This window comes from Crocuta crocuta, unplaced genomic scaffold (assembly GCF_008692635.1).
Source record: "Crocuta crocuta isolate KB4526 unplaced genomic scaffold, BGI_CrCroc_1.0 scaffold30, whole genome shotgun sequence".
Classification (NCBI taxonomy): domain Eukaryota; kingdom Metazoa; phylum Chordata; class Mammalia; order Carnivora; family Hyaenidae; genus Crocuta; species Crocuta crocuta.
This window is the reverse complement of record NW_027528345.1, coordinates 839186-982711: the sequence shown is the minus strand read 5'-3', so window position 1 is coordinate 982711 and position 143526 is coordinate 839186. Positions and strand designations below refer to the sequence as shown.

Here is a 143526-nt window from a genome sequence, read left to right as displayed (position 1 = left end):
GGAGATTTCTCTAGAACTTGCTGAGAGGTTGGGTAAGCTGGGTGACCTTGAGTAAGTTACTCAACATCTGGGTTCCTCCGCTTCCTCTTTAAAATGAGATAACTATAGTAGCTATCCAGCAGAGTTTGTGAGGATTAAATGAGTATGTCTGGCAGCATAGTAAGTGTTCAATATGTGTTGGCTATTATTTAAGGACTGAGAATAGACTATTGGACTTGGTTACATGGTAGTCATTAGTGCATTTATCAAGTGGGTTTTTAGGGATTGTGATGACAAACACCTGAGTTGAGGAAGTTCTGGCGAGAATAAGGAATTAGAGACAGCAAGAATCGGCTACTGTTTTGAGATTGCTGTAAAGGGGATTTTAAAAATGTGGTTGCCAGAGAGGGACATGAGCTTAACTGATAGATTTAAGACACAATAATAATAATAATAATAATAAATAGTAATCTTCACAGCAGCTCTATAAAGTAGGCACTATTTTTACCCCCATTGTAAAAATGAGGAATCTGAGACATAAAAGAGGAATGCAATTATAAAATATTTGTGCACTGAAAATAATCTAGTACGGAGGGAAGAATTCAGGAGCCAAAGGGATAATTCCAGGAATATAGTTGTTAAGTGCAGTTGTCTCCCCTTATCCTTGGTTTCACTTTCTATGGTTTTAGTTACCTGTGGTCAGTTGTGGTCCAGAGGCAGGTGATCTTCATCTGACAGATTGTCAGAAAGTCAGTAGTAGCCTAATGCTACATCACAATTCCTCACTTCATTTTATCATGTTGGCATTTTATCATGTTACATCACAAGAAGAAGGGTGAGTACAGTACAATAAGATAGCTTGAAAGATACACTACATTCACACAGCTTTTACTAAAGCATATTGTTTTTGTTTTTGTTTTAAGATTTTAAGTAATCTCTATATCCAATGTGGGGTTTTGAACTCACAATCCCAAGAGCAAGAGTCTCATGCTCCACCAGCTGAGCCATCCAGGTGCCCCTCAAGTTTATTGTTGTAATTATTCTATTTCATTATTATTCTTATTAATCTCTTACTGTGCCTAATTGATAAATTAAACATTACAAGTATAATGTACAGGAAGGCACATAGTACACATAGGTTTCAGTACTACCCATGGTTTCAGGCATCCACTGGGCGTCTTGGAATTTATTCCCATGGATAAGGGAGTCTACTGTAGATGAGAAATGATGGAATGCAACCTACAAATGCAGAAATTGACCTTTGATAGGAACAGGGAATGTGCATTCATTTTAACAGTATTGAAAGCAAAGTATGAATAGATTTGGGAGTGGAGAGATACTTAAGTTTTATTGCCATAGCTTGTGTTTTCTCACTGAGGTAAGAAACAAAAGAATTCTCTGAGAATGGGGTTGGAAATGGAGGAGAAGCAGTGAAATTACTATTTTGGAGAGTGGATGAATGAATTAAAGTGGGATATGGGTGAGGCTTCTGGTAATGCTTAGGTCACATCTGAAGATCGTGATCATAAAGTATGAATTATGGAGGCAAGAGAGAAAAAGGAGATAGTGAATTCAACATCTTTGAGAAGGAATATAAGATGAGTTAACATGGTGAAGCCAGAAAGGAATAAAACCGTCTTTTCTCTTGAAAAGCTCAAAGTTTACCTGCCCAGTTAAGTGATAAACGCCTAAAAGCATATACAAGTAAGCAAATGATAAATGCCAGATGGATCACTTAGACCACAGGCTTTGTCCTTCAAAGGAGGGAGTCAGCACTTTGGGTGACATGTGTGACTTTAGTGGGAGGTGAATATTCATTGGGCATTTAAGTGTGTGTAGATGCGAAAAGGATAATCATTTAGCATCTCTTTGGTTTCAGTATTGTGCTTTTTTCATCCAGGGTCTTTGAATTCCTTATCTGTGGGTTCTACTTCCTGTGTTGGTTGTGTGAATAGAGATATGAATTTGTCCATTTTCTTCTAATGATACAACTTTACGGTCGTCTTAAATGAAGTATAGTCACATTGTAATAGCCTTGAATTGTCTTCATTTTCATTTTATGTATGAAATATATTGTTTTAAAATTTGTTGAAACTTAGAAGTATTAATACATAGATTTTTTCTTGAGGGAGGAGCTGCTGTTAGTGAGTGAAGTAGTAGCAGTATTATTTTCTTACAGGCTATTTTCTGTAACTACAATTTTCTGTTAGAATTTACAGAAAGGTTTTTTGAGTATTCTAAGCTTTCTTTGACTTGAACATGAAGGGTGGCCAAGAAGGATATAGGTAAAAACATGCTTTACATATGAACTAAAGGGGAGACTTTTTGTATATTAAAAAAAAAGTTAAATAGTGACATATTTGATATAATGATGGGTTTGCAACTGTCCTGTTACTATTTTGTCCACTATTGAGTGAATTTATTATTTTTCTGATTGCATAATTTTTTCTTATGGCCTAGTTAAGAATGACCAACTCTGTGCTTTCAGTCATTTTACTGAACAGGCAGCCTTCTGTTTCAAACAGAGAAACTTCTGTTAGTAAGAAACATGCAACAATAATGTGGGGATTTTCTTAGTAGTTTGTTTTGGAACTTTATATACACTTGTATAAAGCAGCTGCAAGGAAAAGTGTGTGTAGGTTTTTGTTTCTTAAATGTTAATGTAAGGAATATTTAAAGAACTGTGTAAAGCCTTCAACAGTACTTTATTTGACTGTTACTATTTAAATTTTGTCTGCATTTCAGTTTTATTAGAGGGTAACCATTTTGCATAAGATCCTACATATTTTTTTATGTAAACAAATATTTTTTTTACATAGACATTATTAAAAATGTTACAGTTATTTTGGAAAAGATATTTTTTGAACAATTCTACATACATTCCTAATTAACTTTTTACTTTTAAAAATAGCATTTAATATTGATGACAATTTAGAAAGTAAATTCTCAACTATAATTTTTAACATAGAATAGCTTTATATTCTTCATTATATGTTTTAATGGCATCCACTGTATATATATCTTTAGTTAAAAAAGGCCTTATGAAAATTTAACTTACATAGGTAGATTTATTTAACACTACATTTGAAATTTGTGTTTGCTCAGTGGGAAATGTATAATTTTGGAATAGTATAGGTATTGCTGAAATATTATATAGCTATTGCTAATTTTATATTTAATTTGTCAAGAAGAATTCTTAGGGATGCCTGAGTGTCTCAGTCAGTTAAGCATCCAACTCTTGATTATGGCTCAGGTCATGATCTCATGGTTCATGAGATTGAGCTCTGTGTTGGGTTCCATGCTAACTGTTCAGAGCCCCTGTGGGATTCTCTCTCCCTATCTCTCTGCATCTCCCTTGCTCTCTCTTTCTTTCTCAAACTAAATCAATAAACTTAAAAAAAAAGAAATCTTAAAATTCCACTATTTTCTTTATATTATATTTATATAAAGTTCAATTTAGGGACATGTAAGAAGTTACATTATTATTGAAATCATAGAAAAATACTTGTATACTGTTGAAACATAATTTTATATTGTCATCTATATCATGAAACATGATAATATTACATTTCAAGGAGGAAGTAGGATTTATTCTAAATTATGTTATCTCAAGGGAAAGGAGAATTTTTATATTAATGGCCCCAAATGCTTATTGCATATTTCCCAACTGCTTTTGGAACAGGTTTTTAGCTATGTAAAAGAGTAACAACTCAGATTATTTTTAACATTGCACAGGGTAGTAAAACTAATTCCTAGCGTGTGTTATCCTTTCTTAATTAAAAAGTATTTTTATGGGAGCTGGAAATGCAGTAATTGTTCTATGTGATGTTTTATTTTCTAATCAAGACACCATTTTTTTCTTCTCTTATTTGCTAGTAAGGTCAGAAGGATAAGGTGATCTTTCACTATAGTTAAGTGGCTCTTACATTTTTATTTTTTATTATTTTTTTTAAAAAATGTTTACTTTTGAAAGAGAGATAGAGAAAGAGTGAATGTAAGTGGGAGGAGGGGCAGAGGATCTGAAGCAGGCTCTGTGCTAAGAGCAGAGAGCCCAATGCAGGGCTCGAACTCATGAAACTGTGAGATTATGACCTGACCCAGAAGATGGGTGCTTAACCGACTGAGCCACCCAGGTGCTCCAAGTGGCTCTGACATTTTAATGTGTGTAAGAATCTCCTGAGTGCTTGATAAGGTTGTGGATTCCCAAACTCAGCCCCCTAGAAATTCAGTTTTATAAGTCAGCATATTTAACAGGCTCCGAGGTGGTTAGGATATATCTGGTCCCTTTAGAAACCTTGCCTAGGTGTCTGTTCCTCAACATTAACTCAATTGCCATTAATATTAATGCAAAATTAACTTGTGTTTCATTAAATCTTCAACACTGGTCTTAAAAGAGACTTTGCTATTAAGCTGAAATTGTTTTAAAAACTTACCTGAAAGTATTTGAGCTATTTTAATAGCTTTGGTTAAAGTTAAAATAATAAGTGCTCATGTTTTAGGTTATAACATTGTACATTTGTGTAGAGTCCCACAATTGAATAAGGACTATTTCATCATTTGCCATTTTATCTTCATTACAAGCCTGTGAAGTGGGTAAAACAGGTATTATTATCTTCATTTTATGTGTTGGGAAACAGCCTATTGAACATTAGGTGACCTGTCCTAGGTCACGTAGCTAATAAGCATCTGAGCTTGACTAGAATCTAAGTCGACTCCTAGGCCAGTACTCTTTCTACAGCACACCATGTAAGCTATCTAAAATTGAAAATTAAACAAAAAGTGTATATACTTTTATGTGCATACACTTATTACATATGCATATATATCATCTGACGTTGTTAATGATTTCTAATTAGAAACATTAGCATACTGATTAAATTTTAGCATTTTTTTTAATAGTAAATATGTTTTATCTTACAGACTTTACACTGTGTGTTGGGTAGGGGCATGGATTGTGTGTTATATATCTTTGTATTCTAATTCCCTAGCTTACTCTGTTGCAGAGTACTTAGGTGTTTAAGTGTTTGATGAAAGAATGAATGGATAAATGAATGAAGGACCTTTAGGCTTTTGTGTTAAGGGGAGTGTTTGAAAGTTTCTGATGTGTATTTTTGTCTGAAAATGGCAAAGTCTCCTTATTGGGCTCTTGATTCTTAAACAGGGTAGGCACACATTCTTGAATCATGAGTACGTATATGGTGCCAGTTCTCACAAACAGATGTCAAATAGTGCTTCATGAAGAATCATCGGAATCATCATAAGATGGTAGTGTATATATTTTTTGTGTTGTATTGTGGAATATTTTGGGTCCTGTCTGCACTTTTTTCCCCAGTATATATTGTATGGTACCAGGGCAGAACTAAGTTTGCATTAGAGGTAAAAGGGGTTCCTTTTATTTTAGAAATATCTCAAAAACCCTTAGAGAATATTTAAAGAAAATGTTTCTAAATCTAACAAACCTTTAAACTACCATTATAACTTTACCCTTGCCTTCTTTGAAAGAAAGAAATTGACCCACTTCCTGCTCTTCTCAAGTAGTTTTAATAGTTCAGGAAGATTTCCAGCATTCTGGTATATGTCTAATAGAGATCCTTTTGTGTGACATAAAATAAAATGTCTTTAGTGTCTTTTCCTAAGTGTATAAAATCTTCTGAGAGGTACTGTTACCTTTCTTTTTCTACAGCCAGATTGCTCCTTATGCCAGTTATTCAAAATGTCCAAATACAGATTTTGGGTGGGCTGCTAGCTTTATTTTATTTTATTTTATTTTATTTTTGTTTTATCTATGTATCTCTCTATATATAATTTTTTTGTTATAGGAGAAGTAGGAAAGAATGAATGAATCAAATATGCCTAGTCTATTTCTCTGTGTATTTGCACCTCATAACTAGGTTGGCAAGGAAGTATATTAAATCAGTAGTTCAAAAGACATTTTGGATAAACTGTGGTTTTCATGTATTTGTACAGTTCTCCTTTTTTATGTTACACATAATTGATATGTACATTTATTACTAATCCTGAAATCCATTTTTAAAGGTAAATGTCTACCAAAATAGGTTTTCTTGAACAATGTTTGAGAAGAGTTTAGGAATAGAAAACACTTTAAACACTCCTCCAGAAGACATGCTTTTGACTGATATTCTGAGCACTGGTTTTGATTCAGCATTTGGTACTTCTCCACGTATTCCTCCCATGAACTCTCAAGTTCTTTGAGTTGCTTCAGTAAGTATTGGTAGAATCATGGGAACTTGGCCTTATGATTGTTGATAACATTATATGGTGAACACCCTTTAATCCTTGGTATACTAAGCTTTCATCTCAGGCATTTTTTTTTCAGTATGAGAAATGTTCATTGGGGCGCCTGGGTGGCTTAGTCAGTTAAGCGCCCAGGTTTCGCTTAGGTCATGATCTCGCGGTTCGTGGGCTCGAGCCCCGCGTCGGGCTCTGTGCTGACTGCCAGCTCAGAGCCTGGAGCCTGTTTCAGTCTGTGACTCCCTCTCTCTCTGACCCTCCCCTGCTCACGCTGTCTCTCTCTCTCTCTCTCTCTCCCAGAAATAAAATTAAATTAAAAAATGTTCATTATCTTTATAAATAGGGTAATTGGGCAAAGATTTTATTTTATAAATTTTATTTGTTTAACACTCTATTATTTTTGTTTCTTTTGACCTTGAAACAAGTTCATTTTCCCCTATCAGTGTATAATCTTTTAGTTCTGAAAATTATAGCTTTCTACTGTTGCAACTATTCCTTACAAATGTCTGTTTTTTGTTTTGTTTTGTTTTGTTTTTCCTGTTCATACTAATGATCTTTTCCTGAATTCTTTTTGACAGTACTTCCCTTTGGAAGTAGAGCCCTTTTTATTTCCCTTTTACAGTACTTATTTTATTTTGCATTTAAAAATAATGTCTGAATTCTCTGAAATGCAAGCTTAGTGTGGATAAACTGGTCTTACTCATCTTTGTTTCTCACCAGTACCAAACATAGGGCTTTTCAAAAAATGGGTGCTCAATATTTACTCTTTTGAACTAAATTAATCTACTAGTCTGGTTTTCATGAATATAATTCTATAAAAACTGCTTGCTTACAGGAACCACTGTAAAATCTGGACAGACAGTGCTTTTCTCCTTTGGTATCATCAACCATTTTCTGCTTTAGATTTTTTGTTTCTGATTTCTTTCTTTCCTTCCTTACATTCTTCTTTCCTCCTCTTCCTCCTTCTCCTCTTCTCCTCCTTCTTTTCTTTTCTTTCCTTTTTTTCATTTTACAAATTAAAAAATTTGATTATAGTTGACACACAATGTTACTTTGAGAACAATGGAGAACAGCTTTAAAGTTTTGGGCCTGTGGGCTTTTACTATAACCAGGAAGAGCACTTTATTGTTTCACATGAAGTCTGTTTTGTTTCTATATTACTCTTGTCACTTATTAGCAAAAGAGCTTTATGTCATTACTGTACACATGGTAAATGCAATAAATACATAAGTGATAAATGATGCTGTTCTTACCTATTCTTTACTTTTGATTCCAGTAAGATTTAGAAAAATTAATTGAGATGGGGGTCACATGAGAATATATTTAAATTCCTTTAACTTCCACTAAATAAATGCATTTTACATTTAGTTGTCAGAAATGTAAAACCTATCTTTCAGAAGGGCCAATTAATTACATATAGGTGATTGCTAAGAAAAGCAGTATGATTCTCCTTTCTTTTTATATACCAGTCATATACCAGTCTCCTTGCTTTTTATATACCATATATACACCAGTCAAAATTAGTCTAATTTTGTCCTACTAGAAAATTTGACTTTTTATTGCTGAAGTTATTGCAATTTTTATGAAGGATATTTCCAAATTACAGATGAAATCCTTCTTGGTCATGTGACTTGAGATAAATTCCCTCATCTCTCCAAGTTTCTGTATCCTTGGTAGTAATTGGAGGCACCCAGCAGAGACTCTTTATAGGATCTGTCTTTTTTTCCTAGCCTGGATTAATTTTCCTATTCATTGGTTCCATTGATGTCTCCAAGTTTTCTACTTCTACATCTTGTCTCATTCTCCTTTGGTCCAGAGCAGGTGATGATTAAATCATCCTATGTCTTCTAAGCTCCCCTGGAACCCTCCTATGGAGCCTTTGCTCTTTATCAGACCTAGAATTAGGACAGGGTTTGGATGCCTTGTAGTCAAAGGACTTAGCATTCCTTATTTCCTTCTCCTGCTTTATATGTTGCCTTAGGGTGTTCCTGATCCAGAACCCTGAATCCAAGCCTGTTTAATAGTGAATATGCAAATGTAAGTAGTCCTCTTGACAACCACAGGAAGTGTAGGTACCTTTAGCCTTATTTTAGAGATGAGGAAACTGAGGTACAAAGAGATTAAATTACTCCACTGAACTGTGGAGTGGCAGAACCAAGATTCAATTATGATTGTTTAACCTTACATTAGGGGCGCCTAGGTGGCTCAGTCGGTTAAGCATCCTACTTCAGCTCAGGTCATAATCTCACGGTTAGTGGGTTCGAGCCCCGCATCGGGCTCTATGCTGGCAGCTAGCTCAGAGCCTGGAGCCTGCTTTGGATTCTGTGTCTCCCTCCCTCTGTGACACTCCCCTGTTCATGCTGTCTCCCTCTCTCAGAAATTAAAAAAAAAAACATTAAAAAATTTAATAACCTCACACCAGAGTCCATATTCTTCACCACCTCAGTCTGCTGACACTGTGTGCACAAAGCCCATGTCTTCTTTGGTGCACACATACTGACTTTGTAGGTTTTCTGTATTTTTTTTTCTCCCTCTCAAATAGATAATTTAGTGCAGATCAATATCTGATTTTGATAGAATATTTCTTTTTTTTAAATTTTTTTAGTGTTTTTATTTATTTGTGTGTGTGAGAGAGAGAGAGACAGCATGAACAGGGGAGCAGGTGCGAGAGCTGGGAAGCTCACTGAATGGACTAGGGAGGATGGATTGGATTTGTAGAAAGAGGAAGTATATATTGGATGGAGATAAGGAAAAAGGATGCTAAAGCCTTTCATAACATGATTTAAAGAATTTGGCTTTCATGCTATCAATCCTATTATTGGTGAATCATTGGAAGTTTTGAAATAAGAGAGTAACATGATCAGATAAATGTTTTAGAAATACAATGAGTGTTATATGGAGAATGCATGGGGGAGAGATGATGACTCCAGCGAGAATAGAATTAAGGAAAATAGAGAAGAGTGCTGTAGCATTTCAAGAGAGGTGATGGTTTTCTTGTCTTTTTTAAAATTAAAATTTTTTTTTAATATTTATTTTTGAAAGAGACAGAGACAAATTGCAAGCAGGGGTGGGGCAGAGAGGAAGGAAGACACAGAATCTGAAGCAGGCTCCAGGCTCTGAGCTGTTGTCAGCACTGAGCCTGATGTGAGGCTAAAATCACAAACTGTGAGATCATGACCTGAGCTGAAGTCAGATGCTTAACCAACTGAACCACCCAGGTGCCCCTAGATGATGGTTTTCTGAACTCAAGGAGAGTTAAGTAAGATTTCTTTTCTTTTTCTTTTTCTTTTCTTTTCTTTTTTTTTTTTTGGTTAACTTTTGTTAATATTGCTCATGCAATTTATTACTTTCTTCTTTTGACCACTGATAACCTTCGCCTGAGTCTCTGGTGTTGCATGTACCACACAATCACACAATATTGCAACTATTTATTTTCATGCCTCTTATCCTCTACTAGTTTTTAATCATCTTGTGCCCCAGGCATCTAGGTATGCTCAGAAATTACAGGACAAATACATGAGATTAATGAACGTTAAACTGTTTGGTTAGCACAGGATGCACCTCAGCTGTATTCCTTCTTAAATTTAGCTCTCAGAATGTTAGAAGATGCCAGTCTTAAATTAGGGGATAGTCAATGTTTATTCACATAAATACATTAAACTAGGTTGGGTGATTGGCACAAAATTTTTTAAAAATGCATTTTGATAATGTTTATAGTGGCATATTGCCCACATTTCAACTGTCAAATATGTCTCTTTGCCTTGTTTCTCTTACAGTTCATTTGTACATGATTCCACTTCTTTTATCTCAGTTGTGATAATGAGATGAAAATTTTTATTTAGGGAGAGTGCTAAAATAGCAAAATTTAAGATTTAATGTTTAAATATAATGGAATAAAAGTAGGCATCATGCATAGAGGAAATAAATTTTTGGTATTTTGTCTTGGGATTTTTATTCTATCAGAAATGTTTCTTTGATGACTCTTATATCATGGATAACCCTTGGGCATGGCAGTGTTGTATAAACCCTTATGATATCAGAGCAGAGATTAAAGTCATTGCTTATAAGAAATCTGAGAGGATAGGCTACATATCTATAAGTACAAAATACATATATATTTTTGTATGCTCTTTAAGTACCTTCTAATGATCTAATTTAGCCTCACTATAACTTGAGGAGATGGTCAGATTAGCTGCTGTTTGTTTCTATTTGACAGATGAGGACACATGGTATTGTCTGCCATCAGCAGACAATTTTATTATTTTCCTTATTATTTTCCTTATTTTCCAATTTTATTGTTTTCCTTATTTATTTATATCTCTGTGCATGATCTCTCTTTTAATGCTTATTTTTTTTAAATTTATTTTGAGAGAAAGAGAGAGTGTGTGCACACAAGTGGGGTGGGGCCGAGAGAGAGGGGGAGGTAGAATACCAAGCAGGCTCTGGAGAGCCTGATGTGGGGATTGATCCCATGACAGTGAGGTCATGATTTGAGCCAAAATCAAGAATCAGATGCTCAACCAATTGTGCCACCCAGTTACTGCCATGATCTCTTTTAAAGAACTTCTTTGTGAACTATCATTTGATACCAAAGATGGCCAGTTTACTAATTTTTTATTTAAACTTTTTTTTTTTTTTAATTTCAGAGAGAGAGAACGAGCTGGGGAGAGGGACAAGGAAGAGAGAAAGAGAATCTTAAGCAGGCTCCACTCACAGCATGGAGCCTGACTTAGGGCTCTGTTCCACAGCCTTGGGATCATGACCTGATGGAAATCAAGAGTCAGTTGGTCAACTGACGCCCCATGATGGCCACTTTAAACAGAGATTCGGGGGCACCTGGGTGGCTCAGTCAGTTAAGCATCCGACTTCAGCTCAGGTCATGATCTCATGGTTTGTGGGTTTGAGCCCCACATCAGGCTCTGTGCTGACCGTTTGCTCGGAGCCTGGAGCCTGCTTCAGGTTCTGTGTCTCCTTCTCTCTCTCTGCCCCTCCTCCGCTCACACTCTGTCTCTCAAAACTAAATAAATGTAGGGGCACCTGGGTGGCTCAGTCAGTTAAGTGTCCGACTTCGGCTCAGGTCATGATCTCACGGTTTGTGGGTTCGAGCCCCACGTCGGGCTCTGTGCTGACAGCCAGCTCAGAGCTTGGAGCCTGTTTCCAATTCTGTGTCTCCCTCTCTCTCTGACCCTCCCCTGCTCACACTGTCTCTCTCTCTCTCAGAAATAAATTAAAAAAGTTTAAAAAAACTAAATAAATGTAAAAAAGAAAAGAATTAAACAGAAATCCAATGACCTTTTACTTTTATGGTAGTTTTTAAAATGTAGGATATAAATTTCCCAAAATAGAGTACATATTTAGAATAGTGTGTAGAGCCCTGTTGGCACCACAGATAAGAATGTGTCAGTTACTTTGAATTTACAGCTAAAATTTCAGTTAGAAGAATCCTATTTAACTGTTAATTTGACTTGTAGTTACATAAAAGTCCCTTGGGATACAATTTAAAAGCCTGGCTAAGGGGCGCCTGGGTGCCTTAGTCGGTTAAGCGTCCGACTTTCGCTTAGGTCATGATCTCGCGGTTCGTGGGTTCGAGCCCCGCGTCGGGCTCTGTGCTGACTGCCAGCTCAGAGCCTGGAGCCTGTTTCAGTCTGTGACTCCCTCTCTCTCTGACCCTCCCCTGCTCATGCTGTCTCTCTCTCTCTCTCTCCTGGAAATAAATAAAACATTAAAAAAAAATTTAAAATGGTAATTTAGGGGTACCTGGGTGGCTCAGTTGGTTGAGCATCCGACTCAGATCGGATTGGTTTCAACTCAGGTCATGATCTCATGGTTTGTCCCTTCCAGCTCCACATTGGGCTCTGCGCTGGAGCCTGCTTAGGATTCTCTCCCCACCTCCCACCCCTATCTTGTCTCTGCCCCTCCCCCGCTTGTCTCTGTCTCTCAAAATACATAAATAAACTTAAAAAAAAAATAGGGGCACGTGGGTGGCTCAGTCAGTTAAGCGTAGGACTTCAGCTAAGGTCATGATCTCGCAGTTCATGAGTTCAAGCCATGAACTGGACTCTGTGCTGACAGCTCAGGCCTGGAATCTGCTTCAGATTCTGTGCCTCCTTCTCTCTCTGCCCCTCCCACTTCTGTCTGTCAAAAATAAACAAACATTAAAAAAATTAAAAATATAAAATAAAATGGTAATTTAATATGATTTCCTATGAATGAATTGTGGTTCTTCAAATTAAAAAATAATCTTAATTTTAAGCACAAGTTGTGAATTATAAAGAACTGAAACATAAGTTCTTTAACAGTTTTAACAGTTACATGCCATAAAATTCACCCAACATGAGGGTATATAGTTTGATAAACTTTAGTAAATTTGTGCAGTTGTGCAACCATTACCATAGTCCAGTTTTAAAATACTTCTACCATCCCAATTTGTGCTTGTTTGCAGGCATTCCTTCCTTACCTCACTCCCGGGCAATCACTGATCTGCTTTTTGTCTCTGTAGTTTTGCCTTTTCTAGAAATTTTTATATATGGAACCATAATATTTAGTCTTTTGAGTCTTGTGTCTTCATTTAGTATTATGTTTTTGTTTTAGTATTATGTTTTTAAGGTTCATTCACATTATTGTGTGTATTAGTACTTCATTCCTTTTTATTGCCGAGTAGTATTGCTTTGTATAGCGATACTCCACTTTATTCACCAATTGGTGGATATTTGGACTGTTGTTAGTGTTTGCCTACTTTGAGTAATGCTGCTGTGAATATTTGCACATGCTTTTGTGTAGACATATGGTTTCATTCCTATGGAATGGAATTACTGGGTAAATGGTAAATATATGTTCAACTTTATAAGATATTGTCAGTTTACCAGAGTAGGTGTATCATTAAATATTCTCACCAGAAGTATATGATAGTTCTAGTTTCTCCACATCCTTGCCAGCTCTTGACCTTGTTAGTCTTTTTGATCATAGCCCATCCTGTTGGATATGTCATGGTATCTTGTTTGTGGTTTTAATCTGTGTTTCCCTAATGACGAGGGATATCAGCATCTTTTCCTGTCCTTGACTATTTGTATTTTTCTTTGGAGAAATATTTATTCAGATTCTTTGCCTATTTTTTAAAAAATATTTTTTATTTATTTCTAGGAGAGAGAGAGAGAGAGACAGTGTGGGCAGGGGAGGGTCAGAGAGAGAGGGAGATACAGACTCCGAAATTGGCTCCAGGCTCTGAGCTGGCAGTCAGCACAGAGCCCGACGCAGGGCTCGAACCCACGAACTGTGAATCATGACCCAAGCGAAAGTCGGACGCTCAACCGACTAAGACACCCAGGCGCCCCCTTTGCCTATTTTTAAATTAGGTTCTTTATCTATCTGTCTATTGTTGAATTGTAAGACTTCTTTTTATATTCTGGATATTAGACCCTTATCTGATATGATTAACACATATTTTCTCCCATTCTGAAGATTATCTTTCATCTTCTTGATAATGTACTTTGATGTACAAAATTTTAAAATTTTGATCATGTCCAATTTATTGATTTTTTTCTTTTATTACCTGTACTATTTGTGTGATATCTAAGAATCCACTGCCAAATTGGAGGTCATGAAGATTGACCCCATGTGTTTATTATCTATTCATATATCTTCCAAAAGGATATATTTTTAGAAAGGTAAGACAAAACCAGGTATATATTAGGCAATATAGACAGTAATTCCTACTTTTCAGTTATGGTAACACTAAACTAGGATTCCTTTTTTCTTGTCATTGTACTCCCCCATAATCCTGGAGTTGAGATGAAAATTTTTCTCAGGACTCCCCTCAAATTTATTTCTTTCCATTAATAAATTCTGAGGATGATTTCAGTAGTTAAGATAGATTGGAGTTAAATGCTTCTTAGGCAGTATGGTCTCAGCTTTTCAGCTCTTAATGACTTTCTATTTCTTTTGAAGAAGCAAGTAACTTCCTATATAGGCTGGTTTATCTACATAAGGAGAGGTCTTATAATGTCGTCTCAAATGCCAGACTTTCTCTGTTTATATTTGCTAGTGAAATAGGATGGATATTTATGTAGACTGAAATTAATTTTTTCTTTGATATTTTTCCTCCACATCATTGGATGTTTACTTGATGTGGAGGAAAAATATATATCATATATCATATTGTATCATATAACCCCTCAACCACCCTGGTAGGCAGAATAATAGTTTCCCCAAATGTCCAAGTCCTAATCCTCAGAACCTGTGAATAAGTTGCATAACATGGCAAAGAATAATTAAGGCAGCAGATGAAATGTTAAGGTTGCTAATCAGCTGATCTTCAAATAGGGAGGTAAACCTGTATTATATGAGTGAGCCCAGTGTAACCATAAGGGTCCTTAAATAGGGAAGAGGGAGGCAGAAGAGGAGGTCAGAGTGATGTGATGTGAGAATTGGACAGCTGTGGCTGACTTTGAAGATGGAGGGAGGGTGCTATGAGTCAAGGAGTAAGTGTGGCCTTCACAAACTGACAAGGGCAAGGAAATGGATTCTCCTCTAGAGCCTCCAGAAAGGAATGCAGCTCTCCTGGTGCCTAGATTTTAGCCCAGTGAGACTCATTTTGGATTTCTGACCTACAAAACTGTAAGATTATAAATTTGTGTTGCTTTAAGCCACAGAGTTTGTCCTGATTTGTTTTATCAGCAATAAGTACGCATACACCCCCCGCCCCCGCCCAGATTAATTGTCTCCAGGGTGATGACTTTGCATCTATGTGGCAAATATGTATCACCTTTCCAAGAGTCTAATTTATAATTTTTAAAGTTATTTTAAGATTGTTTTATATTTTTATTGTATAAACCCTTGCTTATTGCGTTTATTAATTGGAAATGAAAATGTACTTATTATCTTACTCATACTTAACTAGGAGGCCCTCAATGACATTCTAAATTCAATGAGCACAAATCCCCCAAACAATGAGCAAATTACAAATATAATATGTTTCTAAACTAAGGTAGGTTTCCAGTTTTAAGATCTTGGGCAAGTCTTTTAGCCTCTCCTGGCTTGAATTATCTTCTTGGTAAAATGAAGGAGTTAGAATAAACAATCTTTCAGGTCCTCTCAAATTCTATGATATGATAATTTAGTGCACATGTGTATGTATGTGTATAACCATACAATTTTTGTTTTACCTTTTTAATTCATGATTTGAGGGAAAGTGTTGTCTCCCCTTTAGGGATGTAAAAATATAAAGTTTTGTTTAGTAGCATGCATTATTGAATTGCTCATTTATTTAATTCTGTTTTTATCAAGTTTTGACTATTGCTCTCTACTGAAGATAGAAGATGAAAACCTTTTCTACTCTTGGGGATCTCATGGTATAATGGGGAAAAGATACAGGTAGACGGATAGCTCTACTTAAAGTACAATGGAAACACAGAGAAAGTGGCCTTAACCCTTAGGAGGTCTGGGCTGGCCTCCTAAAGGAAATGGTGCTGGTCAAGAAGGGAGTGGGTGAGATGGGTGCCTGAGGAGTGGCACTTTAAGCAGAGGATAGAACATTTCTAAAGCTATGGAGAAAGAGAGAGCCTGAAGTGTTGGAAAGTGGAAATAAATAGGTCAGGAATGGTATTATTTTTTAATTGAAGTATAGTTGACATACAATATTATAATAGTTTCAGGTGTACAACGTGGTGATTCAACAACTCTATACGTTATACAGTGCTCACCGTAAGTGTACTTACTGTCACCATACAAAGTTATTGCAATATTATTCACTATTTTGCCTGTGCTGTACTTTTCATTACCATGACTTACTTATTTTATAACTAGAATTTTGTACCACTTGATCCCCTTTACCTATTTTGCCTATCCCCCACCCCCTCCCTCATGTGCTATTAAGATATTTTAAATAGGAAAATTTAACATTTTTCCACTGATTTTTTTTTTAAAGGAAATTTTTTTAATGTTTTATTTATTTCTAGGAGAGAGAGAGAGAGAGAGAGAGCGTGAGCAGGGGAGGTTCAGAGAGAGAGGAAGTCACAGACTGAAACAGGCTCCAGGCTCTGAGCTGGCAGTCAGCACAGAGCCCGATGCGGTGCTCAAACCCACGAACCGCGAGATCATGACCTAAGCGAAAGTCGGACGCTTAACCGACTAAGCCACCCAGGTGCCCCTTTCCACTGATATTTTTAAAAGATAGGCAGGTGAAAACAGTTTAAAGTGTACATAAGGTGGGGCACATTAGTGGCTTAGTTGGTTGAGCATCCGACTCCATATTTCAGCTCAAGTCGTGATGCCAGGGGTGTGGGATCAAGCCCTGTGCTGGGCTCTGTGCTGAGTTTGCAGTATGCTTTAGATTCTTTCTCTCTTTCTCTCTCTCTGTGCCCCTCTCCCCACCCATGCTTTTCTGTCTCTGTCTCTCTTAAAAAAAAAGAAAAAGAAAGAAAGTATAAGGTGTAGGTTAGGGAGATGGGCAGACTGGTGAGTGAGAACAGTGAGAAGATTGTTGGCTGTTATCCAGGTGAGAAAGGACATTCACCTGAACTAAGATAGGAATGGTTAAAATGGAGATAATGATTTCAAAGGGTTTACACAGACAAAATGAACAACTCTTAATAATGTATTAGATGTGAAGTGGGTATGAGAGAGAAGGAATCTAGGATGACTCTGGGATTTCTCATTAACAGAATTAAAGATTGATCTCAGAAGAGTAGAGGTATGTGAAGATGGTATGAATAGTATTGGTCATATTGAGTTTGAGGTATCTGTAGGATATCTGGGCAATTTGTCGGGCCTAGAACTCTGGGAAGAGATTGGAATGGAGGTAAAGATTTAGCAGCTATAACTACATGTAAGATCACTGTAAGTGTCAAAGGAAATGACATCCAAAAGTGCCATACAGATCAATTTTCCTAATCAGTTACCTGATGAGTAAGTGTTAGACCAAGTTCTGATTTTAACATGGGAGCTCTTCTGGTCAGTGAAGTATATTCTCATGACAAAATCATGGAGGAGATTTAAGTAGTAGTCGGGGGTTGAACTTACATGTCTTAAAAATCTTTTCCAGTTCTGAGGTTGAATGAGTTAACAAATATAATACATGTAAAACAGTGTCCGGCAATATATGGATCACATGAGTGTTTGTGATTATTCTGTAAATCTGTAGAATCTTTGTAGTTTCTGTTAATTTGGATACCAATACTATTTAGTTATAACACTACTATTTAATTGTAAAATGCATACAGAAAAGGCACAATTAGCAAATATGCAAGCCATTGTTTTATTTGTGTCTAATTTTTGTAAATAGGTTTGCCAAAAACAGTAAATGGGATTGCTTAGATAGAATTCTTGCAGTTTCTTTAAAGATCTGGTTAAAGAAAATGAAATTTGAATTTAACTCAAATTCAACAGGTTTTTTTTTGTTTTTGTTTTTTTGCTTAAAAAAGGCAACTAGACAAAGACTGTGAAATTTGACACTAGATGACATTCGTATTGCAGGCTGTGCCACATTTACAGAACAATTGGCTTAGGGAAAGTGCTCTTTGGCTACCCCTGAGCTTTGATTAGCATCTGAATAGTGAAATGAAAAAAGATGAAAGCAAGCATTCAGAATGAAGAGGAAAGGAAGACTAAAGGATTTCCTGCAGATTGGTTACATATTGTAGATATGCCAGTCCTGGAAGATGCCTGCAGGGATCTGTCTGGCTGCTGCGCAGAAGCCACGCTGTGATGTTTGTTCTGTTTTGGTGGGCTCAGTGTTGCAGTTAAAAGCTCAGCCACTTCTGTATTTCCTTGTTCTTCATTGATAAAGTTGGATGGTACATTGGGAGGATTAAGTGAGATTATATGAAATAACATGAAAACTCAGTACAGTGCCAGATGCATCGTAAATGTTCAACCTGGATTAGTGCCCTTTCTCTTTTATTCCACTGCAAGCACAGCGATAAGTTAAAATCCTGTTTCTTTTCTCATATTCTCTTGGGGAAAGTATAAGAAAGATGCCTCAGTTAGTTTAACGTTGTCTATCTCAGGCTGTGTTTCCAGCAGAGCCTGAGGCAAAGTTGAGGAGTTCATGCTCTACCTGAGTACATCCCCAGGGTAGAAAAAGTGAAGGGGAAGAAAGGAAGCAAGGCAGCCAAAACAGGATAGCAAATACAAAGTGCACCTTATTCATTTGCAAATATGGCCTTGTCACTAGGTTTGTCTCTGGATAAGCCATATGGAAACACTCATTTCAGAATAGTCTGGTGCAGAGAGGAAAAGAGAATAATGTAACTGTTTCTTCTTCCTGTCTCATGTCTGTCATTGGTCAACATTTGCCCCATGTCCTACTGGGTTTCTGTTCTCTAGCCCTCTTGACAGCTGTTGGGAAGCCAGATACATGAAAAGCATTATGTGCATATCTTTTAACTATTTTTCTTCTTGGGCATTCAGGAGACAGCAATATGCACATAAGTATTTATTCGATAAATATTAAGTAACTAAATATTGAATAAATAAATATTAATCTGTATGATAGATTTTTTCATTTGCAGTTATTTTTTAAATGGAACAAATAGATGAAAAGTCTCAATTCTAACACACTTGAAAACACATATGCAGTAATAAAAAATTTACATTGAGAAATGCCATCTTAACAAATTAATTTAAGAATTCCCAAATTTTATAATTTAAAGTCTTCTTACTGTTTACAAATTTCCATTAGAGAATGCATTTCATTTCAGTGAGGTTTCAGTATGTTTAGAGTTTTCCTAATTTTTAAAAAATAAGTGGTAATTTAGCAATGTATTTTAACTACTATTATTATCTTGTAGCAAATGGTTTAAAAACACAGAATTACCATAGTGAGTCACAATGTAAATTAGCAGTTTAGGTGGAATAGGATTTTAAAGCTATTCTCTGTGTCTCTACGCATATCTAGACATTAAACTGAAAAGTTCTTTGTCATAGTTTTATAAGTATGTGTAAATTAGGATATAGGCTGATTTATCTCTGCTATATCTCAGCATTTATCTCTGCTCTAACAGAGATCCAAAACATCAGTTGTTGTACGATATGCTAGTTCAGGGTGAAGAGGGAATCTGCACAATCCTGGGGATCCAGGCTTCTTCTATCTTTTCACTTGGTTGTCTTGAGGATATTGATCTCATGCTTACGGATGGAAACCACCATGTTGTTTTTTTTTTTTTTTTTTTTTTTTTTTTTTTTTTTTTTTTTTTTTTTTACAAATAATTTATTGTCAAGTTGGTTTCCATATAACACTGAGTGCTCATCCCCACAAGTGCCCCTCTCCGTGCCCATCTCTCCCCTCCCCCCCACACCCATCAGTCCTCAGTTTGTTCTCAGCATGAAAACCACCATGTTTATATTCCAGCAAATAGCAGAAGAGGGAGGACATACTCCTTTATTTTAAGGTACTGACCTGGAAGTAGCACATATGAAGTTTTTTGTTTTGTTTTTGTTTTGTTTTGTTGCTTTTGTTTGTTTGTTTTTTAGTCAGAACTCAGTCATAGCACCATATGTAGTAGCAAAGGAGACTAGGAAATGTAGGATGCCATATACCTAGCTAAAGTTTCTGTTGCTATGGAAAAAAGAAAACATAGATTTTGGGAGATGGCTAGCAGTTTCTGCCACACGCACGCTCTCTGCCAACCATGAAAAATGTCCATTTCCTTTCCAAGTGTCATCCATCTCATAGTTTATTATACCTGGGTGATGTGAAGTCAGTCCTTTCTCTCAAGCTCTGATATTATTTCTTGTTGTTGGTGTATCTGATCTGAAAGCTAGTTTATTGGCTGTCTGCTTCCTGCCTGAATGCACATCCAATATACAATGGTAAAGTCAATGCAGGGTGACACGTTCAAAAGATAATGGTAGAGAAGAAGCAGGATAAGACACTCTATTTGGAAAAAGGGAAGATTGGAAACCCAATAGTCACTCCGCAAGAGTCAAATCCTGTGTGTAGGAATCATGAAGATTTTTATCCTGGTAGTAGAAGAAGTTCTTTGTTCGTCCTCCTGGCAAGCTTATCCCCCTGCCCTTGGGGAGGAAATCACTTACTCTCCAAGGTTTCTGGCTTTGTCCTTTGGGAGATTGTTTATTGTCTGTTATTGCCCATGGCCAGATCTAAAGTGGGCATTGAAAAATATACCCTTTTCTTAGGAATGGATAGCTTTCCAAGCCGGCTTTCTGCTGGTGCAGGAAAAGGAGCCCAAGGGGTTGTCACTGGGTTGAGCAATTACGGGCTTTTACAGTCCAGGTGTTATGTGTATGTAATGCATGCCTTCAAAAATGTTATTGGATTTTATCCCTGTTTGCACTAACTAGTCCCAAGGGTGAGTAACCATAGGCAAACATTAATCAAGACATAATTGTGTGTATTGGTTTGTTAGTTTTTTCCCAGCTAAGAATGCTGGATTTTATTTTATTTTTGTGTATTTATTTATTTATTTGAGAGGAAGTGAGGGAGCACATGTGCATGAGCAGGGGAGGAACAGAGAGAGAGAGAGAGAATCTTTCTTTTTTTTAAGTTTATTTATTCTGAGAGAGCACAGAGCCTGACGTGGTGCTTGACCTCACGAACTCTGAGATCATGACCTGAGCCCCGATCAAGACTCAGACACTTACCTGACTAAGCCACCCATGTGCTGAGGGAGAGAGAGAATCTTAAGCAGGCCCTACACCCAGTGAGGAGTCCCACGAGGGGCTTGATCTCATGAGCATGAGATCGTGACCTGAGCCAAAATCAAGAGCCAGATGCTTAACTGACTGAGCCACCCAGGTGACCCAGAGTACTGAAATTTAATTGTTGGCCTTTGTGCTCTGTAAATCCTCCAGCTTCTAAATCAAGGACAGTTACCTTGAGGCTTAGTGAGAAGACAGTGTCCTTAATATCTTGCCATACTGGCTCTCACTGTCTGGCTTATACCGGGTTTATCAGTCCCAGGTTTATATCAGATATATTCTAAAACTCATGTTTACCTATGTTTATTTGGAATATAAAAGAATTTGGCTTTTAAACTCTAGGAAGCCCCATTTTACCAGACCCTCAGTCAGTTGAGATTTCAAGCTATAGGTGGTGTGAACTTTTTTCTGGAGAACAGAATTCCCTTCCACATCTGCTTCATACTGTGTTACTTAGGCTTGAGCTTATATCTCAAAGGATTTTGTTGAAAGCAGCAGGAAATAGCCAGTATGTGCTAACGTTCCCAATAGCTTCATTCAAGCTAGAGACTTGGTTAATACTTTCAAGGTACTAACATTGAAGATGGCAGTTTGATGAAATGTTTTGCTGTGTCATAGCAAGAGTTAGCTGCTTTTTGCTGTTTCCTCACCATCTGCTGTTCAGCCTCTAAGTCAGTACCACATACCATTACTTCTGCTGGAGTGGGCATCAAATTCTACATTAGTTAGGACATCGGTTCAGGCACTCTAACAAAGACCCTAAATTATAAGGGGTTAATCAAAATAGAGGTTATTTCTCTCCCACATTACAGCCTGGGCAGAAGCAGCACAAAGCTGAGTTCTATTGTGTTGGGAATCTAAGATTCCTCTGTTTTCTTGCTCCACCATCCTTTGCATGTTGCCCTTGTCTACATGATCCAAGATGGTGCACCACTTGTGCACCTCCCACTGAGAAGGGAAGGAAAAAAAAGGGAAGGCCCATCTCTTCCATTTAAGACCATTCTTCACACTAGCCAGAACTTACAGCCACATCTAGCTGCAAGGATGCCTAACATGTGAAGAGTGTCCAGATAAAAATTTTATTAAGAGTGAAACATTTTACTAATAAGTAAAAGGAGGAGAATAGGTAATTGATTGCTGCTAACAACTTATTCCACAAAACATAGACTGTACATTTAGATCTTAAAAACAAGAAGAACAAAACCCAAACAAACAAAAGCTGAAAACTTTAATCACTCTATCAAAAATTAGTAGTTGGATAGTATAATTGTAAAGTACAGTACCCTAGGCATCAGTGTCTGACTGCAAGGTATATAAATTTAACTGCCTTGATAACAATTTAGTCTGCAGTTTTCCTTCCAGCGGCTACAGTGGATATGCTCATGTGTATTACATTTGAGACTATGTGCTTAAAAATTTATTTCTTCACCTGGGAATTTTTTTTCCTTATTAATACTTAATGAGGTATGAAGTACACAGTAGATCTAAAATAGCACTGAATGTCAAGCATTTTCACCAAGTGTCCCTTAACTTCAGAGAGAGAAAATGTGTCATATACTTTCAAGTGGGAAATTTCTTTGAGAGAGGCCTCAAGTTTTATCTACAAAAATCAGTAAAATTTTGTATTTTACTCCATTTCATATGCCTATTCTATAAATATGCTTGTTTTTAATATAACAATGTGTAAACTACTTACTAAGTTTACCAAAGATGAAGTTGACACTTGAAGATGTACAGTATTTTTCTTGTGTCTTTTACATTGATGCTTACCTCGATGATGTGCATGAAATAGTTGAGAACTTGGGTAATGGTATTTATTTATTTCTTAAATGTTTACTTATTTATTTTGAGGTAGAGAGAGCATCAGAGAATGTGTGAGCAGGGGAGGGGCAGAGAGAGAGGGAGAGAGAGAATCCCAAGCAGGCTCTGCCCTGAGCCTGATGTGAGGCTTGATCTCACGAAGCATGAGATCATGACCTGAGCCAAATCAAGAGTTGGACACTTAAACAACTGAGCCACCCAGGAGCCCTTTGGGTAGTTGGATTTATAAAACTTACACCAAAAAGTTGATTTACAGTCATTAGCAACCACTGATGAAATGACAAAAAAAATAGGACTACTGGTAGCAGTCATTTTCACGGCTGCCTCCTTCCTTGTGCCCCCTCCCCTTCCTATTCCCAGTGGTTGTCTCCTCAGCCCTCTGCTTTCACATAGCTGATGCCTCATTCTTCAAATCTCTAATCAAATGTCACAATTTCTGAGAAAGAACTTACTTGACCATGGCAAAGAGACTCTAACGTGACACCCAGTGATCCTTACCTCCTGATGTTCAATGTCTTTCTGTAATCCCTTCTGCCTTAGTTCAGGCAGTGCTTGTCACTTCTTTTAGGCAGTAGAGTTTGGCAAGAACAATGGGATGTCACTCCTATGACTGCGTTATGCTATATGAGACTTAGTTTTAGCAGATTGGAGCAAGAAATTCTCGTGGTGGTTTTGAAGCAACAAGCTGTCATGTTGTGAGAAGACCACCTGGCTAGGACCTAAGGGTGGAATGTAGGAGCTGAGAGCTAGTTATCTGTTAACAAGAAAACAAGAACTTCATTCCTACAGCTGCAAGCAACTGAATTCTGCCAACAAGTTGAATGAGCTTGGAAGAGGACCTTGAATTCCAGCTAAGAACATTGCCCAGATGATGGCTTGATTTCAGCTTGGTGAGACTGAACAGAGGCCCCAGTCTGGACTTCTGACTGACAGAAACTGAGAAATAATAAGTGTGCATCATCTTGGTCCCTAAATTTATAGTAGTTTGTTATACAGCCATAGAAAATGAAATATAGGGGTGCCTGGGTGGCTTAGTCAGTTGAACGTCCGACTTTCGCTTAGGTCATGATCTCGCGGTTCGTGGGTTCGAGCCCCGCATCAGGCTCTGTGCTGACTGCCAGCTCAGAGCCTGGAGCCTGTTTCAGAGTCTGTGTCTCCCTCTCTCTCTGACCCTTCCCTGCTCACGCTGTCTCTCTCTCTCTCTCTCCTAAAAAAATAAAAAATAAAAAAAGAAAATGAAATATAGATGTTCAGAGTCCTGTGTTGCTTGTATATTTTTTTTTCCTCCACACTCTGACTCCTGTCCTGATGGATGTGGCTATTAGTGTTTGGGGCAGCCTTGGCCAAGGATCTTGGAGTGGGGAATGCAATCCAGAATCAAAGTTATAAGCTTTAATATCTGTTGAGTTGAGAGCTGCGAGCATCCCATGAACCATTGATTATACTACCATAGTGTGAAGCTGCTTGTCTGTGCGATGTCTGGAAACCTAAGTTATTAGGAATCACACTTTAATAGAATTCCATTACATCTCTACAGGTAATATGAGAAGGCTCTTTAAAAACAATAGAGCTTATTATAATCATTATTAGGGTTTATTTTTTTAAGTTTATTTATTTTGAGAGAAAGAGAGCACAAGCAGGGAGGGGCAGAGAGAGAGAGAGAGAGAGAGGAGAGAATATTAAGAACTCTACACCATCAGTGCTGAGCCCAATCCAGGACTCGAACTCACGAACTGTGAGATCATGACCTGAGCCAAAACCAAGAGTCAGACACTTAACCAACTGAGCCATCCAGGTGCCCCTATCAGGATTTATTTTAAGTGAGAAACACTCTATTAGTAGAAAAGCACATGTTTCTTTGGTTGATTCATTTTACCTTTCATTTATTCCCCCTCAAAATCCTATCTACTCGAGACCTTTTATTTTTTATTTATTTTTAATTTTTTTAATGTTTCATTTATTTTTGAGAGAGAGAGAGAGAGACAGCATGAGCAGGGGAGGGTCAGAGAGAGAGGGAGACACAGAATCTGAAGACAGGCTCCAGGCTCTGAGCTGGCTGTCAGCACAGAGCCCGACGCGGGGCTCAAACCCACGAACCATGAGATCATGACCTGAGCTGAAGTTGGACGCTTAATCGACTGAGCCACCCAGGTGCCCCTCAAGAGACCTTTTAAATATCATCTTCTCTCCCCCTGTCATGACTACCCTTCCTTCCCTTTTCTAACTTGAGGTAATTTCTTCCTCCTATTTTAACTGGTAGGCTTTGAAACTCAAGAGTCCTATATCAGCATTACCTGTAACTTCTTGGAAATATAGTGTCATCTCCCACCCATACCCTCATCATCAGAATGTGTATTTTTATAAGTTCCCCATTTAATTTATGTATAAAACTTTGAGAAGTTAGGCTTTAAGCCTCTTTTATGGTCTTTAATTTTAGTATATGCCTCATTTCTTGCATTAGGTGATAAATTCCCAGGTGTCAGAAACCAACTTTATTCATCTTCATTTCTCTTGCGGTGTCTAGCACGTATCCTACATATAGAGGTATAGAAAATAATTTACATAATAAATTATTTGTTAACTTGAATCAACTCTAGGAAGTGTTCTTTTTTCTGAAAACTTTTAATTCTTACAGTTGGTTTCAAATATCTGTTATTTATGATATCATTTTGTAGATAAAATGGAAACCTTCCTAATCTACTTATAGGTATTAGGCCTTTGCAGAGAGGGGGAAGCTAATGGTTTACAGAGCTTATTGTGGTTCAAAAATCTCTAATGACATTTTTATTCAATTCCTAACACTCAGATTGTTTCCTCGGAATGCACAAATGTAGTTCCCAGCTCTTTTAGTGTCTGTGCTAATGGATGAGATATAGCTATTTTCTCTGACCTTCAATTCAAAGAAAAGGATTAAGTGCATTTATCAAAGATCAATGCATGAGCTAGAATGTCTGAGAGAAAACCAGCTTTCCTATATACCTCTCTTGCCCACTAGCCAGGGACCTTTTCATTTCCCTCTGATCTTGTTCTATGCCCTCTCAAAAAATAAAGGTAGTAGACAAATTAAACTGGTGAGTATTGTCTGGGGAAAACTGTTTGCATGTTTCATTGCTGATACTTCATGAAAAAAAAAATAAAGCTCTATGAATGATATTCAGCTGGCTTTCTAAAAAAAATCTGTAAAAAGTGAAGCAAATCTGTAGAATTTAACAATTAGAAAGATAAATTCACTGATAGGTAATTTCATTCCACATGGTAATGTATGGTGGTGGTGGTGATAGTGTGTGTGTGTGTGTGTGTGTGTGTGTATGGCTTGTTAACTGTTTTATTTGGGGGGGCTGCTAAAATTACTTTTTTTAAAAAAGTCTATTTACATCCTGAGTCCCAATGAGACTCTTTCATGGTCAGTCCTACCTCAGAACACTTAGCACGCATGATAGTTTAAGATATTAGAGTTGTTTCATAGAGTGAATCCCATATCTTAGTGTAGGCTGCTGTAATTAGGTAGTGTAGACTGAGTGGCTTAAACAACACATGTGATTATTTCTCACAATTCTGACGGCTAGAAAGTCCAAGTTCAAGGTGTTAGAGGAAGGCCTACTCCCTGGCTTGCAGATAGTCATCTTCTCTCTGTGTCTTCAAGTGGTAAGGAGAGAGAAAGAGAGCTTTGGTGTCTCTTCCTCTTCTTATTAAGGACACTAATCCCATTGTGGGAGTTCCACCTTCATGACCTCATTTAAATCTAATTACCTCTCAAAGGCCCCACTTCCAAATACCATCACATTAGGGACTAGGACTTGGGCATTAGAAATTTGGGAGGACACCATTCAGTGCCTAGATACAGTATGAAAATAATTAAAAAAAAAAAAAAAACCCAAGGCTGGGTGCCTGGGTGGCTCAATCTGTTGAGCAACCAAATTTGGTACAGATCAATCTCATGGTTTGTGAGTTCAAGTCTCACATTGGGCTTACTGCTGTCAGCTGCTATCGGTGTGGAGCCCACTTCAGATCCTCTGTCCCCATCTCTCTCTCTATTCCTCCCCTACTCATGCTCTTTTTCTAAAAAATTAAAAAAAAATCTAAAGGTTGCTGAATCAGTTAAAAATGACCCATTGGAATAAAGTCTTTTTTATTAAATACAAGGTGATTGGAAGTTAAGAGACTTTGGTTGACTTGCCCTCTCGAATATGATTCATGTTTTTATTTTATTGGCAATCAGATTAATTGTTCTTAGAATCATCACAGTATGAAGTTTTTAGAATTTTAGAGCTGATACACAAGGGAACTTTAGGATTATTTAGTTCAACTCTCACTATATGTAGGAATTTTCTCTATGACATTGGTTTTTAAATTTCTTTTATGAACTCCAACTTATCTTTTTCTTTATAAAATGAAATCTTTAAATAAGAAGCTGAATCTGCCATGGCTTTTAAAAAATGTTTATTTATTTTTGAGAGAGAGAGAGTATGTGCATGTGCATAGGGGAGGGACACAAAGGGAGAGGGGTACAGAGGATCCCAAGCAGGCTCTGTGCTGACAGAAGAGAGCCCAGTGTGGGGCTCCAACTCATGAATCATGATTTCATGACCTGAACCAAAATCGAATGCTCAACCGACTGAGACACCCAGGTGCCCCTGAATCGGCCATATTTTTTTTCTTTTTCTTTTTTTTTTATGTTTGTTTGTTTGTTTGTTTTGAGAGAGACAGAGCATAAGCAGGGGAGGGGCAGAGAGAGAGGAAGAGAGAGAATCCCAAGCAGGCTTCACACTGTCAGCAGAGAGCCCAACATAGGGCTAAATCTCATGAACTATGAGATCATGACCAGAGCTGAAACCAAGAACTAGATGCCCAACTGACTGAGATACCCAGGTGCCTCTGAATCTGCCATGTTTTAAAGAAAGGGATGAAAGACAAAACTTCTTCACCCTACATCCATACAGCAACTTGAAGCATCTTCAGACAGAGGAACTGAAAATCAAGAAAGTCAATTTATTACAAAGATGATAAAGCCAAACTTAGTACATTAGAGACAAACTCCAAATGCATAATTTTAAAGACATTTGCTTCTCTGTGTAGTTATAACAAACAATGGACACCTTGAAGCTGCTTACTTCCAATGATGGAGGGCTTGGTTTTCATAGGCCTATTTTCAGAGGAGTCCTGACTTCATGAAGGAGCCTTAGGTAGTCCTATGGGTGGGGAGCCTGGTGGTGAGGAATTCCTGGGCTACTTCTAGTAGAAGTGACTTCATTTTCAGATCTTTTGCATATTGGGCTTTAAGTCTAAGATTGTGTTTGGGAAGAAAGTAGGTAGTAGAGGTAATGGCATTATTATGTGTGTATATGATATGAGAACCCTAGGGTGAGAGGGTCTACTATCAAATAAAGTATAAATATCACTGCTTATCATTAGTTTCAAAGTTTGATGCTAGGCTGCATTGTGTTATAATCACTTGGAAATTTAATTAAAAATACAGATTCTGGGCCCTCCACCTTTGGAAATTCTGATTCAGTAAGTCTTGGATGGGGCTTGCAATATGAATTAAAATCATAACAAAATAAATAAACACACTGAAACATACCAGGTGATTCTCCCATGAACCAGGTTTGAGAACGTATATTGCCTTTTCTGTTGTCAGTAACCACTGTGGGTACCTCCCTACCTCCTAAGGCAATCCATCTGCTCTTTTATGGATTAATGGTTAAAAGACTTCTCCTCATTTTAAGGTGAAATGTACGTCTCTATAATTTGACTGAATTCCCTGCTATGAGTATAGCATGACTAGGCTGATCATACATCTCAGTTTTCCTAGTACAGTTCTAATTTATGATGGTTGTCCTAGTCTGATTGTTAATAATATTCCTTTCAACTTCAAAAGTATCCTGGTTTGGACAGTAAAATTTTATAGTCACTCTGACTATGATACAGGTTTTAGGACTAGACTCTTTATATGAAGCTAAAGGCCATATATTAGTATTGGTGTTGTAAAAATTACCACAAATATAGTAGCTGGAAAAAACACAAATGGGGGGTGCTTGGCTGGCTCAGTTGGTGGACCATGCTACTGTTGATCTTGGGGTTGTGAGTTTGAGTCCCACGTTGGGTGTGGAGATTGCTTAAAAATAAAATCTAACACACACACACACTCACTCACTCACTCACACACTCACTCACACACACATATATTGTCTTACAGTTCTGGAGGTCAGAAGCCCTAAAATGGTTTGGTAAAAGTGCATTCCTTCTGGAGGCTCTAGAGGAGAATCCCTTTCTTTTCTTAAGTTGCTTACCTTCTTTAGCTTTTGGCCCCTATGTTCAATACCAGCAATGACTTGTCAAATATTTCCCACACTGCATCATTTTGACATTCTTCTGCTGAGCGTATCAGCCTCTTTATGCTGATAAGTGTCCTCCTATTAGGACACTTGTAATTATATTGTGCCACCTCAACAATCCAGGATAATCTCAAAATATTTAATTTAATTGAATCTGTAGTATTTACCATGTAAGGTTCTGGGAATTTAGACTGTATTCAGCTTACCATAGGGCAAAAGGGTAGTCATAGTTTATGCTCATAAGCAGCAAAGGCCACTACCAGAAGAAAAGTATCCAATTTCATAGTAGAAAATATAAACAGAAAGAGAAATATGAGAACTCAGGTTAACTACCATCCTAGAAACAGAATATAAAGTTTTTATTGTAACTATTGTCATATATATATTATATATAATTGCTTCTGAATTGAAAGTCCAGAGAATATTATACTTAGAAGGAGACCATATTTCTATTGGAGTTATTTTTCTTTATAATAATCAGTATTTATTTTAATTTTAAGACTTACAAGAGATCAAGAATATTGTCTAACATTTGATTTAGGGACTTTTGAAGTAAAGCATAAAGCTTAAAGAAACATAGTTGGAGGTTTGTAACTTGGAAATGGGATGAGTTCATTTTTCCCTAAAAGGGCAAATAGATTAGTGGTATCACATATGGAGCTTCTTTGGTTTATTTCTTACTATCATTGTAATATGCCAGTTGACGCCCATCTGATTATTCTGAGTTCAAAGTTAGCACAAACAATAGTTTTAATGATTATAATCTTAAAGCAAGAGAATTTAGTATAGGAAAGAGGATAAGGTATCTTCTGTATTAGTGTTCTTTTGTTATATAACACATTATTACAGATTTAGCAACTTAAAATAAAATAACACATGTTTATTCTATCTGTTCCCATGGATCAAGAGTCTAAGCACAGCTTATCTGGATACTCTGCTCAGGTTTCACAAGGCTGTAATGAAGGTGTTACTCAGGGGTTCAGTTCTCATCTGGGGCTCATGTCTTCTAAGCTCATTCAGGGTGACACACAATTCAGTTCTTTGTGGTTGTATGACTGAGGTCCCATTTTCTTGCTAATTATTGTTTGGGGACCTTTTCTCACTTCCTAAAAGTATCCTTCTCTTTAGGCAGTTCATGACATGATTATAGTAAAACCTTGGATTGAGAGTAACTTGTTCTGTGAGTGTTCCATAAGATGAGCAAACATTTCGAATAAATGTTAACTTGATAAAGGAGCGATGTCTTGCAATACATGACGCTGCAATCACATGATCACAACTGAGCCAGTGGTTCTTGAAATTTGCTTTGTTATACAAGTGCTTTGGATTACAAGCATGTTTCCCAGAAAGAATTATGCTTGGAAACCAAGGTTTTACTGTGTTTGCTTTCTTCTTGTATTCCAGCAGGAGCCTATGTCTTTGATGTTTCACCTTCTTTTAAAGGCTCACCTGCCTGATTAGATCAGGCTCACCCAGGATGATTTCTCTGTGATTAACTGCATATCAACTGGTCAGTAACTGCATTGGAAGTGATACCTCTTTATAATCACAGGCTCCATCACACTTAAGGGGCAGGAATTATTTATGGGTGTGATCATTGGGAATCATATTAAAATTATACCTACCATACTTTGTCTACAAAAATATATGTATTTCTTGCCTTGACTTTGACCTGTCACTTTGGATTTATTGGGAGATAACAGAATTATGGTTTATTTTAGTACTAGTGATAGAGTTTTTTCTCATGGCAAAAATTGGTATCAACAACTTATGTTTATTAGTTTAGAGCCAGAATCTTTTTTTTTAAAGTAAACTCTGTGCCCAGTGTGGGGCTTGAACTCATGACCCTGAGATCAAGAATCACATGATCTACAGATTAAGCTATTTAGGCACCTGTAGAACAGAATCTTAATTTGTACAATACCGTTCAGACTTATATTATTTCTATTTCTTTTTTTTTTAATTTATTTTTTGAAAGGGGGGGGAGGGGCAGAGAGAGATGGGAAGAGAGGATCCAAAGCAGGCTCTGCACTCATGGCAGAGATTACCATGGGGGGCTCAAACCCACTAATCATGAGATCATGACCAGAGCCAAAGTCAGGTGCTCAAATAACTGAGTCATCCAGGTGTCCCATTCTTTCTGTTTCTAAGAAGCAGAGCTGAAGTGACAAGTCTTTTCCCCTTCCACAGAATGATTGTAAACACAAATAATATATACACCTTGGATTATAGTTATAATACCAGTTTTCTCATGGTGAAATAGTTTTATAAACCTACAGTATTGTCAGTCATAGAAGGGATCCCTCCCCTTTCCCCAGAAACACATGTGGATCCATTTAGAAAGAACTTCCTGGGAAGATTTTTGAAAATACTCCATATAATTGGGATGCAATGAGAAAAATAGAAACATGCTGATTTCGGAATGAGAGTTGGAATATTATCTGATTATCACAATTCTGATTCTGAGATTGCTTTTTCTCTCTACTCTTACCCTCTGGAGTTATCTTCCACCTTTTCTTCAAGTTTTAAAAACAAGTGAAGTATTATTTCTTTTAAAGTTATAAGAATTTAAAAAACTAATTCTATTCACCAAGAAAGATAATGCATTTTAAGCTTTCTGTTATTACTTATTACATACTTAACAATAAAATCCATTACATATACCTTGAATCCCATTTCTTTCTAGGAGAGAGAATGGGTCAGTGACTTGCTGGTGAAGGGCTAGGGTATTGTAGGAACCTTGGCAGCTCTGTATTCTAGGTCAATATTTGTATTTGGACTCAAGGGGATGCTTTCACAGTGGTCGTACTAAAAAAGGGTTGTTGTCATTTTCATAGACTAAGTCTGATTTGGTCAGGATCTTGGCAGGAGACAGATAATACATTCAGACAAAATGATTGGGGAAAAAGTAGTAGAGGATGGGTTGCATTAAGGACTCTAAGGGATAGAGCAGTACTCTGATGTGAGCAGCATCTACTCTTGTAGATGTCCTGATAGGAGTTATGGCCTTTGGTAAAGGTACATGACCCACCAACAGGACCTGGCAGGGAAGGAACCAGGTAAATGAATACCTTGACCTCATTCCTACTGTACAATGTCCTACTGGCACCACCCACCACTAAGCCACAATGGTAACCTAAAGGAAGGGAGCCCATTGTTGTAGCTCATGAAGTTCATTCTCCTAGGGAACAGGGTATGGTGAAGATGGATGAAGAACTGCTCTGGAGGAGAAAACTAAAAGACATTTGGCAGAGATCTGATGTGGCTTTTATGTGCCTTTTGGTGGCATCTTTCATCTTCCAGAGATGAGGATGTTCATTTTAGAAGATGATTTAATTGGGATGATTACTTAGGTGGTGTCATAACATTCATAAATTCTAGTGATTTTTATTATTATGGTGCTTTCCCCCAAAGAACTATGTTACACCGGGAACAAATGTACTTCCTGTATCGTTGTCTTTGCTTTGCCTGAACTGACCTTTTCTTTCTTCTCAGCCTGGAAAATTCTAATCACCTCTTAAAATCTAGGTCAAATATAATTCCTGCTGAAGCTTTTCCTGTAACTATCGTATTCTCTTCTGACTAATCTTTATTCCATTTCTCCTTTGTATACCATATTCCATTGAGCACAGACTTAATTTTCTTCCAGCTCTTTGTTTTTTTTTCCCCCTCTCTCATAGCTACCTTTCTAAGGTTTTTTGTTCTTGTTTTTGAAGTCTGTGGCTTAAACACTCTTTGACATTTATTAGGGATTTGTTGACTCAAAGAAGTTTTCTGATGGTCTTGGGTTATAGACACGCTACCACATACAGCCACCAGCAACAACAGAAATTTGATGAGCATTTTGAACAGTAGGTGAGTGGGTCATGTCATCACTTAAAGTGTCCCTTTTCCTTACTCCCTCAGTTTTTTGGAGTAGAAGCTCTTCTATTTTGGGGAGAGAGGCTAAAGAAGAAAGCCCAGATTTTCTAAAAGTATTTATTACAGTGATGTAGAGGATTGGACTTTTCTCTAAATCCAGAGTTTGGCTGCTTTCTTCTTTATCATGTCAGCCTGTGTGCACTATTTCAGTGTAGTTCTCTGAACATCTGGCTGGTACTTAACAGAGAAACTGGCATTTGATGCTTTCCCCTGTGAAAGTACTAGTTTCCTCACTTAAGAGAATATTTCTTTCAGTGTGCTGTATCCTTAGTTGAATCATAGGGATGAAAAGGTATAAGATATGGGAGTGGAAGTAAGAGGAGGTCAGTGTCCCATCATTCTTTTGCCTCCATTTTCTTTCCCTAATTAGCCAGTGGGGAACTGTACTTGAGGGAAATAAATCCTTGTTTTTCTAAGTGGCATTGCAAGCCAGAGATTGAGTAGGTTAGTCTAGGAATCACAGCCCCAAACATTAATACATATCTCTTGGTGATCCTGAGTGAGAATAAATGAGTCAGGTGGACCACACAGAGATGAGGCTATAGGATACATAGCAAGTTGTACAGATTAGGATAGGATTTCTGAGTAATTTTTAAAAGTGATTCATCATTAATGGATTAAAAACTGAACTTCTCTCCATCTCTTCCATTCATAGAAATGTATACTTCCTGATGCCAGGTACATACTGCTGTGCTTCATTGTTCTTACGCTTTTTACAGAATAAATCTCTTTAACGGAATTACCGAGGTGTCTTTCTTTCTTGAATGTCTTGGAGAAATACCTTTCTTCCCATCAATTATCACTGTAATTAAAGATCCATTTCAGGAAGGGGAATTTCTTTCTGTGGACCTATGTTACTTATTATTTATGCCATGCCTGATCTCTTAAGAAAATAATTCAGCAAGGCCACAAATGGTGTACAAGTTCCTATGATGTATCAAAAACTCTCTTCTAGAACAAAACGTAGAGGGTTAAAGTAGAGTAGACCCTTTCTTTCTTTCTTTTTTTTTTTAATAGTTTATTGTCAAGTTGGTTTCCATATAACACCAAGTGCTTATAACCACAAGGGCACTTGTGGGGATGAGTAGACCCTTTCTTAATGTGTGTGTACTAAATGGAATAGACTAGGAGAAGATCCAAAAAGGGACCAGAAACCCCAGTGGCTCAGTAATGTGATAGCTGTCCTAATTTTTGAGAAATGGAAGGGAGGAAATTAGTAACGTAGAGTTAACAGTAAGATACCAAATTGAACACTAGTGAGTAGCATCCAATATAATGATCATCTAAAACACTGACAAATGAGAATAAAAAAGGGGGCAAAGGATCTGAACAGGGGAAAGATTTATTGGTGTCATGTAAGAAGAACAAAGGTGTTAACAAGGTGCCAAGTGGGCTAGTCACAGATAGCTGTGAGTAAAAGAGCTACACAAAGTGGGAATCAGGTCAGATTATTGAGTAAGCTGGAGAACTACCACAATCGCGTGGGGATGAGATCAGAATAACTCAAACAAACAAAAAAAAGAAGATAGTTTACAAAGACATTTAGGTAATGGAAAAATTTGTCACATTTTTGAAACTGTAGATTAAGGACAACAGTGTATTCTGACAGAATAAGAGACTAACAATGGCCAAATGCAAAAAGGAAGACATTTGTGTGTTATTTCCCTTCTGCTTATGGGGAAAAGTCAAAATATCTTGAACAATTTGGAAAAGAAAGGCTTATTTGTTGTGATGCCTTTAATAAAACAGGAACAGAGGGATAGAAGAGGTGAGGGTATAAGAGAAAGTCTGGAAGGTACTACAAAATTACATATGTTTAAAAATATAGGCTTGGGGTTTATGGGTGGCCCAGTCAGTTAAGCATCTGACACTTCGTTTTGGCTCTGGTCATGATCTCACAGTTAGTGAGTTCGAGCCCAATATAGGGCTCTGTGCTGATGGTGTGGAGCATCACCCTCTCTTCCTCTCTCCCTGCCCTTCCCCCACTCACACTCTTGCACTCTCTCTCAAAATAAGTAAATAAACTTAAAAATAAATTTTAAAATGCATAGGTTTGATTGCCAGCATGCTTGGATTTAGGCTAATGAGTGATGTTAGTTAGAAAAAAAACTGGTGAGGGGCGCCTGGGTGGCTTAGTCGGTTAAGCGTCCGACTTTCGCTTAGGTCATGATCTCGCGGTTCGTGGGTTCGAGCCCCGCGTTGGGCTCTGTGCTGACTGCCAGCTCAGAGCCTGGAGCCTGTTTCAGAGTCTGTGACTCCCTCTCTCTCTGACCCTCCCCTGCTCACGCTGTCTCTCTCTCTCTCTCTCTCTCTCTCCTAGAAATAAATAAAACATTAAAAATTTAAAAAAAAAAAGAAAAAAAACGTGATCGCACAAGTCCTAGGGGATATAAATTATAATGACATGTATTTATTTATGTAATTCAGCATCCCTTCTTCAGTAACTATAAATCATTGATTAGTTACTTGTCAAGATTCTAATCACTATCATTTAATCAAATTTAAGTCAGAAATGTAAGAAGAAAGTGTATTATAATAATTTATTTTCCCCTTTTAAAAATATTAACAAATTTGGGCTTTAAACTTTTTTAATGTTTATTAATTTTTGAGGGGGGGGGGAAGAGAGAAAGAAAGCATGAGCATGAGCAGGGAAGGGACAGAGAGAAAGGGAGACACAGAATCTGAAGCAGGCTCCGGGCTCTGAACTATGTCAGCACAGCCAGAGTCAAATGCTTAACTGACTGAGCTCACACCTAGGCACCCCAGTTTATTTCCCTTTTTTAAAAGATTTCGTTACTCAGGAACTTGGTTCTCTTACATTCTGTATGAAATTTCTTTATTGGCTATATGGAGATAAAATGATGGTAATTAAAAGTATAAAAATCCCCCTTTTGACTTCTGCTGTATGGCATGTTAATATGAATAGTAGGATAATGAGGCTTGATTATTTATTGCTATGAAAATGTTAACTTTAGGGTTATGACTTTTCATGGCAAATGGAGGTATAACATTATTCAATTTGATTGTCTTTGCATAGCAATAGATATTTGTATATTTGTATGTATATGTACACGTATATATCCAGGTCATGTTCACTGTTGTATTATACTTCTATTCCTTACCTAAATAGTTTTACATTTAACTGTTCTAAAAACTCAAGGCATCCAAAAGGTATTTTGAAAAATATGGCAATAGTTTGGAGAGCCTAAGAGAAAATCATGCATACCATGTTGGAAGGCTCAAATGGGTTTAAAATGATAAAGGTGCCTTATAAAGGGGCTGACTTGGAGAATTTTCAGGTGGTGCTGTAGCAACAATAAGAACAACACTTTATATCTACATAGACTTTGACACATATTAACTCATTTGTTCAACATTCTTTGATGTGGATATTGCAGTCATAATAGTACCATTTTTTAGACAAGGAAACTGAGGCTAAGAGAGTGACTTGCCAAAAAAGGTCCTAGTTAGTTTGTGTTAAGACCTGTGAAAGTCTGAGATTCTACCCTATTTATAAGTTAACAATCTAGTCTGTTACTGTTTCATGTATAGTGGCAGAAGCAGGGGAATCTAACAAGATTCCTGAGTTAGAGACAGAGCATTATAAGCTTCATGATGATTTGAACTGCTTCCCAATTCTCCCACTTTCCCAGTTCATGGAGGTAATGCAGGTAGGCCTATTATATGGATGCCTTGAAGGCCATAGGGCATTGAGAAACATAGACTTGGGGAGTCACTGATTTGATAGTAAGCAGAAGCAAGCTAGCTCTTTGTCAGGTGGAAGACATTATCCCTAAAGGTTGCTAGCAGTAAATGTGACTTTGAGAAATGAATCTTTTTTTTTTTATTTAATATCATGGGGTTTTTTTTTTTTTAAACATTTTACTTTATTTTTTGAGAGACAGAGAGAGACAGCACGAGCAGGGGAGGGGCAGAGAGAGAGGGAGTCACAGAATTCTGAAGCAGGCTCCAGGCTCTGAGCTGTCAGCACAGAGCCCGATGCAGGGCTCAAACCCACAAACTGAGGGATCGTGATTGAGCCAAAGTTGGATATTTAACCCATTGAGCCACCCAGGCATCCTGAGAAATGATTTTAAAAAGAGCGATCAGGGTCTTGTATTCTTGGCATATCCAGCAAGTATGTGCAGGGATGCTCTTGTCTCATGGTGGATTGCTCCCTTGAACAGTATGTGGCAGAATTAAATGTTAAACTCCATTATTTTGAGTTTGATGACTAAAATTCTAGCTGAACAAGTAGCAACAATAAGTCCCTCACACCCACCCCCATATATTTATCTTCTTTTTTGGTCCTATCAAGAATATCTTGAAACTAGTTCTCTTAGCTTATTTGATACACTCAGTTACTAAAAATCAGTTATTGTTATTATGAAGGTAGAACAGAAAACAGCCCAATGTAAGGAAAACACACTGGACTCAGTCTCAGAATCTCCCCTAATCTTTACAAGCTACTGCCACTGCAGGGAGCTGTGTTGATATTTTTATGAATGAAGTTCCTTGTTCCTATGGCACAGGTACATTCGCTATAAAAGTTGAAGGGAATGATAGAAACCATAAAGAAATAAGGAACAAATGGTGTAACTAATGGTGGATATGAGAAAAAAATGGTTGTTTATTGATACTTCTTTTAAGTCAGGATTTTGCTTTCTTTTAAAGTTTGTTTATTTTTGAGACCGAGAGGGAGAAAGAGAGAGAAGCAGAGAGAGAGAATCCCAAGCAGGCTCCACACTATTAGCATGGAGCCTGATGCCGGGCTTGAGCTCATAAACCACAAGATCTTGACCTGAGCTGAAATCAAGAGTTGGATGTTTAACTGACTGAGCCACCCAAGTGCCCTAGGATTTTGCTTTCTTAAAGGAACAATTAAAATAGTTTAAAAGGACCTTGGGAATATTAAATCTAGGCTCCCCATCTTCTAGATTAGAAAATTGAGACATAGGATGGTTGAATATTTGGTCAAGATCAGGTTTCTGGTAACAGAGTAAAGTGATGAAGCAACATTATTGTGATAATCACATGCCCAGTATTGAAATCCACCCCCCCCCCTTTAACTAGAGCAGTTTATAGAATTCAGTTAGTAAATGCTGAATTACTTTGTTTTTATAATTGAATAAAGTCTATTATCTGTCTTCAAAGAATTCATTTGCTAGTAGAGCAATAAGAATTCATTTTGATACCTATTATTCTAAAATCATGTACAAATTATATAGATTAATTCAAGCTTAGAGTGGTCAGGGAAAGCTTTATAAAGGTACAGATGTTTGAGCTAGGTCTTGAAAAATTACAAAGAGGTTTCTGTGCAAAGAGATGAAGGTTTGGCATTCCAAGCAAAGCAAGAACCACATACATTGGAATGGTGAATAAAAGTATGTAAGTTGACCAAGAAATGATCAATGGTTGGATGTAGCTGGATGTAACTGGAATTCAAAATGGAATGACAGGTAGAATATAGATTAGGAAAATATTAGATACCATGCTAAATAATTATGTCATTTTGAGGAGAAAACTCTGACATTTTAAGGGAAGTTGGCATATGAGGTACAAAAGAAAAAGAGTGGTCCAGAAATCAGAATGAGTAAAAAAAGAAAAGGATGTCATAAAAGCCAACGGCAGATAAAGATTTGAGAAATATGATACGAGAAGAGTAGCAGAATATGCCACCCCAAAATATGCCACTTTGGCATAAGGATTATTTTGAGTGGAAGGCAATTAAAAGAAAAGATACAAGGAAAGATCTCTGCCCTTCTATTTGTCTAAAAGCAGGACATAAATTTGTAATGATGTTCCCCCTCCCCTCTGGAACAGGAAGGACAGAAGTTAGTCACTAGAAATGGTATCAGAGGACCCTACATAACAAACTTCACTAGTTAGGCCTTATCTTCCATTAGTTTCTCCAAACCTTCCCACTGTTTGCTGTCCTAGAAACTCAGTCCTTTTTTTTTTTTGTTAATATGCCAAATAAGTCCAAGTTCTAACCACTTTCTGAGTTATTCATCACTGGATATTCCCATGTGTATGCCTAATACACATGTAAATAAACTTCTGTTTGTTTTTCCTTTGGTAATCTGCCTTTTGTCAGTCTAATTTACAGAGCTGCAGCCAGTAGAACCTAAGAGGATAGAGAGAAAAAATTTTCTCATCCCCTACAAGTTGTAAGTAGGGTCAAATGCTGAAGAGAGGTTAGATAGGATGAAGACTAAAAAGGATCCACTTTACTGGGAAATGAAAAGTACCTCTTTCTGAGCAGTTTCAGTAGAGTGTGAGAGCAGAAGCTAAAAGGCAACTGTATGTCAAGGAAAGATTTAGAGGTGAGAAAATGGAGACATTTGTTCATGTGTTTTTATCTTAAAATTGAATAACGAATATTTGTATCATATTCTGTTTCAAGCCTTGAATTTTTGCAAACTAGATACAATAAATTACTTTTCTATTTTCTGGATGGCTCCTCATGGGTTTTCCCTTTCAGACCCACCCATTGGTCTTTGGTCCACAAAGGATAAAGGGTCTGTACCTCATGCTAAAAAAAAGCACATTCTCTAGCAAAACTGTCACTATTTTCCATAACTGCCTCACTCTGCCTGCATTCATTTCCAATGTAACATTTTTTTTAAAAACCTAAGTAGAGCTAGATCATCTGTATTAGCAAATTAATATTATAAGTAGAGCCCACATGATTGTTGGCGTTTATAATATAATATTGCTATGTAATATGAGAATATCTTACTCTAAATATTTATGACATAGATTTTATGCATAATAGTTTTTCTTTAAGAAGCAGTTTCAAATGTTATCTACTTGTATAATCCACATTTGGAAAAACCTGCAAGGCCTTGTTACTATTTATTATTGTTAATCTTAACCGAAATGTTAACACTGATTATGTCTTAGTGTTGGGTTTAGATGAATGTGTTTAATGTTATTTTTACATAAAAATACTTAAAAAGGAGGTATTTCAAAATATTTAATAAGTGTCAGATTCTATTTTTAGTCTGTTATTTCCCAGAAGGGTTGATTATATTTCATCTGTATATAATTTCAAATTATAGTTTTGAAATTGAATTTTGTAGCTGGGTAAATTTCAGACTCTTCACATTATTAAAGCAGGTGAATTGGCTTGGGTTAGAACTTCATGTGAGAATTCTTAACTTGAGTATAAAGTTAGGGAGTTGTAGAGTTTAGTATATGTGCTGCCGAAGCGAGCACGGGAGTTGTAGAGTTTAAAATACTAATATTTGAAGGGGAATTGAAAGGGTGAATATATTTCCAGCCTTTGAAATATAGTCAACCTCCAATTGTCTACATGTGCAGGAGACCATCCCCTTCTAGGTAGGAGTTTCTCAGACTTTCAGGGAAACTGCCATTGCCTAGATCCAGTTGAAAAGAATTCCACCCATCTTGCTGGTTTTTAAAGCCACTCCCTCTCCCTGCCCATGCAAATGGGTGGAATTGCACATCATCCATGCTTCAAACACAATCCTCCTTGCCATTAGCAAGGATAAGAATCAGATGAATAGAGGTTAGGAGATTAAGTTCTGAATGGCATTGACATTCTAAAATTGATTTTCATATCTGCAATTCAAATGGCATCCACTTTTTCTTTGTTATGTTAAAATGAAATTAAGAGTATCTTAATAGCCAAATAAGTTAGCCTATGGTTATAATAATTTACTTAAAATTAATGAGGCACTGATTTCAGATAGTAACCCAGTACTCATTTTCATTTAGACAGTTTGTGTTTATTTTTATCTGTTTTATTACATGGGATTTGTTAAGCTTCACAGAACAGCTATAAAGAAGGGAGAGAGCAGAATCCTGGGGGCATGAGGAAGAGAGAGAAAGCCTGTGTTCAGATACAACTTTATGTTGGACTGCAAAGAGCAAGAGCTTTTTAAAGATATGAAATTTAAACAGAGACTGAAAACATGAGATAGTCAGGCTGGAAATGGAGTTGGGAATTGAGAGGGTGGAGAAGTGTCCAGAGGAAGAGAGCAGTATATTTGAAGGTACAGAGAGCATAGCTTATTAGAAAACTGGTTAAAAATAAGACATCCCAACCACCATTATCGACAATCAGATCCTTTATTTCAGAGATGAAGCATGGCAAGATGAAAGACTACAGAGGGATTTAGGAATGCACTGAATGATTTAAGCAAGGTAGTGACCTGATCAACTTCATATTTTACAAATATCACTGACATTGCAATGTGTGGAACAGGTTGGTGGGGGCAAGAATTGACACAGGCAGGCTAGTGAAGAGATTTGCAATAATCCAAGTAAGAGATAATGGTGGTTTTGATGGGGAAGGAAAGAAATTGGTGGGCTCTTGACTATTTCAGAGACAGTTAATAGCTCTTGAAGATCAGTTAAGTAGATGGAATAGGAAAGGGAGAGAAATTGAGGTTGACTCTCCTGTTTTTAGCTTGGCAGCAGTCAGGATGGTGATTTTCCCAAGAAAGATGAGGATTTTGTTATAGTTTTCATGTCATAATTGGATGAAGTAAGATAGGAAAAAGGGAGTTTGAAAAGAAGACACCACTCATCAAGAAAACAGGTTCCTTTGGAACCAGGGAGCCAAAGCTACTACTACCATTAGCTGTTTCTGTAGTACATGGTTGTAGCTTCATCTAAGAAACCCTTTTTTAATTTGTTATATCATTTTAGTTTTATAGCAGTATATAAATATTATTTTACTTCCCCCTTTTTAATAATACAGTACCTTGCAGGGGCGCCTGTGTGGCTTAATTGGTTAAGCGTCCGACTTTTGCTTAGGTCATGATCTCGCGGTTCGTGGGTTCGCGCCCCGCATCGGGCTCTGTGCTGACTGCCAGCTCAGAGCCTGGAGCCTGTTTCAGTCTGTGACTCCCTCTCTCTCTGACCCTCCCCTGCTCACGCTGTCTCCCTCTCTCTCTCCTAGAAATTAATAAAAACATTTAAAAAAAATAATACAGTACCTTGCAGTCAAGTAGTGTTAAATCTAAAAGGAACCTTGGAAATTATAGTTTCTATCCCTAGGTGAGGAAACTGGAGCTCTGAGAGAAAGACTGCATGATGGCTGTGGAGTGACAGAGCTAGTTAAACCCAAGTCTTCTAATGGCTACTCTCTTGCTCTTTCTACAGTATCTAGCCAGCTCCACATTGACTATTGTGTTCCATTAAAACAAGTAAGTGAAATTGAAGATTGATGAAAGAAGAATAGCGTTATCACAGAGGAAAGAAAAAATACATAAATAAATGTATTGTTAACACATTTTTTTGGTAGTATAAAATTCTATTTTAGATAACCAGAGTTGCAGAAATTCTGTCCCTTTTCAGTATCAGCTTCATATCCTTCCATTGACCTATCCTGATGAATCTGAAAGGGTTAAAATTCAGGCGTTCTGGACTTAGGTTTGGTTTTATCTCTGTCTAATAAATTGATGAACCCATTCCACTTCTATTGACCCCATTAAAAAAAAACAGATCTCAAAAAATTAAAAACATGGAACTAGATTCCTTTAAAATCCTTTATTTTGTCTGTACTTATTATTTTATGTTTTCCGTCACTGGTTGTCTTTACTCTCTTCCTTAAACTGCTGCTGATTTTCGTGGCAAATAGGAATCTTTTAAAAAGCCTAGGTACAGTAAGTCAGTGATGTGTATGTCCAAGATAGTCCCTTTTATAGATTAAATATAATAAGACTGTATTTTGGTTGGTTCTCTTAGCAATGTATCACCATGCTTACTTTTCTTCATTGAAAATAGGCCTTGAAATCAAAAAGAGAAGCAAAAGCAGAGGGTCCTAGAATCTGGAGCAGATGGAAGTGGATGTAGGGTGGGTGTAATGCTGTGGTTTTCCCAATAGTTGGAGGACACCCTAGGAGATGTGCTTGACGATTCACTGGGTTTTGGAGAGAAAATACTGGAACTTCTTTTTGTATTTATTTTTAATTTCTTCCTTTACAAAATTCTGCTTTTGTGTATATCACAATACATGATATATCAATAGAGTATATGCATATCATTTATAATGAATACATCTACATATATATTATGGGAGTGTGCTTCAAGATGTAAAGCTGACAGAAGGAAGTAGTTAAATAAGTTTGGAAACCATGGGTGAAGAATTTGCTAAAAAGACAAGTCAAGGGCATCAAGATAAAGATGAGATTTTTAATTTTTCACTGTTGGGTATTGTCTTCCCTGGAAATAAAGAGAAGAAATTTAAAACAAAAACAACAACAAACAACAGCATTTTGGTGGCAGAATTTACTTAACTGAATCTTTACCTGTTACAGAGTTGTGGAAAAGTATTCACCCACAAAAGTATTTAATTTTAAGATTAATTTTATTCTTGTTCATGATTCTTTCAGATTGTCAAGTAACTTATACTGAAATAGACTCAGTATAATTTAATTTATTTAAACTTTTCAACTGAAGCAGTAGTAGATTACATTACTGTTTTAAAAACATTTACCTAGGGGCACCTGGGTGGCTCAGTGGGTTAAGCGTCCAGTTTTTGGCTCAGATCATGATCTCCCCATTGGTGAGTTTGAGTCTGCATTGAGCTCTGAGCTGTCAGCACAGATAGATCCTGTCCCCCTTCAGATCCAGTGTCTCCCTCTCAGCCCTCCTGCCTGTGCTCTCTCTCTCTCTCTCATGCGCGCTCTCTCAAAAATAAAAAATAAATAAATAAATAAATAAATCATTAAAAAAGTTTGGCTAGGAATTTTTAAGTCTTTTTTTCCAGTTTTTCCCCATTTATTTTATTTTTTTCCCAATTATTTCTCACAGAATAAGACCACAGCTTGCCAAAGAGAAGATTGAAGGATGCCATATATGTACATCTGTCACACCAGGAGAACCTCAGGTCTTCCTAGGGAAAGATAAAGCTTTCACTTTTGATTATGTGTTTGACATTGACTCTCAGCAAGAGCAGATCTATACTCAATGTATAGAAAAACTAATTGAAGGTTGTTTCGAAGGATACAATGCTACAGTTTTTGCCTATGGACAGGTAAGTACCAAATTATTTTCATAGAAGCTGTAACTTCTCAGAAGTTCGTTTTGTTTCTTTAAGTTATATTATTACACTAAGCATGCATTTTTATTTGTTCTGTTCTTTTATTCAGACTGGAGCTGGAAAAACATATACAATGGGAACAGGATTTGATGTTAACATCATGGAGGAAGAACAGGGTATTATTTCTCGTGCCGTTAAACACCTTTTCAAGAGTATTGAAGAAAAAAAACACACTGCAATTAAAAATGAGCTTCCTCCTCCAGATTTTAAAGTGAATGCCCAATTCTTAGAGGTAATAGTCTAATTGTGTTACTAGTTTCCTTTACATTTTATCCTTAAGACCATAGCCCTTATGATATTATACTCCCAGTTTCTAGTATAGTTTTGGCCTTAGGGCTCAATAAATAACATTTGAGTAAATTAATAGGTTAGTAGTAGCAATAGATAATAAGTAATAAGTATTCTTCTTGTAAGTATTAAAAATTATAAACACTTGAACAATGTTCTAATGTAGGTAGGCTGACAAAGCTCTGGGAACTAAGTGACTAAGAAGGAGCAACGGTGTGTGGAATAATAGAATGAAGGCTGTAGTACTGACTGGGCTATAAAAGCTAGTATTCCTGCTAGTATGTCCAAAGATCAGGGCAGATTTTGATTAATTTAGGGCAGTGCAGTGTGGTGGGAGGAACATGACAGTAAGAGGGCATTTAGGATTTGAGCACTATTGCAGTTAGGTGGATGGCAACATTATAATTCTAGGTGCTCAGTCCAAAGAAGGTTCTAGTCTAGTTCTAGTCTAGATTACCTGAGCTAGTCATTTTGATCATTAATAAAATTTTTCAGCATTATATAGCACAAAATAGAAAACATAATTCAAATTAACATCAGTTATCTTCCTGCTGGTTTTAATGGACATCCCAATTTAGTAAAAACTAAGAATGATGTAACTGTATATTTCTGCCAAAAGAAAGGTAGTTAATGGTGGAAATGAAAAGACAGTGTTCTTGTGTCTTCTCTTTCATCCTCCAAAATGCTGTTAGGCATTGTGACTTTAAGCATGTAGATAGAAAAATAGGTGTATGCACCCTTTTCTAAGGTGGTGCTTCAATCTTCTTAGCCACTATTGACAGAAACACTAATATTGTTGAGCTTGGAAAAATACTAAGTATTAAATTTTGGATACATTAGGAAATGTGGTAAGGCAACAGGAAATATTTTTAGCTAAAGTAGTAAAAATTCTTAAATTTTCCCCTAAGCTTAGGATTTGTCTGCATTTGGTATTTACACATTTACTTATATTTATCAATATTTGTTTATCTCTTACAAATGATTAATAGATCATGTTAGCTAGTCTTCAACTCATTAGTCATGATTAACTAATTTATTGTTCTTACTCTTATAAAGAAATCTGGCATTTATTTGTATTTGTAATAATAATACAAATTTTGTTTTATTTTTATTTTATTTATTTGTATTATTTTTATGTTATTTTGTTTTTAAAAAAATTTTTTTAATGTTTTATTTATTTTTGAGAGAGAGAGAGAGACAGCATGAGCAGGGGAGGGTCAGAGAGAGAGGGTGACACAGAATCTGAAAGAGGCTTCAAGCTCTGAGCTGGCTGTCAGCACAGAACCCGATGCAGGACTTGAATCCACGAACTGTGAGATCACGACCTGAACTGAAGTTGGACATCAACCGACTGAGCCACCCAGGCGCCCCTTTATTTGTTATTTTGGAGAAATGTTATTATGAAGACATTTCAAGATATGTTTGAAAGATAATATTATGCAGTGTATGTTAATAGCCATGAGGCAATTTCTGCTGAAATTAAGCTTATGATATTTCTTTGTTATAGCTATATAATGAAGAGGTCCTTGATTTATTTGATACCACTCGTGATATTGATGCAAAAAATAAAAAATCAAATATAAAAATTCATGAAGATTCAACTGGAGGAATTTATACTGTGGGAGTCACAACACGTACTGTGAATACAGAATCAGAGGTGACATTTATGTTAAAGTTAAAATAGAGCATATTTAGTTTAATTTAGTATCAGCTTTACTGCTAGTTTGCTTAAGATCAAGATATGAAATTTGTATCATTATATTGAATATGGAGTTAAAATCTTGTCTTCTTCCCCCATATTTTTTTATATCAGTATTTTATTATCTAAAATGTCAGGGTTATGGTAAAGTCAGTACATTTATCATAGCATCAAAAGAATCTAAGATGATGGATGTATAGTTTTTTTTTTCACAGATAGAGAAAGGGACTTAGTTCATTGAAGGTGAAGGATGAGACCTCAATTTTTTTGTACCTTTTGCTGTTACATATGCCGGACTATATCATGGTTCTTAAAGGGAAACTGTTAAGAAAAGTTACAGAAAAATATTTCAAGAGAAGATACAGAGGGCCTAAAAAATTCATGTTGTTGCTCAGTTTGTTCCAAAGCGTTCTTCTGTAACAGTTTTGGAATGGAAGCTGCAAATGTCAGCAAATGACAAACAATGGAATCTCAGTGTTTTCTCCTATTAAAAAAATAATACACTATTATACCGAGAAGTTCAGCTTGAAAAGGGCCGGTAACTGAAATAATATGAAAATCTACATCTTTTACAGACCCTCATATGGTGGGTTTGGGACAGTAGCTCCGAAATCTGATCGTATGGTATTGTGTTTAAATATTGTTCAAATAAATCTTTCTTTCCCTTTCCCAGATGATGCAGTGTTTGAAGCTGGGTGCCCTATCCCGGACCACTGCCAGTACCCAGATGAATGTTCAGAGCTCACGTTCACATGCCATATTTACCATTCACTTGTGTCAGACCAGAATGTGTCCCCAGATAGATGCTGTGAGTTTTTGGTTCTAATTTCTTAAACTTGCAGGCTTCGTTTTCCTAAAAATCCACGTAAATCCGAGGAGAGTATATTTGAACCAAATTTAGTTTGGCTAATCGTTCCTTTTCCTAATGAGATGTCTCTGATCCTGTTTAAACTGAAGCTGGCCAACCATGTAAGATTTTGAAATAAAACATTAGTAAGTGTCTGCAGCAACCATAAAGCAAGCTGCAGCTTTGTGGTGATGGATGTAGTCATCTGAGACCCTTTCCTATTGAGGACTGTGTACTACAGCTTTCTCTTCATCATCATAAACAAAGCCTCAGTTCCTATCAGCTGGTTTCTGATTGTCAAGCTCCTTTCTACTTTTGTCTAGGCTTCTAATTGCCAGAAGATTTTTTTTGCATTTACATTTATTTGGCTATTTGCCTATTTTTGAACATTATATGTATTAGACATATTTACTTATGTTTAATTTATTTAATATATGTTTAATAAGGGCAAGGTAGGGTTGGAGGATATTTAGTGTCACACTAATAAAATATTTTTTATTGTTTTCCTCAATCGCAGGAAAATGTGACTGACAATAAAGTGATTTCTGAATCATCGCAGATGAATGAGTTTGAAACCTTGACGGCAAAGTTCCATTTTGTTGATCTGGCAGGATCAGAAAGACTGAAGCGTACTGGAGCCACAGGCGAGAGGGCAAAAGAAGGCATTTCCATCAACTGTGGACTTGTAAGACGAAGACTACAGCTTTGTGCTGAGAATATCTTAGAGCTTTTCTATTGTCCTTTCCCCTTTTTGTAACATACATAAGACACACCTGGAAATCCTTCATTCACTGAGCTGAGAAATGAAAGTTACAGTAAACTTACAAACTTAGGAGTAATGTACTGAATTTTGATCTCCTCACATTATAAGCGTTTTTTTCTTCAAAACATTGCTAATTTTCATGTGTGAAAATTTGGTTGGATTAAATTTTATGCTATATATGCAAAAAATGATATATTTAGTAAAAATGATTTTTAAAATTCTTCCCTCCGTTAGGGGTGCCTGGGTGACTCAGTCAGTTGAGCGTCCTACTTCGGCTCAGGTCATGATTTCACATTTGATGGGTTCAAGCCTCACGTCCGGCTCTGTGCTGACAGCTCAGAGCCTGGAGCCTGCTTCAGATTCTGTGTCTCCTTCTCTCCCTGCCCTTCCTCGCTCATGCTCTGTCTCTCTCTGTCTTTCAAAATTAAATAAATTTAAAAAAAGTTTTTTAGTTCTTTCCAACTTTAAAAATATATTGTCAAAATTAATATTTTAATATTCAGTATTAAAGTTTTTGCTAACATTTATGACCATCAATTTATTTTGGGAATTATAATCAATTTTTTTTAGAGTCATGATTGTTTTAAAATGGGAACTTTCCTAGATTCTATAGGAATTAAGCTTAATACCATGCCACCTAGTGGTGTTATGTGGAAGAAAGGTTTTAAGGCTAAGTTTTTATATAATAAATCTTTTCCTATTGACTTCATTATAAAATTGGACATTTGTTTCTGCATAAAAGTAACGGCATCCCTAAATTTCTGTGATGTAAACAGCATTGGGGCCTGTGCTTTCTGCTTTCTTTCTTTCCTTCTCTTCCTGGAGCTGGGGGACTCCAGTCAAATGGTCCTATTTTGCAATTGTCCAATAAAATTTGCTCCTAGTGATTGCAACCCTTTAGTGTTGACATTAACAACGAAGGCTGAGTAGAGAGAGCCAGATCTCCCAACCCCAACACTCAGCTTGATGCTTCCACCATATGGTTGAATGTTGTGTGAAAGGGAGTCACCTGGATCCTGGACTTTGTGTATTGATCTGAATTGCTTAGGAGAAAAACATGGTGGAATCGCCATTTGTGCTGTCAGGAAAAGACAAAAGCCATTGATCTCTTTTCCTGTTTAGGCCACTGAAGTACGTTCGGATACATCTGGTAGAGTTTCAGTGTGGCCAGTGGTTAAAACTGAAGCTTCCCTGGTGAATGGCCGACTAAAACTCAGTGTAATGCTGATGTTGGTCTCTGCAGGATCCACTGGCCCGACAAAGGCTTGGTTATAACTGTTTGCCTTACTGAAGGCGAGTGTGAGTCGGGTGCAGGATAGTGCTTATGCTGTAGGTTCTAGTTTAGTTCAGTAAGAAAAACAGGAGTGGCAGGAGGAGGGACTAGACATTCAACAATTTGACCTACTTTAAAAATATTGGATGCTTAGCATGTAGATTCATTGTATTTCTTAAGACAGCTATTCTTGTGTTAGGAACACTTTTTCAATGAAATCATACTGATATTTTTATTATGGTTAAAGAAGATTTTGTTTTACCATAAGGAAGCTATATTGTAATAACAAAGTTTCATGAATCTGCTAAACTAACAGCATTTTATTTCTTCATTGAGTTGAGAAGAAGTTGAAACGTGAAATGACAGTTTTCTGGAGATACAGCCTGATACTCTCACAATTCTAGGGATGGTTATTTGTCACCAATTTTATAGCATTTCTCTTTTTACAGAAAATCTCTGAGTAGAAGTTTAAGTATTTGTGAGGATAGGTATATTATAGTACTAAATTTTGAGTGGTTTCATTTTTTAGTAGTTAATATAGAAAACTTTGAAGTATACTTCATATTCCAAAAATACAAAACCAAACACAGGTGTTCTCAATTCTGTCTCCACATTATTTTCTATAAGCTTTTTTATTTAAAGGTGTTATAATTGCTAAAGTTTTATCACTTTCTTCCCTCTGTTTCAGTTGGCACTTGGCAATGTAATCAGTGCACTGGGAGATAAGAGCAAGAGGGCCACCCATGTCCCCTACAGAGATTCTAAGCTGACAAGATTGCTACAGGATTCCCTCGGGGGTAATAGGTATGCATCAGTGATTATCCTCCAGACTCCTGAATTTNACGCCCCTACTCCTGAATTTTAATTACTCATTAAGTTTAAAGTAAATTTAAAGTGATTTATGAGAATTGTTTTTATTAGAAAGCAAATTAATAGAATGAGGAACTAATAATTTGTAAGTACCCAAAATGTATGAGTCCTTTTGTATATGGTTATTTCACAATATCCTTAATAATATCCCCTGAGGTCAAGTTATTGTTCCTCTTTTACAGAAAAGGAAATTAATTCAAATCCTGAGAGGTTAAGTAATTCATTCAAAGTCACTTAGTTTATAAGCCTAAGAGAATTTTGTTGAAAAGTAAGTGATGTCTTTTAAATAATTAAAAGTAATTAAATATTCATACTTTTTACAAAATCTTCTAAAATTTGGTATTTCTTTACATGTGGAAAAACTTTTTTTAAATGTTAATTGAATGAAATACAGGATGTTTGCTGTTTATTAATTTTGCCGATATCACTGATAGTCCTCATTTTCCATACTTTGCATCACTCTAATACGTTTCATCAGCTAAACTCATTCTTTTGATAATTCATCCCTTTTTATAAATATCAACATGTTTGCTTTACAAGCGGAAGCATTTTTGGCATTTAAATTTAATCATAGTGCAATTCAACAAGTTACAGACAACCACAGTGAAGCTTCAATGTTTTCAATGGCCTGACACATTTTTTGGGAAGATCATTAGATACTGTAAAATGACCTGGTAATTAGACTTGCAAACTTCCTTTTTGAACAACTGTTATTCAAAGAATTTTGATAATGTAAAATCTACTTGGATTTAGGAGTAAAGTTTTGTCTTATAGACTTCAATTGTTTTAATGATCTTATTATTTTTATTATGTCTTCCTTTTATGTAGTGTTTGCGTTGTCTTAACTCATCTGTCTCCAAGCATATTCTGTGTATAAATACAATATTGCTTCCTTTGTTGCATTTTTCTTTTCCTTTATATTCTTAGGCTGACCTTCAGTATCATTCTGGGTCTTATTATAATAAGACACCAGTTTTTGTTTTTTAAGCCAAATAGAAGTTTTTCAAGTTTGCTAAATTGGAGTTCTTTCCTATATTTATTTCCTAACTATAAAACAGAGATGATAAATGTCCTCCCTTTGTAATTTTCAAATATTTCAGTCCTTCAGTTTGCTTACGCTGTAAGCAATCTAAGATATTTGCACTGTGGGTCTTGAATTTCCCTGGAGTTTCAGATTGGCTGCAGCTAAATACAGATTGGCTACAATCTCCAATATCCCCCACCCATTTCTGAACTGATGCTAACTCTTCAGCAGAAAAGACCCCTTCTAACTCTATCCTAGTGAGCCTCAATTCCTGCTTAAAATTTTGAGGTTGAACTTCTAGTAAAAGCGTTATATTTTGTGTAAGGCTTAGTGAACAGAATACCTTTGTTTTGTAAAGTTTGTATAAATTACTCTTTTTAAAAAAATGTTTATTATTTATTTATTTTGAGAGAGAGAGAGTGCATACAGAAGTAGGGAAGGGGCAGGGAGAGAGAGAGAGAGAGAGAGAGAGAATTCCAAGCAGGCTCTGCACTGTCAGCCCAGAGCCCTATGTGGGGCTGATCCCATAAACAGTGAGATCATGACCTGAGCTGAGATCAAGAGTTGGATGCTCAATCAACTGAACCACCCAGGCATCCCTGTACAAATTACTTGTAAAGAAAAATTAGATCAAAGGTATTTGGGGGAATAAGCTGCATCTATTTATGTTATAATTTAGTGACTTTTATTTTTTTTAACCAAAGATGGCTTTCATAAATTTTTAATGTTTAATATAACATTACCACAAGCTTATAGGAAAATTTTTGAAAAATACAGAAAAATATAAAGCACAAATGAAAAAAATTATATTTCTGTTACCTACAAGTAACTACTGTTAACACTGTGATCTATTTCCTAATAGATATAACATAAAATAATATATAGGATTTATTAAAAAAATAATCCATTTAAGTGATATGGTTTCCTTTAAAACGGAGTTGTGGTTTTATATAAACTTTAAAAATAAACAGGTTTAATGTTTTCTTTGAAGTTTTCATAAATACAACCATTTTTGAAATTTGTGTGTTTGGTATTTTATTTAATATGTGATCTTTTCCTTATATAATAGATCTTAGACCCTCTCATTACTGGCTTTCACCATTCTTCTTAATTAAGCACTTGATCCCAGTGCTTCTTAAAATATTTGTGAAGGGGAAATTCTTCTATCCCATTCTCAATTTATGGTGGGTTAGTATTGTGCATGATTATACTCAGCTTGCCCATTTGTGACTTACCATGTAAGTTCGAAGACACTTGAACTCCATTCAATATACAGTCATTAGTTACAGCAAGTTCAAATGTTGTAAAAGTCTAAGATGTCTACTCTCAATTTTGTTATGTATTGTGACCGTGTAACAAATAATTTTCAGACTGGCTCTGAACTGGGGACTGCACTTTGAGTAGTCCCGTTCTCTAATCAGTGTCTCCAACCATCTCTCTCACTGGATTACCTTATTTTCTTTACCAAAAGAAAGAGCTAGAGATGCACGAATTGTTTTAACTTTCTAACCCCCAATAAGTAAATATTATGTATACGTGACACACCTCACTATTACTAATGACTTACTAGGTTCCAAATATTGTGTCACACATGTATACTGACAAACAAAACTTGATGAACCTTATCCTCCAGCAGTTTGGGGTCCAAGAGTTGGGGTCTATCAAATTTAAATAATAATAATAATAAAATCAACAAAAAAGATACACAAAGGACATGAAGAAAAGAAAGAGAGTAGGCAAAATGAGGATTGACTTTTTGGACTAGATGATTTCCGAGTTGAATCTCGAATAAGAGTAAATAAGGATTAACAAGCATTGATAAAGAGAAAGAGATGGGTGGAATGGTGCCCCTTTTAAGAGGGTTACAATGAATGCTATGTTGAGATTACTAGAAGAAGTTGGGAGTGGAAGCAGACTAGGAGGCTACAGATTAGAATTGATAGGCATGAATTTCCTACCTGAGTGGGTAAAGTAGCTGCTTAACTGCAGTTCCTGTACATTTCCCATGTTGATTACAGTAGCCATGTCTGTTTCATTGACAGACATAATCGCTGGGGCATACCAAGCATTTCACTATCCTATTATTTGGTTGGAAAGTAATTCATCATGACCATAAAGTACAATTTTCAATTTATTTCCCTGTGTAATCTAGCTGAAAACTCAAGGAACTTTTGACCACTCAGTCACAAATGAGATTTTACATTATAAAACATGTGGATGTACTAAATACTGTTCTTGTTCAGATGATAGGATTTTATGTAAATTTCTTTACTAATATAAAAATCAGTATACAAGTGATTAAATTAAAAAAACAAAAATGGGGCACCTGGGTGGCTCAGTCGGTTAAGCATCTGAGTCTTGATTTTGGCTTGTGGGAGCCCGACAGTGACCACAAGAAAGCGTGGTTAGGGACGCAGAGATGTGCCTGCACATGGGACTCTCTGCCTGGGCAGATCATGCCTGCAAACAGGATGTTCTGCCAAGGGGCCTGCACATAATATCCAAGGTTAATGATCCGCTCGCACGCGAGGGAACATGCCCTCCTTAGAAATAAGGAGGAGGCTGGAATTGTGAGCAGGCCTCTTAGTAAACATGTTGTGGTCGCTTCCTCCCTTTGCAACCCCTGTCCTTGAAATGTGTTGGGCTACTTGCCCTTATTTGGTAAAGGAATGCATCTTGTAGATTTCAGTTTGTATCCAGTTACCGGGGTATAAAATAAACCGCAAGAGGGGCTTGCATAGAATTGTTCCTCCGGCCAGAGTTGTGTCTTTGTCTGTCTTTTGTGTCTGTCTTGTCTTTGTGTCATTTCATCCGCAACACGGCTCAGGTCATGATCTCATGGTTCGTGAGATTGAGTCCCACATAGGGCATTGTGCTGACAGTGTGGGGCCTGTTTGGGATTCACCCACTCTCCCTCTCTCTTTCTCTCTGCTCCTTCTCCACTTGTGCTCTCTCCCCTCTCTCTCTCAAAATAAATAAATAAACATTAAAAAAACACTACAAGTAAGAAAAAAGGAATAAAAATATAAAATCCTAAAATATAAAGTAGGTAATGAAAGAAATGATTTTTGAATGTAACTTGTCATATTATGGGTAGATTGACTTTTAGAACTATTTCTTTGCATTGCTTCATAATTGTAAAGAAGTGCAAAATATATGCAGTGTACTTTCTCAAAGTATTTTGGATAAAAGAATGATAATATAACCTCATTTCCCCCAGTTTTACCTAAGTAAAAAATCTTTTTCCTTAAGATAGTCTTAAAGCATGGAGGCTTTTAAATTTGCTTTTATTTTTAATGTAGTAGTATCAATCTTTTGGTATCCTGAAGAGAAGATACTATTCAAATGGCAGGATATTAAAAAACGCTTATTTCAGCATTTAATTTTATCTGTAAACCTAATTATTCTTTTTAACTTTCAGCCAAACAATCATGATAGCATGTGTTAGCCCTTCAGACAGAGATTTTATGGAAACCTTAAATACCCTGAAATATGCCAATCGGGCTAGAAATATCAAGAACAAGGTGATGGTCAATCAGGACAGAGCTAGTCAGCAAATTAATGCACTTCGTAGTGAGATCACACGCCTTCAGATGGAACTCATGGAGTACAAAACAGTGAGTGAATGGATTTGACTTCACATTTTGTGGTACATCTTGCAAATGCAGTGATGTCTTTTTGTGATGGTTTATACATATATGTTTCTGGAGTTTCTTGTCTATCAAAATAGTGACTTCCTTCCTTTTGGAGATCAAATCCTCTAGATTTCCTTGTGGGTGACCTTTATTATCATTCAGCGTATCAACCTGACCAAGCTCTTGTTTCAAAAGGCTTCTTGTTCCATCACTTTCTTTAGTGACAAATACACCACAGAGGGATGTAGTAGAGGGTGCTAAAACAAAAGGGTTCTTGGTTGTGAAAGTGTTGTATCCTTAAACAAAACTCTTGTATATTTAAGGTCCCTCAACAAACAGGGAAATGTTTTCCTTTTGTAGGGTAAAAGAATAATTGACGAGGAAGGTGTGGAAAGCATCAATGACATGTTTCATGAGAATGCTATGCTACAGACTGAAAATAATAACCTGCGTGTAAGAATTAAAGCCATGCAAGAGACAGTTGATGCATTGAGGACCAGAATCACACAGCTTGTTAGTGATCAGGCCAACCAAGTTCTTTCCAGAGCGGGTATGTGTGTAAGATGGGATGAATGAAGGACTCTTAGAGGGCAGGGAACATTCTTTGTGGTCTTTAATTTCTTGGAATATTTAAACTAGAAATATCAATCTGTGTATATATAGTCTGTGATTTTAAGGTACATACTTAATTTGTAAATAATACAAATACAAATTGTTTCTTGAAGAAACAAAATGTGGCCTTTGCTTTAATAATAATATTGTATTGTGTGCTTATGTCATTAAGAGTAGGAAATCTGCTGTATGAATTGTATTTTAAAGCATTATTGTTTTGTTTCCATAACATTTTTTCTCCTATTCTGTTTTGTTGAAGTTTTACTTTAAAAAAATCTGAAGTTTATATTTTATCTTGCAGGTGAAGGGAATGAGGAGATAAGTAATATGATTCACAGTTATATCAAAGAAATCGAAGATCTCAGGTGCAGTTCATGTTCTTTAATATGTAATGCACATGTTTTGGGTTCTGCAGTGTAGTAATATTGCTGTGTAATTATTGCTAGTAATATGCTAGTAATATTGCTTAGTAACTATTCACAGTGATATTTCAGCTCTTTGATGAGGTTAAGTTTAGGGGAATAGGTACTTAACCTTTCCCACGGTGTCACATTTCAAACTACTTTTCTCCTTTCTCTTCCCTTATTATCTTTCTATATTATCCTCTTCTCATTGAGAGCTTATCCAACCTGACATACAGGACAGGCAGAGTTCTTATCTGTGAGGTTACCTTTGGTGGCTCCCTCCCTGTGCCTTTTTCCCTGACATTTGGGAATGGCCAACATAAGTAAGTCATTTCTAATTTCTTAAATCTCTCATTACTCCTGTTCTTTTCTACTTTTCCAGCTGTTCTTTATGTGTGACTCATTGAATTCTGACCAATTTTCCTGCCTCTTTGATATACACAGAGGCTCCTCCAACACTCAGTTCATACAACATAGTACAAATGCTCACTGTATGTGAGGCAACATGCCATGGACTGAGCAACTGTGACATAAACAAGGAATTCACAGTCTAGGTGGAGTGACTTACATAAATAGTATATGGAATGACAGAAATCAGTCAAAAGAACACCCATCCCTGGTGTGGGAATGTGGAGAAGACCACTGAATTCAGGCTGGGGTAATACATGTCAGAAAGCAGGTCAGGGACACAATTCATTTCTATAATATTTTCGGGTTCCATGGTCTGCTGTGATGGCTGAGCTACTTTCTCTTGAAGTAGAGCTACAGGTCCATGGGGAGCATCTAAGGCACTCAGATCTCATTGCTGCTGCCCACGTGCAGAAGATAACCAAGTGACCAAGTGGATATCATCTTTCACAGCCGCCCTAACACTGCCCCATCTTGTATTGTGTGCTCTTTCTCTCCTTTGAGCTGTTCTAGAGATTCTCAGACAGAGGCAAGTAGTTTCCATTGCTTCTGCCTCCACAAAGCACAATGGATCCCTTAAATGTTTTAAAGAAGTAAAATTAGGAGCCCCTGTGTGATTCAGTTGGCTGAGCATCTGACTCTTGATTTCAGCTTGGGTCATGATTCTGGGGTTGTGGGATTGAGCCCCATGTTGGGCTCCACAGTGAGCATGGAGCCTGCTTAAGATTCTCTTTCTCTCTCTGTCTCTGTCTCTCTCTCTTTCCATCTCTCGCCCTCTGCCCCTTTCCTCTGCTTGTGCTCTCTAAAAAAAACAAAAACAAAAACAAAAAGTGAAAACAAATAAGATATCTGATGTGGTTGTAAAGTTACTCAAATAACTGTTACTTTTATTTGGTATATATGTATCTTTAGGCTTTACCTTTTTGGTGGAGACTTTTGGGGCATTGAGTCCTGGGTCTAGTCAGTAGCCAATCTGGACTATAGTTTCTATCCTGTGTTGGCAGTGCTCTTTCTTGCCTATTTTCCAAAAACTTATTCTTTGATCTCACTCTAGATCCCATCTTAACTAGTCCTTGAGACATAACTGATAATCTCTGTCTTTCAATCCTTGAAGATTCTTCCTCCTCCTAGGTTGCTTCTCTTTATCTCTTTTATTTCTTTGGCACTCATCAACTATTAAGGCTAATTCTAAGCTCTGGTTCTTGTCTTCTGTTTCTTCTTCTCTTCCTCCTCCTTCTCCTCCTCCTTCTTTATTTAAAGTTTGTGTTTTTTTTTTTTTTTTGAGAGACAGATAGCACAAGTTGAGAAGGGGAGAGAANTAGCACAAGTTGAGAAGGAGAGAGAGAGAGAGAGAGAGAGAGAGAGAGAGAGAGAATCCCAGAATCCCAGACAGGCTCCATGATGCCAGCACAGAGCCTGATGAGATGCTCAAACCCATGAAACTGTGAGATCATGACCTTAGCTGAAATCAAGTCAGACACTTAATCAACTGAGCCACCCAGGTACCCCTATTTCTTCTCTTATAAGGACATATCTAAGCTTGATTTCAATATAAGACAAATGGCTTGACTAGTGTCATTATTTCCTACAAAACAGAATCATTTCTACTCCATCTAGTGGCTAAATACAACCTCTAATATCCTCCTTTTTCAGACCGTTCTTTAAGCCATTTAGAAAACAGAGATGACTCTTGGGCTCTGAGTTCAGGGATCGAAACTTTCTTGGTATAAATTAATAGTTTGTTGTGTTTATCCAAAAATTCTTTGATGGCTCTTTAATTAGGTGTATCCTACTCAGAAGATAGTCTCCTAGGATTGCAAGACTGTGATAATGTATGTGTGGAATAAGCATAAATGAGCTTTGAATTTAAATCAGATTACCTGGATTGATATTTAAGCTTCTATTTATTAATAAGTGTGTAATTTTGGGCAAGTTACCTAATGTCTCTGATGTTAGTTTGTTCATCTATAAGAATGAGGTAATATTGCTAGTCTCAAGGAGTTATCATAGGTCTCAAATGAAAGAACAGGATTTCAGAGTCAAACATGGTATTATTTAGGTCCAAGTTCTCATACTGTGATTTTCCTACTAAATTCAACTCCAATTCATATTTCCATCCAAACTTTTTCTTCAGAAGGCATTTATTCACAGCTCCTTTAACATAATGCACATTTATGTTGATGCATTGCCACTTGGGAATGTTTATATTTTTAATTTTATTCTAATTATAAAACAGTACTAATTTCCTTTTAATAAGTTTTCATGTCTCATTAGTTCTTGTGAAATAATAATGGGTACTAATTAATTAATTCTTGGTTTTGGGAGGTTTAATATGTTTGTGGAAATTTTAGAAAAGATAAGAAGCAAGTATAAAAAAATTAAAGTCATCCATATTGGTACCATTACTAGATCTGATGTTAACATTTTGATATAGCTCTTTAATATTTTTCAATGCATTCTTTAGCAAAATTGATATCAGAGTATATATAGTCCTTTGCTGTCTTTTCTTTGAAATGTGACAAGATATTATGAGCATTTTTAAATGCTGTTAACTAATTTTCTAACATGATTTTTGCATGATTCCATGTGGTACTGTTTTGTCATTGTAACTGATTTATTTAACTAATCCCCTACTGTTAGATAATTATATCATTCCCAACTTTTTGATAAGAATAGTTATTATTAAATACATTATCAGTCTGGTGAGTTTTAAATTCAGTATATCACTGATCCTCATAATAATCATAGGGAAATGTATTATTTTCATTCCCCTTTTACTATGAAAGAGTAAAGATTTTTAAAGACTAGTTGCCCACAATCAAGTGAGTGGCAGAGCTGAGATGCAAGCCCTCAATCTGCTTCTTCCTGAGGACATCTGTATACTTCCTCTCATGACTGACTGCTTGGTCTCCTATTAAATGAAATGCAGGCAGCAGGGTGGGTTGGTGAGTGGGAAGAGAAAGAGAAGGAAAGAGAGACTTGTTATCAAAAAAGACCCAAAAGAACTTCTGCTAATGTGTCTTGGGCTTTGTGGAGTTGATCCCTAAAGATTTCAGCTTTTATCAGTACCAGCATTGAAGAAGCATTGAATATGTGCCTACTGATGCAAACCCAAATTATTACAAAAAATAACTTGTCCGATTATTATAAGAATGAACCAGTACAAGACAGGACATTATTGATAACTAATTTAATATATTTTCATTTATTCCTAGCATTCATTATTATATACCTGAGCTATATTAAAAATACAGAAAATATAAACTTTGACTTTGAGGTTTTATAGTTAAGCTGACATCTTATAGTTAGTTAGGTTATGCTCTTGATTAAAAACATGACACCATCATATTCAGAATTTTCTTTAAAATAACTTTGAAATCATTTAACCTGGAACTTTGTACACAGATACTTAACCATTTTAAAATATTATATTGTTACTCTGCTCACATATGATACCAGACATATAATAAAACAATTCCATTAAAGAATGTAGAGGACACTGATTTGAAATATATATTCACCGACTTATGATACACTCTGTTTATAGCTGAATTCAGCAGTCTCATGAATTACTTTAGCAGACAGTGAAAAAGCACAGAGCTGACTATGTCTTCTAGAGCTTATAACTGCAAATTAATCTAGCATCTTTCTCTGAAATACTTGGACATATGAGAAAAGTGCAATATAGTTTTGACACAGATATAGTAATAGTATGTTCTTATAGCCCCGTGTCAATCACCCTTGTGCTAAATTGACCTTGGAAATCTATTATATTGAAGTAGATAATTGTATTTTTGATCGTTTAAATCAAATAGAAATAAAGTACTGGTCTAGTGGACTCTGAATCCCTTTTTGTTTCAAGAGTCCAGCTCTTTTAGAATCTCATCATTCTGTGTTTTTTGCATATTACTGACAGTACATACATTATTCTCCTGTCATTGTTAGAACTGCTTGAGCAAACAAGAGAATGTTTTCAATTATCAAACTCAGGTTTCCTTGGAGATAGCATCTTTTCCCACACTATGTTTAGGAGCCAGATGTCTTTCAGCCAGTTACGGGCAAGTTTGACTAACTATTCCTTACAAAGATTTGGAAATGCTATTATAGCGTGATGAATGAGGAACTGAAAGAAAGGGGACCATGCTGCTTGTAGATTTTAAGATTAAATGATGGATTTACAAAGCAAGATCTCTAGTGCCTATTGGCCAGAATGCAACTAATCTAATTACCATTGGCACTTTTGAGCACTGAGAATGTTATTTCAAATTTATAATTATTCTGGGAATTAAAAAATTCCTAAACATTAATGTTTGTGAGCACATTTATTTAAAAAAAAAAAAAAACCCTACCTTGTAGCAGTGTTGGAAGTACATTTTGGAAAACTTTTTGGCATAGAAAACAGCATATTTAAAACATTCCCCATTTATTCCCAGAGTAGTCAGATTTGTAGAGACAAAAAGTATAATGGTGGTTGTGAGGGGCTGGGAGGAGAGGGAAATGAGGAATTAATGTTTAATGGGTAGTTGAAGAAAATGAAAAAGTTCTGGAGGTGGATGGTGACCATGTTGGCATAGCAGCATGGGGGTACTGTGCTGCAGAGCTATGCACTTAGAAATGGTGTGGGTGGTAAATTTTATGCTATGAATTTTTTACGACAATAAAAAATGTTTCCTGTTTAAATATATTTTTATTCACCAGGGCAAAATTATTAGAAAGTGAAGCAGTGAATGAGAACCTTCGAAAAAACTTGACAAGAGCCACAGCGAGATCGCCGTATTTCAGCGGATCATCGGCTTTCTCTCCTACTGTACTGTCCTCAGACAAAGAGACCATTGAAATCATAGATCTAGCTAAGAAAGATTTAGAGAAGCTGAAAAGGAAAGAAAAGAGGAAGAAGAAAAGGTAGTGTTATAAAATCACTGCTATATAAATCCCTGTTTTTCTTACTTTTCAGAATATCTTAATTTGCAGTTACAGTGAGTATGCATAGTCTCACAGTATATTAATGAAGAAAATGTCATTTAAATTAGCTAACAATTGCAGTGATGTACTTTTAATTGTTTATCTCTACTTGTATGTAAGAAAAATAATTTTAATTATAATAATATGGTAGCAAGATTTTTAGACTATAAAAAGGTTAAATTTCTATTAGAAATTATTTTATTGTTTTTGAAATAGCTGCTTTTGCATTTCATTCATCTTTTCTGCAAAGCTTGCTCTACCATTACAACTCACTGTTTTCATTTCTTTCCCATTTTCTAATGCAATTAAGTAGTCTCCTGGATATAATCTGATTCCTGTCTAGATTAGTTTAAATAAAGGCTAAACTAATCCATCAGACTGTCATTTAATGTCATTTGGTCTCTTCACTATTTTTTGCAGGGCTTCTAATTTGATTATGTCAAAGTCATTTTTTTTTAGGCTTTTTGAAAATTTCAACAAGGAGTGACTCAGCTTTTCACCACCGTTCTAGGCTTTCTTTTCCTTGCATCCTGATAATATCTTCCTCTGAAATCAATTGGGTGCAAAGAAGAGGAAAATAAAAATTTGACCACTTGTATTGTGTGAGTGGTTAAGTAGTCACAAATTCTTTACATGTTTACATACTGATTATGTGGTGCAGTCACATTACCTACTAAACATATTTTGGACATGCCAGACAAATTAATTTTAAGCATTTTTGGCTAGATATTCAAAAGGGGACACAACTATCAAATGGTTTGTTACAAGAGGCTTGCTTTGTAGAATTATTATTGACATTTAAACTGCTTTGCTCAGTTTATTTAGAAATTTATTTAGGCAACCAGGCATTTCTTCTTTGAACAGTCAGTTGACTAAACTAGTTGGAGGTTTAAACTTTTGAAATTAATTCTGCTATGTGTCCTTGAGTTAAAAAGGAATGATTTAAATAATTAAAACAAGGAGTTACACATTTATGGTTAGGAGGCATTGCAACTGAAATTGCATTCTTAAGATACTAATGTCTTAATAGGTGTTTTTCATGGATGACTGATTATGGCAGCATTAAGATACATAATGATTAGCTTTAATTCAGGGCAGTTAAAACCAAAACAATGGTCACAGAATTATGTGATCCAACACACTACTTGAATGAAAATGGGGCTTTTGCACATGACTATTTTCTTGTATAATTCAATTCTGTAGCTGGTCAAAGTATCAAATGGCTTGACTTGTTTTTACGAACAAAGGTTGGTGGTTTGTGTTCATGAATAGTTAAGCAGAAGAAAGGGTACATTTCTTAAGATCATGAGCTGATTCTGCTCTTTTGTTTTGAGGTAAATTTAGAGATATTACCATAATCACCCATTTGGTATGAATAATGAAAAATAGGGACTCCAAATAGAAACCTATGCTGTTTTTGACATTTTTATAGTGATGATAGGTACCTTAAAATAATACCTCTGATGGAGGTTATTTTGTGACAAAGCAGGGCGGTAAACATTTTGATAATAGTACTAGAAGAAAAACATTTTATATTTACACCTTCGCTTGCTTTTAGGAAGAAAAAATTAAACAGCTGTTATTTCAAAGTGAAAAATTACTTCAGTGATTTTGAGAGATGTAATAATTATTATGATAAAATAATAGCAGATATTAATGCTAAGAAGACCTCACTGAACAAATGTATTTAAACATAAGAATTCAAGTGAAAAAATGAGTTATTTTTAACAAAAAGTGATATGAGATTAAAAAAAGTATTGATGAGGAAAAAAACTAGATAAAGTAAATTTAGAGATACTGCCTTAATCACCTTTGAAAAAATGAATGATAGCTTGGAATGAGAAAACCAAATTAATAAGTCATAATATGATACTTTTAAAAGTGCTTTATAAAGCATTTTCATATCATGCTATCATGTGTCTTTGTAGAGCTAAAACCTACATAATGTAGTGTGAACCTAGAAAGGAAAAATGTTCTTGCATACCGTAAACTGTGTGAAAGCCTTTAGAACCAATTTATGAATTTATATTACTCCATATATACATTTGTAGGATTTAATAGTTTTTCTTACCACACTCTATTCACACCTTGTTGGGGATTTAAACATGAAAATGAATACTGTTTTACTCAGCTTGATTAGAGCATTTCCTTCATCATTGTTAATTTTTTGCTGTAGATCCCAATACCTTCTAGACCGTATGTAATGTAAATTGCTATTTTTAAAGTGTAGGTAAGCTGTTATTTTAGCTAATGGATTTGCTACAGGTTAAAACAAATAATAAAGAGTTCCAGAAGTATTTAAAATGGCTGCTGCCCTACTGAAGTTAGTGTCTATAGTCTTCCACAGGAATTCTTTGGAGGCAATAGTTCCTGTTTAGGTGTATTGCTTCTGGTTGAGTTATTTTATATCCCTCATATTTACTGATTTTATTCATCAGAGAGGGCATTGTAAAATTTGGGTTCTGCCTCAACCTTACATACAGAATAAGTTTATTTAAAAAATTCTTTGGAATTTGGAACTAATTTTTCTCTAGAAAATGTTATGAATATGTAGTGTCCAGGTTTCCCAGCTGACTCACATAAAGTGACTTTTATCCATTTTGTAGTGTGGTAAGAGCAGTTCAGAAGAGAAGAGGAAAAGGAAAATAATGGAAAAGAAACTTCCTTTTCTTTCATGGATGTCCAACATTTGGAGGAAAAGTGTAATTTCTGCCTTAGCATTCTTTGTATTCCATCTGCTGACCCTGTGTCCTTATGATGTCTACCAGTTAGCGCTCATGTAATTCTAACCCATTCAGAACTACTTCCAGTTCCAAAACATCTACCCCTTCTCTCTTCTCCTTAAATTCAAATTTGGTAGCAAAGCCATCTGACTAGACATCCACGCCAGTGGAGTGACTTATAACCAATAAGCCTCTTTTCTAAGGATGTTTGTAATTTTGAAAGAGGACACACTAAATAAAATGCTAAGATTTTGGACAGCAATCCCATGAGGGGGAAAAAAAAAAGGTCAAGTTATCTAGGGAAGACTTTTACTCTCTTTTAGCTGAGAGTTTCCAAGCTCTATCTGGGGATTCACTTATGGGTTCAGATTTCCTACACTGTCCTCATTCTCATAACTGCTTCCTTTCCTCCCCACTAAAGCCGCAAATTATTTAGAAGCTCCATTTCTTTTAATTTACTTTGTTTTATATCTGTCCGTTTTTGGTTGTAGTGGCTATGGGGACTCTGACAAAAGTAAGTGTTGGTAGGAAGAGTAGCAGCTGGGTCACTTTTATGTCAGAAACTGCATTTGTGTTCAAGGAGGATGTCTCAAGTGCTGTTTTACATGGAAGTTTAACTTTTTCTGCATCAAAGTCTTTATCAAAGCTACAATTAGCTACTATCTGGAAGTTTAAGGTTAATTCTTCTACCTCTCTGTGCATATTTTCTATTGAGCTGTAAAATCATCCATATGAATAGATGAGGGAGTGTAACAAAATAAGGTGAATTATTGAAGAGACTGTATTACCTATTTTTAAGTAACATAAAAGTTAAAATTGTTGGCAAGGTTTGTCATTCATCCTCTCTCCTCTTTTTTTAAGGGTATACTTATTTTTGAGAGAGAGAGAGAGAGAGAGAGAGAACATGAGCAGGGGAGGGGCAGAGAGAGAAAGGGAGACACACAATCTGAAGCAGGCTCCAGGCTCTGAGCTGTACAGAAACTGACACAGTGCTCAAATCCATGAATCGTGAGATCATATCCTGAACTGAAGTCAGACGCTTAACCTACTTAGCCACCCAGGCACCCCTCTCTCTCCTCTTTATAGAAAGGGAGAATTGGAGAATGAAAGAGAAATGGAGAATGGAGAATCCTTCTCCATGTGATGGAATGAAATGAAGTAAAAATGGAACTCCTTTAAATAATGGAGAAGTATCAGATTATTATTTTTTCCCCTTCACTTTCTTTTAAATAATTTGTTACAATGTTCTTTAAAGTAACAATTGAAAAAGACATCCAAAGTTTATCTACTTATTGGCTCATGTCATCCATACATTTTAATACAAACTTCTTGTGTAAGGTAAACAAAAATTCTGCATATTAAAATAGGACATTTAGCCTCTTTGACAGGAAACCATATCCTTTGAGCAACGGTTGCTCATTTTCATCAGTATAAGACTAAATTAGGCATTAATCCCCATGTTTTTGGATATCTAGCTTTAAATGACTTGAATTATAAAAATAAAACTTTGCTAATTCATCAGACTGCATTATATTTGTGTTTAGTGGTGCCAGGCTGAAACTCTAGAAATATAGATTTCTTAGGTGATGGATTTACTTCCCTTTTTCTAGCCATTATATTGGACCTTTTGATCCCTGGTGAATATCACTCTAGAATTTTTTCCCAGAAAGATTGCTAGTCTCTTCTTACAATAGCAATATATAAATTGATTGTGAAAAACAATCAGAGGCACAAGCACATGAAAATAACTGGCTTGATGGAATAATTTATACTGAAGACTCAGTCTTTTCATTTAAAAATATTGATCATTCTGAAGAATATATTTGGAATTCTGGTCAGAAATGTGCTCTATCAAGATTCCTATGTGCTTAATTAGAGCCTAGCATATCTATCTTTTTGTTTATATGACAAATATTGGTATTCAGTACATTCCATTGAGTAAAGATCCCCAAGTCTGTGTATAGAGTATTGTTTAATTATATTTCAAAGTCTTTAAGTACATAGTTATAGTTTTTATTATACTTTTCTGATTGAGAAACAATCTTACTAATGGAAAGTGCTACATTTCACATTTTATTGCCACTTTTGCCTTAGTCCTTTGGATAATTTCTAATTATTAGTATAGTGATATTATGAAATTTTATTTTCATTTAATAAAATTACAGTTTTCACTGACATCATAACAACCATATTCATTTGACTATAACACCATTTCATATATAATTTTGAAATAGAATTTTTTTTAGATTTAGTGATGTTCACATGTAGTATATTAAAAATAGAAAACAAGTTTTAAGAGTAGTATGCTAGTATTCAGTATTAATGATATTTTCATATTATGGTAGAAAGGCATTACTTTTTGACATTCTTTTAATGATGCCATGGAAAGGTCTTCTGGGAAGATTTAAAAGGAAGAGAATATCATTGAAAGTAGGTTTTTTAGGGGAAGCTGAGAAAATTGATCCACTTCAGGTCAAAAAAAGCAATGGCATCCAAACACTCTTACTACTTATTAAGTTATATAAACTGAAACTCTGCATTTAACTGCTGAATAATTTCAACTGATAGTCTATATCCTCTTCTTAGATATAATGCTGCTTGTTTTTCTACTTACTTTATATTCATTCAAAATGTATTGCCTTTTTACTGTGTATTGTCCTTTGATGATATCTTTTAAAATTTATTTTAAAGTCTTCAAGCTCATGTATCATTTTTACCTTCTTACCACTTTCGCTTTTTACTGTCTGGTTTGTCCTTCATTGGCTTGGCCTTCCAATACTGTGCCTCGTGATTTTGAAGGCTACAGAAACTTGAGGAAAGCAATCGAGAAGAAAGAAGGTTGGAATATTTCCCAGGTTTTTTATTAAAATGTCATTTAAATACTTAGTTGCCATTCACAAGGAAATGTGTTATAGAATTATAGATTGTTTCAGATTAGATTAGCTTGGTGCTCCTAAAATTAATGATGATTTTATAACTTGACAAATACACCAAATACATTTTTAAAAACTGCTTTTTAAGAATAAAACCCTCACTAGTTACATGGATTAAAACTAAGGCAATTTCATGTGATTCCAGAATAAACTATCCTAATTATGATGGCAGTTATGACTTACCTTTTTTAGGCTAAAAATGACACCCCCCCCAAACCCACCATTGATTTTCAGAATGTATCTTCCAGAAACTTGTGAGCAGACTGAGAGCTTTTAATTGGGTAGGAATTGAGATTTTGTTGTAGCCCATGCTAAGTCACAGGTGGGTTTTTCTCTCCCTCATTCTTTATTTGGTATAATATTTGTATATACAAATGTATATGTATGCAAATATAGATGTATTTGTATATACAAATTCTTTGTAATATTTGTTGTTGGAACAGAACATTAAATGGCAACAAAACAAAAGGAAACTATGGCCTTACTATGGATAAGATATCCAAGACATTTTTAAGTTGAATTAGAAAAACAAGTGTTGCTTTCAAAATATATTTGAGGTGAGAGTCAAAAATGGGGTATTTTCTTTTTTTACTTAAGTTTGAGCAAAATTTAGAAGCACATTCCTGAGCTGTTTATATAATAAAAATTTGCATTTTAGTCATTCAGAATTATAGTTATTTAAACCAGGATCAAGTAGTATGTTACTTCTTATCAGAACTTCTCTTCATAGATTTTTCTAAATAAACCTCCAGATTATATAATCAAAATGATTAAGAAAATAATATTTAAACATTTTAGAAGCACCAGTTTAGAAATTTTATCTCTTACTTAAAATAAGCCTTTTGAGAACTTTTACTATGTAATAATAAGTTATAGTAATATTTTAAATATGAAAGCTTAAAAATTATATTTTCTTGAAATTATTTAATAGTTTACATTCCACAATTATATTCCACATAATATAGTATTATGAATAATATATATTTGAATATATGAATAACATATATATGAATAATATAGTTTTCAACAATATCTATAATTTTATTCTATAATTCTATAACTTATTTAAAGTATTTAATAATGAGAATGTAACTCTAGCAACTAATTAGTATATATTTAGAACATTATATTTATCATTAGAATTAAATTATGGCATTAAAAATGTGAGATTTCTTTCATGTCAAAATAAACTATATAGTTAAAGTAGTATATGGAAGCACTCTTCCACATTAAATTATTCAAGTCCTTTAAGTGTCTTTAGTGAGTAAAGTTTGCTTCCAATTTTTATATCATCCGTAAAGGAGAGCAAAAGCAGAGTAGTTTTGTGCTCTAGGATAGGGCTTTTCGAACATGAATATACATACAAATCACTCAACTAGTTTCATAAAATGAAGATTCTGATTCAGTTAAAACCGAAGTAGAGCCTGAGATTTTGCTTATCTAACAAGCTTTTCAGTGATGCTGATACTTCCCTGAACTTGAAGCATAAGATTCTAGAATATTGACCTAGGAGGCAAGACACTGATTTTAGTCCCCTTGATTAGATTAACTCTCCATAATACAGCTGCTTTTTAGGTTGTCAACAAAACTGTTGACATTGGTTGTCCAATGTCAAACCACTTTAACACTAGTGTTCTTCCAACTCTAAGATTCTGATTCTATGTAACATTCAAACTTAAATATCTTTCATTGCTGTTTAGTTATTTTAGATATCAATTTATCTCACTTTATTGAAGAAAACTTGAATATTTGTGGTATAATAATTATAAAGTATAAACTTGTATTTTAAAAGCTTAAGTCTTAAGTGGTATATAAAGGTAAATTAATAATGTAAAGTTACAACTGCGAATCTTTCTGCATCAGAATTGGCATAAACAGCTTATAATATATGAATCAACTTTATATATAAGTGAAAAGTAACATTTAATGGACACTGGTGACTTGGAGAAAATAGGAGGATTAGAATAAAGTAGTTATCTAGCTATAAGCCTGAGTAAAAGAGAATTTGGGTTGGAGCTTAAGTAATGAAGCAGCCAACAATAACAAAAATTGTGCACTAGGTTACAGGTAAGGAAGGAAGGATGCCTAAGGGAGAGACTCAGGAATGCTGATGAGAAAGATCTTTCCAAACACATTCTCCTGTCCTGACCTTAACCTTAACCTCAACTATAGTCTGTTTGAGTACATGGTACTGTCCTTTGAATGGGATGATGGATGAAGGGGAGTTTCCTTCTAGATTTTCAGTTGGAGCGTCATGATGGAAAATCAACAGTCCTAGTAAAATACAAGTGATGTAAGAGAAGCATTCAGTATCATCAGCATTTTTCTCTAGCAAAATGATTTAAAAACATTCATGGAACCCTGTTATAGTTGATTTCTTTCCAGCTAAGATTGTTTTATGGATATCTGATTGATATTGATACTGATCCAGCTACTGGCAGTTCCTTCTCACTCTAGTGACATGCTGTCTTCTGTGCATCTTTAAGCATCTTTCAGTTTGTGCCATCAGATTCCAACATAATTAGTGCATAAGATACATAGAAATGACAGAGCTTCTCATGTAGAGTCATAGAGATTAATATATTTAACAAATACTTACTGCACATTTATTATATACATCCCCTGGGTAAGTGGGACATAATGCTGAGTCAAACAGACATGATCCCTGCCCTCACAAGGCCCCCAGTTTTGTGGAGAAGGCAGAAATTAAAGAGATAATCACATTTAAAAAAATATAAATTAAGAACCCTGAAAAGTGCTTACAAAGGAAAAGTATTTGTCTTGTTCTGAATACAAAAGTATTTGTGAGAATTGAGACCTAGTGTTAAACATTATAGTTCAATAATAACATAGCTTAAATAAAATTAAAATTTTAGCCTAGAAGCTGAAAACAAGTCCAAGTATTAGGGCAATTTTTTAATGTAGAAGAATATCTGAAAGAAATTATAGCTGTTACAAAGTTATTTTACTTCTTTTTAAGCTGTTTCAAGGAGAATTTTATTTGGAGAATATTGCCTTTTTGAGCATTTTTTTTTACTCTTGATTTCAAAATGTTACAATAGCACAAGAAGAAATCTTTCACATATAGATTTATTTAAAGTTTACTTTCTTAATATTATTCAGTTTGATTAAATGTATGAGTCTAATGAACAGAAGTGTAACTTCTGTGCATAATTGATCATGGTTGTTAGGCCCTAAAAGAGAGTGAGTTAAGTGTGAAAAACTTTGCCCACTGTAGTGTGTGCTGTCTTCTCAGGGGATGAGGGCTGAGTTACTTTAGCTATAAATATCACCTAACATCAGTATGTAGTTAGAGCTTTTTAGTACCAGAGGACTGAAGAGGAGGCTTCCATTTGTAGGGCCAATCTTTTGGCAGAACCTGGAATTTCCTGTTCAGTCAAAGTTCAGGCTGAACTTTAGACAGTTTTGATATGCAAAGACCCATTTCGGTGGGAACATTTTAGGAAGAGTCCTGTGCTGTAGGTATGCCCTACAAAAAAAGAGCCTGTGCCATTACTAGAGGATGCAGCCAGTGTAGACAAACTTCAGTGCATGGGTTTATTCTGGATCTTTAAATTATTCTTAAATGTATTAGGACACCAATAAAAATGCAACTTCTGTATCATTGTACTTAGATGGAAAAATTCATATATTTAGATGAGAAAAGCAAAATATTTGTTTCGATTTCCTTTGAATTTAAATCATCTACATTCTAGTCCATGGAGTGTTACTGTGACTGGTTCTTAGCTGTCTCATCAGATCTCATACTCTAGTGGATAATCTATTGCTCAGTGTTTCTAGAAAATAATTTTTCCCCCAGTGATATAAGTCACTATTGCTGGAATGGCAATTTCTACTTTCCTCTCAAGCAAATTATAAACTTGCTTGCTCAGTCAAATGATAAACTCTTAGTTTATTTCCATAAGTAATTGATGGTTTTTAAAATATGGGAGCAAAAGTGAACACTTTTCCTCTTAAATACTGTACCTTTTTGTTCCTTTTTTTTTTAAAGTGTGGCTGGTAAAGAAGATAATGCAGATACTGACCAAGAGAAGAAAGAAGAAAAGGGTATTACAGAAAGAGAAAACAATGAAGTAGAAGTGGTAAGTATGAAAGAGTGAACTTGTAAATTTAGGTCCTTGAATTTAGCTTGTTTATGGTTGCTGATAGCTACTAATTTATATGTGGAAAAAGGAAAGAGTTACTATGCATTTTAAACTGTTTGAGGATTTCTTTTCTTCAGAAATGTGAGCTATAAAATACTGGCAACTCTCAATTTTGTGTAATGTGAAAGCATTGTGTGTGGGTGGATAGACTACTAAGAGAGAAACACTATTTTATTACCTTACAAGTGTGGAATGAGTTTTGAATTTTTGAAAGGTGAAATTTGTGAACTTCTATATTTTGTACTCCAGCAGTCTCTCTTAATGAGGTAGTCAGTGTGTTTGGCTGATATTGGGCTATTAATAGTCACAAATCCCATTTTAGGAAGAAAGTCAAGAAGTGAGTGATCATGAGGAAGAGGAGGAGGAGGAGGAGGAGGAAGAAGATGACATTGAAGGGGGTGAAAGCTCTGATGAATCAGATTCTGAATCAGATGAAAAAGGTACTTGCTGTTTAGTACAAGAACAAAGATTCATTTGGGGAATATGTTTAAGATACGGGGAGAAAACATTCTCCATTTCATTCTCGACGAAGGCAGCTTTTACACCTGCTGACCTGTGTGCCCCCTCCCAGCCTCACATTTCTCCCGTACTGGATTTAGTCACTGTGTGATTTCCATTCTTATTTGGCACCAATAGTATCTGTTGTCACTGCCCAGTGTGAACACTGTTTATCTTATCGCTTTGTTTTCAGTTTAGAGGTTACCCATGACATTTTCCTTCTAGCTGCTAAGTGAATTCCTGGATGTAGATGCTGGTTTTCATGCTCTCGCTTGAAAGCTAGAATTATGATATTGTGGCCTATTGCAGTATGTTTATTTTCTTCCTTTATAAATAGCCAATTATCAAGCAGACTTAGCAAACATTACTTGTGAAATTGCAATCAAGCAAAAACTGATTGATGAACTAGAAAACAGCCAGAAAAGACTGCAGACACTGAAAAAGCAGTATGAAGAAAAGCTAATGATGCTGCAGCATAAAATTCGGGATACTCAGCTGGAGAGAGACCAGGTGCTCCAGAATTTAGGTAAGAATTACATTTAATTCTAATTAAGGTTCCAACTAAATTGCCAAAATGGGTTTTTATCAGTGCGTCCCTTAGAAGAAAGAAATTACATTAGCAACCACATTAAATATGAGTTTGTTTCATTTTAAATATTACTTTTTTTTCCCGTTTTGATACGTATCCAGGCTGTTTAATTATTTTGTCCAAAATTGTGGCTAATTGTTTTACTATCTTAATTAATGCTGGAAACATTTTTTAATTAAAAAAATAATTGTTAAATAAGTTGAGAGTAGGTAGTAAAAGAGAGAGTAATTCAAAGATACCCTGGTCTCTTGAAGTTTGTTTGGGGAGGTAGTTTTTCTCTAAGGTCATAAATTGTAAATCTGTGAAATGAAAAATCTGTGTCTCACAGAAACAAATACAAATATCCTTTGGTCATTTAGGCTCAGTGGAATCTTACTCAGAAGAAAAGGCAAAAAAAGTGAGGTCCGAATATGAAAAGAAACTCCAAGCCATGAATAAAGAACTGCAAAGACTTCAGACAGCTCAAAAAGAGCATGCAAGGTTGCTTAAAAACCAGTCTCAGTATGAGAAACAATTGAAGAAACTGCAACAAGATGTGATGGAAATGAAAAAAACAAAGGTACTGATTAGATTTTGCATTAAGGTCTGATGTTGAGGATATTTGTTTCATTTGGGACAAAAGAATTATTGTGGTTCTTTCCATATTCAATAAAAAGTAATCCAGCCTTACAAATGATGCACTTCCTTTTGGCAATTAGAAGTTGCTTCCTGCACTCATCCATTATCAAAACCTTTCTTCAGAGTAGCTCAAATCATGTGGTTCAAAATAGGGCTTCTTTGAATCTGATGGATATCTCTTCTCCTTAAACACATAAAATATTTCAAACATGAAAAAAAGGATTAAAAATTCCCAAATGACCACTATATCCACTATCTTAAACATTATAGTTATATACAAAATCTCCTATGTATTCCTTTTTGATCATATTCTCCTCTCCCAAAGAGGTAACAACTGTCTTGAATTTAGTGTTTATCGTTCCCATGCATAGAAGAATACAAATTGTCTTCTCTTGACAAAACAGAGTATGTGAATCCTGATCTGTTATCTGTTTTTGTTGTGGGATTAATTTTTCTTATTAACATTGTTGTGAAAATCAGCAATGTGGAAATGATTTAGGAAGTTTTAGATTCTTATGTTGTGTCTTTGCTGAAGACAACAATAGGTAAAATTATTAGGTGTTTACTATATGCCAGCCATTATTATAGATACTCCTCAGGTATTACTCATTAAATTCTTATAATAGTCTAATGCCATAGAACTGTTATCTCCCTTTTATATATGAAAAAATGAAAAGCTTAGAGAGGTAAAGTAATTTGTTCAAGGTGACACAGCCACTGGTAATAAGTACCAAAAATTCATTCAAGTTATAGAACAATTGAGTGTTGAATATAAGAAGCATAGAGCACTAAGCAATTTGATAGAAGCATATTAGAAAAGTATTAGAAAAAGAAATGTAATAATCTCACAAAAATAAGATTTGACCATTTAAAATCTGCAACAAAACTCCACTTGTTTCCATATTAAGTATTCAGAATTCTAACTGCTTACTTCCATAGGTGTATTAATTTAATAAATGTTGTGATAGGGTAACTCCAATAGATGTGTTTACCTAAATTTTTTAGGTTCGACTAATGAAACAAATGAAAGAAGAACAAGAAAAAGCCAGATTGACAGAGTCTAGGAGAAACAGAGAGATTGCTCAATTGAAAAAAGATCAACGTAAAAGAGATGTGAGTGGAGTTTAACTTTCAGTTATATACAAATCTTGTACATTGAACAAGCTTGTTTAGTTAATGGAAGAAAATTTTCTGATAACTAAATATTAAATGCAGGGTAAAGATAATAAATAAGCATTAATTTAGTAATATGGCATTTATTATATGGATTTTAGTAATTATTATAGTAATTCAATATACAAGCTTATGGAAAACACTATAATGTTATTATAGATTTTACTAGAGGCTTATTCCTAGATGGTGAGATGGGAAAAAATGACAAAGATATATTGGTTATCTCTAGGGTAATCAAGGAACTACATATAGTATTATTATAAGATAGTGATTTTAGTATGGTTCCAATGATAGTTTCACCTAGAGGTCTTAGAAATATTGCTGGAATAATAATCCAGTTTCACTAGAGGTGCCTTTACTAAGAGCTATAAAAGTTTTCATATTCTTTGCATACTTTACATGCATGCTTGATTAAATGAGGGAAAAATTTTAAGGATATATACCAGCATGCTAACTGTAGTTGTGTCAGGTTTTAGGTTACGGTCGATGTGTTTTTTCTCCTTTCTAAATTTTTGGCAATATTTTTTAATGTTTATTTAGAGAGAGAGCATGAGCACACGTAGGGGAAGGACAGAGAAAGAGAGAGAAAGAGAGTGAAAGAGAATCACAAGCAGGCTCCACACTATCAGCATAAAGCCCGACAATCTCACCAACTGTGAGATCATGACTTGAGCTGAAATCAAGAGTCAGAGGCACCCCAACAATTTGTTTATTTCATTTTTGATTTTTTTTCCTGAGAAGAGTCCATCATGAGTCTTGAAACATCATGAAGAGTTTGCCCACTGTAAATGGAATATATGATATATAGCCTTTTGTGTCGGCTTCTTTCATTTAGCATGATGTTTTCAAGGTTCATCCATGTTATTGCATGTATTGGTAGTTCATTCCTTTTTATGGCTATATGGATAGAGCACATTTTGTTTATGCATTCATTAATTGATGGGTATTTGGGTTATTTCTACTTTTTGGCTCTTTATTTATTTTTAAAGTTTTTACTCAAATTCTGGTTAGTTAACATACAGCGTAACATTAGCTTCAGGTATACAATATAGTGATTCAACACTTTCATATAATACCCAGTGCTTATCAGGTGCATTCTTTAATCCCTATAGCCTATTTCAGCCCCTGCCCCCAGCTCTCCTCTGGTAACCATCAGTTTATTCTCTACAGTTAAGAGTCTGTCTCTTGGTTTGCCTCTCTCTCTCTCTTTTTTTCCTTTGCTCATTTTTGTTTCTTAAATTCCACCTATTACTCAGCCATAAAAAAGAATGAAATCTTGCCATTTGCAATGACACAGATGGAGTTAGAGAGTATTATGCTAAGTGAAATAAGTCAAGGAAACACAAATGAAAACTTTTAGATGATAGGAATAATTTCCTTATAATGTACACTACTTATTTCTTTATAACTAATTCATATGAGATGGATTAATATTGCACAATTAACCACTAGTATGGAATTTTTGAATCTTATTCCACAACATAGGATCATATATGATATAATATTCTTTTATAAAGATATGAGCCTGGCTAATCACATACAAAGCAAACATTCAGACTCCTTTGCCCTTCTACTTATTGCTTTGTGTGCACATTGACTCCATTTCTAAATTATTTCTTGTCATATTCATCTTCGAACCCTGTGTACCAAAAATATGAATGAACTTGAGATTTGAGTTTGAATAAGAAAAAACCTAATGTAGTAACAAGTTCCAAACTATATGTTACTTTTAATTTTTGGAAGTTCATTTATTCAAAAACATTTATTAACTTTGCCTTTATGTCAATCATTGTTGTAGGCAATGAAGATATGGCAGTGATAAGATAGTGTCAGTTTCTCAAAGAATTCTCATCTGATGACATAGGACTATGCACAAACATGAGATGAATGGTCTGTTTGAATTAGGGATAAAAAACATGAAGGTTATTTGGTATATCACAGAATTTAAGTCCTAGAAGTGATGTTTGTGATTAAGTCCAATTCCTAAGCATTGCCCAAGATCACAGAATTGAATAAATGACAGAACCAGAATTAAGGTCTATGTACTTTTTCAGTCCAATTTTCTTTCCTAAATTATAGCCTTATAAAATAAAGTTATTTATAATTAACTGTCTTTATCATATAGAGTACCTAAAAGCAAATTTGTAGAAAATACTGACATTTTTTATTGTTCACTTACTTTGCCCAACATAATATTTCTGAAGTTATTATATAGTGCTAATACAATTAACATATATTTTCCCTGTATTTAAAATGGAGTTAACAATTACTGATATATTTTAAGGTGCCTTTATTGAAAATATTCTAAGCTATGTTTCTTCCTCTTCATGCCTCAGCTAGCAAAATAAAATGTCTAGCAAAAATGAAATGATACAATATTTATACAGCATTTAGAAAAGTACTTGTATATAGTAAGCACTATGAGTGTTTCTTAAATAAAAGTATGGCACAGAGATAACTTCATTTTATAGAAAGAGATGGCTGTATCTATATGTATTTTTGTTTATTGGAATAAAATATTCTAATCTGCATTGTTAGTTCATATTCTGCTAAGAACTATTATAGTTCCCAGTGGGATGGGTCAGATGTTAATGAAGGAGTAGGAAGCATTGTATCTTTCAGTTTACTGTTTTAACTTACTCAATATTATTTTATAGCATCAACTTAGACTTCTGGAAGCCCAAAAAAGAAACCAAGAAGTGGTTCTTCGTCGCAAAACCGAAGAGGCAAGTTTGTGATTTGGAGGAAACATCTGGCTTTGAGATAGATGATGTATTTCTGTAGACTAAAGGAATGAGTCCATCTCTGTTGCACTTTCAGGTTACAGCTCTTCGTAGACAAGTGAGGCCCATGTCAGATAGAGTGGCTGGGAAAGTCACTCGGAAACTGAGCTCATCCGATACCCCTGTTCAGGACATGGGTTCCAGCGCAGCTGCTGTAGAAGCAGATGTATCAAGGGCAGGAGCCCAGCAGAAAATGAGAATTCCTGTGGCAAGAGTCCAGGCCTTACCAACACCCACAACAAATGGAACCAGGTCAATACAATTCTTTTGTTCCTTCTGACATAATCTTTGTGGCATTATTACTGAATGTTGGACTTAAATGAAGCACAGCTTATTCTTTGGCAGTGTACAGTGAAATAAGCACATAAGTGATAATTATGTTTATCTGTTTTTATATGATTATAGAAAGAAATATCAGAGGAAAGCGTTGACTGGCCGAGTGTTTACTTCCAAGACAGCTCGCATGAAATGGCAGCTTCTCGAGCGCAGGGTCACAGACATCATCATGCAGAAAATGACGATTTCCAATATGGAGGCGGATATGAATAGACTCCTCAAGGTGTGGAAAACAGAACATAGATATGTTCTTCCTTAGCTGATTGTTAATTTTAGGTTTCCAAACTTGACCCCTTGGTAAATTAACATTCACCATTTTTTTTCTTTTTTCATTTTTGTGGGTTTTGATCACATTATATGTGAATAGATGAGCATCATTTCTTTTGTGCTTTGTTTTGGTTTAATTGTGGTAAGAATAGACAGCATGAGATTTACCCTCTTAATCCATTTTTAACTACAGCATTGTTAACTACAGGCACAGTGTTATACAGCAGATGTCTAGAACTTACTTATCTAGAGTAACTGAAACTTCATAGCACCTCCCCAAACTCCCTTCCACCACCCCTTCCCTTGCCCCTGCCTAATCCCCGGTCCCTGGAAACCACCATTTTACTTACTACATCTATGAGTTTGACTGTTTTAGATTCCTTATATAATGGAATCTTGCTGTATTTGTCCTTCTGTGACTCACTTATTTCATTTAGCATAATATTCTTAAGGTCCTAGATGAATATCATTTCTTAAAATCCAATCTGTTTTTTCAACAGCAACGGGAAGAACTCACAAAAAGACGAGAGAAACTTTCAAAACGACGGGAAAAGATAGTCAAGGAGATTGGAGAGGGAGATAAAAATGTGGTTAACATTAGTGAGGAGATGGAGTCATTAACTGCTAATATAGATTACATCAATGACAGTATTTCTGATTGTCAAGCCAATATCATGCAAATGGAAGAAGCAAAGGTTTGTAACTGTAAAAAATTGGTTAATGGCTTAAGGAAGATATTTTCGTATTTTTAATCATTAAAAGCACTTTGAATTTTTTTATCAAGGAATTGTCTATTTATTGGTTTAATATGATTCTTAGGTTTTGCATGAATATCACTCCCTACTTGTTCTCCAGACTTTTTTGCTGATTTTGTGATATTATTTATTGTTTGTAAAATTAAAAAAATGTAAAAATGTATATCATTTATTAACCCATCTTGAATTCTAACTACTCAAGTGTGTCTTTTCAACTAGCCCATGTGTTTCTTGGAGTAGGGATCATATTTCACATTTTTCTGAGGATTCTTATTAGCTAACCCAATACTATCAAATAAATAAATGAAATAGTAGGCTTTTGCCTCTATTTGAATATATTCAGCTCAAAATAATGTTCATCATATGCTGATTTGCTGTAGGAGGAAGGAGAAACACTGGATATCACTGCGGTCATTAATGCTTGCACGCTTACAGAAGCCCGATATCTGCTAGATCACTTCTTGTCAATGGGTATCAATAAGGTATGATCTGACTACACCAGTATTGAAAATCATGATTAATTCATTTTGTTTCTCTTTCACCAGTGACCCTTTCCTTTATAATAGGTAAGAGGGGTGTTTTTTTCTTTTTTACAGAAAAATATTCTTTTACCTTTCTTTAGAGTTAAGAAAAGTTAGGACTATTTAGATCAATTCTATTAGCTTGTCACCCATTGTGCTTGTATGTTAGAAGAGACAACTTAAACAAGAAATAATTCATCTTTTGCTTTAATAAAGAAAAAATGAAAAGAAAAATCTCTTGGAGTACAAAGTTGATACCATAACGTTGGTTTAGTATTGATTCTTTAAAGCTCAAAAAGAAATCAGAAAATAAAAATTATATTGGCACTTCCCTCCTCTTTGAATGTAAATGCATTAACCTGTCACCTGTAAGAATCTTAAATGTTGCGAATGATAATGATTTCTGACTCCCTTTTTTTTTCCTGCCACGTTGGGATTGTGCTAGACCCTTTATTTTATGTTCTCCCTCTTAATCTTCACATGTGCTAGGAAGTAGATATTATTCATATCATTTTGCATATGAGGAAACTGAGGCAGAAGATAAGGTAATCCTAAGGTAATTTGCTCAAGGTCACCAGGCTAGTAAGTAGAGGAGCTACAGTTAACTGAGGTCTATGTGATGTCAAAGTCTATATATCATAAGCATTTGCTATGTGATACACATCTTTGTATGGAAGATTCTTTTATGTATGGCCTGAGATAATTGTTGTTGTTTTTATTGTTATTATTATTATTATTATTGTTATTGTGTTTTGGTGTCATTACAGGGTCTTCAGGCTGCCCAGAAAGAGGCTCAAATTAAAGTACTTGAAGGTCGGCTTAAACAAACTGAAATAACAAGTGCTACACAAAACCAGCTCTTATTCCATATGTTGAAAGAGAAAGCAGAATTAAATCCTGAGCTAGATGCTTTACTAGGCCATGCTTTACAAGGTAATTTGGACTAAATTTCAGTTAAACAAATTGCATGGTAGCTTTGCTCTTTGAGAATGCTATCCTATACCTCTTTCCCCTATTGCTTGACTGAATAGATGCTATATTTACTTATGCTTTTAATAATTATTCCTTCTTTAATTTGCATGCATAAATTTGGGGGGATGTAATTATTGTCATTCCAAGAAATGGTTACCACTTTAAAAGGCTTATTTAACCCTCTTAAGCACTTAGTTTTTATGGATAAAGAGGATCAACCAAGTTTCTGAATTGGTTATTTAAAATATTAACCACATTTCATTACTTTACTCTGCATATCTAATTGCCTTGAAAAATAATAAGTGTTTTCTATGGCATCTATTCTATATATCTTATAAATGGTGCATAATCTTGTTTTATGTGGGAGTTCTTAACATTGGATCTGTTTTGATTGGAGTATTGCTTTTTGTTTCCTTTTTGCTGTTATTTACACAGATCTAGATAGCGTACCTTTAGGTAAGTATGTTTAGCTTTCTGTGTACCCTACAGCTGCATGAATTACTAATTGTTCATGTACACTAATTGTGGTACATCTTATGTTTAAAATTTTTATTGGCAGCCAACTGGTTTTTTGCATGATCTTTTTTGAAATGTATCTGTGACCACAAACATACTAAGTCTTTTGTCTTCCCTATACATTCCTGATTTAAAACCTATTAGAATTTTAATAGGCTTTAGTTAATTTTCTCTTTTAGTTTTTGACCTCCAGCTGTGATTCCAGTTTCGTAAGCCCCTCTTTCTGTTTCTTGTAGGAAAAAATGGAGTATACATTTCTTCTTAATTTTTAAATATATCTGTTAACTTGCATCTGTTGTTTTAACCTTATAACTTTCCTTAGCATATATCTCTGGTAGATGTTTGTCTTTGGCATATATTTGCTGGATTCTCAGCTATTCTTAATTTCTGTAAAATTAAATACATATATTTTAACATTGTAAATTGAATAAAACCATTCAAAGTATTCTGTATGAACAGATTGAAACATTATTTATGATTATAATATTTTCAGATTAGAAGCGGTTTTAGAGATGACCAAATATAGAGATTTTCAAATTTTTCCCCTTGCTGCTACAACATTCACATGGACTACACCCACCCATTAATAATCTCTGCTCCTCTTAGTGATGATACATATGAAGGACCAGGAGTATTGGGGCAATTTTATTACTTGTGATTTTTCTGAATGATTATTTTGGAGCAGTTTTTATTTAATTAAACTTTTTTTTTCAAAATCTGATCTGATCTTTTTTTGTGAGCACACAGCTGCCAAAAGTTTTCTAAATGCTTATCCTTAAAGAAGAGGAATGTAACTGAGAGATTAAATGTACTTACCTGTATATGTCAATAGAATAAACATAATCTATACATCTGAATTTGTTCTAAATAATATATTACACAAATAAAATACATGAGCTATTTGCTTTTTTTAGCTGTTTATACCACATGTTAATCTCAAAGTAGTGTTTCCTTGAAATCAACTGCATAATATAGGTATGGAAAGACTGATACTCTTAAGCTGCCCAAGCTATAACAAGTACAAGTAGAAAAAGTAGTATTGGTTACGTCCTAACCAAGACTGCCAGGGTTCCTGGATTATAACTAGGATTTTTGCCATTCCATTTGTTATCAGACATGTTTCTTCTCTTTCTGTTCTTCTTCCTCCTTTCCTCTTCCTCTTTGTTCCTCTTTGTGTCCCAACCTATAGTAAAAAATAAATTCTCTTTTTTGTTTAAACTTTATTTATTTATTTATTTTGAGAGAGAGAGAGAGAGAGAGGGAGGGAGGGAGGGAAGGAGGGGGAGAGAGAGAGGGAGAGAGAGCGTGGGGGGGTATTGAGAGGGGGAGAGAGAGAATCCCAAGCAGGCTCTGTACCAGCAGCACAGAGCCCAATACGGGGCTCAAACCCACACCATGAGATCATGACCTGAGCTGAAGTCGGACACTTAACCAGTTGGGCCACCCAAGTGCCCCTAGTAATAAGTAAATTGTTATTTAAGTCCATTGTCTCTTTTAACTTGGAAGAAAAATGCAAGTGTCCTTCTTGATATCCTTTAGTGCAGTAGATATTGAACTGCTAATTTGATGAGCAGCATTATTTTTTTCATAACTTTCAAATAACTTGAATTTGTCTATGGCTGGAGAAGGGTCTGAAACAGAGAGTAGAAACCCATTCAGCTGATGTAACCTGTGTGTCATGGCTGAAACCTGCGCTAGGGATGGGAGCCATAGTCTAACCCAGAGGCGCTTGGAGGAAAAACACAGGAAGAGGAAAAAAATGGAAGTTAAATCCACAGAAGCTAGAGAGTCCTATATACATTGATTAAAAAAACATTTACTTCACTCCAGTTTTACCTCAAGCATTGGACTGAGTGTTGGGATTCAAAGATGAATAAGACACGAAATCTTTCCCTCATCGACTTGATGCCTTACTGAGGATGACTGACAGAGTATGATACATTCAGTGAGGGCAGTGATTGACATATGTATTGGGAGTTATAGGAAGATGCAGTGGGGTCACTCAACAAGAATGGAAGAGGCGATAAAGGCTTTTTGGAGGAGGTGACATTTGAGCTGAAACATAAAGGAAGAAAAGGAATTACCTAGGCAAAAGACAAGGTGGAAGGGAACAGAGAAGAGTCACTTTGGGCAATGAGTAAACTAACACATGGGGATTTAGCCACAGTGTTGTGTGTCTGAGGCCTTCAAGCAGGTTAGTACCCTGAACAAGTACATAGCATAGAATGATAGAACATAAGTCTAGAAGGTAGAGCCAGGCCAGCACCCCTTGCTCATAAGGTTGTAGTTTTGTAGCCTTTGAAGCACATCTTTATTATCTTTTTCTTTTTTCCCAAACTGTATTAGGATCCCTAAGATCACCCCTATCTTTGGGACTTGCTATGAAGACTCATGGGGCTTAGCATGTAGTTGTATTCATGGCAAAGATTCATGAAAGCAGTGTAGGAAGGATACACAGCTGGATCATAAGGCAAAAATTACAGATGTAGTCTGGAGGAATCCATGTCCAGTTTTCCTTATGATCTTTCCCTTCTATGGGACATAATGTAGAGTATTCATTTCCCTCTGGAGTGAAAATGCAGCAGCAGGTGCACAATGTTTATGTCCAGGGAAGTTCATTGTACACTTAGCACCTAAAGTTTTTCCTGGGGACTGGTCACATAGGTACCATTTGTCTAGTAGGTACCAGGATTCAAGACTCCCAGAAGGAAAGCAGGAGTTTGGCATAAGCCATATTGTTTGCCCAAATAATATAGGTACAATAAGTACCTTAAGTAGTTAACTAGTGACTGGGGACACTCTGAGAGTCAGGTTTCCAGATGCCTGACAAAATCCAACTTTGTAAGCAGGCCATTCTAAGGATAGTGGTGTTTGGACTGCTATGTTCACTCTTTTCTTTACACTAATATTTAGAACTTTTAATAACTGAAAAAAAAAACGACTTAGAAGTACTTGGTTAACTTCCAGTGAAGTGAGATTGTGCACTTTACACTGATACAGATAAACTTCAAGGCATTCGTGAGTTTCAAGTCTCTGCTTTTAGCTTTAACTGTGGTGTTGAGAAAAGAAGCCAGTAGTGGGCTGGATGTGTATTCTCAGAGTTAGGAAAACAGCAGTGAGGTGATGGTGTGTCCTATTGCCCAGATGACCATAGTGCCCAGACTAGCTCAGTCCTGCAGAGGAGTCTGATCTGGTGACTTTCCTGGTAGGGGCCTTTATCCTCCGGCCAGGTTGGTTATGTCAAACCATAATTATCTCTAAATAAGGCATACATGCATAAACAGGAATTAAGTTTTTACTAAGCACTCATGTGATGTTTACCATACTAACTGGTTTCCTACTAACTGATTTCTACAAGAAAAACACTAGCCAATCTTGTCCTGCCTTGATACATGGTAAAATAAAGACTAGGTTTGTCATTTCTTTATAACCTTATGTTCCATATTATCAACTAATGCAGTCACCTTAGCACTCAATTATCCTACCTGTGAAGCAAGTCCTTGAGCCTCCCTCTAGTGGAAGGCTTTGAGATACACATTGCCTTCAATTATCTTATCTTTATCTTCACTTTAGAAAGTAAATTCCTCTTGTACAGATCCTAGATGGCCTCCATTTTAGATAATACTATCATGTATCAAGTATTACTGAATTTCTATCAAAGTATCTGCTAAACAGTGAGGAAGAAAGGCAATATCAGAGAAAGGAGTTAGTTGTCCACAATCCACATGTACAAAGTTAAAAGGAGATGAATCATATATATTTTTGATCAATATATATTATTTATAATGTGTTTGCTTTTGGAGAATGATTTTATAATAAAATGTGTATAATGTAAAAACCTGCACCTATATTAGGGGCTCACTGACATTTTAAATTGTTTACTTTCAGTGGCTGTGATTTATTGACTTCCTACTAGTTTTACTTGTTTGCTTTTTCTCCTCATTTTTTACTAGTCTGTTACAGTTGTTCTGAAATAGTGGTGATTTACTTGTATTTATTTACAAAACCGTTGCATGCAATCCTATTGTTTTTGTCTTTTATGTACATATGAATGAGCTGCATGCTGATGTGTAACTCCTGAATACCTTCACACACACACACACACACACACACACACACACACACACACACACACACTTCTCTTACTCTCTACTTGAAAACAAAAAGAAAAAAGAAGGAAAATATTTAAGTAAATTGGCATACTGATTAACATCTAGCAAGTGTGTTTACACATATAATTTTTGAAGTTGGCTTAGTACATTAAAGGGAGCTCATACGTTTCCTTTCATCTTGTATTTTACTCAGTGGAGTCTTATATGTTTGGATTGCATGGCATAAATACATACTCTGAAAAATATATACAAACTCTGATAAATACATATTCTCATTTCCATCCTGTGAATGTTGTCCTTCTGTGTTTTATGATTCAACCTTGTGGTTTTCCTATTTTGAAAACTTTTTCCTCATTTTAGGACACAATAAGAGTTTTCTAGAAATATTTTTCTACATTTCTATTTGGACTGACTCAGCTACAAAAACCAAATTGCCCATATTGATATGTTGATGTTTATTGTGGCATGGGGTTTGCAGTCACTCAAATTGTGACATGTGGATAATACTTAGATTTTGACTTTTTTTTTTAGAAAATGTAGAGGATAGTACTGATGAGGATGCACCTTTAAACAGCCCAGGATCAGAAGGAAGGTAAGAGAGCCTTTAGAAACTTTATAGATTTTATTTGTTTCTATAATATTTTAAATACTTTTATTGCTTCAAACAGTTACCATGAAACAAATAATTTTAAATTTTATGGCTAAGTGAATAGCAATAGAAACAGTATTATGGAAACCAAACTAAGTCATACTTAACCACCACCAATTTTAAAATAAAAAATAGGATATTTAAGGAGAAAATGATGATTTTTTAATTCATTTTGATTTTAAATATTGTCTCCCCCCCATAGACCTGAAAGATGTTTTCTATAGTTATAAACATAGAAGACATAGAGTTTTCTCTAATAAGTCTGCTTTTAATCTGTGGTTAATTATTTATTTTCATCTAGCACTCTATCTTCAGACCTTATGAAACTTTGCGGTGAAGTGAAACCTAAAAGCAAGGTAAGGAGAATTGAAAATAACAGGTAAGCATCCTTTCCCACAGTTTTCTGTTATTACTAATAAACACATAGGCCTCAGACCCTTAGTAGGTTAGCAAGTTGGCATGCTTTTACCAGAGCGCCCATGTGTAAGAACTTTAGTTCTATAATTACCATATTCTCCTTTGAAAAAAAATTATATCGAAAATATTTCTCCTTTGTGGAACTTGTGCTTTACGATATTATTGCATTTTTTCCACTGAAGAAGGTATGATTATGGAGACCAATCTTTTTTTCTTCTAGGTTTTTCCTAAAAGTTTCATTACCCATTAAGGAAGTTATTTGGTAATTTATTAAGGTCACCAAAGTTTCCTAATAATTATATAGGAGATTGTAGACCCTGTAGTGGCATACAGCATAAATTTGCAAAATTTGTAAAGTGGCAGGAGATTTTTGAAATTTTAACATTCTAGTATGTTCTTAAGTGTATCATATATATTTTGTTAAAGTGGTATCCTGAGGTGGCTTGAATAATAAGCCAACTTTTAATCATCATATTGTATTGAAAATTAATGAGGCTATAATGCCTATTTGTAAAATTTTTAAAAAATATCAAGGGGCACCTGGGTGGCTTAGTCGGTTAAGTGTCTGACTTTGGCTCAGGTCATGATCTCACGGTTCGTGGGTTCGAGCCCAAGTCGGTCTCTGTGCTGACAGCTAGCTCAGAGCCTGGAGCCTGTCTTCGGATTCTGTAACTCCCTCTCTCTCTGACCCTCCCCTGCTCACGCTGTCTCTATCTCTCTCTCAGGAATAAATAAAACATTAAAAAAAAAATCAATACCATATCCTGTTAAATGTGTAAGATATATTTGGTATGTTTCATATTGAGTATTGGTAGCATTTGATACTAGATGAATTAACTAACCATCTTAAGATGTTTAAAAACAAAGAATTCTTGTAGTCCTTAGTAAGTATTTGTTAATGGAAAGAAGGAGGACCCGAAAGAACAACACTGTGCAAATGAGTAAGACAGAATAAGGCCCATAGTGAATAGTCAGGTAATGCAAATGAGTAATTGGCTGGATATAAAATAATGAGGAGGGGTAGTTGTGATTGTCTAAAGACAACATGCCTCATCTAAGCAAATAAACACCATCAACTCTTGCTCTTTTTTGCCAGGAGGAAAATAGGCCTAAGACTACTAGGTCTTCTATTGTTTTCTAAAGAAGACTTAAATATAGATTTTTATGTAGAATTTCCTGATCTTTAAGACACTGGTCAAGCCTATCTTACAAAACAAGCCAAAACAAAACAAAACAAAACAAAACAAAAAAACATCTCCAGGCTCTGTGTATGATCCCTGAGCTTGATAACATATGGTTTTATTATTCTAAGTGACTAAGCAGAAGTTACCCACACTCAAAGAAAACATTCCAGTATGGTTTGGATCCAGTCTTAAGTAGAGGTGAGAATCTCTTAAGGTCCTGAATGTCTTTCAGGCCCTGTGAAAGCCTAGATATTCATGCCCTTCTGGGACACCAGAGAGAGAGGTGTAAAGCGGTGCCCTAAACATTATCTAATGAAGGAACCACTATAGTTAGGAATTCCTAAGAAAAGGATTCCTCCCAACCTTGGGCTGTTGGCAGCAAAGAGATCTGATAATGTAAAAAACTGGCTGGAGAGCTTTCTTTTTCCAAAAATGTTCTGAGGTGCTATCTACAACTCCTTTTGAACTTCATTCAAAGATGCCTGAATGGATCTCGTATCATTTTTTCTTTTTTTTTAAGTTCATTTATTCATTTATTGAGAGAGAGGGAGGGAGGGAGTGAAGGAAGGAAGAGAGAGAAAATGCACCTGCTTGCACGAGCACGGGAGGGGCAGAGAGAGAGAGAAAGAGGATCCCAAGCAGGCTTTGTGCTGTCAGTTTGGAACTAGACACAGGGCTCAAACTAATGAAGCGTGAGATTGTAACCTGAGCCAAAATCAAGAGTCAGTCACTTAACTGACTGATCCATCCAGTTGCCTCTCATTTATTTTTCATCACTGAAAAAGTAAATTGTATACGTTAAATGGGTATGTCCTAGCACTATGCTAAGTACAGGGGATATAAAGATGAATAAAACAGAGTGTTTGCTCTTTAGAGGCTTACAAGCTGGTAAATACCTTGGTTATCCTTTAATACCTTAGTGATAATAGCAACTGAACAACAACAGGGTATTCAGTTCATTTTCAAGAGTAAGGAAAGGAATTTGTATAGTGAGTTTAGATTATAGGAAAATAATCTTCACCTACCTCACCATGATACTAAAGCTCGTGCAGGCTGGTGCTGAATTATCCAGCAGGCAGGTTAAAAACACAGCTAATGCATCAGGAGAACAAGGTCATAAAAACTGAGAAACAGATTTAAAAATCAATATTAAAATAAAATTTAAAACTGAAAGTGATATTAAATAAAGCAACTAAGCATGGGAAAAATCAGAATTTAGTTGAGCTTCCCTGCAGTTAACTTTTGGTTTAATTTCTTCTTTCTTTTTAAAAATATTCTATGTTGAGGGAGCTGGCCATGAGTTGCAGGATAGCACACTCATATTGGTGGCAAGTTGTTTGTTTTTGAATCTGGCTTTGCCACTTACTAGTTGTGTGACTTTGGGGTAAATTACTTAGCGTCTCTATACCTTAGTCTCTTCATTGGTGAATTGGGATAATGATAGTACATGCTAATATAATTAAGTGTTTGAACATTGCCTGGAATACAATAAGTACAATATAAATGTTGGCTATTATTGTGGCCTCTAAAGGTCTCATCTGGCTTTATAGCTCTGGCATGTCACTATCTTACATGCTATGTTTGACACACTGGCTAGGAAATGACACGCTAAATGTTTTTACCTATTTCAAACTAATATTAAATCTCTATTCCCTAATCATCTCTGCAAAAGTTTGCTTCTGATTGCTTTTCCTTCCATTCTCTGACTAGGCCCGAAGGAGAACCACCACTCAAATGGAATTGCTGTATGCAGATAGCAGTGAACTAGCCTCAGACACTAGTACAGGAGATGCCTCCTTGCCTGGCGCTCTTACACCTGTTGCAGAAGGGCAAGAGATTGGAATGAATACAGAGACAAGTGGTACTTCTAGGGAAAAAGAGCTCCCTCCCCCATCTGGCTTCCCTTCTAAGATAGGCAGCATGTAAGTCTGGCCCCGCTATACTAACTTGCTTTCCTTTGGCTTTCTTTTTCTTTCTTTTTAAAAAATTTTTATATGCATGTTGCTAATTTCTTATTTCTGTTTTTAAAATTCTGTGAACAAGATCTCTGGATTTCAAAGCAATTTAAATTAGGTGTTATCTGCCCTCATTTTTTGACATTTGAAATCATTTATGATGAGATGTTCTTTGCTCGGTTGTATTGCTTGTTTCTAAGTTTTAGGGTCATTCTTCAGGATTATAATTTTCATAAAGGCTGAGTTATGAATCATAGACAAAATTTATTTAGAAACACCTAAATCAGATAGTTATATCTATGAAAGCATCATATAAAACAGAAACTTTAAAGCCTCTTAAATTTGCTTTAAATGAATGTATGTCTTAGTTCTAAGAGTCTGGTCAGGATAGTAAACCTTTGCTAACCCTATAAGGAACAAGAAATATCAATCACAAACTTATTATTTTTAAGCCTTCCTAATTTTTTGCCTTAAAATACTTGTCATTGCATGTCTGGGATGAGTGTATGCACAAAATCTTTTTATTGATACTTTTAAAGCTTTAAAGGAGGTAATATTCTCTTTCCCATTTATGTAATATGAACAAAATGCATTCTATTCAAAACAAAAGTTATTTAGAATTTTCACTATTGTCTTGAGGATGAAGATTTCCCTACCCAGGCTAGTATATGTATATATGCTATGTGTACATGTGTGTTTGGACAGTTATATTAAGATTAGATCAGTCATTCACTGGTTAAAAATTTTTAATGTTTATTTATTTATTTTGAGAGAGAGAGAGAGAGAGAGATAACATGAGCAAGGGAGGGGCAGAGAGAGAAGGGCAAAGAGAATCCCAAGCAGGCTCCATGCTGTCAGTGCATGGAGGGGCTCAAACTCATGAACTGTGATATCATGACCTGAGCTGAAATCAAGAGTCGGGTGTTTAACCAACTGAGCCACCCAGGCATCCCTAGTAAAGATTTTTAATGACATTTTTTTTTTTTTTAAGTAGCCCTCACATATGCTCTAGCAAATGATTTGTGGAATTAACACATTACTGTGTTGAGGAATATTGCCCAAAAATGGCACATGCTACATGACTCTGCAAATATTAAATATAACAAACTTTTGCCCTTTGAATATCTGTTTCCCATAATTTCCTTTTTTTTTTTTTTACCCTTTTTTAACTTCCTTCATTTTATGAAGATATTTCTGCCATCTTCCATCGAGTGCGCCCATCTGCTACCTTTAGGTCCAAAAGTAATTTATACGATGATAACTTTCTTGCATGTGCTTGATGTGACCTATGTAATTAACTATTAGATCTGCTGATAGAGATCACTAACCAGTATAGCTATGGCTTCAGTTCTTTTTTGATAAGATGACTGTTAAAGAAATGCTTTTGGTGAAGGTAATGATATAAACAGAACAGATTTTAGGAATAGATTTGAGTAGAGACTTTTGGAACTTCAAGACTAAATCTATGTCCTGGAATCCAGATTCAGGTAATACCTTCTTTTTGCCATCCCCTCCCCTCTTTATTTTCATTTTTAAAGTGTATCCTTTAAGACAGATTGTAGAATATATGTTTTGGACTCTGTCTCTTCACATGATTTCTTCTCAAGTTTTCATAAATTCAGATGCTTGTATAAATCTGTATGGTAACCTTAATAAGTCATTACTATATGACTTTAATTGCATCATGTAAAATAATTTACTCAAGTGGCCCTTAAGATTTAATTTATAAAGATGGAGGATTTTTGAAATGTGATTTCTTTTGGTCAGAAAAGTCAGAGACATGAAGTTTAAATATTTAGTTTTACCATTCTGGTAATCTTACATTCTAATTCCTTAGTGTTTTCCTCTTATTAATATAACTAGCCAACAATAACAAAAATTTATTTTTTAATCAGAATTTAATATCACATACACAAAAATAATAGTCTTAAATTGTTAATTACATAGCCAATATTCAACATTTAAAATTTATAATAAGATAAGAATGTTTTTATTACTAAAATGTATATAGCTACTAGTAACTAAATACTAGTTAGGTAAAATTAATGTGTGTTATTTGTGTTTGATTATGACATGTCTAAATATTTTGACTATGTCTAAATATTAATTCATTGAATCTCATTGTTTCTCATATTTTGATATTCTAATATTTTGTGTTCTTGTAAGATTATAAGGACAATTTTTTTCCAACTGAAACAATTATAATCAACCTAATGATTTATGCTTAAAATAAATTCTTGATTTTGGCCATTTGGCAGTATAGCATTGATATTTACAAAGATAATAGGTTTACATATATTTAATAAGATTGCCAGTTTAAAAGTTAAATATACAGGTATCAAACTTCCATCAACTAAAATTATTCATGTAACATATTCCTATCATAGTTTTGCTTTTTATTCTCAAGTAATATTCTTTCTCAAGTTCCAATTATTAATATATTAAAATTTTTAGGTTGAAAATCTGACAAACAAACTTGTATGTATATATTTAAAATTTGATGATTAAAAGTCTTTTTCTATTTTAGTTCTAGACAGTCATCTCTATCAGAAAAAAAACTACCAGAGCCTTCCCCTATAACCAGGAGAAAAGCATATGAAAAAGAAAAATCAAAGGCCAAGGAACAAAAACAGTAAGTTACTTATACTTTTTATTGACTAGATGTATAAAATGTCTGCTGCACTTAGATGCTAAAGGACAATAGTGAAATTATTTTCCACATGTAGGCTGACTCTGATTATGAATGATTTGACTAATCAAGATGATCAAGTCATCTGTTGGTTTGACTAAGTGTTTCTTGGTCGCACACATATCTGTAAACATATTTGAACACTTGTCCCTAATCATGTACTCTTATTTATTTTTCAGTTCTTTGAGGATATCATTGTAAAAAGTTTACACTTGAGAGGAAGCTTAGTGGTCTGTATTTTAGGTAGTCTTCGAGAAAAATTTGAAATTGATGTGACTGATAAAACTGACATTTTTTAATCAGTAAAGTAGCTGACAGGAGACTAGTGTTCGCCATAGGGTGTGTTAGTTGTGCCATTTTCTTGCTGTTCTTTTACATTTAATTTTTTTTTTGAAATCTTTTAAAAGCTATTTGTGTGTTTTGTGAGGGTTAATTTACTTAACAGTACATAGTATAATCTGATGATCCACTTAACTGGGCATTTATAAATTACAATGTCACAACATGAAGAAAGTTGAGTGAATGGATGAGAGCCACTGTCAGCTCTCTTCCCTGTGGCACACCTACTACTCCCCCAGGTCACCTAAGGTGCTACATGTGACAGGTACATCTCTCCCATGGCCTTGAGGGAGAGTTTTGGTGTCAGTCTCCATTTAAATATTAGTAAAGCTAATTTCTTTAACATGTAAGTAAACATAAAAAGTAGTTTTCATATATTTTCTGTACCCAAGCGGACAGTCTTATACCATCCCCTCTCCTGTGCCAACATGCAAACTCTACTTTGACCACTGGGTTAGCTGACTTGAATGTCATGGACATTCTCCTTCTAATCATCCTTGCTTCCTGTATTTAAAGATGTAATTTTCCTATTTCTACTGGATTGAATGTCTCAGGGATAATTGGGAGATGGGGGATGGAGCAAATAAGTAATGTAAAAATAAAAGTGAGTGAATCTTTGAAAAGGCAAATCAATTTTAAACACTCTGGCTCTCTTTCCCCATCTGTAAAGGGAATAACTTGGTTTTACCTCTAAAACTGTGTAATTTTAAATTTGGCTTACTTTATTTGTGTTGACTGTAGATTTCAGCAGAAAACTTTTTCCTTAGTGCCATCTTGTGGGCAATGTAACAAAATCCAGTGGAAGAGTTTTTGGTTTTTTTTTTAAATTAAATTGTTCAGAGTGTATTTTATCTTACAAAAAAGGAAGAGAGGAAGGACGGAAGAAATTCTCTAATGAAAAGCTTTTTTAAAAAGCATGCTTCTTATAACATTCCTAACAAATCATAACAGATTAAAACCACCTATTTAATGTTCTTTTTTTCTTGTAGCTCAGATTCTGGAACCTCAGAGGCTAGTCTTTCACCTCCTTCTTCCCCACCAAGCCGGCCCCGTAATGAACTGAATGTTTTTAACCGTCTTACTGTTTCTCAGGGAAACACATCAGTTCAGCAGGATAAGTAAGTCTTTATGGAAAAGAGCCCCTCTATTTATTATAGTAGTCAACTTTTCAATAAAGTCTGCAGAACACATTTAGCCATCTCTTTGTGTGGGAGATGAAGTCTGACTTGTGAACTCTGGCCATATTTGATGTGTTTTTTCAATAGGAAATGAACCATATAGAAAAGATTAGAGAAAATTATTTTCCTGCTGAACATTTTTCCCTGTTGTAGATTTGCATTGCTACACTTTCAGCACTTGTCTTGCCTTTTTTGTTTCTATGTAAATTAGAATCGAAATATCTTTGAGACCACTCTAAATTTAAATTTCTTGGGATACTAAAAGCCTCTAGTCCAGATAGCCTGAGTTGAATAGAGGCAGTTTACTTTACCTTCAATGCATATAACAGCTTACAAAGTCCATTGTTATATGTGTAAAATGTTGTTACCATTTGGTTGTTTGACACAAATCCACCCCAGAACATCAGTAATAAAATAAAAGGATAAAAGACAGTTTCTATTTGGGTGGAGGGGATTAGGACTGAGGTGGGTTGTGGAGGAAGAGAAGTTGGAGGGCTGTGAAAATTATAATTTGCGTTAAATTTGAAGTGAAAACGTATTCCCACATTGAGCCAGAATCTCTCTTGCAAGATTTCAATACTAACGCTGCCATGGGCTATTTATTAACTGATTTGTCTGCTTTGATTTTGAATGGTAACATAGTGGATGTATGTACTTCATATCCAGTCTCCCACCCCTGTTGTTTTCAATGCTATAATCTCTCTGTGTAGATGAATAATTTCTGAGATCTGTAGGATGCTGTTTAAGATCTGTCTGACATGTTTAGATCATGCCAAATGTCTCTGTAGACTTAGAGAAGCACACATTTTGAAAGAATTTTTTTTAATGTGCTTAATGTATGGATAAAGTTTTTAAAGTTAGATTTTAGTGTAATTTAATCAGTAGATAATCTATCCTTCAAAATGCTCTAGATAGATAAATATTATGTGTTATTGAGGTTATCTTCCATTTAATTGAGAAAAGAATAGAAGAACGTTAAGAATGTCTTTCAGAAGTCCATTTTCACTAGTGATATGAAGGATTACTAAATTTTGTCTGTTGTACATTCACAGTCATAAAATCTTCTGTCAGTCTTTTGACAATCTTGACAATCTAGTCATAGTTTTATATTTTCTACTGAAATATTTTACAAACTACCAATAATCTGACACTGTTGTCATCTCTAGTAAGCTAAAACTCAGAATAAATGACTATACTTTCAGAGACTCACCTACCTTTTGAATCACTTTCTTTTGGGCTCTTTTTTGAGGGTAGCATATTTCACCAGCTAGAAGTAGATCCCATACATTGTTTTTGGTTATATTCCATGTCAGTATTCGTTCTCCTTTTTCCCAGGCCTAATAAACGAACTGAATAGATTTTCTTTTTTTTAAAAATGAGTTCATTTATTTTGAGAGAGAGAGAGAGAGAGAGCAGGAGCAGGGGAGGGACAGAGAGAGAGGGAAAGAGAGAATCCCAAGTAGGCTCCATGCCGTCAGTGTGGAGCCCAATGTGCGGCTCAATCCCATGAACCATGAGATTATGACCTGGGGCAAAATCAAGAGTTGGACACTCAGTTGACTGTCTGAGCCACCCAGGCACCCCTCAGTAAGTAGATTTTTATAATAACCCAACTTCTTGCCAGTCTTGGAGGTATCAGGGTAGGGCTGACAGTAGTGGCTCACCTATTTTTAAAATTCTACTAATGTCTCATATTACTAAGGGACTCTCTCATCAGGAAGCTCTGTTTTTGAGATAAGTCAAAATCAAAGATTATTGCATTCTGGGTAGTTTGCTTTCCATGCAAACACAATATGTATTTGTGGAACTTCCACATTAGAATCTAAATCCAAAGTAATTATCAAGATGGGTGAAATTCATTAATAGCTGTTTAAATGGGAAAAAATGTTCTAGTACTAATCAAATTCTATTCAGTCAAATAGAAGGAGTCTTCCTCTTCAAGGACTTAATTTTAGAAGTGAGGAATGATTTTCTGTGGATCAGCAATAGAAAGGTTTTTTTCTCCCAAAACATAAGAATCTCAAATACTTTGCCAGATGTAGCTGTACATTGCATTTGCAGATATCCAGTGCAAATAAAAAAGTGAGGCATTCACAATAAAGGAAATGTTTGCTATATTTCTATTATTCATACTGTCAGTTTTCAGTTCAATCTCATGTCTACCTATTGACATCTGTGTTCCTTCTCCTCATAATTCTAACTCTTTCACTGTAGGTCTGATGAAAGTGATTCCTCTCTGTCGGAGGTACACAGGTACTTTCTATCTTTCCTACATTCTGGCATTTCATTAATGTTCTAAAATGCCTTCTGAGAAACTATAAGCATATCTCACTTCTGTATGCATAACCAGTTGTAAACCATATAAGCATACTAATATTTTTAAACATTAATTTTAATATATTTTTGTCATCCCTTTTAGACCAAGAACCGGCAAATGAATTTGTATAATAGCACAGACAGTTTTGATGCTTGTTTTCTGCCTATAATCTAAATCTTTTATTTGAAAGAATTTAAGTTCTATGAATATTGATATCATTGCTCCTCAATTATTAAATGTTTCAGTCTTTCAAAGTGTAGGAGATAAATAAGGTATTTTTGTTGGTGGTGATGGTTTAACAGTTAAAGTTTTTGGAAGGTTTTGTGATGAAGAAAAAAAGATATGCAAGGGTGGGGGCAAAAGATACTATGATACCTAAAATATAAAAAGAAATAGAAAGTAAAGGAGCTTTTCTAAAATAATAAATATATTTTTACTGATAGATGCTGTTTTAAAAATAACAGTGTTGAATTTTTTCATAATGTGGGGTTATTTTGGACCCTTAATTTCTCTCTTTCTATCATTTCCTCTTTCCACTTATCATTTTCTCTCCTCTCTTTTTGCACTTGTTTCCCCTGTTTATGGCCATTTTGCTGATCATCAGTAGATCTTCCAGAAGGTAGGCAGAGGAAATTAATCTCATTTACAGTATTACAAGACTTGACTGATTTGCATGGAACAAAAATAAACATTTTTCAAGCAGTTTTACAACTTTGCAATATGTAACCTTAAACTATTTTAAAGTTGATTTCTATATTTCAGAATGTGAATAGATTAATTTTAATATTGAAAGAAATACTATGGATGTATGTTTCCAATTTCTGTACTTTTCTATTATCTTTGGTACAAGGTAATCTCTATAAAATATTAGTGTTAATATTGTGAATGCTGTAGATACTGAAAAGTATCTAGTAAAATGCTCTATTTAATTATGAGATTATTTTTCTTCAGAAGTCTGAAAAATCAATGACATTAAAACATATAAAAATGAAAAAGAGGCATCTTACCCTCAAATTGTATCATACATAAGTAACTGGAGGCAAATATTTATTTTTGTAATATTACAAACTTTAACATGACAGACTCTTATGCCTTAGGCTGGTAACATGAACTTTTTCTTTATAGTCAGCTTATTGGAATATACATACATATATGTTTTTGTTTGAGAAGTAAATGTAGCAGCTGACTGTGCATTAGGTCAAACCTTTTGAATATTTGAAGCTATAATTCTAATTCGATGGCTTCAGTTCATAGATATGAACTCATATCAGTAGGATTTCAAAACAGAGATTCAGACTTTTGGGGAAATTTTGCTTCTGTTTCAGTTTTAATTTGATTAGCTTCTTAGATTACAAACAAGTTACCGAGCATTAACTTCAAGAATTGACACATGTATGCAAATAATACTTTGAACTTTGTAATTATATATCCAAAGACAGCAATTCCTGGTGTCATTTCCAGTGACGATGAACAACTTCCACAATTTTGAAATCATTATAACTAGACCCTAAAAATAAAGTTTGTTTGTTTGTTTTAGCCCTGAGCTTAAATTTATCTCCTAATGTTTCTATTCATTAGCCCTCTTGACCTCTGCCAGAATTAATCTTCTAGAATTAATTATTGAATTAATCTACGCACATCTCTTTGTGTGTTTGTGACAGCCCTTTAAATATTCAGCTCCTTAACCTACTATTGAATCCTCTCTCCAAAGAATGTTTTCCTATCAGTTCAGTAGGTCTAGTTTCATTGTCTCTCCTTATATGATATAGTCTTCAGATCCTTCATTCTGCTTCTACTATTTTGGAAAGTGTCCCAATTGTTCAGTGTTTAAAATCTAGCATAAAGAACTCAACCTCCTTCCAGATGCCTCAGCAAAATATAGTAACTATTATATTCTTTCTCCTGACTTATTTACTTCTATTGAAAAAGTTATTGAAAGTGCTTATAGAGGAACCATATATTATTGATTCATTGATCTTCTATTAAAAATATCTTTGGCTATTATGTATATTATATCAATATATATAATTGATATATACATATATATACATTGATATATATACATATGTATATATCCATTTATCCTACCTCCCACCTTTGGCAATTACCAGTCTGTTCTCTGTGTCTATGAGATTAGGGGTTTTTTTAATGTATATTTTTTAGATTGCATGTGTAAGGGAGATAATATGCATTTATCTTTCTCTGTCTTGTTTCACTTAGCATAGTGCCCTCTTTTAGCTTTTTAAATCTAGGCTACTATTAGGGCTTTTCCTACTTGGAGCATTCTATTCTATCTTCTACTTAAATTTTATCTTTAAATTTAGTATCCAGTGATTATTTTAGTGTTAAGTGGGTACTTAAAGCAAATAAATTTTGTTTGTCATTTTCCTAGGCAATACAGTCCAGTGTCCAGCTGTTTAATATATCAGATTAATAAATATGCCAGCTCTGTTTTCCATGCTAGGGAAATATTGACTAGATATTGAAGACTCCCTTTGAAATTGACAGGAACATTGAATCCTTCGATATGTCTCTTCAGCAACCAATGGAACTACCTTACTCCAACTGTTCTGTTCTTACCTACCATGTCCACAAGGATATCATTTGAAAGGCTTAGTGTAATGGACCTTTTTGGAGTCAACATGTATTGTGAATATGATATTCCTCTAATTTGCTATTAACCGTACAGAGAACTTCCCCTATGAGATTAATGTTACCTCTTATTGATGGGCATTTATTTTTAAGTGTTTATAATTTGTCCAGTATTTCCCTTTGTGAGACTCAACAAGAAGTTTTACCCATCTGTAATTTCTGAAATCCACTTTTTCCCCTGCTTTTTGGAAAAATGGGTCTATGTGGTTTGTACCCTTTTTTTGATCTTAGTGTACCAACAATGATTTTTGCCTCAACAATAGTGGATCCTTTCAAAACCCTGTGATATCATGATTTAAACACAGAAATACTTGAATTCAGTGAATAAGTCTCTATTATCAGTTCTAATTTACCTTGGACTTACATTTCTTCTTCATCATTTCTGCCCATTGCATCTTGAAGATTGTTCTCTTTCATCGAGAAGATGGAAACAAGCACTTTTATTTTATTCTTATTATTCTGATATTATGCCATCTATTTTATATAATGGACATATTTCTACATAACAATTTTTCTTCCTGCTCTGAGCAAAGATATGTCCAATTTATATATTTATTATGTTATAATTCACTCTCATCTTTAGTCTTCTCAATACAACTATTTCAATTCAGATCCTTTCTTAACCTCCTTTAGGATAAAGACAGTGTTTTGATAAACTTTGCATCTCCATAGTGCATAGCATAAAGCATAAACTCCAGAAGTATTAAACTTATGAGAAAGCTCCCTAAACAGCCTCACTGTTCATTTAAAATCCCATTCTTTTTTTTTTAAATCTTGTTGGAGACCGTTAAGAGTTTTTTCTTTAATTTTTTGTTATTTTTGAGCCATTTTCCCTTTAGAATTTATGTGTATGTGATTGTTCCTATCTTTTCTCAAATTCACTTGAACTTTTTTTCAGTATTTTAGGTGATATGTGTTACACTTTCTCCAGAATGTTCTTTTTGACATAGTCATATTTCAGCATGACAAAGAGTCACACTTTCCAGTTATCCATCATTTGCTTTCGTATTTGTCAGAATTCGCTATACTCAAACAGCTCCCAATATGGCTTCATTCAACTTTGAAGAGAAGAATTTGTTGATAAGAAGATCAGTGTGCCATGAGCTTTGCTCTTTGTAGAGTGCTGCTGTTGACTGATGCCTCATTAGTTGATGCACTCCGTCACTTCTATTATTATTTCACATTTTGTCTCTGTTCTTTTGCTTTAAAAAGAGACTAAGGAGCGTTTGAAATTTCTTATTAATTACTTAGAAAGGCTTCTTAAAGTCAGGGGAAAAATAAAATTAGTCTCATGATAGAGCTACTAAAGTAAATCTCATTTTTCCCCACCTCAGGGGTATAATCAACCCATTTCCTGCTTCAAAAGGAATCAGAGCTTCTCCACTGCAGTGTGTTCACATAGCTGAAGGGCACACAAAAGCTGTCCTCTGTGTGGATTCTACTGATGATCTCCTCTTCACTGGATCAAAAGGTACTAGTGGTTGTTCCATGTTGATATTTAACAAATGGACAAAATTATGATTATATTTTAACAGGCTTTAAAAGAATAGTCAAACTGCTTAAAACCCATAAAAACCTGAGAGATAATTTGGTTGAACTCCTGAATTATACAAAATCATTGCCTAATTGGAAAGAAAGTAAAACCTCTGTTGATGTTATGAATAGAATGTTGAGAAAATAATCTCCCTTCAGTAACGGAGCACTTAATGTGTGCAAGGTCCCGAGCTTAGTAATGTGGGTTATATAAAAATTGATATAAGGCCATTACAATGTACATACACTGTGGTAAAGAGAATAAGATGGGTAGGAACCATCATTTCTTGAGCACTGAACTAAATGTCAGATTTTATGCTAGACGCTATACAAATTACATCTCATTTAGTTCTCATGGTAACCCCAGTGAGTACATGTTGCATCCTCATTTTATAGATGAAGAAACTGAGGATTCAAGAAATGAAATAATTTTCCCAGATAAACTTAGTATTAAGTGGAAGAACCAGGATTGGAAACCCAGGTCTACTCATCTCCAAACCTTCACTCTTAGTCCCCTTTGGTACAAGTGTAGGCAACTAGAAATGAACAACAAATGCTTTGAAGAGTTAAATACTAAGAGTTTTTTAAGGTTTCATAAAAGGGAGAGGTTATGACACCTGTGAGATATAATAAGACTTTGACATAGAGGCATTTAGGATGAACGTTTAGGATGATTTGGATATTGACAGGTAATGATTGACAACCAAGATTATAGAAGCAGAGACATGGAGGGAAACGTGGTGTATATTTGGAAACTAAATCCAATTGGTTGAAACGTAGAATACAGTTACTCTTGAACAACATGGGGGTTAGGGATGCCAAACCCCCACACAGTCAAAAATCTGTGTATAACTTTTGACTTCCCCAAAACCAAACTACTAATAGCTTTCTGTGAACCAAAGCCTTACCAATAATATAAACAGTTGATTAATAAATATTTTGCATGTTATATGTATTACATACTATATTCTTACAATGCAGTAAGTTAGAAAAAAGAAAATGTTACAGAGAAAATACATTTATAGTACTGTACTATATTTATCAAAAATTTTGCATATAAGTAAACCCTTCAAACCCATGTTGTTCAAGTGTCAACTGTAATCATAAGAGAAAGTAAAGCTAGAAAGGAAGGAAGCAAGTACGGGTTTGGGGAAGCTAATAAACAATTTTTAGCATTTAGGGATGTTACAAGACTCAGTTTAATTAGCAAGCATTTATTGCTCATTACATATAAGGAAGTATAACATATCTAGGTAGAACTTATGAATTGTGAATAATGGCAAGCTATTTTCCAATTAATAAAGAATCTGCATGTGAAAATGTACTTTTTTAATTCAGAGTAAGTTTATCTCTAGAATAATTACTTAAAAACAAAATAGTTTATAATTATGTTTTGGGGTCAAAAATAAAATCCATCAATCAGTGAAACCTGGAAAAGAAAGGTTTATGTGTTTATGAGTGTAGAGTGCTGTGAGAAGGTGGAGTGATCAAAGCAGGATACTTGAAGAGGCTGATTTGGGAACGCCATTTTAAATACAGGGGAAATTTGAAGTAAGACTCCCGTGATACGATGATTTCAAAATTTTATATAATTTTTTATTACCACACAATACATACATCAGCCATCCCTTGCTTTCATCCAATCTTTTATATGTACTTTGCCATTGAACTTGATGGAGAGGATCAAGGATAGAGGTGGGATGTCTGTTGCAGCTAGTGGAATAATTACTGTTTTCTTATTTCATTCTTTTAAGGGAAAGATTGTTTAAATAATTTTCATTGTTAAGAGAACGTAATTTAGTTCATATTGACAGTATTTTCCTTTTCTTTTTTGCTTTAGATCGTACTTGTAAAGTATGGAATCTGGTGACTGGGCAGGAGATAATGTCATTGGGGGGTCATCCCAACAATGTTGTATCTGTAAAATATTGTAATTATACAAGTTTGGTCTTCACTGTGTCCACATCTTACATTAAGGTGTGGGACATCAGAGATTCAGCAAAGTGCATTCGAACACTGACGTAAGTAATTTAAAGACAAATAGTATAAGGGCAAATAGTTCTTATGTATAACATATATGAAAATATAGGACTATGAATGTATTTTTATTTATTTATAACTGTCCAATTCCAAAAGAATATTAAAGTTAGAATGTAGATAATATAACGGGGAAGAACTATTGAAAAAATGAAATATAGGAGCCTGATATTAAACAGGAAGGAATAAATTGCATTTGATCTGTGACTAAGTATACATTTCATATTCCTCCCTCCTAAATACTAAGATATTGCATTTTCATAGTATTTATTACTTGATGTAGTTAAATGCTTTACATTACTTGCTTCCAATGAATACCTTGGAAAATGGCTAAAATCACCATTTTAGATAGTTAAGAAGTACATGTAAGCTTTAATTAGCAAGTATTAAATAATTGAGAATTTTTTGTTTGTTTGTGTTAGAACCTATATTGCTTTTGTGTGAGCACAAATTCAATAACTGTAGGTTAGATTGGATAATTGGAGGATGAGTTTGTTTTCTGTGTCATTATATGTGTCTTTAAAATATAGAACAAATAATGATTCTTTATTGCGGTAAGATCAATGAACTGTTTTACGTAATTAAAATTGGAGTAAACTCTTGGTTTAAATAACCAAAGGATGCATAGGAAAGGGTAATTTTTATAATTTGTAGAAGAAATATTAATACAAGTGGTAATTTGTATTTTGAGAACTAATTATTTATTGTACTAAACACAAGTCTTTTGGGGGAAATTTCATAGAAAAAGGAATACTGTATCTTAGAAATCTGCCAGTTCAGTTGACTCACTAAAGTCAAATTTAAAAAGACTGATTATAATTTGATATTTTAGAAGTTAGCTGAGAAAATGTTTCAAAATTTAAGAATATATTTATCATTTAGAATTTACCTGAGGAAATAGAAATGTTATGTTTAAGTCTTTAGCACTTGGTAAATACTCCATGCATGACTGGGTTAGAGTAAGCAAAAACTGAGAATGGTTTGAAAAATCCTCATTGTCTTTAATTCAAAAGGCACACTTAACAGACAGTAGGCCTGACCCTCAGAGGGCTTCTGGAAGCTGTAGGAAAATGAATTACCTTTGTGGCACTGTATCATTTGTTGAGCTTTTTGTTCCTTATCTTTGACATCTAATCTTTTTTTTAACGTTTATTTTTTTATTTTGAGAGAGAGAGAGCCAGCATATGAGGCAGGGGAGGGACAGAGAGAGGAAGAGAGAGAAACGTAAGCAGAGCCTGAGTTGGGGCTCGATCTCACGAAGTATGAAATCCAAATCTGAGCCAAATCAAGAGTCAGATGCTTAGCCAATTGTGCCAGCTAGGGCCTCGGTATCTAATATTTTTTGAATGATAGTCTAGTCATCCCAACTCGGGGCCTAGAATTCTTAGATTTATAATAGATTTACAGATTAAGCATTTTAAGCCATTTCATCTTGTTTTAGTCATTCATTTATTCAGTTACTCTTCAGGTGTGTTTCTAAGTGCCAGCTATGTGTGAGTGAGGTTCCATGCCAGGCTGTTCACACAGTGACCAAAGGGCACAGAGCTTGTTTTTGCCTGCAGCCAGTTTCCTAGGAATTCAAGGAACTGTAAACTGAACTCTTAACCAGGATTGTGACTTTTCCCCTTTGTTTTGCCTCTGTTAAGGTCTTCAGGTCAAGTTACTCTTGGAGATGCCTGTTCTGCGAGTACCAGCCGGACAGTAGCTATTCCTTCTGGAGAAAACCAGATAAATCAAATTGCTCTAAACCCAACTGGCACTTTCCTCTATGCAGCTTCAGGAAATGCTGTCAGAATGTGGGATCTCAAAAGGTAGAATTTTTAAGAAAATGTATTTTTTATATATGGCAAATACAATTTTCAGGTATTAATAGCATATTAATGCATGTAAAATCTAATTTTTATAATCCCAGAAGTTAATATAAAATAATAGACTTTTCCATTTGGCCCAACACCCCTAACTGTCTCTTCTGATCTCATTAGCAAAGTCAAAAATTTTCTTTCTTTTATTCTCCATCAATAGAAAGTGTATGAAGGAAAATAGCCTCTCTTCATATTTGTCTATAATTTGTGTTGTTTACTAGGAAGAGATCAACATTCTCATTCTGTTTCACAAAGACCTTCGAAAAAGTTTGCTGTTGTTGTTTGTTTTGTTTTTTGTTTTCTTTTGGAGGGCATCATCACTTAATCATCTTATAGCTCAAAATTTTTAGTTTATAAATTTAATTTAATAACTTTGAGCATAAAATCATATAGGGTTTTTATGAATATAAAATATATATAAAAGATGAAGTATTAAGATAAAATGGGTAGGAAATGAAAAATTGAAATGTAAGGCATTATATCTCTGATTTTATTTGCCATGAAACATGAGCTTTTATCCCTCAGTTGAGTGTTTACTTTAGCTTCTTTTCTAGTTCTTAAAATTTTAGCAGCAAGGGAATATCCATTTGTTAGTTAAGTATTTTTTTCGACATCAATTCTGCCAGGCACTGCACCAAGACTGGTGGGTGCTGGGAATAAAGGCTGAGCAAGGCAAATGTGGTATCTACCTTCTTAGAGCTCATATTGTAATGGAGGATAATGGCCATTAAACAGGTAATTGGTAATTATAGGATACAGAGTAAAGTTTGTAATTCAGGTAATACAGGGTGTCTCCCATCTAGAGGGATTTGTCAGTGGTAAATAAAAGGGATATTTTAGAAACTGAAAATAACTAGTTATAACTTGTACTGTTTTAACACATGACTGAGAAAGAATAATAAACATAATTTATAGATAAATAGATGAGAGAGGAAGAAGAAATACAGTTATGAGTCTGTTTTAGAAATAAAATGTAGAAAATTGAACACAGTGCTTGTCTGAAAAAATGAAAAAAGGTGAATACTTGGTTTATTCTTGAAGATGTTAAAACTTGACTCATAGTCAAAACACCATGGAGGAAGATACTCAAAGTCATGACATGAGGGAGAAAAGGTAACAACTTTTAAAAATCTTTTACACTTTCTATTTTTGCTGAAAAGTTAGGTCCTTTGAAAGCTGCTGATTTCAGCAACAAGATTAAATGTAGATTTATCATAAAAAAAAGTAATGAAGAAAATAGTTTTCTAGAAACTAATATTCTACAAGTAAAATATATCTCTATATTACAGCAGCTTGATTGAGGTAGGACTGTGAAACAAAGGTTCATTGTCATTCCCTGACAATTAACATCACATATTTTTCTAACAGTCAGCTGTATGTTCTGGTCATTTTCAGTCCTTATAATAACTGATTAAATGGACCACTTACTTTCTGACATGCATATACCCATGCATGTGTGCATAAGTGTGTGTATATATGTTTGTGTGAGTGAATATGTGTATATATGATTGGTGTACATATTTGTGTATGTGTATATGTGAGAATATATAGGTTTTATATAAAGTAGTCTTACTTTTTCTGTATTTTTACTGTGTAGTCATATAAGTGATACAGTTGTTTTAATCAAATTCCAAATAGGACCTAATAACATTGGTCATATATTTTTAACATGTTCGAACATTTAATAGACTAAGGTTTACCTGGACTTAGGTTGTATTTAAAATTAGTCTGTAGCAAGTTTTGCTGCCTTTTGTTTACTTTCTGAATGACATCGGTCACTTTGGAATAACTTATTTAGGATTCCTCACACGTCAGTCATAGAATAGGTTAGGTTGGCCATTTTTTGACTCTTAATTTGAAGAAAGTTGCATAGAGGTGGGGCTAAAATTTAAAAAAAGGCATTAGTGAACAGTTTAATCAAAGAATGTAGATTATTTATGTTGAGGCTTAACTTCAACCCATTAAGAAATATGTTTCAAACAAAATTATTTTTCTTTCTTTTTAAAGGTTTCAGTCTACAGGAAAGTTAACAGGACACCTAGGCCCTGTTATGTGCCTTACAGTAGATCAGATTTCTAATGGACAAGATCTAATCATCACTGGCTCCAAGGATCATTACATCAAAGTGTGTATAATAGAGTTGTTGAATTATATTCTCCTACTAAATGATAAACTTGAAGTATCAGATGCTCCTAAGACCTTTTGCTCTTAATCAGTTTTCTTTTTTTCCAATCCTATCCTTTTCTTTTACTTCTTGGTCTTTTTCCTCACTCATTAGTTCCAGATTTTATTGTCTTGTTATTCAATCCTGTATTCTCGTTTTTCACAGAAGATAGTATAGGAGGGATTTTAATGATCTTTGGCTCAGTCATCCAGCTAATGCTTAAGTCTTATTGTCACCATTTTTTACACTGGATTTATTATGGTCTTCAGCTTTTATGAAATTAGCAGATGGGGGAAGATGCAGAGTTTGACTCTGGAAATATTAAATTTGGGATACTAAGTAATAGAAGTCATCCTCCTATAGGTCAGTAGGCCATTTGAAAGGCAATTCTAGAACTCAGGATAAGTTATGACTAGACATGCAGGTTTGGGAGGCATTCAAATAGAAGCAGATGTTCAAGGAGTTAGAGTAGTTGATGTAACCAAAGGACAGAGGTTGACAGGATTCAGCCTTGGGAATTCCTGTAAGATCCAATAGGCATAAAAAGAGAGTGCAGTAACAAGGAAAGATAGGAAAAATGTAAGTACTCTTTTTAGAACCTGAGATTAAGAGATATAAATGGATTTGTGACATGAAAATAGAATGTTTAAAGGGAGAGGACTGTGTATTTGGTAGACTTGAGTATACCTGTCTGCTTAGGAGGTAGGCCCTTTGGAGAGGGAAAGTGAAGGGGGAATTGGTGGTAATTGAAGAAGGTGGTAGGAGGTAGAACCGAAGCAGTGATGTGAACTCTGGGAAGCAGGAAGCACACATGAGCATTTAAAAGGAAGGGAAGGGTAAGAGAATGTTTGAAGATAAAAGGAAACTTTTGGAATGAAGGGAAGAGTCCAAAAAGTTTATTTTTGATCATGGTACCCTTTCCAGGAAATCACAAGGTCGATAGCTAAGAGAGATGACAACTGAGTGGAGTGGAAGGTTTGAATAGCAACTCTGGAGGAATTTGAGAAGACCACAAGGATTGGAGAGCTACATTATAGTGCTTAAATAACAGTCATATCATTTTTTGACTTTCAACTAGATTGATATGTAGTATTTTTATTACTGAACATAATTTGAAAAAAATGGTTGCCTTTCTTAAAAGCCTACAGACATATAAGCATGTAACATATAAGCAAAAGTAGCATGCAAATACGACCTGGGTTCTTCCTGAGTCATTTATATAAGGTTAATTTGGTTAATTTAGTTAATTTAGTAAAATATGGTAACAAAACAGGTCACATCTTGTTAATATACATGTGTATGTATTTCTATGTATGAACACACATAGGTGCTTATTTGTAAGTTAAATAGGATGCCCACTTCCTCTCTTCTTTTTTAGATGTTTGATGTAACTGAAGGGGCTCTAGGAACTGTGAGTCCCACCCACAATTTTGAGCCCCCTCATTATGATGGCATTGAAGCACTAACCATACAAGGGTATAACCTATTTAGTGGGTCCAGAGATAACGGAATCAAGAAATGGGACTTAGCTCAAAAAGACCTTCTACAGGTAATGCAGAACCTTTCATGGGATGGAGTGGGTACTTCAAAGCCAGCAGTAGTCTGTATAAAACCTTGAAGAGCCTCTCAAAGAGTGTTTCATCTTCAGCTACCAGAGTTGCTAATTATGAGAAGGGTAACGTTCAATATTTAATAAATCCTTCTAGATAGGAGTAGATGAAAATAAAATGAACAAGTAGCATGAATGTCAATAGAATAAACTTGGCAACAGATGCATATATTGCATTCAAAGCTTTCTTTTATTAAAGAAAATTTTTAAATATTTATTTATTTTTGAGGTGGGGAGGGGCAGAGTGAGAGGGAGACACACAATCTGAAGCAGGCTCTAGGCTCCACTCTGTCAGCATAGAGCCTGACACAGGGCTTGAACTCACAAGCTGTAAGATCATGACCTGAGCCGAAGTCGGACACTTAAACTACTGAGCCACCCAGGTGCCCCTCAAAAGCTTGTATAGATATACATTCATGGTTGTGACTTTTATATTATCCATACAAATATATTTATACATAAATATAGTCATGTAATATGAGTTTATATTGTTTTTTCATTATGAAATATATGTGAGCTCTACTTTAGTTTTCTACAAAAGCCTTAGGCCTACATGTTCTTTACTAAAGGTTGAAGGCAGTGATTTTATGAGGCAGTCCTTATTGTCTACTTACCAGTTGTAGTTTTCAAATTGTTGAATTAAATACATTTTGGAGAAAGGTTATATACTTAACTCCCATGAAGAGAATGTGATGTGAAAAATTCTGTATACTTTCTGGGTCTTTTAGATTCTATAAGACTTTTAACATAAATTATAAGTTTTAATATTAATAATACTGAAAATAATTGAGGCAAATTGGGAAGCAAATTGCAGATTTATTTCTTTAAATCACTAAGAATGATTGCATAGAAAATGATTTTGGGGGCACTTGAGTAGTTCAGTTGGTTAAGTGTCCAACTTCAGCTCAGGTCATGATCTCGTGGTTTGTGGGTTCAAGACCTGCATTGGGCTCTGTGCTGACAGCTCAGAGCCTGGAGCCTGGTTCGGATTCTGTGTGTGTGTCTTTCTCTGCCCCTCACCTACTCGCTCTCTGTCTCTCTCTGTCTCTCTCAAAAACAAATAAATGTTAGGAAAAAAAAGAAAATGTTTTTTATTGCTTCCAGGCCATTCAGTGTTCCAAATATTGTTTTGTCAACAGAAATGTTCAAAACTTACTTTAGTGTGAAAATGTCATTTTGGAAGGTTCCTCTTCAGCTTCTGATTTCTCTTTCTTTCTCTCAGCAAGTTCCAAATGCACATAAGGATTGGGTCTGTGCCCTAGGAGTGGTGCCAGGGCACCCAGTTTTGCTCAGTGGCTGCAGAGGGGGCATTTTGAAGCTTTGGAACATGGATACTTTTGTGCCAGTTGGAGAAATGAAGGGTCATGATAGTCCTATCAATGCCATATGTGTTAATTCCACCCACATTTTTACTGCAGCCGAGTAAGTTTTTCCTATGTGATTTTTTTTGTATATTGGTTGTTTGTGTTCAGATGTAATAAGTATTATAAGTTGCAAATATCTGGAAATATAGAGCAGATGTAACCATTTTATTATAGTCATCCTAATGTCTATTTAAGATCTCTTATTCATATTTTCTGATATGCACTTTGGGCACTGCGTTTAATCCCCAGATTACATAACAACAGTGTTACTTCTGTATTCGCCCTCTGCTTATACTAAGAAGTTTGCTGCTAGATATTCCCCTGGTGATTTTAATAAAAAAAATCATTTATAGGTGATTAATTTCTGAAGATTTTTTTCCAGAAAGGAAAGAAACTTGCCCTTCTTCTCATTCAGAACAATTCATTTAAAAAATCTCTATTCCCCTTCTACCTCTGTTTATAGTACAGTTGACCCTTGAACAATGTGGGCTTAGGGGCCCTGACTGCTGCACAGCTGAAAATCCAGATGTGATTTTGACTCCCCCAAAACTAAACTACAAATAGCTTACTGTTGACTGGAAGCCTTACCAATAATATAATTTGTGAATTAACACATATTTTGTATGTTATACATATTAAATACTGTATTCTTACAATAAAGGAAGCTAGAGAAAAGAAAGTGTTATTAAGAAAATCATAAGGAAGAGAAAATACATTTATAGTACTGTGCTGTGTTTACTGAAAAAATCCACATTTAAGTGGACCTTCATAGTTCAAACCTGTGTTGTTCAAGGCTCAGCTGTATAAGTACATAATAATACTATCTGGCTCCTCCCTCTCAGGAAGGCTGGATTCATTTACTTATTTTTTCATTCATGATGAATCTCCAAAGTCAGGCACTGTTCCCAGACTCGAGGAAAGAGCTGTGAACAAAACAGATTCAAACCCCCAGTTTCATTCTAAGGAGAAGAAAAGAAATAAGTACAATATATTACATGGTGACAGATGTTATAGAGAAAAATAAAGCAGGTACACAGAAGAGAGTATCGTGGGGAGGGGGTTACATAATAGGGTGGTTGGTGAAGGCCTCGCTGAGTAAGTGACATTGAAGAAGATACATGAAGGAAGGGGAGAGTTGTTGTGACCATAAGAATGACATAATATGTACATAAGTACTTTGGAAAGAAAAAATATATATATACTAATGTGAGGCATTGGTTCATTCAAACAAAATATAATGTCTCATGAATATCTATCTTGAAAAATCTCCTTTGGTCATTTTTGCACTTAATGTAATCAGAGCACCTTCTTGATTCATCTATCTAAAATGTATGATTACCCTGATTTTATTTTGAACCCTCTGCTCTATTTCTATGGCATCTCTTCTTACTTGTGCTATTTCCACCAAATCCCTCTTTTCATTTAGATTTACTTTCTCATATCTCCAAAGTACTTCAAAGTTGATTTATTTTGTGTTTTTCTAAGGTGCTTACCATTGGTGCTTCATTGATATTATTTGTAAGATGCATTACTTTCTCAAGACCCACCACTTTTGTTTATTCTCTTGAAAACTGGCTGTGTCCTTGGTAATTTACGGAAAATAACTTAATACCTTCCAAAGTTGTGGTACATACAATATAAAACTATAAAAGTATTATATATCACTGAGGTCTGGTGAGTGAAGTATGATGTTACTGTAACAACTGTCTTTCACAATATAGTCTTATTTTTGAAGAACTGAACTTTTTCTCAGTACGCCCATGGTGCAGCAGGTACAAATGTATTTCCTATGTACCTTAAAAATCAGGAAAATAGCCAATAAAGTCAGAAAGCCTATTTTCAAATTAGTTGCACTTATTTGTTAATTAGCACACACTTGTATAGTGCTTAGTATTTACGAGGCATTGTTCTAAGTTCTTTCCAGGCATTAATTCATTTATCTTTCTAAGAACTCTAGATGGTAAATATGCTTATTATCTCTATTTTACAGGTAGGAAAACTGAGGTACTATATAACTTAGTCCTTATATAGTAATTCCAACATNCTATCCCCAGTAACCTCTCTACTTGTGTCCTTGAACACACCACCCTCATTTCAGCCATAATACATTTGCCCTGGCTGCTCCCTTTGCCCATAATGTTTTGCCTCAGAGACTTTCTTCCAATGTCCTTCTTCTCACTAACTGTGGCATTTTATTTAAAATTGTAATCCCTTCTATCACCTAGCACCCCAGTTCCCTTTACCATGCTGTCTTTTCTTTTTCTATAACATGTATTACTTTCTGATAAACTTCATAATTTAATTATTTGTTATGATTTACGTAGTCTATCTCCTCTTGTTAGAATGTATAAGCGACAACAGAAGAGGGTTTTGTTATTTATCTGTTTGTTTGTTTGTTTTTAAGAATTGTCTCAAGCACTTAGAATAGTGCTTAGAACATAGAAAATTCTCAATAAATATTTGTTCAGTGGATGGTTAAATAAAGGAGTGGGTAGTTAGTAGGTGGATGAATGAACGTATCCCCTTGCTGTTACCAATGTACATATGCTGTGTGGGTTGGTGAGAAGACTATTATTTTCCCCCAGTTTTATTGAGATATAATTGACATACAGCATTGTATAAGTTTAAGGTATACAACAAGGTGATTTGACTTACATATATTGTAAAATGATTACCACAATAAGTTTAGTTAACATCTATCATCTTATATAGATACAAAAAAAGAAGAAAAAGTTTCTTTTTTACTTGTAATAAGAACTCTTAGGGAGAAAAAGATTATTGATTAAAAACTAGAAAGCCTGGATCTGAGATTCACCTCTACCCTTTACTATGTTACATTGGACAGGTAACTAAACTCCCTTTATCCTTGAAATGGACTGCATAATCTCCGAAGTGCCTTTTAATTATGAAATTCTATAGAAACTTTTTCTTTTAGCTTTGAGTTTTTTAGATAATTGGAGAAAATAAAAGTATGAGAAAGATAGTAAGAAATATGATTGTTTAATGACTATTCCCCAGTACCCACATGCTGGGTGAACAAAAACAAGTTTTTTTTAGAAACACTTTGAATCTTCTTTGTCCCAGTATGGTGGAGTACTAGTCTACTTCTCAGTAGTCTCCTGCTTTTTCTGTGGGCTTATGCTGATTTCATGTGGTCATAATTCTGACTCTTGCCAGATCAGCTCTCTGGACTCCCTGCCCCAGTCTCCTCACTGTAACCTTCTCCGAGCTGTTGTGTCTGAAAATCTCTGACCAATGTTGTATTCCATATTGTTTTTTGAAGTAATGAGTGCAGATCCAGTGTAGTGATTAGGAAGTGAGGCCCTGGAATCAAACTGCCTAGATTGAAATCTTGGTTCTGTCACGTACCTTGTGATTTTGAGCAAATTACTTGAGCAAATTTAGGTCCAAAGAGGTTAAGTAATTTTGCTCATCAATATAAAGGGAATAAGAGCATTATCTATCTCTATGGTAGTTAAAGAGAATTGAATGTACTTACATATTAAGGGCACATACTAACAATGACTGCCATAGTAAACCCTTGATAATATAAACTATTTTTAGTATCATTATTATGGGTATCTGTTTGATATACTTATGGGACAAAGTATATTTTTACTTACATCTATTAAAATCCTCTTCAGGAAATGTTTTCACAGTAAGTCATTCTAAGAGTTATTTCTTTATCTTTTGGCCTCTTTTCATGTGTTCATTTTTAATTTGTTCCATAGTGATCGAACTGTGAGAATTTGGAAGGCTCGCAATTTGCAAGATGGTCAGATCTCTGACATAGGAGATCTGGGGGAAGATATTGCCAGTAATTAAACAAGAGTGAAGATAGTCATAAACTGAATACTGTGATAATACTCTGTACGTTCATCATGGAAATGTTGCCCTGTATTTATTAGGTGAAAACTTATGAATGGGATTAACTGGAAAAGATATCTGAATCCAACTGCTGAATATAAATGGTATTCTAATAAAACTGTGTACTAGCCTTTGTGCTTAATTTTAATATCTGCCAATACATATATATCCTGTAATTGGTATACTGCTTGATTCACACTTTTATTGTGGCTGGATTTTTGTGCCTAGCTATTAAAAAACACCTAAAAAAAATTTGAATTGTAAGATGTCTGCTTTTGTGACAGTCAGAAAATACCCAAAATACAACGCAACCCACTGATAATTTGTCATATAGTTTGTTCAGGTGATTTATATATTTAAGCATACTGGGAATGTTAGTCAAATTGTGGTCCATTTGTCTGGTATTTACATCAGTCTATAGAGGGTTCCCAAATTTCAAAGCTCTTTTAATGTAATGGAAAAAATAAGATAGGAGAATATGATTGATGATTTTGCATAAGGTGGAATTGACCGTCCCCTAGTAACAGAAAATGTTAAACAGTTTGCGTTAAATGTTGATGTTTACTTGTATTGACCAAAGTTTTACAGCTGCGCTATATTCTGTGCTCAGGACTAAAATGCTGTTAAATTGTTTTATTAGTGCTGTGCATACATTCTGCGATGGAAGACCATTTTGATGTTCTACAGAAATATATTTTGATCTATTTTCCTATGGAGTTGTTTCTATCACCTTTTAATTTCATTTTTATTTAATAGTATTTCCTTCCACTTTTATCTAATTTTTTTATATGCTGCTAAATATATTTTAAATACACTATGTTTGCAAACCTTGGTAGTTATGATGAGAGCTCTATCATTTGCAGTGGGAAAAGCTATGTAAATAAGTAGATTGTAAAGAATGTCTTACATTGTAACTGTATGAGTTTTTAAATGCTGTAGACTGGATTTTGCAAAAGGATGTATAATTTATCTGTCCTCACTCAGAATATTAATTTGTAAATTCTGCAAGTTTAATTTTTATGTAGATGGTATAACATTTGAAAATATTGTCTTGTGATTTCCCCCCCTGAGTATTATATTTGCTTGTAAATGAAAGCTTAGCTAGGGCTTCAATAAACGTGTTGCTCTGAATTGTTTTTATTCTCTTGTCCTTTTTCTAATTTTATGAAAATTGTTAGTATTTGTAAAACTTTGTTTTATCAGTGTGTGATATAAGGAATGAATTTTTTTGGTTATCCACCACTTCATATGCAATCCTATACTTATTAGATATGAAATACATATTCTTGAATAGTTTGAATCATAATCTAATCTTGATGAAACAAGGGAACTCACTATTTAAAGAATTAAATCAGGCGTGCCTGGGTGGCTCAGTCGGTTGAACATTCAACTGCAGCTCAGGTCATGATCTTGCAGTTTGTGGGTGCAAGCCCAGCATTCGGCTCTCTGCTGTCAGTGCAAAGCCTGCTTCAGATCTTCCGTCCCACAATACCTCTGCCCCTCCCCAACTCTCTCTCTCACAATACATAAATAAACCTTTTAAAAAAGTAAAGAATTGAATCAAACTATATAATTTAGGCATGTGAACATAGATGGTAAAACAAAAACTATTCCCACAAATATTAGGACAATAGTGACTTTGGTTCCTTGGAGAAGAAATAGAGACAATGGTCACTGGCAGGTATTTCAGGAGGTGAGTTAGGAGTGTAGAGGTGGGTGTGGAGGTGTTTTGGGGCCAAGAAGTGTTCTATTTCTCCACCTGGGCCCTAAGTCAAACTGTACACGTATGTCTCTAATTTTATGTACGTGTGCTATATTTCACAAGGAAATATATATTTCTTTTGTTTTAAAGAAGGGATTTTCCTGTAAAGAGGAACTCAGGTACTTTGTAATTTTGCCTCCTTTCCTGGAGGAAAATGCTAAAAGACCTGAGAGACACTTTTTGTACTATTTTGAATTTCAGTACCCTTGGAGTGTTTTTTTTCCACAGGACTATTGCTCAACCGTTTCATTTGACAATTAATTTATTCAATAAATGTTTATTGAGCATGTCCTGGGACACACACTAGGGACGAAAAAATAACAAGACTGAGTTGACGCTTGCCCTCTGAGTGGAGAGAGAGAGAATAAATCTAGCACTTACATAACAGTTTGGTAAGTGCTCTGACAGGGAAGACCTGGGCGTCTTCACACTTATTAGAGGCATCTGACCCTAACTGCAAGTCCAATTAGAGGTCTGTTATATGGTCCTGAGCGCTGTGTTTGCTTGTGCAAAACACAAAGCCCAGTGTCTGTTTTACCTTTTCAAATGCTGGAGGCTCAGCTAGAGTTGATCTGGTTTAAATAATTCAAATGAATATGTAAAATAGGCAGTCTTTTGAAAGACTTAACATTTTGAAAAATGTTGGGGGAGGTCATCTAGAGGACATGACCTAAGGTTGACCCAGGAGCTAGATCCGGGCAATCAGAGGCTCCTCACCCGCTCCCCAGTCCTTGGAATGTATGTTCTGCCTGCGTTCCCACAGCCGGAGCTGTTTCTGTGTTTCGCGGACAGAGATAGCCTTGAGAGAGTAAAGTGTTGTTGAGACTACCTATATGATATGGGAGACTGAACCCGGGCAAGTCTTCTACGTAAACTTAGGATTCTGGCAGGCAGGTGTGGAGATCTACTAGGCAGGTGTGGCCGGCGGAGACAGGCCTCGTAAGTAAGTCCCCTTGCTTGTTAAACCTGCTACCTGCCAGTTTGGAGGGGCCTGCTTCTTTCTTCTGTCCCTCCTTGTACCGTGGCTAGTTTACCAATCGGGGAAAAATACCTTTAATCTCTAAAGATCTCGTCCAGAAAGGTTAACAACAACTTTTTTTTTTTTTTAATGTTTATGTATTTTTGAAAGAGGCAGAGTGAGAGGTAGACGCAGAATCCAAAGCAGCCCCCAGGCTGTGAGCTGTTAGCTGGATGTGGGGCTTGAACCCCGGGAACTGCGAGATCATGACCTGAGCAGAAGTCCGACGCTAAACCGACTGAGCCACACAGGCGCCCGTTAGCAATAACTCTTAAAACAGTTAAAATAGTTCTTCTAAAATTTAAAAGTGGATTACTCCTCACTGCGTATGAAATATATGCCATGTCCCTCGAGAATAGTGTCTTCTTTTTTTAGAAGCTAACATTTATTTCTTCTTTCAAATTCAAATCTTTTTATTTTAGCTAAAGAGTAATGACAGTGTTTTGCATACTATGTCCGCATTTATTTATTTCCCAGCTGATGTGGAATCTTTTATAAAAATTTAAAATTACTAATATGTAATGAGTTGTGCTGTGCTGCTATTTGTAATTTTTCCTAAGCATTTCCTGTACCTTACTTCAAAATCCATTCAGATTCTCTTTTTAACCTCAGAATTGGTTGTGTTATTGCTGTGTTGTTGGGGATTTGATTTGCCAGTTACTGTGCAGACCCTGGTGGTTGGGAGTTTGTATTTGCAAATCATGGATATAAAATGTACAAATAGCTCTGTATGAGCATCAGGGTACAAAATAAGAGTTATCTATCCTGTTTTCTAACCATAATGAGATGCTCAACCAGTTTTAAAATGTCACAGCTGCCGTTAATCTCCCTCTTTTTAAGTGAGGTTAATAACTGTAATAGCCAACATTTACTGAACATTTACTTTCCCCTTTGGATGACCCTGAAATGGGGGTAATCTAAGATGCCAGTGAGAGTCAGAAGCATCTGATTTCAGAGATATTTAATTGTGAAAAAACAGTGTGTATCCTGGAATTTGTGAAGTACAGTATTGTGGGGAATTTGCCAGACAAAGTAGTGACAAATGTGCAGTACATTGTATATGGCAGATAATATGACTTCAGACCCATTTTAATATGTTTTTGTGTACGTTGGATTTGGGAAAAGCAAAGACCACATTTGTCAGACTTTCTCTCTCAGCTTGGGTTGCACATTTTAACCTGGCTCCCACTGAGCATACGAACCAGGCCCGAGGTGGCGTGAGGAGGAATCAGGGCCTCTGCCCTACAGTTACAGAAACCCTCGTTTTTCCAGTGGCAGCAGTTTACAGGCCCCCAGCATCTGGCACTAGCTGTGGGTGTTGAGAGGCAGGGCACGGAAACTGCTCCAGCTGAGGCGGGTCCTGGAGTCTGCAGTTGGGACAGTGGATCCCTTGTTCAGTTCCTTGTCTTCCTGATTGTAGTGGAGGTGGTAAGTGAGTGGCCAATTCCTGGGCGGGGGGTAATCTAGCACCTACTCAGAGTTTTGTGAGCACCCACTTCCCTCTACGAAATCCCTTTCTGCTTAAACTAGCTACAATGGTTTCTGTACTTGCTACTGAATTCTGAAAGATACACTATCTCCTTTTCTTTGTAATCTGTTTTTTAAGGTATTTATTCCATTATTTTTTTCTGGACACTAATTCAATTCTTAAAAGTGACTGCACTCTCTTCTCATTAACCTACATAACTGTTTTTATCTTTATTTTCATTTATTTTTATTTTATGTAATAGTTTTTGGTTGCCTAGAGGTTTTAGGTGTTAATGGAATCTCCTTAAGGGCTATTGTTATTATTTATGAAACTCATGGTCTTTTCTAGTATGGCAGTTCTATTTTGCTGGGAGCCTCCACCAATTATTCTGCATTGTCTTCCTTCCTCCAGTTGCTTGGTCCCCCTTAGGTGTGGTGTGCTGTTAACTTTGCCCACTCCGGGTTCTGTCGACCCTGGGTGGTCAGGACAGGCTAGTGGTGAGGACAGCACTCTGCTCTGGTAAGCCTGCAATTCACAGCAAATCATCTGTCCTCTCTTGGTGCCTGGGACTGGTCCCTGCTCTACCAGTCTCTAGGTGTTAGCCTTCCCTCCCCGCTGTCTGCAGCCACCCCATGTTTGCCTGACCTGGAAGATTTAGCATGCCTCCCAAGGTGACAAGCATTCAGAGGTGTCACTCCTCCTCAGGGGAATCCACAGTTTTCCTAATGTCTTCAACAACCCGATTAGACAGACCGGCTCTTCAGGCTTTCAGACCTGTCTGGTGTTTTTCTGGAGAACCGAAGCAGAGAGTAGTAGAGAGACAGTTTCATGCATCCTCATCTATTATAACCATTTAACACCATCACTGAAAAATAGCCAACAAATAAAAGTAGTGTGTTGGGAAGCCTGATTTCAATAAGGACTGGATTCACCTGTATAAATCAGGAACCTGACTAGTGTTTATTATTCTCAGATTAGACTCTTAGGCCATTCTTCTATTTAGTAGTCCCTGTTGGAGGCAGGCAGCTAGGAGTGTCTTCACCAGTCTCAGGGAAGACAGGAAGTGGCTGAGGATATAATAATTTTCAGCTACTTTGGCCATTTACTGAAGGATCCTGGAGCACCTCCCTTCTTATTTGATGANCGAAGCAGAGAGTAGTAGAGAGACAGTTTCATGCATCCTCATCTATTATAACCATTTAACACCATCACTGAAAAATAGCCAACAAATGAAAGTAGTGTGTTGGGAAGCCTGATTTCAATAAGGACTGGATTCACCTGTATAAATCAGGAACCTGACTAGTGTTTATTATTCTCAGATTAGACTCTTAGGCCATTCTTCTATTTAGTAGTCCCTGTTGGAGGCAGGCAGCTAGGAGTGTCTTCACCAGTCTCAGGGAAGACAGGAAGTGGCTGAGGATATAATAATTTTCAGCTACTTTGGCCATTTACTGAAGGATCCTGGAGCACCTCCCTTCTTATTTGATGAGTGCTTGCCTCTGTGTGTGTGTGTGTGTGTGTGTGTGAGAGAGACAGAGAGAGAGAGACAGAGAGAAAGAGAAAGAGAGACAGACAGACAAAGACAGAGAAAAAGCTGTTGGTTGTTGACAGGAATCCCCACAGAGGAAAAATACTCCATGGCAATTACCCTGATACATGATGTGGATAAGATGGAAGATCTTAACCTTTGGAACCACTCAGTGCCAACTGAGGAAATCAGGAACTCTGGGTAGAATCTGTGGCACAGACTTCTAATTTCTCCCACTACCAGTCACTCGCCCGCTTACATTTAGTAATAAAAACCTGACAATTTCAGCTGAGCATGTGACTGCCCAGCAAGAGGTTCCATTTCCCACCTGGTCTTGCAGTTATCCATGGCAATACGCTATGGTTCCAGCATGTGATTTAAGGGGAAGTGATGTACCAGTCTTACTGTTTTAAAAACTAGAAGTGCTTGGCTTTCAGTTTGTCTTTCCCCTTTCCACTGACTAGGATGTGGAAGTGGTGACGATGAACCAACCTTGACCGTACGGATGAAGAGAACATCCTGGGTGAGTGATGGTTAGAACAACATGATTGAATGAACCTGTGTCCTTGATGGCCTTGTGGAACAGAGCTTCCCTTCTGTCTTGGACCACCTTTTGGCCTTTATGCCAGGGGTTGGCAATTTTTTTTTTCGTTAAAGAGATAATATTTCAGGCTTTACAGGCTACATGTTGTCCCTTTCACACATTCTTTGTTTTTGAAATAACCATTTAAATTTATAAAAAATCTTTCCTAACTTGAGGACCAATGCAAAAACAGGCTGGACACTGAATTTGGCCCAAAGAATGTAATTTGCAACCCTTGCTTAAGATTGCTACGTAGGAGAAAGACAGCTGTTTTGGGTTTTGGGTTTTTGTTTTTGTTTTTGTTTTTTTTGAGCTACTGAATTTTAATTTCTTTGGTTAAAGTGTTAAAGAAGTTTATCTGTATGGCATATATATCTATGTAGTTAATGATTTAAGAAAACATACTTTAGAATAGATTTGCTAGAGAGAAGGGTGGCTACCAGGGCTATCATGTGAGGTTGTGCACACTGTGTACTGCACAACCCAAAAAGATAACAGTCACTTTTAGACATTATAAATGTATATATTTGTTACAACAAATTTAGGGCAGATGGCAGTAAATTATTTTCTTTTAAGGATATAAGAATACAATGATAATTTTCAGCACATGAAAGTAAAAAGTGTATTTAGGAAGGCCTTTATTCTAATTTGAACAAGGTTGTCTGTGGCCTAGTAATAGACAGCCCTTGGGGTTAATTATTTAACCTCTGTTGCCTAGGGTTAACACGTTTCTTACTAAGTAAGGTCAATTTAAAAATAATGAATTTCTTCCCTTAAAAATATCTGTTGCTCAGGAAACTCTGGCTTCATGTCAGTCTTCATTAAAAATTACAAATTTTAAGTTCCACAATGTTTTCTGTCACATATGCCTTTCTAAAAATAAATAAATGTGATAAAAAATAGTAACTATTTAAATGGAAGGATTTGGACAAGATTCCATTGAAACCTTTTCTGTAGAACTAATAACCGATTAGTCTGAATAATTGAAATTTCTGTTAAGTTTTTGCTATTATAGAGATTTTCTTATGTTGTCCTGGGGCTGGCGAAGTAGCATGGCCACACTGGGCACACTGTCATGTCTCATGCTTTCCATCATTCCATCCATAAAGATGGTAAGTCTACAAGTGTGCGCTTGGACAGTGTGTGATTGCTGTACTTCTTTGCCTGCTCCAGCCACACCTGACGGCAAAAAGCGAAATGAAGGCTGAGTGTAAACATATAAAGGATCCTAAGTCCGGATCTAGTGGACAATTGCCATTCTTTTGGATTTCTTCGCATCTTGGAAGAATTTTCTCTGTTGGGGTATTCCCACCTTATGAATTCCTTCTCACTTTATTTAAAAAATTTTTTTTAATGTTTTATTTATTTTTGAGAGAGAGAGAGAGAGACAGCGTGAGCAGGGGAGGGTCAGAGAGAGAGGGAGAAACAGAATCCAAAGACAGTCTCCAGGCTCTGAGCTAGCTGTCAGCACAGAGCCTGACGTGGGGCTCAAACCCACGAACTGTGAGATCACGACCTGAGCCGAAGTTGGACGCTCAACCGACTGAGCCACCCAGGCGCCCCAAATATCTTCTCACTTTAGATACCAGTTACTTATTTCCCCTACCTCCCTTTGAGGCACATGACTTAGACTTCGCTCATTAGAGCCACTGGCAACAGACTTTGAATTGGAAGCTGGTGAGCCAAAACAGCTGGCACCTGATGGAATCGCTGTGACAGAGGTAATGGGAGCTAATGCCATTTTCCATGGAAGTAGGGGAAGAGGTTATCAGTATCGGTGATACCAGCCATGGGGTTTGTGTCTACTGGAGAAAGAGACAGCCATGTGTAAGGTTTGACTCCGGACATTGTTCTGGTTCATGTCTTCCAAGCCTCTGACTCCTCTGAAATTTGTACATATTAACTAATAACCTCCAGTATATTCCTTTTCTATTTCAATGAACAGAGTTGGTTGCTATGATTTGCAGCAAACAACCCCTACTTATAGATGAGGTCATAGCCCAAAACAAATGATGATCTCTTGGAAACTGAGTTTCTATTTTCTGGAATTGACATGGATGTCAGCAACAAAGAACAAATAACTATAGACCATTTTTCCTTTTCCTGACAAGTTCACTTTAAACATCTCCCAGGATTAAAGTAGCCTTGCCTATTTCACATTCCAATGGAAGACTCACAGAGAAATCTCCAGAAAGGGCCTGAGATTCCGGGTCCTTCAGTAATAAGTGTTTTTTTTTTTTTAATGTCTCACGGATTATTAATATGTTTTGACTATTTAAGCAGAGTGGGTCAAGATCACGGTGTCCGTTTCTAGATGACTGGCTGTTTAATTGAGAATGAATGCAATCTCTTGCCTAAGTGCCTTTATTTAGTATGGTTGCTCATTTGCAGTAGTTGATAATTCAGTTTTCCGTAAATAAGTCCAGAAAATCTTGTCCTTTTGTATCCCAAATGAGCCAAAAGTTGTAACTGGATTTTTCCTTGAGCATTTCATTTCTGCCTTACAGAAAATATATCATAGGCTAAGATACTGTTCCCTGAAAGTCCTGGTGGTCCAGATAGGGTGAGAAATAGCCAACTGTCCCCATCACTGTGTGAGCAATAACTTCGTGAAAGCTTATTTGAGTAATTAAAGCTTCCTACCTTCAGGTGGAAAAAAATGTAATATCTAGAAATTGTTATGCATTGCGTTTGATAAGGAATAATGGGCACTTGAAAACTCTTTGGCTAGTCTTTATCTCTTGGTGCCCTGAAAAGTTTGTCTTACTAAATTAAAACAAAATTAAGTACAACTTAACTTAGAAAGGAGAGGTGGTCTCAAACTGGGCAGATGCTAAGACATACACACATTAGATTTTTCTCAAACTCTAACTCAGGAGTTCATTTTACTCTGCATAGTCCATGTGACCCAGGGAAACCCCGTGTCTTGTTCTGATTAGTCTAAGCTGATGCTTCTGCTTTAACACTTGCCAATCAGAATCATCTGGAGGGCTTGTTAAGGCACACATTGCTTGGTCACACCCCCAGAGTTTCAGACGCAAAAGAATCTGCATTTTTAAGTTCACAGAAGATACTGATGCTGGTGTAGGGCCCACACTTTGAGAAGCACTGGTCTAAGTTGCATCTATTCTTTGTAGTGATTCAGGAACCTGAGTTAGACTCACTAAAACCTGGCATTCTCCTGACAATGGTCATTGATCTTGGTGAGGACTGCTGACTTAGTTCCTGGGTCTGTTGAGGGGAAAGGTTAATGTGCCGTGACTGGAGAAACTCACCACACACTCCTGCTGGAGTGATTTAGTAAGCCTGTCACTTCACCTGCTACTGGAAGCCATTTTGGACTCTGAGGGAATCCAGCTGTGGAATGACTACAGTGGTATGAATGTCAGAGCAGGCTGACCTCAGAGGAGGCTGAATGTCAGAGCAGGCCAAACTCTGGGACTCCCCTTTATGTGAAATGATAAATACTCTTATCGATAAATGTGTCTGAGTTGGGGTTTCTTTTCCAGCCCTTGAAAACACCCTAAGTGAAAGAGTATTATCCAGGTGCACCTGGGTGGCTCAGTCAGTTGAGCATCCAATTTTGGCTCAAGTCATGATCTCGTGTTCTGTGAGTTTGAGCTCCACATCTGGTTCAGTGCTGACAGCTCAGAGCCTAGAGGCTGTTTTGATATATGTGTCTCCCTCTCTCTCTCTCTCTGCCCCTCCCTGCTCACATTCTGTCTCTCTCTCCTTCAAAAATAAATACAAATTTTTTTTGGTAAAAAAAGTGTTATCCAGGAGAAATGTTAATTATGCAGTTAATTTTGAAGCCATTTGAAGGAATTTGAGGAGTGGATCAAGTAGAAACTTCCATAAATGTACTTTGGTTGAATGCCTTGAATTTGCTTTTATCTACCTTTATCTCAAGTAAGTAGAAAACGGAAGATTGTTCTCTCTTTCTCTGAGAGGTAATGCTTCAATTTCAGTTTAGAGAGGTAGCAGTAAGGAACAAAAATAGGAAGGAGAAGGAGAAAGAGAAGTCCAGACAGAGTAAGGAGTGACAAACCAGGGGCCAGATCATAATAAACCTTGCGTGTCGAGTTAAGGAAGTTGAACTTTCGTCCTTCCTGGTGAAACTAACGAAGGCTTCTAAATATGGTAATGACAAATTACTCTGGTGGTGCTGTGGAATGGATTGAAAGGGATAGACATTGCAGACAGAGAAACTCCTGGGAGGCTGAGGGAATAATCCAAGTGAGATGTTTTGAGGGCATGAGGTAGGTAGCAGCTTTGAAACTGGAGAGGAACTCATAGACATGAGAGATAAAGGTCTCTGTAAAGAACCATTGGGATGTGGGAAGGGGAGAGGCAGGGAAAAGTAGAGTTCCACAGATCTGCTACGGGTTAGTTGGATGGATGTAGTGCCAGGATAGGACAGAGAGAAGAGTAAAAGCATGAAAGTCACCCTTGACACCATGCTTCCCCATGTGTCATGTCTGCTCTTGCACCCAATGTCTCACACTTCAACTTTCCTCCATCATTGCTGGTACCCATCAACTCTCTGATGTAGGCTTCTTTTATATCCCCCTCATTTGTTTCTTCTCCTCCACTCTGATCACCATCCAAATTGTTCTCCAGAGGGATAGTTTCCAAATAAAATTTCACCTCAGTCATGTTCTGCTTGGAACAGCTCAAAGGATTTCTATGATTCTCTGGACTAAGACCAAGGGCTTTGGTGCTCTCTATGATCAAGCATCCAAGCACACTGGCCTTTGTTCAACTATTCACCAAATCTTTACACATGGTGTGTCCTCCATTTGCTCGATTAACTCCAATCCATCCATCAAATCTTATTATAAGCTTGAGTTCCTTAGGAAGCCATGGTTCCTGACTACAGAAAAAATTCCTTTACAACAAAGAGCTGTACCCCTTTCTTCATATGACTTATGTGAGTTTGTAATTACTTACTGTGCTTCCCCTCTCGACTTACAACTCTTAAGAGAAAGATCTATCTGATCTTGTTCACCTTGTGTCTTCCACATTTAACACAGTGCCTGTCCATAATTGGAGCTCAATAAATATTTGTTGGATGAAAGAGTGACTTATCTTGGGGGCAAGAGTGTGAGTTTCTTTTTGATATCAGAGACTGGGATGCTTGCAGGAAACCAGAAATAGTGCCTACCAGCTAGTTTTACAAGAGGGCAGGCTTATTAATTTTTCAATGTTTTATTTATTTCTGAGAGAGAGAGAGAGAGAGAGAGAGACAGATAGCATGATCAGGGGACGATCAGAGAAAGAAGGAGTCACAGAATCTGAAGACAGGCTCCAGGCTCTGAGCTAGCTGTCAGCACAGAGCCCGACTCGAGGCTCAAACCCATGAACCGTGAGAGATCATGACCTGAGCTGAAGTTGAATGCTTAACTGACTGAGCCACCCAGGCACCCCAAGAGGGCAGGTTTAAAATACCAAAAGTGGGGGCACCTGGATGGCTCAGTCATTGGGCCTCTGACTTCGATGTCGGGCTCTGTGCTGATGGCTCAGAGCCTGGAGCCTGCTTCAGATTCTGTGTCTCCCTTTCTCTCTGGTCCTCCCCTGCTCACACTCTGTCCCTCTCTCTCTCAAAAATAAACAAATATTTTTAAAATTTTAAAATAAAGTAAAATATCAAAAGTTAAGTTGATAATATTCAATTGAATATTGGAAATACGGCTTCATGGCTTTGCTCACAAATGACCGGTTAGAGGTGTTCGCCTAATTGACCAATGAGATTTTTTTTACTGAAGTAATGAAAACAAGATTAATTGAATATTTTATAAAGAAATATGCTACTAAAGTCTGATATTTCATACTACTTAAATATAAAGGGACACTGTACTTCTGTCTTTGAAATGCTTAAAAATATGATAAGAAAAATGTCATATTTCCAAAGAACTGCCAAAATGATTTCAAAATGTGAAAGCCAAACAGTAAAAAAGAAAAAAATAACCTTATCCTCTTACTAGAAATTATTAGTGTAATGATGGGGAGAACTTCAAAGGAGTTAATTTCTTCTATTCCACTAAGTTTAGTGTGGTTTTGAGAAGCATCAAGATGACAAGGATGCCAAAAATCAGGAGAATAACTACCAGAGGCGAAAAGCATCATGAAATGGACACTTTCCTGTTTGCTCATGTAATATTCATAAGAAATTAAAAAGTCAGAGAGAAAATGTTATTTTAACATTACTGACAATGGATATAAAAGACTCGTCAACATTTGAAATCTTTAAAAGTTATTTTATGAAAAAAGTGGATTTTTTGTCAAACTCATTGCTTGCACAACCCAAGGAGCACTAAGAAAAGTTGGCAACGGAGGAGGACATACTGAAGTAAATTAAGAAAAATAGTGCTGATGGACTGTCAACACTTATCCATCAAGGATTTTAGTGAAGTTTCCACAAATCAGTGAATGTCATTTTAGCAATGCACTTTGCACGTGAAGAAGAAATAATATTCTCACAGATGAGGCATGTGCTATTGATTAGTATCAAAATAGTTTCCTGTGTTATAAAGTGGAATGGCTAATGATGAAATAGTACAGAAATCCTAACTACTCTGTGGATGTCCCATCACATGTTAAAGTGTATATTCAGTCAAATTCTTTAAAAATTTTGGAAATCCAGGGTGCCTGGGTGGCTCAGTCGGTTAAGTGTCCGACTTTGGCTCAGGTCATAATCTCATGGTTCATGGGTTCGAGCCCTGCATCAGGCTCTGAGCAAACTTTCAGCACAGAGCCTGGAGCCTGCTTCAGATTCTGTGTCTCCTTCTCTCTCTACCCCTCCTCCCCTCATACTCTGTCTCACTCTGTCTCTCAAAAATAAATAATTGTAAAAAAAAATTGGAAATCATATCCTTTGCAAAAAAAATGGACAATAGAAGATGGATTAGGAAAAAAGACAATGTAGAGAAGTTGTGTGGTAGATATCTAAGGACTAAAATATTAAAACTTAAAAAGTAACTAAAATTTTAAAAAAACAATATGTAATTTTAACATAGATTCATTTAATTCTACCATAAAACATTACATACTTACAAGATGTCAATTCTATATAATATTTTTATTGGAGTATAGTTGACATAAAATATTATATTAGTTTCAGGTATATAACACAGTAACTTGACATTTACATTATGAAATGATCACCAAATAAGTCTATTACCATTTGTCACCATATAGAGTTATTACAATATTATTGACTATATTCCCTATGCTGCACATTATATCCTCATGACATTTTTTTGTAACTGGAAATTTGTACCTCTTGATCCTCTTCACCTATTTCACCCATCCCTCTACTTCCTTCCCCTCTGGCAACCACCAGTGTTTTCTCTCTATTTATGAGTCTGTTTCTGTTTTTCTTGTTTGTTTTGTTTTTTAGATTCTACATAAAAGTGAAATCATATGGTATTTGTCTTTCTTTATATGGCTTCTTTCATTTAGCATAATACCCTCTAGGTCCATCCGTGTTGTCACAAATGGCAAGATTTTATTCTTCTAATAGCTGAGTAATATCCTGCTCTGTGTGTGTGTGAGAGAGAGAAGCTCAAGCAGGGTCCTCATTGTCAGCACAGAGCCTGACGTGGGGCTCCAGCTCACGAACCTGTGAGATCATGACATGAGCCAAAATCAAGAGTTGGGTGCTTAACTGACTGAACCACCAAGGCGTCCTGTGCTTAAGTTTATCTTTAATTGTGGGAAATTAATTGTAAAATACATGTGGGAGCCAGCACCACTTCTTTATCTTGTCATACTGTCACCATTCTCCACAGTCCACCTGATATGAGCTAATGCATATTAAGGAATACAAGTTGTACCAGAACAGGTTGCAGTTGGTATTTTCAACCAATTTTATTACTTTTCTCATAATTGCACTGCTTTAGTGAAAGTCTTTTCAACTATAGTTTGTCGTTATTCATGGTGTAATTTTGTTTCTTTCTAAACAAGTGATTATAAAGTCTATATTGGATGCAGAATCTTATATAATGATAAGAATAGTATGCTTTGGCCTCAAGATTGTTAAACCTTCCTGCCAATATTGGCCAGTATTTTGAATACTGGTTTCAAATGAATTTATTATGCTATTGAGATTTTAAAAATTTTTTATTAAGTTTTTTATTTTAATTCCAGTATCGTTAACTACAGTGTTGTATTCAATTCAGGTGTACAATAGAGTGATTCAACAGTTCTATACATCACTCAGTGCTCACCATGATTGTGAACTCTTTAATCTCTACTACTTATTTCACCCACCTCCCCTCTGGTAACATCAGTTTGTTCTTTATGGTTAAGATGGTTCTTTATGTTTCTGGATTCCTCTCTCTTTCCCTTTTATTCCTTTTTTTCCCCCTTAAGTTCCACATGTGAGTGAAATCATGGTATTTGTCTTTCTCTATTTCACTTATATGCTATTGGGCTTTTAAAGTTCATATGGGGCACCTGGGTGGCTCAGTCAGTTAAGCGTCTGACTTCGGCTCGGGTCATGATCTCACGGTTTGTGGGTTTGAGCCCCATGTTGGGCTCTGTGCTGACAGCTCGGAGCCTGGAGCCTGTCTTCATATTCTGTGTTTCCCTCACTCTCTGACCCTCTGCTATTCATAATGTCTCTCTCTCTCTCAAAAATAAATAAAACATTTTAAAAAATTAAAGTTCATATAGATTTTCAAATCTAATCGCCTTATTTAATTTAATCCAAATGAGTGATAGATTACTAAAACAGGGGTTTTAAGCCAAGCTTAGCTAACTACTGCAAAGAGGAATGCTAAAAATCCTTATTGAACACTTTTAAAATAAATTACATAGGTTTGTGGTCTTTCCTTTTCAACCTTTAATATGATTGATGTCATCTCTTTGCAGTTTAGGAAAGAACTCATTTAAATTTTCAAATATATCTGAAAACATATACATCCTATCAGGTTATAATGTAAGTTTTGATTTTTAATTGATTGAAAAGATTAATAATAGTACCAAATGGTAAGCAAGGCATTTTTAAACAATATTCTTTGGAGAGCTATCTTACTACTATATTCAAAAGTTCCCTTGGCTATTATAGCCAAGAGGTAGGTCAGCAGACTAGGGTCGTGTTTTTCCAACAGTGGGTTCCAACACTTAGGGGTTCTGGAGTCATGTCAGTGGCTTGAAAACAATTTATTTTTTAAAAAGAAACTGGATAACATATTAACAGCATAGAAAACATCAGAGAGCATCTTCCTCAGTAAAAGTAATTTTTTAAAAATGAGTACTATGTATGTCTGTGTCTGGGCAGAGGTAATATATGAAAGATATTTCTTATAATGGGTCATGGTCAGAAATTTGTTGAGCTTTGGGCTAGAGGATACTGTGTATAGAACCAAAGATAGAAATCAGATTACCTGGAAGAAGAGGAGACCTAATCAGAGAACTTACTGATGATATATCTGGTGAAATGAGGATTCTCAGCTGTCTGACTTAGAGACTTAGCCACCCAAGGCCCAGGTCATGACCTCCATATCTGTGGGAGCTGAAATGAGACCATCTTCTCTTGAGATTTCCCACCATAATGTGCACTGGTGAGGATATTAAGGCAAAGTCATATGATACCTATGCTGCTGGGCAGTAATGAAAATACTCTCACTAAACCACAATTTAAAAATGGTTTGTTGGGGGTGCCTGGGTCACTCAGTCAGTTAAGTGTCTGACTCTTGATTACAACTCAGGTCATGATCTCATGACTCAGGAGTTCAAGTCCCACATTGGGGCTCTACACCCACTGCGTGAACCTGCTTGGAATTCTCTGTCTCCCTCTCTCTCTGCCCCTCTCCTGCTCACACTCTCTGTCCATCTCAAAAATAAATTAACATTAAAGTAAATAAATAAATAAATAAAATGTTAGTCCTATCTAACAAGGAGCCTATTCAGTATCCTTGATTTATGAAGTCATCAAAATATTAAAATGTCAACATGCAAGGAAATTATCAGTGACATAATTTGATTAACATTATGCAGAAAATGTACTTGACATTCACCTGTGAAATGTGATACCCCTGAGAGTTATCAAGCATGGAAATATATATTCCTGTCAATTTTTCTTTTTATCAAAATCAAATAGTCCCCTGGGAAATATCTACCAGGTATATCTATTTTGTAGTTTTTCTGTTTTTTTAAGACAGGAAAAGTTTACTGCTGAACAAAGATTATGACACCAGATTATTAGAGTAATAAAATGGCATCTCCCTATATAGGACAAACTTGGTTTGCATATTGCCTTATTTATATTATCATTTGAGAATACCAAGTATTTACCTATCATATCTTGCCACTGAGATGATTTGTTGTATCTGCAGAGAAATATGGCAAGAGATCCTTCATTGGAGCTTGTTATTTTACTTGAGGCATCTGCCTCTTTTCTCTCTAATAGCCCTGCTACTTATATTACATAATGACCTTAACTGTACATGTAAACATGCCTCAGGAGAACTCTGGGATGCTGATGGAAAACTGAGGCCAATTACAGAGATCTGATCTCTGTGAGGAAAGTTCTGCTGTGGTGGGGTCAGGTGGGGAAGTAGGTGAAGTATGAGGGAGATCTGGTTTAACTCACACATCTTTTGGAGATGTTTTCTTTTTCTTTTTTTAATTAAAAAATGTTTATTTACCTTTGAGGGAGACAGAGAGAGAGAGAGAGAGAGAGAGAGAATGTGAACAGAGAAGGGACAGAGAGAAAGGGAAACACAGAATCCAAAGCAGGCTCCAGGCTCCCAGCTGTCAGCACAGAGCCCGACGTGGGGCTTGAACTCATGAACCACAAGATCATGACCTGAGCCAAAGTCGGACACTCAACCAACTGCACCACCCAGGAACCCCATTTTTATACTGTTTTAAAAATCTGGCTAATATTTATACCAACAGCACATCTCAATTCAGATTTTAAATTTTCACTAGAAATTGTTTATCTGCATTTTGGCTTCATAAAGCTTACAGTTGAAAAAGTAAATTCACAGGATGCCTGGCTGGCTCAGTTGAAAGAGCTTGTGATTCTTGATCTCAGGGTTATAAGATTAAGTCCCAAGCTAGGTGTAGAGATTACTTAGATAAATAAACCTTTCAAAAGAAAAACTAAATTCATGTATCCAAGTTGTTGCAAACATACTTAAAAGTTTTCCATTGAATTCAGTATCAGTTTTTCAACTTAAATTAAATTAACTGAAATCAAAAAGTCAGTTCCTCAGTTACACTAGTCAGATTTCAAGTGCTCAGTACCAACGTGGCTGATGGCTACTGTATTGAGACAGCGCAATTATAAGCAATGGTGACCTTGAATTACTCCTCCAGGAACGGATTCCTCTGTTATAAATTCACAAATGAAAATTTAATTTTATGAATTTTTCTTTTAGAAACTAACCTAAAAAGACAAGAGATGAAGCTTCCTACTCTCTTTGACATGAGGAAGGCAGTGGAATTAGAGGGAATTAGGTCTGACCTGGGTCACTGGGGCAATTAGTTGATCTACATATCACTGTAGCGGAGACTATAAAGGTCCCTACCTCTTAGGTGGTTGAGCAGATTGACAAAGTATGTGCTGAAAACACAGTTTGCTGTTGTTTTGTTTTTAATTAAATGGATGGCTTTGTAGATCAATCAATTTATTGAGCATATAAATGTTCTTCTTTCTTCCTTCTTTCCATGTTTTTCTTTGTAACTGAAATCTAGATCTAGCTGTATCATAGAAATTAGGAGTTATTTGATTTTCTGCAGAAATTATTTTAGGAATAGAGAGATCAGAGAACTATTCCAGTTGTAGATGAAGAAAAACAGCTGCATTTTCTTCCTGCCTATATTGATCTTTTTTTTTAACTGTTTTTTTTCCCCTTTTTTGCCAAGGGAGATAGAGATATTAAACTTTTCTTGATCTGCTTTTCATTTATTTCAATATACCTCACTGCCAAAGACTGATCACCTAAAGGATGAAAACCTGAATTTATGTATTTAATAATGAGTATGTATGTATGCAATTGTATCTCAATATAAATAAATGCATTATGTTCCTGTATATTTAGGAACCTGAGGGGGCAACATAGTTTATTATTATTATTACTATTATTATTATTATTATAACTATTTGATGTTGAACGCTCAAAATGTTTCTTATCAGTTCTTTATTAGAGAAGTATAGGTTTATAAATAAATTTAATTTACCCATCAGAGGGTCATGTGATAGTTATAATTAAACTGAAAAATGTAAGTATAATTGTGATACAATGAAATGATATGCCAATGATTTATTAATCAATGATTAAATATACTCAAAGCTTGAACTGATTTAAGCTCTTACAGAACCTGAGGGCACGGGAGGGAGGGCATTATGGAATCTGAGGAGCAGTGGCCTCTCTCAAGGTCTAGCTGCTTCTGTTTGGGCTGATTATGCCCAGCTGTGGTGAGCCCACATTGTGACCTATCAAGTGAAGGGACTGCTTTTACCTTCCACCTGAGGAAGAGCTCTTGAATTCTGATTCTCTACTGAGGTTTGTTCATGTTACTCTACACAGAGCTTTTTCCCATCTGTTTGTCAGTGGAGAAATGATAAACTGAAATTATGCACACATTAGGCATCTCCATTCATCTATTCGTTCAACAGTAATTTTTTCTAGGGATATAGAAAATGACTCTCACACAATCCTCTCATTCTCACAGAAGTTCTAGCTTTCCAGAGGGAGAAGAACAAAAAATATAGTAAAGCATTTTAGGTATGATAGCCAAGTCAACCTGGGCAGAGGTGGGGTGTCAGAGAAATGATTCATAAAAAAGGGGACCTTGAGAGCCTTGAAACATCATAAATGTTAGTCCTACAGAGAGGGGTAGGGGTGAGGGGCAGAGCCTTAGGCCAAAGCCGAGAGACCTGAAACTGTGCCGTGTGCTCTGAGGAGCTGTAGGGTCATGGCTGAAGCATAGCTTTTGCATATCATGCCAGGAAACAAGAATTTTATCATGCCCAGTGAAAGAGCCAACGGAAGGTTATATGCAGGGAAGTAGTAGGATCTAACTGATGTCTAGAAATATCACTGAGAGCAGAGGAGAAGATGGATGGAAAGTATATCTGTTCCCATAAGACACTATAGCCATTGCAATAGCCCAGGCACAAGAGGTTGGAGATGTATGAGTGAAAGTTGTAGCAATTAGGAAACAGAAAAGGGAGGTAAGTTTCATGGCATCACTTATGGAAGAAATACAAAAGAAATACTGTTCTCAAAAGTTTAAGGTTACTTAGAAACTTCACTCACTCGTGAAAGGTTTGGTTCTCTAGTCTCTGAAATCCTGATTCAGTAAGTATGGGTGGTGCCTGGGAACCTGTATTAAACAATAACAGCAACAAACTCTCCAGATGATTCTGATGAACAGCCAGGATTGACATCCACAGGGCTAAAAAAATAATTCTTGAAGTTTAAAGGAGTCATGTCAGAGTCGTTGGAGCAGGCTTCTTACGTGAAAGTGGTTCTTCTACTTTTTTTACGACGTCCACTTGGCAGAGGAGAAAAAGGACCCTGGGGTTCTCAGGAAAGAACTGATAGGTATTTTGCAAATTGGCTGAATTCGTGCAGAAGCCAGCTTTTTGTAGATTCATGAATTAGAACTCCCCAAAAAATTTTAGTAGTGTATTAATTTTAGTTTATGAATACAAACACTGGCCTTGTCCTAAAGTGACCACCGGTGTTTTGTCTAAGCCCATATTAACTGAGAAATGTCAGTCTCTCTGGGTTACTATCCTGAAGCCATCTGATGAAGAATTCTAGGTGCCTGAGGCTGTTTGAATCATGAGTTGAAAGATTAGGGAGGGGAAAATGACATAGGATAATAACACAGTCCCCAGATCCCATGACCCTTCTCCTTGCAGGTTTCTAGAAAGTTAGAGTTGTGCTTGATAAAATTTTGGCAATAGATTTTAGTATTTCCACCAGAGGGCAGTGATGTCTTCTACAATGTTAGTGTCCGTGGATAAGAAAATTTATCATTCTTTTTTTGGACTTGGAGTGGGTGTGAGTAGGAAGAACTGATTAATTCTGACTGTCCATGGTCATTAGGGTGGATTTGAAGCCAAAATTCCAGCAGAAGACAGAACAGGGAAGGTTAAATAGCATCTAGAACTACAGAGTCTTTTAAACCAGAGTGACTACCTGATTTAATCAGTTGACACTGTTGGTTAAATTGAGTAACTATCTTAAGACTCTGAGAATTCATAATTCTTGAAGCTCCTGTTTAGTAGCCTGAGGACTCAGATTTCACAGGAATTATGGGTCCCATGAAACCACAAGGAACAGATTTTTTTTTTACAACAGAGGACAGGGGAAAATTGCTTCTGAAGAACTCATATTCTTAATGGCTTCAGGCTCTGTCTGTCACTAATTCCAACTTAGCTTGTTATGAGAGATTCAGCTTCTGGAAGAATGAAATTATATTTCCACTGGGGTAGTATTAATGGGTATGGCCTTTAGCAAGACTGAGGAGCAATCCGGTGTTATGGTAGAAAAATGGTCTCAGAATCAGGGGTAGATATTTGAATCCCGGTGCTTCCCTTTTAATGATAGAGGACCATCACTTACTATAATGGGTGTGGGTTAGGATCCTACAGTGTGTGTGTGTGTGTGTGTGTGTGTGTGTGTGTGTGTGTATGTGTGTTTGTGTGTTTTCCTGGCTCTGCCACTAACCGTGTAATCTTGACTAAGTCACTTGGCCCCTCTGGTCTTCACAGTCCACATCTGTAAAATGAATCAGTTGGTCCAGGTAAGCTTTTAGAGAGAGAGGGAGGCAAGATGTCAGAGAAGTAGGGAGCTCCGTACATTTCTCTCGCCCCCATCTCTCAAACAAAGAAGGCCTGAAGCCATAGGACACTGAACTGCAGGAGTTTGGGAGCTTTTAGAATCATCACAGCTATAAAATTTTAAATTCTGTGAAAACACAAACCCATTCCTGCTGTAGGATTTAGCTACCATCTGGACAGCTCAGAGTAGCTCCGTGGAAGAAGCTTTTGAGTATGGACATGAAGGGGGGACCCTTTACCAACTTTATCTGGCAGCACAGATTTTGAATGTTATTCATAAAAGAAGGCAGCTCTTTGCTGTATTTTGTGGGCAAAAAGCTGGGAGAAATGGGAAAAGTTTTATCTAGAAGGCATTAGTACATTTATTTCCACCCCATTACTTTACAAATGAGGAAGAGGAGTCTAGCCAAGTGTCTTCAAGATTCATTCATGCAGACACTGTTCTAGGTGTAAATACAGTAGTACACAAAGCAGACAGAGTTCTTGCGCTCTTGAGCTTAAATTTGAGCTGGAGAAGAGCTGAGTGTACAGTGTTGAGGATAGCGAGAGATTGGACGCCAAAGTAGAGGAAGAAGAAGGTGAGTGCAAAGGTGCCATTTCATCTAGGTTTTCTGGGAAGTCCTCTCAAGAAGACATTAGAACAGCAGCCTCAGGAAGTCATCTGGGGAAAGATTGTTTTATGCAGAGAACAGTGAGTGCAAAGGCTTGGAGGCAACCCAAGAACAACGGGCAGAGCCAGGATTTGCTCATTCCCTGGTAGATTCATTCACTCATTCAACAAACACTCAGTGCTTGCTCTGTGCTGTGCACCGTTTCCACCCCAGGATTAGAATCTTGAATTAGAATTTGAAAGCATTTGTATTCAACCACTTCAAACACTGCCTCCCTGGTGTAGTGTATTTTTGTTCAGCACCCACTCTTTGCTGGGTACCATGTAGGCATCTTGTTGGAATTAACCTTCAAAACAATTCCATGAGACTGTTTTATAAAGAATAAAAATAAATATACTAAGAAATGAACAAAAATGGAAACTAGTGTCATTTATTTCAGTACCTACTACATTAGGTGGAAAGATTCACTCCTTTGTCTTGTGAATAACTGCTGTAAGTTATCAGAGTTACTCCATTGATATTACTTAGCTAATTCATGTGAACATTTACTGAGCCTCCACCTTTGCCTGGTGTGGTATTGGAAAGACGAATAAAGTAGGAAGTCACACCAAGAATTGCAGTAAGTTGATAAATCTTCTAAGTGGCAAAGGGAAGTAAGAATGAGCACGGTGGCAAGAAGACCCCAACGAAGATCTGAGTCTTCCTGGGGTAAGGCAGGAAAAGCTTTATAAATCAAGGAAAGCTTGGGCAGGGAACTGAAGGCATTGTGCCAAGGGGCCATGGACACATACCTCTAGCAGTGCGAGAAGCAGATACCTTAAAGGGTTTACTACGGGAAAACTTACAAGCAGAGAATTAGTAAGGTATACACAATCTTCTGCTCTCTCGCTGACCGGTAGTTTAGTCCAGTCTAGGCTGCATACGTGACGGCCTACGTTCCAGTTGAAAGGGTTCCAATCCTGTAACCCTACATATTGATAGGGTCAGAGGAACAGAGGACATGCCTGTGACTGTGTAACAAGGGGTGAGCAAATGGTACTGTTAGAAAGGGAATGCCTCAGAGGCCTAGCAGCTCTTACTATCCAGATTTTTTGTATGTAAACCCAGACCTCCTGAGTCAGCTCTCTGTTAATCTATCTGAAGGGGAGGGAGTGAGTCTGCAAGCCCATCAAGATCTATCTGTTTTTGGCCCTTTCACAAAGATGGTGCTGAAGGTGAAGAAGGAAGCCTTCTTTGGCTTTGAAGGCCAAGAGAGCAGTGCTGAAAGGTATCCATAGTCACACAAAAAAAGAAGATATGCAAGTTACCTACATTCCAACTGCCCAAAATACTGCATCTCTGAAGGCAGCCCAAATATCCTCGAGAGAAGGGCCCCAGGAGAAACAAGCTTGACCACCATGATATCAAGTTCCCCCTGACTACCTAATCAGACATGAAGAAAATAGAAGACAACAACACACTTGTGTTGATTGTGGATGTCAAGGTCAACAAGCCCCAGGTCAAACAGGCTGTGAAGAAGCTCTCTGACATTGACATGGCCAAGGTCAACACTCTGATCAGGCCTGATGGAGAAAAGAAAGCATATGTTCGACTGGCTCCTGACTATGATGCTTTGGATGTTGCCAACAAAATCGGGATCATCTAAACTGAGTCCAGCTGGCTAAATCTAAATATAATTTTTTTCCACCATAAAAAAAGGATCTGTCTGTTTTTGGATGGATGAATAGGAGTGTAAAGGGGCAGGAGGGCATTCCTGAAAGAGGGAACAGTGAATGTAACTGGAGGGAAACCAGAGACCATGGTATGTTTAGAGAACTGCAGATATATTGTCATGATTATACAGTTTGAGTCTGGTGGGAGATGTGCCTCAGAAGGTGAGGGGCATCTGGAAGGGGGAATTCTAGAAAGGTCACCTGAAGAAGCATATCCAGATGGTTTTATAAGTCACATTAAGGTATTTGAAGTTTGCCTTTTAAGCAAGCAGAGCCAGTCACATAGCCTATGTGAGTGATGTGAGCAGTGGTAGACTGTGGTGGCCTGGAGTCCAGGGCATCACCATCCCATGGGAAGTAGGTGGCATTCAGCTCCATGTGGTTGCTGAATGTGGAAATTTGTGTCCAGTGTTGTCAGAGCTTTGGAGTTTTCAAGCTGAGTCATACATTTAAATTTGTACACCAAGTATTCCCATTTTGATGTTGGAAACATTCAAATTTACTTAACAAATAAATGGTCCAAACTGAACATTAACTGGATTGGTCTCTGGTTTCTGATTCCTGCAGAGGAGTGAAAGGGTGCAATATGAAATCTTAATAGAGTAGCTCATCAGTTTTGCTTTTTAAAAGGATTATTCTAGGGGTGCCTGGGTGACTCAGTCGGTTAAACCTCCAACTCTTGATCTTGGCTCAGGTCATGATCTCATAGCTTGTGAGTTTAAGCCCTGAGTTGGGGTCTGCACTGATGGTGCAGAGCCTTCTTGGGATTCTGTCTCTCCCTCTCTCTCTCTGCCCTCCCCTGCTCATGTTCTCTCTCTCTCTCTCACTCTCAAAATAAATAAACTTAAAAAAAATAAAAGGATTATTCTGTAAACAATAAGAATAAGTTGAAGAAGAATAGGATAGAGCCAAGAAGAGAAACAATGAGGCTTTTGAAATAAAAATTGAGGAGTTGAACTAAACAAAGGTAGCAGAGATGATGCTAAAGGACGTTTAGAGGAATTGGCAAGATTTGGTGACTAATAGGAAGAGGTGTGAAAGAAAAAAGGAGTTTAGGATGACTTTTAGATTTCTGATTTGGATGGCTAAGTAAATGATCTTTGCATCCATTGAAATGAGGGGCTAACACTGGTTTACAAGGCAACATGCAGAATTCTTCCTGCGTATGTTGAATTTGAGGTGTCTGTGGGACATCTAAATGAAGACCTCATGGCCAGTTTGGTGAATTCCGAAGCTGGGGAAAAATCAGATTGGGATTACATAACAGAGAGTCATCAGTGAATGGCTCATATGCATCCTTTCAATAAATATCAATATTTTCCTTCACCACGTCAGGCCTTGTGCTAGATGCTGGGGTAAACAACACACTGGTCTGTGTGCTCATGAAAGGTTCAGTATGGTGAAGCAAGCAGAGGGTCAACAAAGAGGCATACAAATACAATAAATACAAATTATGGTAACTGCTATAGAGGATGTATGGCTCATATGAAAATCAAATATGATATGGGAAAGAAATAGAAGTCACATTGGTCACCCTAAGCCTGTGACTGAGAGGAAGTTAATGTGAAAGGAAAAATAGATGGTCCTTTGTTCAGAAGAGCTCGATCCTTAGTGCTGGAGGAAAGGAGAGTGAGAACAACCTGGGGATCGCCCTTGTATACTAACCTGGTAAACAGAGAAGAATTTGAAATACTGGAGTGACCCAGAGCTCAGCCTTGGGGTGTTTCTCTTTTCTGTCTTCACTCACTTTGTGATCATCTGGATTCACAGCTTGAAATACCATGTATGTCTTATGATATCCAAATTTGTATCTCTCACTCAGACTTCTCCCTTGAATTTCAGACTGCCTATCACCCAATTGCCACGCACACATCCATATGCGATAGGCAAGCTTCTGACATTCTGTGATCCTCTCTCATTTCACCCTACCCAGCCTGAGTCTTCCCCATCCCAGCAAATGACAACTCCATTTTTCAGTTGCTGTGGCCAAAATCAGTGAGTCTTGTCAGCTCCAGCTAAACATCCCATCCAAAATCGACTTCTTGTTAGCTCACTGCTGCCACCTTAATCAAGACCACTAATTTTTTTCATTCGGAATATTGCAATGGCCTCCTAACTGGCCTTCTTGCTTTAATCCATGAACCTCTTCAACCTATTTCAGTAGAGAAGCTAGTTATCCTTGTTAAAATACAAGTCTTGTCATGTCACTTCTTTGCTACCTCCCCCTCCCCCCATCGTGGGTTCTCACCTCAGTTGGGGTAAAAGCCAAGCTCCTACGAATGACATCCAAAGTCCTATATGATATATTCCCAGTTACTTCTCTTTAGTCAATTCCTACTTTTCCCCCATGCTCATTTGGCACTAATCACCCTGGTCTTCTTGAAGTTCTTTTTCTTTTCTAAGTTTTTTTTTTTTAATTTTAAAAGGGGGGTGAGGGGCATGGGGGGCTAGGAAAGGAGGGAAGGATAAAGAGAGACAGAGACAGAGAGAGAGAGAGAGAGAGAGAGAGAGAGAGAATCCCAGGCAGGCCCTACACTGTCAGCACAGAGCTTGACTCAGGACTTGATCTCACAAACTGTGAAATTCCTGCTTCAGGGCCTTTGAAATTACTTTTGAAATTTCTCTTCCTGGATTGATATGCCCCCAGAAATCCATATGATTTACTCCCTACTTCCTTTAAGTTTTTAATCGATATCCAATATCAACTTTTATGGCTACTTATTCTAAAATTACAATCCAGTCTGCTTTAACTCCTTATCCCACCTTCCCTGCTTTCTTTTTCTTAACTGTTCTTTTCTTGTATTCTAAATGTTTTATTAATTTTTCTTTATCCCCTTTATAATGTAAATTCTGTGAGATCAAGGATTGGCTGTTTCATTGACTGTTGTATCCACAGAGCCTATAAGAGTGCCTGGCACATAAAAGACCTTCAATAACGATCTTCCAAAGGAATGAACATAGGGTTAGAGGCCAGCATGAGAAACCATTTCAAGGAAAATTCATTTTCAAGGAAAACATAGCTGATAATCTCCAGCGAACAGAAATACCAATTAAGATAAGGACTGAAATATAGACTTCAGGTTGTCCAGCAAGAGGCTACTAGGAGCCTTAATGAGAGTGGAGAGGATAAAGGTTATTTGAGTACCACAAGCAGAAAGGCCATGAGGAAGTGGAGGCAAGGCAGACAGACCTTGCCTGTGAACCAAGGTGGGCAGTTAGGGCAGTTGTTGACTAGTACAGGACAAGACAATCTTGAGGTCTTAATGTTTCTTGAATGTGTGAGCTGTTGTTTCTCAGGGTTTTAAAATATCCTTATATTTTTGGGAGAGTGCACGCAGGGGAGGGGCACAGAGAGGGGAACAGAGGATCTGAAGCACTCTCCGAGCTGATATGCTGACAGCAGTGAGCCCTGTGTGGGGCTCAAACTCACGAACCTCCTCGAGGTCATGACCTGAGCCAAAGTCAGCTGCTCAGTTAACTGAGCCACCCAGGCACCCTGCTTTCCTTGGTTTTGATTGTCCTGGATTTTATGATTGTCCCAATTCTCCAACTTTTTACCTATGGTAAGATGCGAGGGGTACCCCTGAGTGTTTTCAAGGCCCATCTCTCTCACTCCTATTTCTTATTGAATATTTCAGAAATACATTCATGCATCCCAGGCATTTTGAGGCTTGACTGTGTTCAGTTTAGTGCTTCAGTGTTTCATTAGCCTCCAATTTTGTCAGCATATAAGCATCAACTTTTTGATAATGTAGCCCCTCACGCTCTTGTCATGTTCCTTTGGTGTTTCCCTTGGTCAGGGCTCAAGGGTTTTGCCTCTAGAGTTCTCTTTTAAACTGAAGGACCTGACTTGGGTTGATTCAAAACCTAAAGTTTTTAAGATATAAAATCAGTTACCTTCTGACAGTTGCTTCTCAATTTCTTCTGCTAGAATTCCCCCTCCCCCATATTGGTCATTAAATATCATCTCCTAAACCTTGATGTATTAAGATGCATACTAAAATGTGATCAGACTGCTTTTGTGGTCTATTATACTTTCATCGCAGAATTTAATAGACTTTTTTGTTTATTCTTTTATTTTCTTTATATATCGAATACCTCATCTGTGTGTGCTGTGCGGTACTGCTTGATAATAGGTTCTACATAATAGAAATCCATTATATCCCTCAAAGGAAATTTAAAAACTGTTCTCTAAGGAGTAGAGGGAAACCCAAGTAGGAATTCAATCTCTAAGAATCAGCATGCATGTTTTTTCCAAAGAAAGAAAGAAGAAAATAAATAAGAGGTAGAAAACTAGACCTTGGAAGTGTAGTTTCGTGCTGCTGCATAAAACAAAACCCATATGGGAGAAGACAGACTGTCAGTAATCCTATGGAGCAGATGGATTTTGTTCTTTCAAGTGAAAAAAGAACCTGCATCTTTATTCCCAAAATATCTTGAAGTTGAGGTAAGCAAGGTTTATTTTCACCATCATCATTTTCTATTTCAGACTGATATTTCTAACAATCACTAGAAATCAGCAGGAAACTCTCAAGAAAATTAGCATTAAATGCAAAAAGTGTGTCCTCCATGCCATAGGAAACGCAATATATTTAAAAAGTACATTTGCTTTTGGTTTGCTCTTTTATTCCCTCAATTGATTTGCATTTGCTTTTCTCCTTCTAACTGATTTCAAAATTCTTAAATAACGAAAAGCAATAAACTTTGTTTGCCCCTGACTGCTATCCAAATATACACCTTTGGGACAAGCTCTTTTCCTAATTTGTTTTTATCTTTTGGTGATTACCTCAATAAAGCAGAAAATATGCTCTATTTTTACTTTATCAGTATATATTTATCAATTTAGATAAAAGTGTAAATTGATAACATGGATCGGTTTCCACTGTGAAAGTGGAGGCTTAGGCTCGTTTTTATTCCCTTCTACCTTTTTGTCCTGACTTTGCCTTGAGGTTGTATTTGCCTTAGTTCCTTAATTCCTTAGCTTTGTAACTTTTTATTTTTTTGAGTTTATTGATTTATTTTTGAGAGAGAGAGGAACAAAGAGAGAGAGAGAATAAATGAATGAGAATCCCAAGCAGGCTCCATGCTCAAAATCACAAGCTGTGAGATTATGACCTGAGCTGAAATCAAGACTCAGATGATGCTTAACCAGCTGAGCCAGCCAGCCGCCCCAGCTTTGTAACTTTGAATAGTAACTTTAATGCCCTGTCTCTGGTTCTAGTTAACTTCCAGAGGGTATTTCAATGTCCCACTAGGTAAGATGAAAACATTAGCATCCTCCTCCTTTTGTCTGACGTTCCTCCCTCCTCTATGATCTTTGTGTCAAGGAGGAGTTTGCTTTTATATTGTCAAGGTTATTAAAATTTGCTTTCTGTACAGAAACTACACCTGAGTCTTCCATCTTTTGTCCTTATGTTAAATCTAACACTGGACAATGATGCAGAAAATATTATTTCTATAACAACAAAAATAAAATTCAATTCTTGACTACAGGTTGCTAAGAATTACTTTTATTCTCTCCTATTACAAAGATGTGGTCCCAAATATTTAAAATAATGCTGCATTTTAGTTTTGTTTTCCATTTAGACCTTGACATTTTTATAGTGCCTTTCCTCCTTCACTTTTTGGGGTGTTTCTAAATGGTTTTTTCCCCTAGCATTCGCCTTTGTCATAGGCTTCATTGTATCTGGTTATATTTTATGGCAACTCTGTTCTTCCCTAGGGTCCTCTCTCTCAGAGCTCTCTCAATTCCCCTTGCTCTCTGGTCAGCTTGGGACTTCACCTCTCTAGCCTTCCCAGTTGCCTTGTTTTCCAGCATCCTTTGAATGTCTTTTCATTTATTGCTTTACTATCTTCTTTTGCTAGAGTAAATCCTCAAGTAATTTTTTTTAATGTTTATTTATTTTTAACAGAGGAAGCCAGGGCGTCAGCAGGGGAGGGGCTTAGAGAGAGAGGGAAACACAGAATCCGAAGCAGGCTCCAGGCTATGAGCTGTCAGCACAGAGCCTCACTTAGGGCTCAAACTAGTGAACTGCGAGATCATGACCTGAGCTTAACTGGCTGAGCCACCCAGGCACCTCTCCTCAAGTAACTTTTTAAGAAAAGGTGAATAGAAAGTAAATTTTCTGGGTCTATTCTAACCATGGCTATCACACTTGTTCATTGAATTGACTTCGTACAGAAGTTTTAGTTGAAAGTATTTTTTTGTCAGAATTTTGAAAGTATTGATTATCTTCTTATCATATTTTATTGCTGACAGGAAATGTAATGTCTGTTTAGTTATTGTCACTGGAGACAACTCCTATTTTCTTTGGAATATCACTTTATCCTTGATTCTTGGAAATGTCTTTAAAATGTATTTATATTCTTCATTTCTACTTAGAAGCTATTTTACTGTAACCATGTCTGTCTTCTTCAGCTCTGGATATTCTCATCTATCATTTCTTTGAAAAATTACCCCTCCTTCATTTTGCTATTCTCTTTTTCTGAGACCTCCCTTAGTCCAGCGTTTAGAACTTCTTGCCAAATCCTATATCTGTTTTCCGTATATTAAATGTCACTTTGTCTTGTTGCTATGTGTCCTCGAAATGTTCTGGGACTCTATTTTCCAGTCTTTGTTTTTAATTTTTTACTTGTTACTTCGTGCAACTTACAGTATTCAGGAACCATAATCAGATGGCTGTCAAGGACGTTACTAAGACTAGAGACCATATTCTCATCTCTCATCTCTCTCCCTTTACAAACTACACTGTGTAGGGACATTCCTTCTTGTACTCAGACTATGAAATATTAGGATTCCTGGTTCTATGAGAGGGAGGACATTTGTAGGCAGTGGGAGAGGAATCTACATGTATCCATTAATAAATGTAATGTCTCTCTGGAAGCATTACATACCATATGCGATGACTTCTACCCATTTAAAAATGACTTTCCTAAAGTCCAACAAATAGAACTATCGTCATTCATCCTTTTTTTTTTTTTAAGCAAGCTAACCATGTTTTTCTGATTATGGTTTGTATTTGCTAAGCATTCAATTTTCTTTTAAAGACATAAAATAGGGGCACCTGGGTGGCCTAGCTGGTTAAGTGTCTGACTCTTGATTTTGGTTTAGGTCATGATCTTATGGTTCATGGGATCAAGCTCCACGTTGGGCTCTACGCTGACAGTGTAGAGCCTGCTTGAGATTCTCTTCTCCCCTCTCTCTCTGCCCCTTTGTCTTCTCAAAATAAATAAATTTGAAAAAATAAAGGTATTAAAATATAAACAAGGCTTTTATATTTACCCACATGGTTACCATTTCCAGTTCTCTTCATTCATTTATATAGATCTAGATTTCCATCTGTCATCATTATCTTCTGTCTGAAGAACTTTCTTTAAAGTGTGTTGTAGTGCATGTCTGTTGACAATAAATTCCCTTAGTTTTTGTTGTCTGAAAAAGACTTCATTTCACCTTTATTTTTTTAATTTTTTATTTATTTCTGAGAGAGAGAGAGCATGAGCATGGGACGGTCAGAGAGAGAGAGGGAGACACAGAATCTGAAACAGGCTCCAGGCTTTGAACTAGCTGTCAGCACAGAGCCCTATGCAGGGCTCGAACCCACGAACCATGAGATCATGATCTGAGCCAAAGTCGGAGGCTTAATCGACTGAGCCACGCAGGCCCCCATCACCTTTATTTTTGAAAAGCATTTTTGCTGAGTAAAGAATTTGAGGTCAAGGTGTTCTCCTTCCCCCTTTCCCCTTCATTATTTTAATTTTTAAAATTTTTATTTATATTTGAGAGAGAAAGAGATAGAGCAGGAAGGGAGAGGGGCAGAGGCAGAGAGAGACACAGAATCCCAAGCAGGCTCCTGACTCTGAGCTGTCAGCACCTAAGAAACAGTGAGATCATGGCCTCCGCCAAAGTGGACGCTCAACCAACTGAGCTACCCAGGCACCCCAATCCCTTCATTATTTTGAAGATGGTTTCTCCAGTGTACTCTGGGTTGCATGGCTGCTGGCCAGAAGTGTGCTATCATTCTTGGCTTTATTCTTATTCTTTTTTGTTCTCTAGCAGTTATTGAGGTTTTTCTTTGTCACTACTTTCAACAACAGTGTGATGATGTGGGGTTCTTTTTATATGTTTTGTGTGGGTTTCTTTGATTTTTTTTCACTGTGGGCTTATAATTTTCACCAAATCTGGAAATTTTCCAAATCTGGAAAAAGTCCAGTGTTTTTTTCTTCAAATATTTTTCTGTCCCACCATTCCTTCTGGGACTCCAACTACACATAGGTTATACTGCTGTATGGCCTAATTGTTGATTGAACCTCTCACCCCCTCCCTCCAGTTTTTTCTCTCTGTGCTTTATTTGGGATAGTTTCTACTGACAATGGCTTAAATCCCACTGATTTTTTTTTTTTTTTTTTTTTACCCACTCTTTTTAATTTTTTTT

General features: G+C 36.0%; 1 protein-coding gene across 1 annotated transcript; it reads left to right on the top strand.

Moving 5' to 3' along the window:
- The first annotated feature begins 40923 nt into the window (after window positions 1-40923).
- KIF21A (kinesin family member 21A) lies at window positions 40924-112734 on the top strand. Its single transcript, XM_077753651.1, has 40 exons — window positions 40924-40984; window positions 41994-42142; window positions 43331-43338; window positions 43752-43974; window positions 44090-44272; window positions 45836-45985; window positions 46701-46835; window positions 47392-47559; window positions 49599-49714; window positions 54226-54421; window positions 54800-54989; window positions 55353-55416; window positions 60562-60765; window positions 66348-66386; window positions 70494-70584; window positions 70970-71087; window positions 71483-71671; window positions 72094-72293; window positions 73358-73465; window positions 76183-76251; window positions 76346-76560; window positions 76714-76867; window positions 77412-77606; window positions 78047-78148; window positions 78955-79120; window positions 79595-79615; window positions 84319-84379; window positions 84738-84792; window positions 87748-87959; window positions 90520-90624; window positions 92010-92138; window positions 94413-94451; window positions 95120-95134; window positions 98502-98638; window positions 100541-100721; window positions 102384-102548; window positions 104607-104724; window positions 106142-106312; window positions 107595-107794; window positions 111468-112734. The coding sequence occupies exons 1-40, from the start codon at window positions 40924-40926 to the stop codon at window positions 111559-111561; spliced, it is 5196 nt and encodes a 1731-aa protein (XP_077609777.1). The 3' UTR covers window positions 111562-112734.
- The last annotated feature ends 30792 nt before the right edge of the window (window positions 112735-143526 follow it).

Coding starts and splice junctions, on each gene's coding strand:
- KIF21A (XM_077753651.1), top strand. CDS start 40,924: ATGGAGTTGGGAATTGAGAGGGTGGAGAAGTGTCCAGAGGAAGAGAGC. Junction 92,139..94,412: donor ACATCAGTTCAGCAGGATAA/GTAAGTCTTTAT, acceptor CTTTCACTGTAG/GTCTGATGAAAGTGATTCCT. Junction 106,313..107,594: donor CTCAAAAAGACCTTCTACAG/GTAATGCAGAAC, acceptor TCTTTCTCTCAG/CAAGTTCCAAATGCACATAA.